Raw genomic sequence first — 135,886 nt, 5'->3', positions numbered from 1 at the left:
TTGTAGTCTCTTTGTGGTCTCTTTGTGGTCTCTTTGTGGCGTCTTTGTAGTCTCTTTGTAGTCTCTTTGTGGTCTCTTTGTGGTCTCTTTTTAGCGTCTTTGTAGTCTGTGGCGTCTTTGTAGTCTCTTTGTGGCGTCTTTGTAGTCTCTTTGTAGTCTCTTTGTGGTCTCTTTGTAGTCTCTTTTTAGCGTCTTTGTGGCGTCTTTGTGGTCTCTTTGTAGTCTCTTTGTAGTCTCTTTGTGGTCTCTTTGTAGTCTTTGTGGCGTCTTTGTAGTCTCTTTGTAGTGTCTATGTGGCGTCTTTGTAGTCTCTTTGTGGCGTATTTGTAGTCTGTGGCCTCTTTGTGGTCTCTTTGTGGTCTCTTTGTAGTCTCTTTGTGGCGTATTTGTAGTCTGTGGCCTCTTTGTGGTCTCTTTGTGGTCTCTTTGTGGTCTCTTTGTGGCGTCTTTGTAGTCTCTTTGTGGCGTCTTAGTAGTCTCTTTGTGGCATCTTAGTAGTCTCTTTGTGGCGTCTTAGTGGTCTCTTTGTGGCATCTTTGTAGTCTCTTTGTGGCGTCTTAGTAGTCTCTTTGTGGCATCTTTGTAGTCTCTATGTGGCGTCTTAGTAGTCTCTTTGTGGCATCTTTGTAGTCTCTTTGTGGCGTCTTTGTAGTCTCTTTGTGGCGTCTTTGTGGTCTCTTTGTGGCGTCTTTGTAGTCTCTTTGTGGCGTCTGGTTCCCGCCGATGCGGCAGACGTAGGGCGACCTTAACCTAACCGACCAATCATAGCGAACTGTGCGTCGTGACACTTTCTTACACGCCTCCATGTTGTGTTTGTAAAAACTTAGAAAACGCATGGACAGCCATGGCTGAAAGCCAAGCCGACGAGCTGGTGAAGAAGAGGAAATCCACCTCTGTAATTTGGAATTGGTTCGGGTTTTCTTCTACCCTAACCCACTGCTGCTGGTCCACATCAGGAATGGCAACAGCAGCAGCGGCACCATCCACAGCACATCCATAGCGGCGCACGGGAGAAACTCACGGCCAGCAGCAGCACTCTCGGGTCGGATGAGGAAACCGCTAGCTCGTAAGCTAACTACGGTGCAAGAGAAAAGGGATGCACCGCGACCGTGACAAACATTACACAGTTGAAAAGTATTCCTTTAGGGCGCTCTGGTGATGGCAGTGCGTGACTGTGGCTGCGGTAAATGAACATGCAGCGTTGCTCATCTGTTGCTAAATGGCATCATGAGGTGGAGTCAAGTCGTCATCAGTGGTTCGTTTTTCTATTTCCGGTTGCTTCACTCTCACTGTGTCAGATGTCATCAATTAGATCATTATTTTTCATCTTAAATTGGGTTACAGTTGAATTACAATGTGTTGATTGCCAAATTCTTTGTTTTACTTCTTAGCTCTTCTGTGGTTCAGCATGTCGACTTAACTCTACTGTAATTGGTCTTTTTTTTTTTTTTTTTTTTGGATGGAAGATCGTGATAAAAAATCGAAATCGTGATTTTATCCAAAAAAATCGTGATACAACATTTTTTCCATATCGCCCACCCCTACTTTGTAGTCTCTTTGTGGTCTCTTTGTAGTCTCTTTGTGGCGTCTTTGTAGTCTCTTTGTGGCGTCTTTGTAGTCTCTTTGTGGCGTCTTTGTAGTCTCTTTGTGGCGTCTTAGTAGTCTCTTTGTGGCATCTTTGTAGTCTCTTTGTGGCGTCTTAGTAGTCTCTTTGTGGCATCTTTGTAGTCTCTTTGTGGCGTCTTTGTAGTCTCTTTGTGGCGTCTTTGTAGTCTCTTTGTGGTCTCTTTGTGGCGTCTTTGTAGTCTCTTTGTGGCGTCTTAGTAGTCTCTTTGTGGCATCTTTGTAGTCTCTTTGTGGCGTCTTTGTAGTCTCTTTGTGGCGTCTTTGTAGTCTCTTTGTGGTCTCTTTGTAGCGTCTTTGTAGTCTCTTTGTGGTCTCTTTGTAGCGTCTTTGTGGTCTCTTTGTAGTCTCTTTGTGGCGTCTTCGTAGTCTCTTTGTGGCGTCTTTGTAGTCTCTTTTTAGTCTCTTTGTGGCGTCTTTGTAGTCTCTTTGTGGCGTCTTAGTAGTCTCTTTGTGGCATCTTTGTAGTCTCTTTGTGGCGTCTTTGTAGTCTCTTTGTGGCGTCTTTGTAGTCTCTTTGTGGTCTCTTTGTAGCGTCTTTGTGGTCTCTTTGTAGTCTCTTTGTGGCGTCTTCGTAGTCTCTTTGTGGTCTCTTTGTAGCGTCTATGTAGTCTCTTTGTGGTCTCTTTGTAGCGTCTTTGTGGTCTCTTTGTAGTCTCTTTGTGGCGTCTTCGTAGTCTCTTTGTGGCGTCTTTGTAGTCTCTTTGTAGTCTCTTTGTGGCGTCTTAGTAGTCTCTTTGTGGCATCTTTGTAGTCTCTTTGTGGCGTCTTTGTAGTCTCTTTGTGGCGTCTTTGTAGTCTCTTTGTGGTCTCTTTGTAGCGTCTTTGTGGTCTCTTTGTAGTCTCTTTGTGGCGTCTTCGTAGTCTCTTTGTGGCGTCTTTGTAGTCTCTTTTTAGTCTCTTTGTGGCGTCTTTGTAGTCTCTTTGTGGCGTCTTTGTAGTCTCTTTGTAGCGTCTTTGTAGTCTCTTTGTGGTCTCTTTGTAGCGTCTTTGTGGTCTCTTTGTGGTCTCTTTGTAGTCTCTTAGTGGCGTCTTTGTAGTCTCTTTGTGGCGTCTTTGTAGTCTCTTTGTAGCGTCTTTGTAGTCTCTTTGTAGCGTCTTTGTAGTCTCTTTGTGGCGTCTTTGTAGTCTCTTTGTGGCGTCTTTGTGGTCTCTTTGTGGTCTCTTTGTAGTCTCTTTGTGGTCTCTTTGTAGTCTCTTTGTAGCGTCTTTGTAGTCTGTGGCGTCTTTGTGGTCTCTTTGTGGCGTCTTTGTAGTCTCTTTGTAGTCTCTTTGTGGTCTCTTTGTGGCGTCTTTGTAGTCTCTTTGTGGCGTCTTTGTAGTCTCTTTGTGGTCTCTTTGTGGCGTCTTTGTAGTCTCTTTGTGGCGTCTTAGTAGTCTCTTTGTGGCATCTTTGTAGTCTCTTTGTGGCGTCTTTGTAGTCTCTTTGTGGCGTCTTTGTAGTCTCTTTGTGGTCTCTTTGTAGCGTCTTTGTAGTCTCTTTGTGGTCTCTTTGTAGCGTCTTTGTGGTCTCTTTGTAGTCTCTTTGTGGCGTCTTCGTAGTCTCTTTGTGGCGTCTTTGTAGTCTCTTTTTAGTCTCTTTGTGGCGTCTTTGTAGTCTCTTTGTGGCGTCTTAGTAGTCTCTTTGTGGCATCTTTGTAGTCTCTTTGTGGCGTCTTTGTAGTCTCTTTGTGGCGTCTTTGTAGTCTCTTTGTGGTCTCTTTGTAGCGTCTTTGTGGTCTCTTTGTAGTCTCTTTGTGGCGTCTTCGTAGTCTCTTTGTGGTCTCTTTGTAGCGTCTATGTAGTCTCTTTGTGGTCTCTTTGTAGCGTCTTTGTGGTCTCTTTGTAGTCTCTTTGTGGCGTCTTCGTAGTCTCTTTGTGGCGTCTTTGTAGTCTCTTTGTAGTCTCTTTGTGGCGTCTTCGTAGTCTCTTTGTGGTCTCTTTGTAGTCTCTTTGTGGCATCTTTGTAGTCTCTTTGTAGTCTCTTTGTAGTCTCTTTGTGGCGTCTTTGTAGTCTCTTTGTAGTCTCTTTGTGGCGTCTTCGTAGTCTCTTTGTGGTCTCTTTGTAGTCTCTTTGTGGTCTCTTTGTAGTCTCTTTGTGGCGTCTTCGTAGTCTCTTTGTGGTCTCTTTGTAGTCTCTTTGTGGCATCTTTGTAGTCTCTTTGTGGCGTCTTTGTAGTCTCTTTGTGGCGTCTTTGTAGTCTCTTTGTGGTCTCTTTGTAGCGTCTTTGTGGTCTCTTTGTAGTCTCTTTGTGGCGTCTTCGTAGTCTCTTTGTGGCGTCTTTGTAGTCTCTTTTTAGTCTCTTTGTGGCGTCTTTGTAGTCTCTTTGTGGCGTCTTTGTAGTCTCTTTGTAGCGTCTTTGTAGTCTCTTTGTGGTCTCTTTGTAGCGTCTTTGTGGTCTCTTTGTGGTCTCTTTGTAGTCTCTTAGTGGCGTCTTTGTAGTCTCTTTGTGGCGTCTTTGTAGTCTCTTTGTAGCGTCTTTGTAGTCTCTTTGTAGCGTCTTTGTAGTCTCTTTGTGGCGTCTTTGTAGTCTCTTTGTGGCGTCTTTGTGGTCTCTTTGTGGTCTCTTTGTAGTCTCTTTGTGGTCTCTTTGTAGTCTCTTTGTAGCGTCTTTGTAGTCTGTGGCGTCTTTGTGGTCTCTTTGTGGCGTCTTTGTAGTCTCTTTGTAGTCTCTTTGTGGTCTCTTTGTAGTCTCTTTGTGGTCTCTTTGTAGTCTCTTTGCGGCGTCTTTGTAGTCTCTTTTTGGCGTCTTTGTAGTTTCTTTGTGGCGTCTTTGTAGTGTCTATGTGGCGTCTTTGTAGTCTCTTTGTGGCGTCTTTGTAGTCTGTGGCGTCTTTGTAGCATCTTTGTGGTCTCTTTGTAGCGTCTTTGTAGTCTCTTTGTGGCTTCTTTGTGGCGTCTTTGTGGTCTCTTTGTAGTCTCTTTGTGGTCTCTTTGTAGTCTCTTAGTGGCGTCTTTGTAGTCTCTTTGTGGCGTCTTTGTAGTCTCTTTGTAGCGTCTTTGTAGTCTCTTTGTAGCGTCTTTGTAGTCTCTTTGTGGCGTCTTTGTAGTCTCTTTGTGGCGTCTTTGTGGTCTCTTTGTGGTCTCTTTGTAGTCTCTTTGTGGTCTCTTTGTAGTCTCTTTGTAGCGTCTTTGTAGTCTGTGGCGTCTTTGTGGTCTCTTTGTGGCGTCTTTGTAGTCTCTTTGTAGTCTCTTTGTGGTCTCTTTGTAGTCTCTTTGTGGTCTCTTTGTAGTCTCTTTGCGGCGTCTTTGTAGTCTCTTTTTGGCGTCTTTGTAGTCTCTTTGTGGCGTCTTTGTAGTGTCTATGTGGCGTCTTTGTAGTCTCTTTGTGGCGTCTTTGTAGTCTGTGGCGTCTTTGTAGCATCTTTGTGGTCTCTTTGTAGCGTCTTTGTAGTCTCTTTGTGGCTTCTTTGTGGCGTCTTTGTGGTCTCTTTGTAGTCTCTTTGTAGTCTCTTTGTGGTCTCTTTGTAGTCTCTTTGTGGTCTCTTTGTAGTCTCTTTGTGGTCTCTTTGTAGTCTCTTTGTGGTCTCTTTGTGGCGTCTTTGTGGTCTCTTTGTGGTCTCTTTGTAGTCTCTTTGTAGTCTCTTTGTGGTCTCTTCGAGTCTCTTTGTGGCGTCTTTGTAGCGTCTTTTTGGCGTCTTTGTAGCGTCTTTGTGGCATCTTTGTAGTCTCTTTTTGGCGTCTTTGTAGTCTCTTTGTGGCGTCTTTGTGGTCTCTTTGTGGCGTCTTTGTAGTCTCTTTGTGGCGTCTGGTTCCCGCCGATGCGGCAGACGTAGGGCGTCCTTAACGTAACCGACCAATCATAGCGAACTGTGCGTCGTGACACTTTCTTACACGCCTCCATGTTGTGTTTGTAAAAACTTAGAAAACGCATGGACAGCCATGGCTGAAAGCCAAGCCGACGAGCTGGTGAAGAAGAGGAAATCCACCTCTGTAATTTGGAATTGGTTCGGGTTTTCTTCTACCCTAACCCACTGCTGCTGGTCCACATCAGGAATGGCAACAGCAGCAGCGGCACCATCCACAGCACATCCATAGCGGCGCACGGGAGAAACTCACGGCCAGCAGCAGCACTCTCGGGTCGGATGAGGAAACCGCTAGCTCGTAAGCTAACTACGGTGCAAGAGAAAAGGGATGCACCGCGACCGTGACAAACATTACACAGTTGAAAAGTATTCCTTTAGGGCGCTCTGGTGATGGCAGTGCGTGACTGTGGCTGCGGTAAATGAACATGCAGCGTTGCTCATCTGTTGCTAAATGGCATCATGAGGTGGAGTCAAGTCGTCATCAGTGGTTCGTTTTTCTATTTCCGGTTGCTTCACTCTCACTGTGTCAGATGTCATCAATTAGATCATTATTTTTCATCTTAAATTGGGTTACAGTTGAATTACAATGTGTTGATTGCCAAATTCTTTGTTTTACTTCTTAGCTCTTCTGTGGTTCAGCATGTCGACTTAACTCTACTGTAATTGGTCTTTTTTTTTTTTTTTTTGAATGGAAGATCGTGATAAAAAATCGAAATCGTGATTTTATGCAAAAAAATCGTGATACAACATTTTTTCCATATCGCCCACCCCTACTTTGTAGTCTCTTTGTGGTCTCTTTGTAGTCTCTTTGTGGTCTCTTTGTAGTCTCTTTGTGGTGTCTTTGTAGTCTCTTTGTGGCGTCTTTGTAGTCTCTTTGTGGCGTCTTTGTAGTCTCTTTGTGGCGTCCTAGTAGTCTCTTTGTGGCGTCTTTGTGGTCTCTTTGTAGCGTCTTTGTGGTCTCTTTGTGGTCTCTTTGTGGCGTCTTTGTAGTCTCTTTGTGGTCTCTTTATAGTCTCTTTGTAGCGTCTTTGTAGTCTGTGGCGTCTTTGTGGTCTCTTTGTGGCGTCTTTGTGGTCTCTTTGTGGTCTCTTTGTAGTCTCTTTGTAGCGTCTTTGTAGTCTCTTTGTGGTCTCTTTGTAGTCTCTTTGTAGCGTCTTTGTAGTCTGTGGCGTCTTTGTGGTCTCTTTGTGGCGTCTTTGTTGTCTCTTTGTGGCGTCTTTGTGGTCTCTTTGTGGTCTCTTTGTGGCGTCTTTGTAGTCTCTTTGTGGTCTCTTTGTAGTCTCTTTGTAGCGTCTTTGTAGTCTGTGGCGTCTTTGTGGTCTCTTTGTGGCGTCTTTGTTGTCTCTTTGTGGCGTCTTTGTGGTCTCTTTGTGGTCTCTTTGTGGCGTCTTTGTAGTTTCTTTGTAGTCTCTTTGTAGTCTCTTTGTGGTCTCTTTGTAGTCTCTTTGTGGCGTCTTTGTAGTCTCTTTGTGGCGTCTTTGTAGTCTCTTTGTGGTGTCTTTGTAGTCTCTTTGTGGCGTCTTTGTAGTCTCTTTGTGGCGTCTTTGTAGTCTGTGGCGTCTTTGTGGTCTCTTTGTAGTCTCTTTTTAGCGTCTTTGTAGTCTGTGGCGTCTTTGTGGTCTCTTTGTGGCGTCTTTGTGGTCTCTTTGTGGTCTCTTTGTAGTCTCTTTTTAGCGTCTTTGTAGTCTGTGGTCTCTTTGTGGCGTCTTTGTGGCGTCTTTGTGGTCTCTTTGTGGTCTCTTTGTGGTCTCTTTGTGGTCTCTTTGTGGTCTCTTTGTAAGTCTCTTTGTAGTCTCTTTGTGGTCTCTTTGTAGTCTTTGTGGCGTCTTTGTAGTCTCTTTTTGGCGTCTTTGTAGTCTCTTTGTGGCGTCTTTGTAGTCTCTTTGTAGTGTCTATGTGGCGTCTTTGTAGTCTCTTTGTGGCGTCTTTGTAGTCTGTGGCGTCTTTGTGGTCTCTTTGTAGCATCTTTGTAGTCTCTTTGTAGTGTCTTTGTAGTCTGTGGCGTCTTTGTGGTCTCTTTGTGGCGTCTTTGTAGTCTCTTTGTGGCGTCTTTGTAGTCTCTTTGTGGCGTATTTGTAGTCTGTGGCGTCTTTGTAGTCTCTTTGTGGTCTCCTAGTGGTCTCTTTGTAGTCTCTTTGTAGCGTTTTTGTAGTCTGTGGCGTCTTTGTGGTCTCTTTGTGGCGTCTTTGTAGTCTCTTTGTGGCGTCTTTGTAGTCTCTTTGTAGTCTCTTTGTGGTCTCTTTATAGTCTCTTTGTAGTCTCTTTGTGGTCTCTTTGTAGTCTCTTTGCGGCGTCTTTGTAGTCTCTTTGTGGTCTCTTTGTAGTCTCTTTGCGGCGTCTTTGTAGTCTCTTTGTAGTCTCTTTGTGGCGTCTTTGTAGTCTGTGGCGTCTTTGTAGCATCTTTGTGGTCTCTTTGTAGTGTCTTTGTAGTCTCTTTGTGGCTTATTTGTGGTCTCTTTGTAGTCTCTTTGTAGTCTCTTTGTAGTCTCTTTGTGGTCTCTTTGTAGTCTCTTTGTGGCTTCTTTGTAGTCTCTTTGTGGCTTCTTTGTGGTCTCTTTGTGGCGTCTTTGTGGTCTCTTTGTAGTCTCTTTGTGGTCTCTTTGTAGTCTCTTTGTAGTCTCTTTGTGGTCTCTTTGTAGTCTCTTTGTGGCGTCTTTGTTGTCTCTTTGTGACGTCTTCGTGGTCTCTTTGTGGTCTCTTTGTAGTCTCTTTGTGGCGTCTTTTTAGTCTCTTTGTTGCGTCTTTGTAGTCTCTTTGTAGCGTCTTTGTGGTCTCTTTGTAGTCTCTTTGTGGCGTATTTGTAGTCTCTTTGTGGCGTATTTGTAGTCTCTTTGTGGCGTATTTGTAGTCTCTTTGTAGCATCTTTGTAGTCTCTTTGTGGCGTCTTTGTGGTCTCTTTGTGGCGTCTTTGTGGTCTCTTTGTGGCGACTTTGTAGTCTCTTTGTAGTCTCTTTAGCGTCTTTGTGGTCTTTGTAGCGTCTTTGTAGCGTCTTTGTAGTCTCTTTGTAGCGTCTTTTTGGTCTCTTTGTAGTCTCTTTGTAGCGTCTTTGTGGTCTCTGTGGCGTCTTTGTAGTCTTTGTAGTCTCTTTGTGGCGTCTTTGTTGTCTTTATAGTCTCTTTGTGGCGTCTTTGTAGTCTCTTTGTGGCGTCTTTGTAGTCTCTTTGTGGTCTCTTTGTAGCGTCTTTGTAGTCTCTTTGTGGCGTCTTTGTAGTCTCTTTGTGGCGTCTTTGTAGTCTCTTTGTGGCGTCTTTGTAGTCTCTTTGTAGTGTCTTTGTAGTCTGTGGCGTCTTTGTGGTCTCTTTGTGGCGTCTTTGTAGTCTCTTTGTGGCGTATTTGTAGTCTGTGGCGTCTTTGTAGTCTCTTTGTGGTCTCTTTGTGGTCTCTTTGTAGTCTCTTTGTAGCGTCTTTGTAGTCTGTGGCGTCTTTGTGGTCTCTTTGTGGCGTCTTTGTAGTCTCTTTGTGGCGTCTTTGTAGTCTCTTTGTAGTCTCTTTGTGGTCTCTTTATAGTCTCTTTGTAGTCTCTTTGTGGTCTCTTTGTGGTCTCTTTGCGGCGTCTTTGTAGTCTCTTTTTGGCGTCTTTGTAGTCTCTTTGTGGCTTCTTTGTAGTCTGTGGCGTCTTTGTAGTCTCTTTGTGGCGTCTTTGTAGTCTGTGGCGTCTTTGTAGCATCTTTGTGGTCTCTTTGTAGTGTCTTTGTAGTCTCTTTGTGGCTTATTTGTGGTCTCTTTGTAGTCTCTTTGTAGTCTCTTTGTAGTCTCTTTGTAGTCTCTTTGTGGTCTCTTTGTAGTCTCTTTGTGGCTTCTTTGTAGTCTCTTTGTGGCTTCTTTGTGGTCTCTTTGTGGCGTCTTTGTAGTCTCTTTGTGGTCTCTTTGTAGTCTCTTTGTAGTCTCTTTGTGGTCTCTTTGTAGTCTCTTTGTGGCGTCTTTGTTGTCTCTTTGTGACGTCTTTGTGGTCTCTTTGTGGTCTCTTTGTAGTCTCTTTGTAGTCTCTTTGTGGTCTCTTTGTAGTCTCTTTGTGGCGTCTTTGTTGTCTCTTTGTGGCGTCTTTGTGGTCTCTTTGTGGCGACTTTGTAGTCTCTTTGTAGTCTCTTTAGCGTCTTTGTGGTCTTTGTAGCGTCTTTGTAGCGTCTTTGTAGTCTCTTTGTAGCGTCTTTTTGGTCTCTTTGTAGTCTCTTTGTAGCGTCTTTGTGGTCTCTTTGTGGCGTCTTTGTAGTCTTTGTAGTCTCTTTGTGGCGTCTTTGTTGTCTTTATAGTCTCTTTGTGGCGTCTTTGTAGTCTCTTTGTGGCGTCTTTGTAGTCTCTTTGTGGTCTCTTTGTAGCGTCTTTGTAGTCTCTTTGTGGCGTCTTTGTAGTCTCTTTGTGGCGTCTTTGTAGTCTCTTTGTGGTCTCTTTGTAGTCTCTTTGTAGTCTCTTTGTAGTCTCTTTGTGGCGGCTTTGTAGTCTCTTTGTGGCGTCTTTGTAGTCTCTTTGTGGCGTCTTTGTAGTCTCTTTGTGGCGTCATTGTAGTCTCTTTTTGGTCTCTTTGTAGTCTCTTTGTGGCGTCTTTGTAGTCTCTTTGTGGCGTCTTTGTAGTCTTTATAGTCTCTTTTTGGTCTCTTTGTGGTCTCTTCAGCATGTAAACAAATTAATGTGTACAGCCATACCACAAACCATGATATTTGACAGTTTTTAAAAAATATACTTTTGAGGCACAATTTGATCAGTTAAGCAGAATTTCAGGATGTTTTGTGTTTATCGTTTTAAAATGATTGCAAACACACTCACACCATTGATGGAACAGTACTTTAATTAAACATATGCATTCACTAGTTTGCTTTACAAACCACTTTCTTTCATAATGTTTATGTGAGCCGTACATTTTTAATGTATCAAAAACATCAATATTTGCAAATAGATGTAAAACTATTCCACTCTATGAAATATTTCCCTGAGAACATTTAACACCAAAACAACAACAGTTCAGTGGAAAAATGGCTGTGAGTTCCTTTCAATGACGTATTCTGCATTTAATTTTGTTTACAAAACAAATTTAACCGAACTGAAGTGTAAACAAGTAAGAATATTAAAAACAATTTTCAGTATAATGTCAATAGTAAACATTCATTTATCAATGCACTTTAACTTGTAACTTCGTAAAGGTTGAAGGCTCATAGCTGACATGTTTATTTAGAGTATTTCAGCCTCTCCAGTGACGCATTAATGCATGAAAGTAAACTAAGTGCCACTCGAGCACAAACAAATATTTAAAAGGCATAGCTCAACACTAAATAACATTCATAGAGTCTGTGAAAGAAGGACTTGGTATAACAGAAAAGCCATTTTATGGGGGGAGTGTGTAAACTGAAAGCTAGAAGGAGAAGGTGCTGTTCTGCCGAGCAAGAAAGTAATCCATTTTCTTTTTCCCTTTAGGTTTGAAGAGCACGTAGAGGAAGATGGAAACCACTGTGACCAGGCAGGACACGGCCACCGCACCTACAACCAGCCACGTCAAGGTAGAGTCTGAAAGAGAGGCAGCCCGATCAGCATTTTCAGAGCTTTTTGTTGTCCTGATAATGGAAATGTTGAAACACGTGAAGGCTCACCTTCTAGCTGAAGCTGGATGACGGCTTCGCGTTTTCCTCCTTTGTTCTCAGTGACGCACTTAATCTCCGTCTTCTCGTCTCCGTCGGTTATTTCTGCAATAACGAGTCTCTGTTCAATCCTGCACCCTTCGGACACGCCGGTTACCCTGGAAACGGCGAAACAAACAAAACCCCACACAGACCAACGTTAACAATCCGCGACGATGTAGCATTTGGGGATTAACTTTTGCTGTGCTTTATGTTGACGTGGGTTAGGGTTGGATAAATCAATCCTAATATTTCCACAACTGTGGTTGTGGGTAAAGAAAAAAGTCTACAAGTAAGCATGCTAAAAGGATTAGTTTTGTACTGATGTTGAAATTTGGCCTCATTCTAAAGGCAAATACTAATCCTCAATGATTTCAGTGTGGGAACATTTTACCTTTCACTTCAAATTTAAGTGGGTAAAAAATACAGTTACCTTCTCCCACCCTGCAGAGCCCGCTTGTCGAGGTACGATGACTCCACTGATTGGCCGTTGACCAGCCATGTGACCAGAGTGAAATCTGCCATTGGACATTCAGTAAGCACCTGACAGGACAGCTCCAGTCCTGAACCTAAATGAAAATGTGGGAAAGTCTGCATTAGTCCTTTTTGTGTTATATTAATAATGATAAGATGGATATATTGGGATAGTTATTGCTGTCACTTACCGTGCGAACTTTCAAAAATGGTACCATTAAGAGGTGAGACAATCACAGGTGGTGGAACATTTGGTGCTGCAACACAAAGAAACAAAACTAATCAGTAACTCGTTGTATTCTGAGGATAATATAGATCTTAATTCTGTCAGTGGGGTTAGACTAACCCTAACCCCACCATCTTTCGTCCTGGAGACTTTAGGCACAGCTGTTGTGATTTCAGGATGTGAGCCGGGCACAACTCAGTCTTATTTCTCAGGGTAATAACTTGCGCCATTTAATTGTGCTTTAGTGCAGTTTTCAGCTTCTTTCAATTTGAGAGATAATCTGGTTCTTGTTGCTGTGATGCGGCCGTTTGTCCAGCAGGGGGCATGACAGGCATTATTAAAACCTCTAATAATCAATCATTAAATGGAGCAGAAATACATTTCCTCAAGTAAAGACCAAGGCCATTATTTATGTCAGCCACTCAGAGTACCAAAGCTTTGACTTCATGTATTTTTGTCCACAATAACTTAATTTAATGCCTCAAAAACGGTCCTGACACACCCTGTAAAATGCCATGTGTACATTAGAATAGTTTAACCTGTGCAGTAGACTTTAGAGAATGCCACAAAGTTGGATAACAAGGTGGGAAACAGGCTAACTAAGCTGTGAAGCTGCTATTACATCGAGTTAAAAGCCTTTCTGAATTTAAATTTGGTAGAAGTCCTCACATTGTAAGCAGGGCTTATATAGGAAAAGACGTGCGTGCACACCACAGGTTCAGAGTGGATTGATCAATAATAATGGTAACAATCAATAATAATAATGATAATAATAAAAACAAATGAATATAAATAATATATATAAATAAATTAATAAATATATTAATTAATATATAAATAATAATAAATAATAATAAATAATTATTAATAATAATGATTAATCAATAATTAATGGCACTATGGCGAGGAGCTGTTTATACAAAGACATTAAATATCACTAACCTTCCACCATGAGCATGAAGCTTCTGCTGACGTTGTACTGCTGGTTATTGATGAGCACCTTGAGCCTGCATGTGTAGAGACCTGCGTGGGATTGCATCGCAGCAGGGATGATCAGGGCACCCCCGTCCCTCCGGAGCGACCCTCCTCTGCCCGGCTGGAGAGCTTTGGGGTTGGAGTCCTGTTGGAAACAAACATGCTGTGTCACACACAGAGAAAGCAGCAAAGCAGGAGCTCGGTTTGATGGTGCAACTCTGGGTTTATCCACACACCTTGTACCAGTCCACCGGTCCGTCTGTGTTGTTGAAGCAGCATAGAGGTTGACATGAGAACTTCACCTCCTCCCCAACTGCGACTGGCCACCCATAGGACAGCTTTCTCATGTTGACAGAGGAGGACTCGTACACATGTAACGTGATATTCCCAGTCACGCAGTAGGTTTCATTTCTGGAGACACAAGCACAGACGGAAATGTTACGTCAGGTTAATGTTCATCTGGACGTTTTGAGTTCTAAGAATCTATCCATTCCCTCTGTAAAGGGTAAACACAAGAGAAAGAGACGTCACAAAAGTGGTTAAATAGCGTAAAAGGTTTATTTTTTGTTGTATTTCAGCATCTACCTGTAAGTGCAGATATATTCCCCTGAGTCTGAGGCCCGAGCTGGGAGGAGCCACAGCTCTTTATCGTGCTGCTGCACACGTCCCTCAGCCCGAAAGGTCGCGCCGTCTGTCCCGTTGTTCTTGCTGATGAGGTACGTCGCCGTCGGTGAGCCGATTTTTCGTTTTTCAAGAACTCTTGTGAATATCGGGAAGTTGAGGATTACGGCCTCGCCCTCCATTCTGACGACCTCCAACTCTGAGTCCAAGTAATGGCAGCCATCTGTAAAAGAAACGACGCTCAAAAACTTCAGTATGTCTTCAATTGTTTTGTATATTTTCATTCTAAAAAGGAGGTCTTTGATCATCTTTGATAGGAAAAAAAAGTAGAAAGTAGCAGAAATATAAGCCCAATACTCTGCTTTACAGAGTGATGAACGCCATTAAGCTAAGCAGAGTACAAAAAGCTGACCTTTCATAGGCAGAGGAGGTAATGGAGGTTGTCCATAAGCACATGCGACGATGACCACAGCAGACATTAATTCCAGGCAGACCATGATAGCAGCCTGCAGGGATGTGGAGATCTGAAATTTTAAAAAATCCACTTAGAAAAGGTGTTATGTCTTAACTAGAAGGCCTTCTCAGAAGCTTTTGTTGGAAAGTTTAATACTGATAAACATAAAGCGTATCAGGAGCCAGAGGAGTCACAAAGATGCCACCTTTCTGAACCAAACTGCAGGAAAACTTTCCGTGTTGTTTCCTCAAGCAGCCTGGATTTTCTGCCATTTAGCTTGGATTTAAACTCTTTTATAGACGGTAAAAGTTGTGACATCCCGGCTCTCGTCATCAAAACGCTGGCACCTCATCCCGCCCCTGCACTCAAGAGTCAAAGGATTTGCCACGAAAAGTGACTCACGATAAGTGGTTGAAGGTCACTGATACCAGAGGTCAGCTGAATGAGACTGTAACAGTGGAATAAGGATAGAATACAGCCCGTCTTTTCATGTTAATAAGTCTATTTTTTACCTTTGTTTTAATGAAGGAGGGTTTCATGTTCCAATGTGTGGGATTAATAATGTGGTTCTTTCATTATTGTAAGATCAGATTAAAAACGATAATCAAGCTTTCTGCTAACAGCCTCACAATCCTCTGGAGTTTGGAGATTTCTCGTGTTTTTCACGGTTTATTTTTACGTGCATGGACGTTGGAGAAGGGTGAGATGGCTGCAGTGTGCAACTGGTTGTTAAATTCCCTCTTTCCCTCCCTTATTCGAAGATATGACGTCTAATCGGATCATTTTCGTGCAGTTCTAGGGTTTTATTTATTTTTTTACATCATAATATCCGCATCTTGAGTATTCTATATTGTATTAAGCAATTTAAGCTTTACTACTTGTAAAAAAACCGCAGTTATATCACACTTTCCATGGAAACGAGCTGATTTTCACTTCTGCTTCTCCGTCTGTTGTTACAGGGATCAGCTGAATCAGCTTACTGCGATCGCACACCAGTGCATGCGCGACTGATGAATATTTTCCCTGCAAAAGTCTTTGTTTGCGTGTGTCATCAAAGTGCTGCCCATTCATAAAATCGGTGGGAGTGTCCGTTTCATAACATTTGCGGGAGTGTTAAAGTTGTAAATGAGCATTTATTGGCATGAGTCACAGTGATCGTGACGTTTTTTTCCAGGTTAAATGGAAACTTGGTTGATGGATAGTATCTGTTGAAGCTGGAAAATATCCCAATACTATTATATAAATATACAGTCACGCTTTACATCACTTTCTACAGTTTTCTTAGAAATAGACGAGCCGGTTTCAGAATTTCATTGCTGTTCCTTTTGCATTTATTATAAATATTTAATCCTAAATTTTTCTAAATGAATGAAAGATGCTTTCAAAGTTAAAGTAAATATAAGTGGGTGGTTTTTGCTTGACTATAAATAACAACAAATAGTTTAGTAAAGGTTAAGATTTTAGTTTGAATGTGCACAATGGATATGTTGTGAAATTATCAGCTAAACTAAGGGGAATAAAAATAATATTTTCTACTTTTTATACGTAGAAAATATCAAAATACTGTAAATAATCTTAACAGAACGGGTGAAATTCAGGCTCCATAGATGTAAAATCACAGTCCTGTGCTATAAAACGTTCAAATTAATCTAAACATATATACATAAATATCTACATAGGATACAATTTTGTATCAATACACATATTTAATCTGTAAAAATAATACCAAACACATGCTGTACAACAGTTTAAACCCACAAATACATGACCTACCCTGTGTATAAATACAGCTTGTGTTGGTATATGCACACACACTCTCTAATACGGTTACACTCATTAGCGCGGTGGACTTACGGTGTACAGGTGAGCGTGGCGGTCCCGGCAGATGTGGAGGTGCTGACAGGCAGATGTGGTGACAGCATGGACTGCAGCAGCAAAGTGATGGGTTGCTATCAGCTCAGGGGGAGCCTGAGCTCTTTTCAAGGTTCCCACCCCTCATGAGATGGAAATTTCTCAGGTTTCCCAATGTAACGCAGTGTGCTGTACAGCTCACCACACATGTCTGCTGACTCCTCAACACACACACCCACACACACACAGTATATGCACCTACATCGTGAGAGAAGACGCCCACAGAGGTTCCCGCCAGGTTTAGTTGTACAGCTGTTTACAGCTGCTACTCTCTGACATCACCTGCCAGCTACGTTAATGGTGGACATCTCTGTTTGTTTTTAGCACACACACACACTCCGGCTATCAGCACACGAGCGGGGTTGTGCAACCACGTTACAGAAACATTTTCTTACAGATCTCAGTGTTTAGACACCTGTCGGCTGCTTCGTCTCTACTGTCCTGTTTTTTTTTTTGGTTTTTTTTTTTACATCTGCTGCTCCAGTCGTGGAGTTATATGGACAGAATAACAATAAGGTGCTAATAAAAACCAAACTTTCTGGGAAACATCTTTGTTTCTTAGCCGCTGAAAAACCACAAGCATGAAAACTAAATATTTAATAGGTTAAACCTTCCATTTTTTTTTTGTTTTCTTTAATAGTCTCTTGAAGCTTGCTTCCAGCTCTTGAGTTAATGTCTCTTTCTCATAAGTGGACACCAGTGAAATGGTATTGATTTAACGGCAATGTCTCTGTGTGTAGATAGAAAACAGTATTCCTGGATTTGTTACCCTAACCCTTAGCATTTAGTTTAAAAGGATTATAGCTGATTTCCATTAAGCGGCAAGTTTATAATGTGTTCTTCGGCTGATAGTATGAACCCTCAACCTTTTATATTCTCAATTGTTTGTAACGTCGCTGTAAAAATCGGCCTCGATGATCAGTTGTTCAGGCTGCTTCGCCAGTTCCCAGCAGGTACCTGGTGGTTGTTGTGGTTTACCTGAAGGAGCAGCGTAGTCGCAGCTCCTGTTTCGCATCTTCAGCATTCAAACCTCATGATTGGTGAATAATAAATCAGCCACGCTCTAATGAAATATCCAACACTCCCTGTTTTACTTGATACATCTGTACGTGAGCTTCTGCACTTGCACAACTGTTGGTATCTCCAAACATTTCAGTAAGTGGAATATTAAAGGGTGGCAGTGTGGAGTTGATGTTCAAAAATCTAATTTTAATAAAGATAAACTCAAAGCTCAGGCTGGGTTCAGCTTTTTAAAGAAATGTACTTACTTTTATACGTCTTGTTTGCATCCATACTAGTCATGTTGCCAGTTTAGTTTCAATGAAATTTAGAATACACTTATTTTTTTTTAATGTATTAGAATGTCATCCCCCATCCACTCACATCTAAACAACTTAGAAAAAACATGAAAAAGGTTTTTGAAAGATCTTGCAGGGTCACTATTTCTAAGGCCACAACTCGATTTTTCTGAGATCATTTCCCATCATGCACCTGGTGGAAACTCTTAACCAATGAGCATCTTTTAGCTACAAGTGACAACAGTGCACGTGTTGGTTGAAAAGGAAGAATGCATCACTGAGCGACATGATGAGCATAAAACAAGCCTAAAAACGATTATATTAAACGTATATTAACCTTAAGATGTGAGGAAAACTGCCTTAAAACAGCCTGGGATGAGTTTTTTGGGATGATCACGGCTTGTTTTTTCTCATAATTTTGTATGTTTCATACGTTTTTATACATTTTTTTTCTCATGATTTTATGCTTTTTTTTTTTCTCCATACATTTGTATGCTTGTTTTTTTTTTTCATGTTTATATGTTTTTTTTGTTTTTTTTTTCACAAAAAAAGATTAAGAAGAACTTTATTGATCCCGAAGGAAATTCAAGCATACAGTAGCAAAACATAACAATAAAGCAATAAAAATGTTTATACAACTATAAACAATTTAGAAATATAAAGTGACTGTACAAGTAGCAAAGAAATAAAGAAGTGCCGCTGAGAGCTGAGACATGTTGTACAGCCTGATGGCCAGAGGGACAAAAGAGTTCTGCAGTCTGTTGGTGGAGCATGATTGAGACGGCAGTCTGCACTGAACACACTCCTCTGCGGGCGTTGTCCAGTATGGACAGCAGTTTGTCCAGGGTCCTTCTCTTTGCCACTGTCACCAGAGAGTCCAGCTCTGCTAAAGCATATAAATGTATGAAAAAAAACACACATACAAATAAATGTATGAAAAAAAAACGTATAAACAGACATACAAATGTATGAAAAAAAACACACATACAAATAAATGTATGAAAAAAAACGTATAAACAGACATACAAATGTATGAAAAAAAACACACATACAAATAAATGTATGAAAAAAAACGTATAAACAGACATACAAATGTATGAAAAAAACACGCATACAAATAAATGTATAAAAAAAACATGCATACCAATGTATGGAAAAAAAACATACAAAGGCGTGAAAAAATATGCGCTATCAAATGTATAAACGTATAAATGTATGAAAAAAACATACAAACACGCATACAAATGTATGAAAAAAAATGTGCATACAAATGCACGTTTGTATCTCTTATGGCTTTTTCTCTATAAGAGGAAAAGCCACCTATTCCATCAGGACACAATAGACGAAGTTAATGAATTTAAATGTTTAGGAATCATTTTAGACACTCAGCTTAAGTTTAACAAACACATTAAGAAACTCACTGCTACGCTCCGAACAAACTTGAACTGTTTGTAAGAATGATAACGCATCATATACCAGTTAAGGCAGCCTTATTGTTCTTTAATGCCATGATACTCTCTCATCTGTCCTACTGTACCACCGTATGGAGCCAAGCCTCCCAGACATCAATCAAACCTATTCTATCATTATACAAACAGGCATTAAAGATATTGGATCAGAAACCTATAATGTGGCACAATTGCCTCATAGTAACGAAATATAACCTCTTAAGCTTTGAGAATTTTATGAAGTTTTCTTTTCTTAAATTGATTTTTAAATGTGCAAATAATCTTGCTCCTGCTGTACTGTGTCCTTTTGTGAGAAAAATAAGCACAAGAAGGGTGGCCACCAGGGTAGCAGTGAATGGCAACTGTACAGCAGAGGTGCGCAAAACCAGTTTTGGACAGTCCAGTTTTTCAGTTATTGGAACTCAAATGTGGAACAAATGACCAAATGAAATAAAAACACAGACTGAGTTTAAAACATTTAGCAGAAAAGTGAAACACTGGCTGAAGGAAAACCAAGGCTGTAATCATGATGTTACACAATAGATAACACACACACACACAACACATATAGTTCACACACATTATATTGTTTTTCTTTTGACCAAGGTTTTAATGCTATAGGATGCATGTTTTAAGATAACATGTAATTGAATATTTCTATGTTGTATGTGATTTATATGATGTTTAATTAGAATAGGAAGCTTGATCAGGGACTGGGGTTGCAAATTAGCCATCTGGCTATAAACCTTTTTATGTATTCACATCTGCAAGTTTTGTCATGGCCTTTGCCATGTCATTCTTGTAATAATGTGCACTGCATTGTCCCTGCCAAATAAACTACAAATAAAAAATAAATAAAGGTATGAAAAAATCGTATGAAAAAAAACGTGCATACAAATATACGCATACAAATGCTTGAAAACAAAACCTACAGACGTACAAATTTATAAAAAAAAAACATGCATACATGCATACAAATGTATGGGGAAAAAAACACGCATACAAACGCATAAAAAAATGCATACAAACAGACATACAAATGTATGAAAAAAAGCATACAAACACATACAGACACAATAACCTGTGTAAAAAAAACATATGAAAACACTCACATACAAACATGTGGGAAAAAAAGCATACAAACAGACGTACAAATGTATGAAAAACAAAGGCGTGAAAAAATATGCGCTAACAAATGTATGGGAAAAAAACGTGCATACAAACATATGAAATCACTCGCAGACAAATGTATGAAAAAAAAAACATACAAACAGACATACAAATTTATAAAAAAAAAAAACATGCATACAAATGTATGGAAATAACATGCATACAAAAAAAACATGCAAAGGCGTGGGAAACAAAACTTGCATACAAACGTATGGAAAAAAAAATGAGCATACAAACAGACATACAAACTTGTGGGGGGAAAAAAGCATACAAGCGTATGGGGGGGTGGGGGGGGGGACATATACAAATGTATGAAAAAAACAACAACATACAAACATACATAAAAACCATAACACTAGGACATACCTGCTGAGAAAGTTAATGACAACAATAATGTCATATGTACACGGAGAGGTGCATCATGGGAGTTTCACCAGCAGTCTAGGCCTATAGTAGCATAACTATGGGATGTTTCAGGGTCACCTGAGCCATCCTTAACTACAAGCTTTATCAGAAAGGAAAGTTTTAAGCTTAACTCAAAGGTAGAGAGGGTGTCTGTATCAGGTTAATGAGTAGACGTGTAACAGAGGTGAAACTTACCATTAGTTTTCCTTTAGAACAGATGAAAACATTTTACGTTTTGCATCCAGAGATGGAGCCTGCAGGCCACTGGTTCAGTGAAATGTTAGATTTACAAAGCAGGCTGATGGAGAAACAGCTGAGTGATCTCATGACTCACTGCTCCATCATCTCTCTTCGTGGTAAATATGGTGTCCACCACCGTGTCGTCTTGTGTATTACTCAGTTGGGTGGTTAAACTACATTTTCCAGTTTATACATGTGTTTCAACTGTGGTGATGCAAGCCGTGAGGTGGCATGTTTGTCATAGAAATGAAGGTCTACAGCACGTACAAACGTTCACATAAATTCTGATGATCTCCTTCAGATATATTAGAGAACTGTACATGCTACTCTTTGAGGACATAAAATGGTAATAAATGAAGTGACTAAGTTTGTTGCCACAAGAGAAAAGTCTGGACCAGTGGGCATCCTATACTTGCAGCTAAAGATGGGTTTTAGATGTAATGACAGCATTATAATGGCAGCTCTTCGTTATTTACTTGTTATTCATGTAACACTTGTTTCATTTGCTTGATTACTTTTATGGACATTACTTTTTTGAAGCAAACCGTCCTCTGGTTAGCTTGAGCCTAACGGGGACGACTTGTCATATTAACTCATAGAAAGTTAAATAATGACCCTTTCACTGAGTCTTTCTCCATATTCTGTCAAAACAACACAGCCAAATTATTGTTTAACACATGTATGGAAGCACAATTATGCCTTTTTCCCCCCGTTACTTATATGCTTTTGACCCCTGAACAGCAAGTTGCTCCATATAGCTTATGCTAGCCTCCATGTTAACATGTGGGATGATGTTTTATATCTGTAAAGACGGCAATGCAAAGCTGCCACAGATTGCTAACTGTATGCTAAATCTGCTTTTCTAATGGTAAACGCGCAGTTAACATAAAGTGAGTTTAAGACCATAGTCATAGTACATGGTATACACCCATCAGTCAGTATGTTTAACACAGAGGTCAAAAGGCGACGGACACTGTTGGTTTAACTGCTGTGACTGGCCGTTGAGAAAGCAGAAGATGTTGCATGTTTTGGGAATTCTTGAGATCGCCTAATTGTCTGTGATATCCTGATACTCGATAACACTGTTCAGATGACTAAACAGTTTGACAGGCCTGTTTTTGTGTTTTCTCCGCCAAGGAATGTACCTCTCAGTAACCGAACACCCTGTGCAATACTAATACCAAGTTATGGAACAAATCCATCCTCTGGTTTTTAAAGTGGGGGGAGCGTTTAGGTAATTAAATCTTTATTTTGATGGTCTACCTTTGAATCATTTAAGGTTATTTACCAGACTTGAACTGCTTGAATATTAATTAAAACTTGTAAAATAGTCCATCGATCCATTTTTCTGTACAAGAATTCAGTCAATTTCATAGTTAATTGACAGTTTTGATTGCTCTGTTGGCATTTTTTGTTAAATATTCAGGAGTAGCAGTAATTTAGATAATTTGAAGAGATGCAAAAGCTTTTATTGTAAAGATTTGACAATATTCCTCCAATAAATTTAGTTTTTTGCATCAGATTTTGGCGCCACGAGTGCATGGACTTGTTTTGGCATTAAGTCAGGTGTAATCCGACTTAAAACTAAAGTGAACAACGACTCAAGTCATGCAACTGCATCCTAACCAAATGATAATACCCTCCAGGAATGTATGACGGCATCAACTTTTGTGGAACATGAGCCAAAAACTCGTTTTACTTGTAGATTAAGTGCAAACAGCTCTGATAGTTGGAACATTTGTGTAAGGGCCCGGAGATCATGCACATTATGGGGTGTTTTATGTACTCAATCCATTCAGTTTTATGTACAAAGAGCTAAACTGGGGTAGCAGGTGCAGCTTTTTAACTACCGATCATATATAATTAGGAGAAACTAACATCCTTCACCCCTTTTTACTTGTAATGAGTTGACAATACTGTACAAAAATGTAGATATTCACCTTTAAAAATGATGATTAAAACATCTCTTTGGCCACAAAAGTGAAAATTAACATGTTATCTACCTTTTTTAAAGTTAGTTAATTGATATTATACGTTTAAAATGTTCTTTAATCTAAACACTTTGACAAACCACAGAGCCATCACATAAATCAATAAAACGCCGATTACAAAAGACATCCTCGGAGAATATCTGTGTCACTACTTCTCCTTTCAGCTGAGGCCAGACAAGAGTGACATAGCAGGATGGCAACAACAAAAGTCCAAATTTCCAACACACCTTTGCAGCTTTTTAACACCATCCTGAGTGAATGAAACAGTTCAGGTGTCATCGATCGCCTAAAAAAAAGTTAAAAGTTTCCATGAATGTCTGAATTAGCAATCGGTTAAAAAAAAAAAAAAGAAATCTGTTGAAACGGAACAAAATGTACGTTAAGTGTTTTGATTAGTCAACACGTTACAAAATAGGTCGTATTTTCAACATGCGTGTGTGTTTGGGGAACAAACGGCAGCAGAGGCAACAGACACGGAGGATAACTCTTCTTTTAAAATTACTTTTGAAGTTTATTCAAAGAAAACAAAAAAAATTTTTTAAGGAAAATACATGAATTCCTGTCATACACAGAGAAGGACATAAGTTAGAGAAGCATGGCAGAAACAGAGGAAACAACACGCCGCCTCACTTCCAAGCCTGCAGGGAACGTTACTGCAATATTTCCATGGTTGAAGCAGCTTTATGCGAATACCTGAAAACGAACAAGATGTATGTTCTTTGTTTTGTAAGTCAGTGGTCGAGTGGGGTGGAAAAAAAAAAATTAAATATCCAACAAATCAGGCTCAAAAAGCAGAAACAAAAGAATTAAGGAACCAAGATGCTTTTTCAACATAAATACTGTGATGCACAAAAGTGTAACAAAACATCGTCTCTGTAAACATTTTCTCCACCTAGGGTGAGCGTAATAATATTAAACCACCTCAGTCGCATATTTACGCGTACACAGACTTACAGAAACAACAAAAACTATCGTTAAGCTTCTCAAGTAGCTCTAAAACTTAATACACAACGCTTCAAGTGACTTTTTTTTTTTTGTTTTAAAAAAAAAACGATATCCAAGTAGTGGTTTTCATAACAATACACGTTTTTAAATGCGGCCCTCTTGGCACTTTTTTTCCTCCCCCCACCAAATATCACCTCTTGGCTCATCTTTTACTTTTTAGCCCATTGAAAATATATCGATAATAAGTCAGTACAGCCACTCATCAAGGCCTCAATGCAATAAGAGTTGCACAGCGGATTCTACTGCTCAGATGAGAGCGTCGGGGTCTAAGCCGCCACCCCCGGGGGGGGGGGGCTGCTCCTGGGTGTAGTTGTCAGGAGGAAAAACTTGTTTGTAGCCCGACGAAAACATGTTTGGACACGAAGTCAGAGCACAAATCAGATTCCCCTTTGCCCCCTTTAGTGAGTGTCTGTGGAAAGGGAGAAAAATCCGGTTTGGGCTGTAGATCAATGCTGCAGGCGGCGCTCAGTCTCTCACATCTACAGACGACTTAAATAACATTTAGAGCAAGACGTGAGGTGTCGGGGCGCAGAAAGCTATTTCGTCGTCTTCAGGAGGAGGAAAGTCTCTGCTCTGAGCCTGTTTGGAGCCACTTTTGTCACAGTAACACTGAAATCCAGAGTGTAAATGTTGAATTAACATAGATTTTAACGCCCCCAGCTGCATAAAAAGCCTGCAAAACGACAACAGAATAGAAAATATATCTACACCTGACGTAGACGCTCCGCCTCTGCAGCTTCAATCGAACATCTAGGATTTGATCACTTGTGACCAAAAAAGAAAACATCATCTCATGCCTTGGACCACCACACAGTAATAATTCTTTCTACATTCTTGACACGTAGTGCATTGAATACATACAAGTGATTGAAATGAAAGATGAAATGGAAGAAGTCCGCCTCCTGTCCTGAAACAGACCAGCTGACCGTGCGTTTACCTCTCTGCCATGTCCCACCGCGCACACATACCAAACTTTCTTCTACCTTTTCACCCCTTTATCCTCTCTTATTTTCTCCCCACCTACGTATTCTCTATTAACTATTCACACAGTTCAAGTTTTTTCAAATTGCGTCTCGGGGGGAAAGGGGGGGGATGACAAAAGCTTAAATGAACTGTCCTGTACAAAGACACCTTTTTGTTTAATTTTATCTTTAGGATCACACCCACAGCACTTTCTTCACACACACACACACACACACACACCTCACACTTTGGGTGGTTTCTGGGTAAAAAGCAAGCAGATTGTGGACTGTGGGAGGATGTGCATAAATGTTAAATTAAAAAAAAAAAAGACGTTTAGCTCCACAAAGTTACACTTATCTTCAAGGAATAATAATAATAATAATTAAAAAATACTATTCTGAAATCCACCACCTCTTTCATCACCCGTCCACAACATCTCCAGCCTTTAAACACCCCCCCCCTGCTTTGTCCTGTCAATCAGGCTGGTAATTAAACCTCAACATTGGGTCCCTTCCACCTGCTCGTCCCTCTGGTTCCTATCCAGCATAAATTCACCAAACAGAAGTACATTTATACACACTACTGTAGTATCGATACAGACTCTGACCACACCGGCCCCACGCTGGTAAGCGACAGCAGGGGCGGGGAAACGGGCACGGGGGGGGGGACTCCCTCACAAGAGGCAGACCTGCAGAAAGGTGTAGCAGTAGTAGTAATAACAGCATTAAGCAGTACAAGTAGTTAAAGACCTCAAGCTTACTGACCAGCCCAGGAGCACAGAAACTATGCAGAGGTACAAAATCTATCCCATCGTAATCCGATGAGCACCAAGAAATTAGGAGCAAAACAAACAGATGTTTGCCCCCTTTTTCTCGAATTCACATTTGATTTATTTCTACTTCCTTTAATATATTATAACCATTGATTTAATTCTGGATGCGAGTCGTTACTTCGGGTGTTTTCGGAGGTCGCTGTGTGGCGGCTCCAGAAGCTGAAGCTGCCGACCGCTCCGAAGGGCTGGTTGGATGGTTAGTTGTGTTTGTTCTCTCCTGGTTGACAAGACATCAATGGTGGGTTCTGAGATCCAGTGTTAGCAAGGTTGGAGGACAGTGAGGAGGATGAGGAGAAAGACGGCAGGGCGTTGGACATCTACCAGCTGAGCAGGTTGCTTCGGCCCAAAGTCATAAAGTAGACCTGGCTGGAGCCTCCGGACCGCACAGAGGCGAAAAACACCTGAGGGGAAGAAGCAGGCGAAAATGAAAATATAACAAAAACCCTGTTAAATTCCTGATGGAGGAGGGGAATCTTTTAAATGTTTCTTGAAGGAATAACTGTCATATGTACAGTGGGAAAGACCTTCTCCATCAGTTCCAGTACAGGTTGGCGTGGGAAAAATACTACGATCTACAAGTCTTTGTGGGCCTATTCAGACAAACGGGAAGTAAAGTTCAGAAAACAGAAGAGAAACTTGAGCAGTTAGAGGTTACTTCCACAGGCTGAGCAAATGTGAGCTTCTCTTATACCCAACTCAGCTGTGCAGCTCAGACTAACAAGGCATCTTTATTTACACAGCGCATTTCATACCACAGGCAACTCAATGTGCTTTACATAAAGGCAATTTAAAGAGAATAAAACAAATAGAATACAAATTAAAACAGTTAAAAGCAATCAAAGAAGAGAGGGGAAAAAGAAAGATATAAACTCAACCATAAGCACACGGAAAGAGAAATGTTTTTAACCTGGATTTAAAAGTGCTTACAGTTGGGGCTGATTTCAGTTCTGCTGGTAGTTTGTTCCAGCTGTGTGCAGCATAACAGCTAAAAGCTGCTTCACCGGGTCCAGTTTGAACTCTGGGCTCCACTATCTGACCTGAGTCAGCAGATCTCAGAGCTCTGCTGGGTTTATACTCTGCCAGCATGTCATTCATGTGTTCTGGACCTGAACCATAGCAGAACTTTAAAATCTATTCTGTATCTGACCGGGAGCCAAAGACTTGAGAACTGGGGTGATGTGATCTGATCTGTTTGTTCTGATTAAAACTCGGGCTGCAGCTGTTTGAGACTCTTTTGGGGGAGTCCAGTCAGAAGACCGTTACAGTAGTCAGGTCTGTTGGAGATGAAAGCATGAATCAGCTTCTCCTGATCTGTTTGGGACATGAAACCCTTCATTCTGGATATGTTCTTAAGTTGATAAAAGGCTGATTTGGTGACTGATTTGATATGATTGTTGAAGGTCTGAGTCTATCAGCACGCCGAAGTTACGGACTTGGTCTTTAGTTTCTACAGACTGAGGCTGTGTTCGAAACCGCATACTAACTTTTTGAGTTAGTATGCGAGTTTGAGTAAGCGAGAAGTTCCCGGATGCATACTAGAGTCTCCGAAATGTTGGGTATGCATCATGAGGTTACTACTCATCCTCAAACTACCCAAGATGCAACGTAACGTCGCCGATCGTTATTTCCTGTCAAAACGGCAGTTTTAAGCTAGCTACAACGAGGGTAGGTTCACTTCCTGTTTTCAAAACAAAAGCACCAATTGTATCGTAATGGCTTTCCCTATGATAAAAGGCAACGGGTATTTTATTTTGTGAAAATAACAGGAAGTGCGTTGCTCACTACGGCTAGCTTTAGTAGCGCCGAATTCTGTCAGGTTTTCAACACGTTGGGGATCTAAACGACTACTTTCTCGCCTGAAAATGTTTCAAATGTTGCTAAAGTTTACAGAGTTTAGAGCTTAAGTTAAATCAGCTTCAGGCCGGCTGACTTCGGCTCGGGTAGAAGCGAAATGCATTGTTGGTAAACGCTCTGCATACTGTCTGATCGATGAGTATGTAGTTTGCGGTTTCGAACACAGCCAGTGACTCAAGGTACTCGATCACTAAGTAACGCTGGTCCGAAGGGGACGAGGGGGTCTCACCTTGTCATTTCTTTCACAGAGGAACTTGAGTCTCTGGGCCCTCTTGTGCATGAAGACGCCGTCTAGATGGCCAGTCTCCACAGAGCGGATCTCTATGGCCTTCTCCCCCCACCCCATGATCTGGTTGGAGCGAATGTAGGCTGGAGAGAGGCGGACGGATCCACATGCAGATGTTTTAAAATATATCAAAATTCTGTGCATTACAAGAACACGGAAAGGTGCGATTTAAAGGGTGGATGCAGGTTATGGAGGCGTGTGTTGGTGGAGTCTCTCACCCACTGAGGTGGGCATCTCCCCCCACTGCAGCACCACGTCCTTGGTGATGCGTCCGTACGTGTTGACGTAAACGCCCTCGTCCTCGTAGCACACCAGGAGTTCGATGCCGTCAGTGTTGGGCAGGATGATGATTGCATGAGACTGGATACTGGTCTGGATCTGGGGACGCAGCACGCCGCGCCGGTTAGAAAACGAACCCGTTTGACCTTATTTATGCTCTGATGAATTATCCAAGGCCTTTGACACTGTTAATCATAACATTTTATTATCAAAATTGTTACACTAGGGCTTCACTGGAAGCACCTACAAATGGTTTTACAATTATATTCATAATCGACAACAATTTGTTAATATTAATGGATCGACATCTGACAGGGCGACTATAATATGTGGGGTCCCTCAGGGATCTATTTTGGGACCACTCTTATTCCTTATTTACATCAACGACCTGACCGCAGTGTTATCCTCCATATTCCCTATACTTTTTGCTGATGATACCAGTTTAGTTGTTTCACATTCTGATTTTTCGGTACCGATGGCCAAAGCAAAATCTTCAAATGGTTTAAATCAAACAAATTATCTTTAAACTTCAAAAAATATTGTAAATCCAACTCCTGTCTCTCCATTGGAAATAATCCCATCTCTCAGGTCTCATCTACACATTTCCTTGGAGTTCTAATCGATGAAACCTTAAGTTGGAAGACTCACATCCAGTCTGTCTGTAATAAAATATCCAGATCTATTGGTATCATTGGCAAAATTAAAAGTTTGGTTCATCAGAAGTGCCTACTAACCCTTTATTATAGCCTAATTTATCCTTACCTCATATATTGTAATGTCATCTGGTGAGATATACTTATAAACCTTATAAACTATACTATAAACCTCTCTGGGTTTTTTTTAATCTCACAGAGATTAAAAAAACGCAGGATGCAGAACGCTCGGACACTTACGTGCGTAGGCAGGTAGATGTCGTAGACCGCCCCGGAGTCGACATCCACGGCGTGAAAGCCTGAGTACGAGCCGTAGATGACCTTTAACCTTTGGCCCTCCTCCACAGTCAGGTCGACCAGCAGGGGTTTATGCACCAGGTCGCCGAAAGACTGAGGAGCACAGATCAGAAAATTGATCTTTGCGGTTCCTGCAGCTCTCCTCGGTCAACGACATGCTTCTAGTGACTGAAATAAAAGATCGACGGTGGTTAACTTACCTTGAAGGCCATGAACTTATGGTAGGGTTTGGGCGCCCAGGCGTAAACCTCCACCGAGTTCTTCAGAGCCAAAACCAAAAACTTGATCCTCTCATATTTCACTGGGGAAATCAAAAATAAATCCATCAGACGGTTTAAATTATGAGACTTTCAGATGAATCTTTGAGATTTCTTGGTCTGACGCAGCATCAATAATCCCATCTTCAGGGAGGGATTTTACTTTAGATTCTGCTCCACATTAAGGTGGAGAAGACGCTTTGCTAATCTACCGTCCTCTTTCTACATTGGTGCCTTTTTTAAGTTGGAACAACATGTTTTTATTGTGCCTTTTAAAGGGGAACTGCGGTATTTTCAACATTAAGCCTCTTTTCTGAGTCGTCTGCAATGTTTTAGAACCCCCCTCACCGCTTTTTTGATGTTTACTGCTGTCTCCGGTATTTGCCTAATTTTGATTCTTCTCAACCTGCTTCAGAATGGCAAGTCATGTGCATGTCCAGAAAGGTCCGTAAAAGCACCATAAACGTCCATTTTCAAAATAATCAACTCACCGGAGTGGTTACTGGTGTGCACTGGTAATCCATATCAAATTTCGTTGCGAAAAGTTGCTTCTGTCGTGTTTTATTTGACATTTTGTACTGGATGTTCGTTGATATTACTCCGCCACTGCTAAGAAAATAGTGCAGGCATGAACGAGCTGCCAAATAAAACACGACAGAAGCAACTTTTCGCAACGAAATTTGATATGGATTACCAGTGCACACCAGTAACCACTCCGGTGAGTTGATGATTTTGAAAACGGACGTTTATGGTGCTTTTACGGACCTTTTTGTACATGCACATGACTTGCTGTTCTGAAGCAGGTTGAGATGAATCAAAATTAGGCAAATACCGGAGACAGCAGTAAACATCAAAAAAGCGGTGAGGGGGGTTCTAAAACATTGTAGATGACTCAGAAAAGAGGCTTAATGTTGAAAATACCGCAGTTCCCCTTTAAGGCTCAACCCCTCCATCCTGCAGTTAAGTGGTAAAAGGAACATTGAACTGAAGTCCATCAGATGTTACAGCTTTAATCACCTCGATCGAGGCGGGATTATTTGAACTGCTTGTACCTGGAAATCTTTTAGCCTTTAGTTCTGTTCAGCTGTGGTTTCTAATTGTAATTTATGAATAAATTTTATGTGATTTAGGGCTCAGAGCCACTGTAACCTCTTCAAAAATTAAGTTCAAAAAGTCTACGGAAGCCTAAAGGAGTCAGAAGATCTGACTTCCTTCCTTCTCTTTGGTCCAAACCTCAGTAAAGTTAACAGTATAACAGTAAAGTTAAACGCTCATAGGTTAATAAATCCATTTCTTCTCGTAAGTTTCGGACGGCTCTGTACTTTCCACAAGCGCCGGCTCAGCAAATTAATGAACGTGCGTGAATTAAACTCCTGGACAGGAAATCGATTTCTTGACGGACCGTTTCAGTCAGAAGAGCGGGGTTTCCAACAGGAAGTGCCTGTCTTTGCAAAGTGGCACCAAAATCACCCAGGACATTCTGTATTTTAGACCGGATTGTGTAGTTACATGTTTCCTCGAATGTCTTTACTGGATTATTACTTAATCGAGGGCTTTCTGTCCATTATTTATCAACGGGTTGTCTTGTAAACATCATCTATCATAGACTGAGGTCTTAAACTTGGAGTCTCCCGTTTGAATCCTCACGATGGGTTTTACATCTGCTGGGAAACAAGGTTTCATAACAGATTAGGCATTAAATACTGATGTTTATAAACCTGTGGGTAGAAATACCACCTATTACATTACACCCTTTAGTCATCTCAACCTCAGTGTGTCTCTAAGCACTAATTTAGCTACAGCTGCTCATCTGTTTGACCGTCTTTGCACACAAACGTTCATTTAAACTAGGGCTGGGAAAGTTAACTCGTTAATTATTTAACGCCGATAAATATTTTATAGCGCATTTTTTTAAAATTTATTTATTTATTTTTTACAAAAATAATTAAAATTTTTTTTAGGGCTTTTGTGCCTTTAATGGAAAGTTCAGAGAGACAGAGAGCAGAGAGAGGGGGAACGACAGGACCATAGCCTCTTGTACATGGGGCGCCTGCTCAACCCACTACGCCACGGACCATCCCTGTTTTATTATTTATTTTATTTTGTAAAAGTCTGTTGCTCACAGGCTTTTATTTTGTAAAAGTCTGTTGCTGTCTGCTGTGGAACCAGAAAAGAAAGTAATCGGCGGATCCACCAAACATGGAGAAGGGTACGGAACTTTTACTCGGCCATTTTCATTTTAAAGTTCTTCCAGACGGCGGAGTCGACAGAACCAAAGTCATCTGTAAACACTGCCAAGTTGAATTGTCTTCTCAGCGTAGTAGTTCCAGTCTAAAATATCACTTAAAGGCAAAACACACAACTGATAGCAGCAAGTCATTCAAGGAAACAGACAGTGGAGCGAGGCTTCTACATAAAAACTACAGAAAGATGCTGATGTTAAAAGTGTGTTTGCACAACAAATGTTATGGTACTTTCATTCATATGGCAGCACATTTAAAATAAAGCTAAATGCTAAAAGCTATACACTACTTTTGAATTCATTTTTGGATTTTGGGAACTCATGTGATTAATTAGATTAAACATTTTAATCGTTGCCCAGCCCTAATTTAAACAGGTAAAAACCCAAAGTGTGAGGAGATTAAATGCAAGATATGTTCCTAGCTGGAACCGTTGCATCTTGAAGCGTAGTTCTTACAATATCACTCACCGACTTTGTAGTGGACGCAGCCCTCCAGGTCTCCCACTGTGGTCCAACCCTGTTTCTTCTCCACCTCGGGGTCATTGTGCAGGATCTTGTTCCTCAGCCAGGACAGGTAGTACACACGCAGCTTGTTCTTTTTACCTGTCATAGCATAACAGCATTTAGCATTTAGCTGTTATGCTGCAAACAAGTGGAACAAACTGCCAGTGGAGATTAAACTTTCACCAAATGGAGACATTTTTAAATCCAGGTTAAAAACATTTCTGTTCTCATGTGTCTTATGCATGAAATCTGCACGATATCTTTGAATTTATCTGGACTGTTGCTTGTTTTTAAATTAATTTAAATTATTTTATTTGTTTCTCTTTATATTTTATGTATTTTTAATGCTTTTATTTGATGTAAAGCACTTTGAATTGTTTTGTACATGAAATGTGCTACACAAATAAATTTGATTTGATATCGATGAAGAGGAGGAGATTTGTTTACTCTCATTCAGAGATCAAAATATTATCAATCGGTTACGAGCACAAAGAAATGTGCAGAAACATCCAACCCACTGCCGTCTGCATATTAGCATTAGCCACCTTTTAGCCCCTGATCAAGGCCACAAGCTGAAGTGTCTTAGTCCAAGTGCAACAAGCATGTATTCATGTACATTTAGCTCAAAACGATAAGAAAAGCTGATATTCAGAAGGCGTTTAGAGGATAAATAAAGCGCATTTCTTTGGCATTTTCCCATATGTCATCAGGTACGAGTCGACTTCAGTGTGTACGGTGTTTGTTTCAACCGTCTCCTGGCAATGTGATTACATAAGACGAGTCCGTCTGGATGTCGTCTTAGAAAATTATTTGTCACGGCACGTATGGTTTGACATGCTATCTATGACGCTTAGTTTTGCATGTCGCTCATGCAAATGAGTTTCATTCAAGGAAAAGGACGTGTGAGCAACTCTGCGGCATTTTCTTCCATCACGGAAAGCTCGAATGTGTCGGTGTTGCACACCGTCCACATAATGTGGCGTTTCCTAACATCCGTTTAGCTCAAAATATATGTTGTGACATTTATGACTGCACTGCATGTGTGTGCGACGTTGAGAAAGAGGAGAAGTGCGACTGTGGATGCAGTTTCAGTATGAGAAAATCTGATTTAAATGTGAACAAAATAGTGCAGAAATTAGCACGAAATTGGCACGTTTTGTTTCAACAAGTCAAGAACAAAACAAAACCTCATGACAGTAGCTCGATAAAAGGAGGGTGAATTGATTTTCAGTCTCACAATCGAGTCAAACATAAATATTCTGTGTATTTTGGCATCTGCAGGGATATACCTGATATAGTGACCAGGACATTGAGACCCTCCAGGACGTCCATCTGCTGGAAGCGCCGTCGGTTGATCAGAGGGTAAACCTTCCCCTGGCCGCTGCGATCCAACAGCATCAGGCCGCTCTCCGTTCCCACCAGCAGGTTAACTCCTACACACACAATCACACAAACGCAATGAGCGAATGTGGAAACGCTGCACGCACTCTGCGGCCAAAGCCCGGTCGGACTTTCTTGTGTTCTAGTGATGTACACAAACCATGACGTGCTTTTGCAGCTGTTATTTATGGGATGTTAGTTGTTTGTATTCTTAATCATACGAATTCCGGTTGTTTAAAAGGAATGTGTTCGGTATAAACGTCACAAACAAATGGTGACGCGTCGGGAACTGAGAGAAAGATGGGACAGGGAGTTCCCCCTCTGCTCCTCAGAGTTAAAACTCAAAATAAACCAATTCAGACGAGCTTAAAAGGTCATTTTCCTGCATTTCAGTTGCACCTTGTAGAAATTACAACACTTTTTGCCCCTCATTTCAGGGCTCCATAATGTTTGGGACACAGTGATGGTGGGTACATTAAAGCAGCCATGTTTAGTCCCTTTAAGTTTCTTCTTCTGCATATAGAAGGCATGCTAAGCTGGATTTAAATCAGCTCACCATGTTTCAGCTCTGAGAAACTCTCAGCAGGATGTTTGGGATCATCATCTTGTTGCAGGTTGAAGCTTTGGAGGCATTTACTGGACCTGAGCAGATCAGATGTTTATATCCAGCTGCCATCATCAGTGGAGCTGAGTGAACCGGTACCTGTGGCAGCCATACATGGCCACACCATAACACCCCCTCCACCGTGTTTAACAGCGGGGCTGCTGTGCTTTGGATCTTTGGCTCTTCCGGTTGGTCTCCACTTTCTTCCTGCCATCACTCTGATGCAGGTTTATCTGGGTCTCGTCTGTCCAGAACACCTTTTTCCAGAACTCTGCAGCTCCTTTAAGGACTTAGTGGCAAACTGTAATGTGTCCATCCTGTTTTTGTGGCTAACTAGCGGTTAGCATGTAGCAGTGTAGCCTCTGTGGATAATAGTCTCCTGAAGACTTGTTCTGATCTGTTGGACCTTTGAGGATTTTTATTTAGCCAGCGGTCCCAAACAATATGCTGCCCTGAAATGAGGGAGACTGTGTATTTAGATTGGAGCTTTATCGGGGCTTTGCTGCCACCCTGTGGTGAAACTTGGGCACGTTGCAGGGTTGGAGTTTACTAAACATCCAAAGAAGATCGAGTTGTTTACTGAGCTGCATGTTGAATATCTCCTAAAGCAGTAAATCTGCTGGCATGTGACCTGAATTTGGTTCCCATTGTCCCTCTAGTTTCCTGCCATCCCTGCTCTGTCCTCCACTCACATGCAGCACAAATACTGCCTGCAAGGTCAGCGCAGCGTTTCCTCTTTGCTCAGGACAAACAGATGACTCATTCATCAAAGTGAGCTTTAATGCTTACCCCACAGTGCAGCACACAGGATCTCAGAGTTGAACCTCTTCTTGTACTTGCGAATCTCCGGCGTGTCGCTCTGAGGGCGAGTGTTGACCGGGTTAACGTTGACCACGGAGCCCTTCCGGGACGGGTCTGCCCTCAGCGCCTCCGCCAGCCGAGCATCGTTCCCGTAGCCTAAAAGTTCAAAGGGAAGGGCTTAGGTGGGATGAAGAGTTTACCGGGCAGGGTGAGGATAGCGTTAGTCACTGGCTTTTGTTCAGCTCGTCTGAAACTCAAGGTTCTTTTCAAAGCTGAATCTGGAAAACAAGCGATTTAATCATTACAGAAGTTACTTTGGAGCGTTCCAAGGCACCTGTCCCCGTTTTTAAATCATTTGGCTGAGAGCTTTTTATATGTTACATAGAGCGAGCCGCTGTTTCTCTCTTAAATTGTGAAATCTGGACATCTGCAGGAAAACCAAATGTGTGATTAGATGCACAGCGAAGAATCTGGGGGGTCAACAGCTGGTCGGCAGCTGCATGAGGAGAGGTAATGGCTCAGCATGCCGGAGTCTTTAACTTTTGGCCTCGATTACGGAGGGATGATGGGAACAGGTGGACCATCGTGATAACAGTGCGTTTGGTACGAATGTGAACTTTTCCTGGAAAGTTTTCCCATGATCTTGGTTCAGATTTTTGGGCAGAGTTTGCAGCTGATGGATCAGACTTTACATTAAAGGAGAATTCCGGCTATTTTACAAACATATCCCATCTGTTGGAGACCCAGGAAAGTTGGCCAAAGGGAAAAACGCGAGAAATTTTCATGCCCGCTGCGCAAAGTTGTCCAATTGCGCTGATTTCCATCGGGCAAGCTTTTAACCTTTCCTGAGGCTCTTAACGTGTATCAAAATACTTCCGTGTTCCGCAGCTGAATAATGGGCGAAGGTGCGCTCCTTCCAGCAGTCATGTGACACGTCATGACATCACGGCGAAAATGGGTGTTGAAACGAGTCAGCTGTTCGATAGGAAACAATAACAAACATGGCAATGTGTAGTTCGGTTCCCGAGGGTCGTTTTTGGTGGACAAAAAGACAATTTTGGAATACTATAGTGTATGACTTCGGCGATCGATTAATTTGTGCGCACGCCTGTGGAACACGGAAGCTGAGAGAGGTAGGTGCGCTGTTTTTGAAATCTCCAAATGTATCATGTCTGTGCTAGCTAATGGTATGGTTAGCCCCTGGGTTGAATTGTATTGCTACTGACGCCACGGCCAATTGGGTCAAAAGTATTTTGATACACGCTAAGAGCTTCAGGAAAGGTTAAAAGCTTGCCCGATAGAGCCCGCTTTCATGGAAATCAGCGCAATTGGACAACTTTGCGCAGCGGGCATGAAAATTTCTCGCGTTTTTCCCTTTGGCCAACTTTCCTGGGTCTCCAACAGATGGGATATGTTTGTAAAATAGCCGGAAATCTCCTTTAATGAGTCAAAGGAGTAAAAGCTCCGTCTCTGACCTTTAAACTGAAGCAGTTAGATGGTTGTAGAGGACAATATTAGATCAAATTGCTTAACTGATTGCTTACTGATCATACACGCAGCTCTTGGTCAAACGCATCCAAGGTGAAATAGAAGTCATACGTCTTTTACTCATTTAAAGAGTCGCCAGTTCTTACCTCAAAAACAAAGAGAAATATGAGCCCTTTCAGACCTGCTCTGCTCTCCATAAATCTGACAGTAACTAAACATGACTGAATGAATACCGACAGCTTACACATACTTCATGCAGCAGAGTAATCTGGCATCGGATTTGCTCTTTGGAAGGAGTCCGACAGATGGAATTATTCAATCAATAAATAATAACATGGTTCAAACTCGGTCTGAGCCAAACGAGCAGAAAAAAAGACTGAAGGTTTGCGGCAGTATTTCAGGTTTTTTATCCAACTTTGCTCGTTCAAAGCAGGCAGCACAAACCGTGACCCGAGGTGAGGAAAAACACCACAAAAAAGATATTTTTGACCACTTTCAGCACACTTGTTGTGCCGGGATGAATAGTTATGGGAATTCTACATGTTGTAAGAAAGAAACCTGACTTGATATATTGTTCCATCTCGTGCAGATTAGCCCCCAAACTCATAAATAGTCCTTCCTTTGTCTCTAGAGCAGCTTTTCCCACAAAGTGTTGAACGTTTGATCCCATTCTTTACAAATATGAATCTAACAAGCAGACGTCTTTGGCTCTTTGGAGTCAAAATGTTCTGTGCATCTATTACACTAACAACTGCGTTAGTCACATCCACTGTTTGTTTTAATGTCAGTTAAAGGAATACAAAGACACCTACCGACGTTGTTGAGGGCGCTGCCGGTGGATGGAGAGACTTGGAGAAGGCGTGGGTCAATGAACGGAGTGAAGGAGGAAGAAGACTTGTGTTTCTGCATGTTGTTACTAGACTGACTCTACAGAGAGGTAGAATAAGAATTAATGGTGACATCCCAAACCCAGAGTGTTATTTTGAGAGATCAAAAACGTGTAAAAAAAAAAAAAAAAACGGATAAAGACCCACAAAGATGACGGCAAACTCAGGTTTCTGTGTATGTTTCATGCAAATACAGTGGACAACCATTCGAAGGGTAAAATGATGACGAAAAGAAAGGCAAAAACAGAGTCGGAAGGGTTAAAAATAAATAAATAAATCAATGTTGTTGATCAGGCAAAAAAAAAACAACAACACGAGGGGTGGGGGAAAATGTTGCTATGAAAAAGTATTTCCATGGGGAGCATACTTGCCGTTTGGCTCCTAACTGCCCTGTGTGCTATGAGCTAATGTCTGGGGAATGCGAGAATACGGCCCCGTTTGCTGAAAATAGGCAACATCAAGGACATAAAATGAGCTTTAAGCTTTTGGGGGAAACGACTGTAAAAACCACAGAAACACTCGGATGTAGCTGGAAATCTTTCCACTGAAGAAATTGGATTTAATCCGAGTGCTTTCACACAACACGATAGTAAAAGGGCGTTAAAGTTAAAGGGATAGTTCGCCTCTTTTGACATGAAGCTGTATGACATCCCATATCAGCAACATCATTTTTCGAGTTCCAGCCTCGTTTTGGTGTTGATGAAGGTAGTCCGGCTAGTTTGCTGGGGTTTAAAAAATAAAGCGTTTTGCTTCTCAAAACAGTATGCGTTCAAAAGAGTAATACATTTGCATCACAAAATCGTTCTCCAGGAAAAAGTCAGACCTCACAATCGCTTGGCCCTATTTTCTCTCCCTTCGTATCACTGCCTGCTGTGTAAACCGTGCAGACCGAGCAGCAAACACCGTAACAGGCGCGGCTGTCAGCAGGCGGTGATACGAAGGGAGAGAAAATAGGGCCAAGCGATTGTGAGGTCTGACTTTTTCCTGGACAACGATTTTGTGATGCAAATGTTTTACTCTTTTGAACGCATATTGTTTTGAGAAGCAAAACGCTTTATTTTTTAAACCCCAGCCAACTAGCCGGACTACCTTCATCAACGCCAAAACGAGGCTGGAACTCGGCTCACAGGACGCAGCAGGGGGTAAGAAAATGTTCATAAATGATATTGCTAATATGGGATGTCATACAGCTTCATGTCAAGAGGCGAACTGTCCCTTTAACAGTCCTTTGGTTTAAAATCGCAGGCGGTTCATGCTGGCGGCCACTAGAGGGCACTCTGCCCAGTTCAGGACATAACTGATTTTATCAGCCTGGCGTCTGTTGTATTCTCGTGGCGAGCTCTGATCATTTCAACCTCTGTTCACGCCTTTCAACATTTCAAGGTGTCGGGGCTGGGAGACATACCTCTGCGAGGATGCCGAGCTTTTCCAAGGGACTCTGGGGGGACATGGAGGAGGGACTGGCGAGGCTGGAAGAGGAAGGGGAGTTGGATGCAGAGGAGGAGGGGGAGGAATGGTGGCTCTGCTGGATCAGGTCTGGGAGGTGGTGGATGCGACCAGCAAAGCCGTTCCTGTCCGAGTGATGGTGGTGGTGGTGGTGTGGGCTGGGGGTGCGGAGGATGAGCCCCTGCCCCGACGCTGAGCCGGGGCTCGGGGCGAAGCCTGCGAGCAGGCCGAGGGTCTGCGTTTGGCCCGGGCCGGGGGGCGCACGCTTTCTGTTGTCACCTGCACTCTGGAAGTAGAAAGAGGGGCAGACGACTTTGGGTCTAGATGTGTTCCTGGTGAGTTCAGGGGAAGGGAACGTGTTAGCTAGAGCAAAGGGCAAACTACAGTGGCTACTCTACAGGTGGAAAGAAAACTCTCGTTAGATGAGACTGAACTCATTTCGTGGCATAACTGCTTCCGTTTCAGAGCTCCAACACCTGAACCTGTTAGGATCAAGTCATTGAACGAGTGCAGCCCTATAAACATCTGGGGACAATCATTGACTCGACCCTAAACTTTAAAGACGCGGCTGCTCTGTCTGGTGAAGTCGTCCCATGATGACACTGTTTTATCGTGCTTTTATAGAATCTACTTTAACCTTTTCACTTGCATCGTGGTTCCCTAAAAGAAAGGAGTTCACTCAACCCGATTATTAAATGGTCAGGTCGGTTGATCGGGCTCGGAGTCGCTGTACACGAAGCAGAAGCAGAAGCAGCGGCTCGCCGGCTCCATCTTGAATGATGCCTCCCGTCCCTGAGCGAGTGAGTTCCAGCTGCTGCCGTCAGATTTATAGTCCCGAGAACTCGGACCACACGCTGTAGGAGCAGCTTTGTCCCTGCTGCTGTCGCTCTTTTAAATAAAACCTAACGCACTTTACTGCGGAGATCTATTTTACAATTTATTTATTACTTTTTATGCCTTTAATGATAGGACACATGCAATTGATGCATTTCACTGCAAGGGATGTTTGCAATATTTATTTTAATTTTGTTAATAGTTTTATAAAGCCTATGCACTTTTTTTGTCTGTACTGATCATCCCTATTTTGTTATTTTAAGTTTTATAAATCCTATGCACTTTTTGTGATGAGTGTGTCCAGTAATATTTGTTTTAATGGCAATGCCTCCAAAAGTTGTTTCAATAAATACAGTTATGAATTGATTTGCTTTGGGTTATGTATTAAATGAAGACACTATCCAGATCATACACAGCCAGTCAGCCACTGGTAATAACTGTATTTTTTTTTTTAAGTATGTTCAGTGAAAATATCGCAATGCATCGCAATAATTCAAGTATCGTGATGCATCGTGATTCGAATCGAATCGTGACTTCTTTGCCAATACCCACCCCTACTGTTAATAAGGTGTGGGAGATGCCTTCTCCTATTGTCTGCAGAACAAATCTACCTACAGGTGCTAATAAAGTCAACTGAACCCTGACTTAAATGCAGCAGATGACCTTCAGCTGCTCTCGGTCAGAGTATGCAGGGACAGAAGATGGTCAACACAAAACAAAATGGATGAACACTCGGGAGCAAACAGAAGGTGCGTGCTAACTGACGGGCGGGTTTCCCCTCTCGGCCGGTACCTGTCTGACAATCAGCGTGCTGTCTTTGCAGGGAGTCGACCCCGCATCGCTTTCTCCCTCTTCGTGAACGATCATGGTTTTCACCGACTCCGTTTCCCCGTTGCTCAGCCTGGAGGAGCTGCGGGAGGGAAGCACAGAAATGTGAGGAGAGCTTTACTAAAAGAGGAATCTGATCCTCTGTGTTCTGTGTGTAATACTCACACAGCTCGGGAGTCCTCCGGTCCGGAGGTCGACTCTTCTCCCGGCTCCTGGTCCACCTCTTCGTCGTCATCCTCATCTGTGGTGTCCGAGTCGTCGCTGGAGGACGAATAATCCGTCACCTTGTTTTGGGGGCGAACATCGTCCACCGCACGCAGCTCCTTGGCCAGAGCCGTCAGGTCCTAAAGGTTGTGAGGCAAGCGCTCGTTTTACTCAACTGAAATCACTCATTTTCCCCTCATTCTGCTGTGGGAGTTTTGCCCTTTTCTCCATCAGTGCATTTTTCTACGCAAGCCATGAATTTTCTTTATTCAAGCAGGAAACTGAACGCTGCTGGAGAGGAAGAGTGGTTACAAACATACGCCAGCCAATGAGAAGCCAGCACGAGGAGCAAAGCCAAACAGAAAAGCCGGGAAACGGATGACCGTACAGCCGATGCTCTCAGAGCCACTGAAGGCGAGGTTAGTGGATTAATTCTGACAATGAAACAACCGTTAGAGCTGCAAAGATGAAACAGGAAATCTTTTGGAGAGGTTAGAAAAGGCATGAGTTAAAACGTCAGTCGACCAGTAGAGAGGAATCAAAGAGGAAGTAGAAAACCCGTCAGCCGGTGAGCTCAGTCCAAACATGAAAACAACCGCTTCTCAGAGTCGGAGTGCAGCGGTTCAGAGGCGCTGGGTCTCAGGCTGTGTTCGAAACCGCATACTACATACTCATCAATCAGACAGTATGCAGAGCGTTTACCCACAATGCATTTCACTCCTGCCCGAGCCGAAATCAGCCGGCCTGAAGCTGATTTCTCTTAAGCTCTAAACTCTGTAAACTTTAGCAACATTTGAAACATTTTCAGGAGAGAAAGTAGTCGTTTAGATCCCCAACGTGTTGAAAACCTGACAAAATACCGGCTATTTACAATTTTGTTCCCACGAATTCGGCGCTACTAAAGCTAGCCGTAGTGAGCAACGCACTTCCTGTTATTTTCACAAAATAAAATACCCGTTGCCTTTTATCATAGGGAAAGCCATTACGATACAATTGGTGCTTTTGTTTTGAAAACAGGAAGTGAACCTACCCTCGTTGTAGCTAGCTTGAAACTGCCGTTTTGACAGGAAATGACCATCGGCGACGTCACGTTACGTTGCATCTTGGGTAGTTTGAGTATGAGTAGTAACCTCATGATGCATATCCAACATTTCGGAGAATTTAGTATGCATCCGGAAACTTCTCGCTTACTCAAACTCGCATACTAACTCAAAAAGGTAGTATGAGTAGTAGGAGAAGTATGCGGTTTCGAACACAGCCTCGGTCATTCCATGCCCAACCATCTCACACAAGCTCACAGCAGCACACCATCGTGTCGGCACACAGAGTTCTACATCTACATCTAAGCCAGCTAGAGAGCCACAGTACCGACTATTCAGCTTCGAGTCAACTCTCACCGCTGGTCTGTTCGGCCTGACCAAGTCCTTCCTCTCTTCTGGCTTTTTCCCGGCGTTCTCAGGCCGCAGGAGGGGTGAACCCTCCGATTTGGAAGAGGCTGAAGGAGGTGGAGGCGGTAAGGTCAGTTTTTTTCTTGAATTATGACGTTGAGGGGCAAAAATAATCTTCAAATTCAATCGTGTTTGATTTCTTTTTTCAAATCTAAGTGTTTCTTAAGCTCCTTTACTGAAGTGGATTTATGTTATGTGTTCCAGTGGACTCACAGCGGGCCCTGAACCTCTCTCCAGAGCCACAGTGAGAACCGGGCTGAGAGCTGGAGTTACTGGAGCTGCTGGAGGAACTGGAGCCCCCGCTGCCACTATTACTGGTTGTTCTGGGAACCAGTTTCTCCACCCGTTCCCACAGCAGCCGAGGCTCTGCTGAACTGCAGAGGCAACAGACACCAGAGTCAAGACAACTGAAAATAAAATCACTTCAAATCCTCTAAAAGCTGCTCATCCGATTCTTTGGTGTGGTTAAAGGAATCATTCTAAATATTCTGCCATAGAAATAACCCCGAGTTAATTTTGTTATTCATACATGGGCAATGATACCGCACCAAAGTCATTCTCATGAAATCATTTCAGCGTTTTTTGGAGCTTAAGACTTCGGTTTTAGAAGAATAAATACATCTGAGTGCGAGTACAGAGGCAAAAAGGTACAAGAAGGTTATCATGGTGATTCTGGGGGGGATGAACCCACGTAGCAGACGGTTTACCTGGCAACGTTTCGGTGCACGGCATCCCTGCTGTGTGAGGCATTGCCGTGGCGATGAGGCGAGTCTCGCCTCGACAACACTGGGGACCTTGACGTTGTCCTGACAGGAACCTTTTATGATAAAAACAATGACCAGCTTACACAGACGGACCCTCTAGGCGTTGCATCAGTGTACAAGCGAATATACAAAATCACGTTTCACTCTCCCACGATCCGATATCACAGCCGGCTGTACTGCGCCACAATGACTCATCGTAGCTCAAACTAGACCAAAGTAAAAGCAGGTTTGTTGACTGGATAGTGTAGTAGTAAGATTGCCACCTTTCATGTGGGTGACCTGGGTTCAAATCCCCTGCATGAAAGGTACTACCTTCAGTTGGGGTCCTTAGGCAAGACCCCGTTACCCTACCTGCCTGCCTGTAAGTTGCTTTGGATAAAAGCATCTGCCAAATGCATAAACATTGAAAGCGAAGCTAAGACGAGCTGCGCTTCTCCAGAGGCTGCCCTCGCACCTGTTCACCCGACTGTATTATCTAACTGCTCCACTGTAGGCCACAGCTGTCACACTGGCAGTCACAGGTCACATAATGAGTCGTGTAGAAGGCAGCACAAATCATTTTGTAGCATCCAAAGGGCAGAGCAGAGCTTCTGGAAATGATTTAGCTTTCTTTACTTAAAGGTTTCGTAGTGTCACCATCCTGTTTTTCCAATCTGAAACGACTCCTGTGAGGTCTAATCGTTTTTTATTTGACTCTAAACATTGAACGTCCTGTGTATCCTGTGTAAACTGAACTGATCTCCTCCTCAGGAGCTTTTTTTACGTCCTTTTGTGGTTACAGTCTGGTCAGACGTATAGATAGACTGTCTCAGCGACCACAGCTGGGCTATAAAAAGCTCCCAGACTGATTGTTGTGGTTTCTTCTCAACAGTTAGCAGCTAACCTCCTTTGTGCCAACACTGATGCACGTCCCGTGGAATGATGCTAGCTTCCTCTTTCTCTACCTACTAAGTTTAGACTATTTTTTCTTCACTTGAATGGGGCAGGAGGTGGAAAATATGAACCCTTTAATGTCCTGCTCTACTGTTTTCAGTGTCTTTGGATTCCACTCTGTTTGGTTCTGAAATGCTAAAAGGAAGTATGTGTTATGCATCATTACCATGCAAAAGAAAGAAGAAGAAAGTGAGGACATTAAAGGGTTAAAGAGCCACATTTGTTAATAGAAAATTGTCTCGACTACGGCTAACAGACTACACCGAGGGTCCCTCTTCCTGTCCTTACCCTCGGCGGGGCCTCCTCTGAAGGGGCCTTTTCGTGGGGTAAGGGTCTGGGCTGGGGGTGGGTTTGTGGCTCAGTGCGTGCAGGCGTTGATGATGCTGATGGTGGTGGAGGTTGATGGTGTTGGTGGGAGTCATGGCTGTTGTGAAGATGAAGGTTTTCAAAGCTAGGGGCGAGCGGCTGGCTGAAGGAACGCGACTGTGGGGCTGAGGTGGCCCCGCTGCTGCTCTTTAAAGCAGCCGGATGAGAACGGACCTTCCAGACAACAGAAACAGAGCACAGTGGGGAGCACAGGTCAGTCTGCATGCACTTTACTCAAACAGGGCTTTGTGAGGGGGCGGGGGGGTGTTCAGGGGACCTTTAGGGGCTTGTCAGATTGGAACTGTAGCCTCGTTCAGATGGGGAAAACATAACATTTCTAGCTTGAACTGACTGAATGCAGAATGTGTTACTCTGAATAAAAATAACTCTGTTTTTAATTATTTTAAAGGTTACAAACTCTACTTTAATGTGACAGTTTGGTCTCATTTAAAAGAGAATAACTACATGTTACGTCGGGGCTGTCCTTTAACTTCTTTTAGCCGACATCTGAAGGGTTTTCCCGTATATTTTAATCATTTTCTTTCCCCTGCAGCTGTCACAGATAAAGATTTGAGGGTATAAGCAGGAAGAAGATATGGATTTAATCTCCTTCGGCCTGTCTGAGGGGCTAAAAGGATTCTTCCTGGAGATGTCAACAAAGTAAAAGCTCCTCTGAAAGCTTTTCACTTTGATGCGACCTGGTCTGACGGAGCCAAAGTTAACGACCCCTGTGGTATAAGACTCTGGATTACATTTACCCTGCAGCAGCTGTTTCCAGATGTGACTCCAACTGCAACAAAGTCTCTGTCTAATCAGCTGCTGCAGCGTGTGATCTAATGATTGAGACATTTTTCCTTCACAGTGAAATGATGCAGCTCCAAACCGTGCAGAGCCCCTAAAGACCCCACGTGCAACAGGACCAGAAATTAAAGTATTCACATGTTTTACCTGTTTGTTATTCAGGCCGCGCCTTTTCAGAGGCACGTTAATTAAAAAGAGAGCAGCCAGAGTATCAGACGGTGTCATGTGATACCTTTGATTTCTCAGAGTGACGCATAAAGATGATGAAGGAAACTGTCAGTCTTCTTTTAAATCTGAGAGTAAAATTAACTGCATTATTAAAGCCTGAAATGATCTGCCATGCATTTAAGGTGACGCAGCATGCGCACGTTCATGTCGGGGGCAACAAGCACGTGACTTTGACTCTTCACCCGTAGAGGTGTTGCATTAGTTTAGGTTAGCAGTCATGCTCCCAGTCATGTTGGAATGACTCTTTTCATCCCTAAATAGAAGCGATTCGAGCTTTATTTATGGCCTCCAACCCCACGAGATCGGGTTCTACACGCAGTTTTCCTGGTGATTTAATTATGTTTCATCAGATTAGCTCAGCACATGAAGCAATGTTAAAACACACAAAACCATATCTGAGCCCGAAGACGACTGGCTAATGAGAGAAAACTGATAAATCTACTTTACTTTAAGCGTCATCACCCGCATCCCTCCGTTTAACCAGGTTACAGCAGAGTTTCTGCATAATTTCATCCGTGTGACATGGTTTTCCATGCAAAGCAGCTTCGATGCCTCGATGGGAAGTGCCTAATTACGCCTGAGTCACTCTGCTGCTCTCATGAATTATAGACGCTTTTCAGCACAAGCACATGATGACAAAGTACAGCGTGTGGAGCAGAGATGTACAAACCCCCAACATGAATATTCACAGGCTCAGAATGGCCTGGAACCCATCAACTATCATCTGAGCCTCGTATCCAGCCAATGAAGCAATAAAACATCAGCATGCAATTCTTTGTTCTCCACAGATCCCGACTGTTAACAAAACAAAGCCCCTTTAATCAGGATTGGTCAAAATAACAAAGGTTCTGCATACTCACGTGCACTTTTACAGCAGGGATAATGTTCATGTAAATAAGCATATGAGGCATTTGGTGAATATACTTCAAGCTACGCTAAGAGCAGCCTGTTGCAGTAGCTGTGGTCATACGACACCTTTATTTGTGTCTTTTTCAGGGAAAACGCAGGTTTTGCTCCTATAATAACATCTGTTATGAGTCACAGTGACGGCAGAAACCGACTGAGCTTTCCAAAGCCCTGACTTATGCCCCCAAAAAGACCCCAAATCCAGACAAGTTGAATTTGCGACGTCATAGATGATGGGCAGGAGCCAAATGGAGAGAAAGGAGGAGGAAGTTTAAACCACATCTTCCCATGAGCGTCAGATCTGAGGCAAATAAAACCGATGAGCTTAGACTGTGGACGAGGAGTCGAACACCTCTCTTCAACTGACCAACTAATCTTTTTAATGCCACTTATTTTCCCCAAATAAACTATACTCAAACGGTTTAATTACCCTTTGAGGATTAAATCAAATTCTGCATATTTCAGCTTAATAAGCAAATAGTTAATTAGAGAAAAGAGGTTAGAATAATTTCTGTTTTATAGCCGCGAAAAACCTTTTAGCAGAAACATCAGACATAAAAAACTGTCTAATAGTCAAACATATAACCAGTTTGAGCTGAAACTGACGAGCAGCACGCGGCTGAAACGAGCTCAAGAGTTTATGGTTGAGACAAAAATCAATGAAAAGCAGAACATCTTTACAGCTGAGTGATGATAAATGCATCATAGCACTGAGCAAACACACAGCTGTTCCTTTTAAAATCACCTGAAAGAAAATCAGTGAGAGATTATGATGATAAATCAGCTGAGAAAGATTTCACATCATGTAGTTATTGCTGCGAAACTAATCATTTATCTGTTCATTGTTAGTTCAATAAATGGAAATCTGATTCCGGGTGAAGAGAAACGCAGGTTTAAAGGTTAATTAGGCTGAAAACAATGAATGTTATTCCTCTGTGGTTCAGTGTAGAAGTAAAGTTCTCCTCCGGTCGGGCGCAGATGACATCAAATAACAACAAAGCAGAAGCACCAGATGTTTTGGATCGGCCACAGTTATCGTACAGCAACTTAAATACGACCAGCGGGCCGTGGAGCCGCTTCACGTCTCCATCAGAAAGCCTTTCACTCAAGGAGGGGAAGCTAATCCTTACCTGTGGTTCCACAGTGGGCCGGTGCATGGCGGGCGCCTCGGAGGCAGCGTTCCCATTGGGGTAAGACGACTCCGAGCGCGGCGGCACCGGCGGCTGCTGCGGTTTGGTCGGAGCTGCCTGAGGAGAACCCTGGATGTTCTTCCGATACCGCTCGTCGGCCTAAAAGAGGACACGCAGATATATATATATATACAGGTCAGTGCAGAACGAGGACGGGAGCCATCAGACGGCGGCGGGGTTTGTTAGTTTCCTCCCACAGAGGAGAGAGGATTCGTACGAGCACATCTGAAGGGCATCCGGTGACGCAGGCACACCAGCAGGAACAACAAAGCACCTTCTGAAGGACAGCCGGGTTATTTTTTTAGCCACAACACCGACATCCCTGCTAAAAGCACCGTGACCAGCAGTCATGCATTTTCCATGTAGAGAGAACATTTACTGGAGATAAAAGATATGCCAGGACACCGATTCCCAAGAGTTTTTACATCACTATCATCCCAAACTTTACACCTTTTCTGTTCGTTACCCTTTCCTGAAATCAAGGGTTGTGTTCGAAACCGCATACTTCTCCTACTACTCCTACTACTCATACAAACTTTTTGAGTTAGTATGCGAGTTTGAGTTCCCGGATGCATACTAAATTCTCCGAAATGTTGGGTATGCATCATGAGGTTACTACTCATACTCAAACTACCCAAGATGCAACGTAACGTGACGTCGCCGATGGTCATTTCCTGTCAAAACGGCAGTTTCAAGCTAGCTACAACGAGGGTAGGTTCACTTCCTGTTTTCAAAACAAAAGCACCAATTGTATCGTAATGGCTCTCCCTATGATAAAAGGCAACGGGTATTTTATTTTGTGAAAATAACTGGAAGTGCGTTGCTCACTGCAGCTAGCTTTAGTAGCGCCGAATTCGTGGGAACAAAATTGTAAATAGCCGGTATTTTGTCAGGTTTTCAACACGTTGGGGATCTAAACGACTACTTTCTCGCCTGAAAATGTTTCAAATGTTGCTAAAGTTTACAGAGTTTAGAGCTTAAGCGAAATCAGCTTCAGGCCGGCTGATTTCGGCTTGGGCAGGAGCGAAATGCATTGTGGGTAAACGCTCTGCATACTGTCTGATCGATGAGTATGCAGAATGGAAGTATGTAGTATGCGGTTTCGAACACAGCTGATGTTATCTTCTGCTTTACGTGATATTTACACTTTATCTTCTCGATATGTGTGTTGCCTCATGAAACGAACACACCGACTCGCTCCTGAGTCAAAAGAAAAAATGCTTTGGATGTAAATCCTTTGCCTTCCACGGCAGCCAAACACTCGGATCCCAAAAAGGGAGACTAATGAGGTGGCTCATTATTACAGTCTAATTAGAGGATCAGTTGGGCCCTCACAGCTGTTTAGGTGAGCCGGTGTTACTCAGAGGAATCCTGGGAGAGATTTACAGTTTCTATCAGCACAAACAATGATCGATGCACTGAACAGGAAGCCCACGTCATATTAGAATGGGTGCAGAGTTTATGTGGCAGTCCTTCTAACAAACATATCTCAGAAATGAGCTTCTTTTCACATATTTTGTGAATGGTTTACCTTCATTTCCAGGAGGTTTACTAATAAAAGCTGCTGGTTTGGTCCTTTAACCAAACAGTTCTACACAGATGTCACCTAAAACTCTGCTTCAGCCTGTGACATTATTTGTTTTTGGGACTCTTGTCAGGCTGTGATTTGAAACCTTTTGCTGTTGGTCCAGTAACACTACAGCTAACAGCTTAATGGGTCAGTTTAATCATTAGACTGGAGAGTAGCAGGAAATGATAAAAGAGTCACAGAGCTGGCCTACAAACCGTCCATTCATCCCACAGCATCAGCTGGCCATCACCATGTAGCACACAGCACACCCAGAGCAGTGGGAGTCAGTTCACACAAGCAAAGGAAGCATTTTACACGGGTCAGGTGGCGAGGTTCACCTCTCTGATTGGCTCAGAGTCGGGGGCGGGGCCTTGGAGGTCAGCAACAGGTAGCGTGGCTTCTGCAGTTTTTTCCAGACTGGACACCGGACTGAACCGGGCCTTCTCAGTTCTACTGCTCTCTGGTTGCGACGGCGTGTCCGGGTCGGGGGTCTGCGGGGCTTTGGTGCTCTGTTGCCGGGAGGTTTTGCTACCGTCCGGCTTCTGGTTTTGCTGCAGCGACAGCAGGTAGGCCTGCTCCTGCTGCAGCTGCCTCTGGAGCTTCTGGGCCTGCCGCTGCTCTTCCAGCTCCCGCCATTTATACTCCTGAGTACAGGGAGGGCCACGGTTGAACCAAAACCACTGACTAGAGAAGCCTGGGCGAGGTGTACGGTTTCAACAACACTTCTTTTTACGGCGCGGTCACACATTTAGACGCCACTTAAACTCCCCACAAGGACCAAAATAACAGCAAAGCATACTGATACTGCACCAATTCCTCAAACAAATTTCTCTCATGTCCAAAATATCTGCCCGATCTTGACAAATTTTACTTCAAAACATAGGTATTTTTGTCCTCTTTCACACAAAATCCCACTCATTGAGCTCTGCCTCACAGATTTTTCACAAATTGCCTCTGAGCACAGAGAGTCGGCCCTCCAGCTGACATTCCGCCCATTCTAAACGCCTAAAATCATAAAAATTTATGTGAATAATTATTTTAAAACTGCCATAAAAAACGAGCCAAACATAGTAGCCAAATGAAAATTACACCGTCTCTTGTGGCGCTGACTGTTCAAGAATTATTCGGATACGACTTTTACTTTTCGAACAGCGACCGTTTGTTCGAGACAGTAGGCTACAGTCAAAATTATACTCCAATTTTAAGAAGCCATAGTGTGTGCACATATGTCAGTTTGCTCTCTGTTTAACACAGACGAGCCGCAGCTGGTTCCGTCTTCCGTTTCCACTGTCAGTACGTTTCGTGTCACTTCGTATCGGTACGGTACAGGTCGGGTCGCTTCGTGTCGGTACGGGTCGGGTCGCTTCGTGTCGGTACGGTACGGGTCGGGTCGCTTCGTGTCGGTACGGTACGGGTCGGGTCGCTTCGTGTCGGTACGGTACGGGTCGGGTTGCTTCGTGTCGGTACGGTGCGGTACGGTTCGTGTCGGTACGGGTCGGGTCGGGTCGCTTCGTGTCGGTACGGTACGGGTCGAGTCGCTTCGTGTCGGTACGGGTCGGGTCGCTTCGTGTCGCTTCGTGTCGGTACGGGTCGGGTCGCTTCGTGTCGGTACGGTACGGTTCGGGTCGCTTCGTGTCGGTACGGTACGGTTCGTGTCGGTACGGTACGGGTCGCTTCGCTTCGTGTCGGTACGGTACGGGTCGCTTCGCTTCGTGTCGGTACGGTACGGGTCGGGTCGGGTCGCTTCGTGTCGGTACGGTACGCTTCGTGTCGGTACGCTTCGTGTCGCTTCGTGTCGGTACGGTACGGTTCGTGTCGCTTCGTGTCGGTACGGTACGGGTCGGTACGGTTCGTGTCGGTACGGTACGGTTCGTGTCGGTACGGTACGGGTCGGTACGGTTCGTGTCGGTACGGTACGGTTCGTGTCGGTACGGTACGGGTCGTGTCGCTTCGTGTCGGTACGGTACGGGTCGTGTCGCTTCGTGTCGGTACGGTTCGTGTCGGTACGGTTCGTGTCGGTACGGTTCGTGTTGGTACGGTTCGTGTCGCTTCGTGTCGGTACGGTACGCTTCGTGTCGGTACGGTACGCTTCGTGTCGGTACGGTACGGGTCGCTTCGTGTCGGTACGCTTCGCGTCGGTACGGTTCGTGTCGCTTCGTGTCGGTACGGTACGCTTCGTGTCGGTACGGTACGGGTCGCTTCGTGTCGGTACGGTACGGGTCGCTTCGTGTCGGTACGGTACGGGTCGGTTCGTGTCGGTACGCTTCGCGTCGGTACGGTTCGTGTCGCTTCGTGTCGGTGCGGTACGCTTCGTGTCGGTACGGTACGCTTCGTGTCGGTACGGTACGGGTCGCTTCGTGTCGGTACGGTACGGGTCGGGTCGCTTCGTGTCGGTACGGTACGGGTCGGGTCGCTTCGTGTCGGTACGGTACGCTTCGTGTCGGTACGGTTCGTGTCGCTTCGTGTCGGTACGGTACGGTTCGTGTCGCTTCGTGTCGGTACGGTACGTGTCGCTTCGTGTCGGTACGGTACGGGTCGGGTCGCTTCGTGTCGGTACGGTACGCTTCGTGTCGGTACGGTACGGTTCGTGTCGGTACGGTACGGGTCGTGTCGCTTCGTGTCGGTACGGTACGCTTCGTGTTGCTTCGTGTCGGTACGGTACGGGTCGGGTCGCTTCGTGTCGGTACGGTACGCTTCGTGTCGGTACGGTACGGTTCGTGTCGCTTCGTGTCGGTACGGTACGGGTCGGGTCGCTTCGTGTCGGTATGGTACGCTTCGTGTCGGTACGGTACGGTTCGTGTCGCTTCGTGTCGGTACGGGTCGTGTCGCTTCGTGTCGGTACGGTACGGGTCGTGTCGCTTCGTGTCGGTACGGTACGGGTCGTGTCACTTCGTGTTGGTACGGTTTGGGTCACTTCGTATCGGTACGGGTCGTGTCACTTCGTATCGGTACGGGTCGTGTCACTTCGTGTTGGTACGGGTCGTGTCACTTCGTATCGGTACGGGTTGGGTCACTTCGTATCGGTACGGTTCATGTCACTTCGTATCGGTACGGGTTGGGTCACTTCGTATCGGTACGGTTCATGTCACTTCGTATCGGTACGGTGCGGTTCGTGTTACTTCGTATTGGTACGGTACAGTTCGTTTCACTTCGTGTCGGTACGGTACGGGTCGGGTCGCTTTGGGGTCAGCTTTGCGTTCCCACTATACAAAGGGGGACCCTCAGGGGTGGGCGGAGTGCGTGCCAAAGCGTAAATAGCAAATAACATCTATAATTTTGAACCACCTCCAGTGTTTTCGGTCCACGCCGCTCCTGCTGTGGTCCTTGATCCGCCGGTAATCGCTTCTTCAGCTTCATCAGCTTAATGCGACACTGGCTCGCATTCCGGTTGAAACCACTCTCTGCCATTTTTGCGGCAATCAGCTGGAAAACTTTTTCGTTTGGCACAGCACCATCGAGCTCCCGCTGCACAGCCTCCTCACCAACAACGGAGAGCAGAGCCTGGAACCGGTCCTGTGTGCTAGGTACCCCAAGCAGAAGGGTTAAGCTTGATTTACAGTTGACGCGTCGCTCACGGCGCAGCCGACCCTTGACGTCAAAGTGACGTTTCAGGCATGGCGCTTGCCTTGAAAAGACGGCACAGCGCGTTGTCGTGCACCAGTCGATTTTTGAAACTTGGCTGCGCCAGGAACGACAAACCGGATGGACCAATGTGAGACTAGGCTCAGTCAGTCACTCAGTACGAAACTGCAGTGAAACGTAAACTCCCAAAACTCGTGGACAGAGATGGGCAGAACTTTAGGGAAAGAGGGGGAGTTCTGTAAGAATGTGTGGAAGAAGCTACGGGACAGATACGTGAAGGCAAAGAAGAGGGCAGAGACTCCAAGTGGTGATGCCGGGGGCTTCAGACCTTCACCTCTTAACTGAATTATCTTGGCTCACGAACTTCGTGAAACACAGAAACACACAAAGCATTTCATCTCCCAGATACTGCAGCAGAATCATTAATGACAGTCTTCCTGCTCTTCATTGTTTTCTTCTCCACTTTCGTGGGTTTGTAGAATAGCGGTAACCTTCACGTAGCAGCAACACCTCTGTGACGGAGAAAATTGCAACTACTGGTGCATCAACTTGCGCCACCGTATATAACCAGCACGAAATCGTGATGTCAGCAACACCGCTCGCGCTAGCAGACGCGGCAACAATGCTAGAGCCTTTACAAAAATGGTAACGGGTACCATGGGACCGGTACGCTTTCGTGGTAGTGGAAACACTGAAATAAGCGAAACCGTTCCAAACCAACCCGTACCGGACTGCATAGTGGAAACGGGGCTTATGTGATGTGGCACAGAACTGTATCTCAGTGACTTTAGCCGCTTTGGGACAGAGAAGTTCTAAGAACAGCAGTTTTTAAAAAGAAGCGGAAAATCTGACAAGCTGCGTAGCTACCAACCATCAAACGCCTACGTCAGGAGTGTTCCTATGGAAACCAGAAAAGACCCAGAAACTGAAAACGGTTCCTACAGGGGGAATGCGCCTCATGTAGCAGGGGTGAGTTGGGCAAGGGGCCCAAATGTAGATTAAGAAGGCTGCGAAATGTCAGAGAAGATGGAGACTGGGCACTTTTCTTTTTGCTGGCTCATCGTGGGTCAGCACAACCTAAAGCGAACACCAGTGAAGCCTCTCAGATTCTCCGTTTACCAGCTCCGATGTCGGCTTCAGTCACAGTGTAACATACATAGCATATCAGAGATGATGTGTGTCCTTTTACTGTGTGAACATCTCCTGGAGCCGCCGCAGGAACAGAATTCTTTAAAAATGAAAAGACTCCAAGTAATCCATCATATCTGCACAGGACCACCTGGAGGACAAACAGGGGAAATCCTCTCTTCCGTTTGGATGACTGGTTTCCTGGTGACGACATCACCATCACTCAGGGCCCTGTAAACATCCCGACTTCCCTGAGAATACTTATTATGCTTTAACCTCGTCTGTTAACGGCTCCCCTCGGACCTCTTAAAGTCACGAGTTAGTCCCAAAAACTTTATTCCGTTTAGAAGGAAGTTAAATGGAATCAGGAAAGCTTGTGTAATGGAGGAATAATAAGTACCTGCATAATGAAATTTAACAACCTGGGAGTTGTGGAAACTTTAAAATGTAACCACCTGGGACGTAGAAACAGATGGAAAAAGCATTAAGAGGAAAACCAACGGGGGGGGGGGGGCAGAAAGCACGGGGCCAAGAAAAAAACTAATATTCTTACAGTATAAAGAGAAAAAGTGCATTTAAATGTGGCTTCCTGGGCTGAAACAGGGCAGTGAAACACTCACCAGTAGCATCGCCTGTTCATGGAGGAGCTGCTGCTGCAGGATCTCCAGATGCCTCTGCTCCTCCTCCAGCTGCCGCCGGATATACTCCTGTCAATCACACACAGCGCGTCCGTGAGTTAACTGCCCGAACCCCCCGTGAGTTAACTGACCAAATCCCACGTGAGTTAAAGTGATAGTTTGGAGTAGATTCACCCTAGGGTCATTTGAAACGTGACATCCAGCCAAGTAGCCCACCCAAAGTTTTTCAGATCTTGGCCGAACATCAGCTGAGTATATATATATATATATACTTATATATATATATAATAGCTTAGTACAAGCGCTAATGGAACCTAGCAGTATCTCCAAAATTACCACACTAAAATTACATGCCATGACACCAAACTTCTACAGTAGTACAAATAAGGTCTGTACTCACAAAACGATGCATTTGGAAGTTTGTACATAGTCCAGGAGTTTATTATTATCAACACAAGCCTGATAGCTTCTCTGCTGCTAAAGCTACGTCGACGTCACTTCCTTGATCTGGGAGCTTCAAAGTAAGATGAGGGTTGATTTACTACTGTAGACAACAAAGTATATGCTATATTCTACATGATGTTTTATGCATTTTTATGTTGTAGAGTTGTGAATTTATTTTATCAATGGAGAAATTGAGCAGCCTTGCTTTGTTGTCTACAGTAGTAGATCAACCCTCATCTTACTTTGAAGCTCCCAGATCAAGGAAGTGACGTGGACGCAGCTTTAGCAGCAGAGAAGCTATCAGGCTTGTGTTGATAATAATAAACTCCTGGACTATTTTCAAACTTCCAAATGCATCGTTTTGTGAGTACAGACCATATTTGTACTACTGTAGAAGTTTGGTGTCATGACATGTGATTTTAGTGTGGTAATTTTGGAGATACTGCCAGGGTCCGTTAGCGCTTGTACTAAGCTATTCGGGATAACTCAGTAACTCAGCTGATGTTCGGCCAAGATCGGAAAAACTTCGGGTGGGCTACTTGGCTGGATGTCACGGTTCAAATGACCCCAGGGTGAATCTACTCCGAACTATCACTTTAACTGCCCGAACCCCCGTCATTACAGCAGAAAAACCATCAAACCGACTGAATACAGACGACTGTTATCATAAAAAAGGTGCATCAGATGAATCTGAGGGTTCTTTAAGTCTGCTTGGTAACGTCTGTCCTCTGTATATCAGCATATACGCCCACAGGGAGTAAAAATCACTCTTCTACGCGTTTCATTCCCTCTCGTTCTGATACCTGCTCTCGGTCGGCCCTCCTCTTCTCCTCCTCCGCCCTCCTTCGCTCTTCCTCCTCTTTGCGACGCCGCTCCATCTCCTCCACGCGTCTCTTCTCCTCCTGCTCACGCCGGCGCTGCTCGCGCTCCTGCTGCCTCCTCATCTCGCGCTCACGCCGTTGTTGCTGCAGGTGAAACGCCGGAAACAGTTTTACCCTCCTGTGACCTACAGGAAACAACTACCCCCTCTCTGGTGCCGCTGCAGCTCTAATACGCCTCTTTACTTACCAGGAACACCTTAATATCCACCGTCTTAACTTTACTTTATTTTGGTTAAAAAGGAGGCGATTCCAAAATAAAACATCAGCAAAATCTGCCAGAAAAAGTAGTTTTGGTGTAAAACAAGCCCAATTAATTTATATCTTAACTAAGTTTTCATTAAACAATGAGCAACATATGAGGCTATCTGAGGCTATCTGAGGCTAATGTTCCAGCTAAAGTTAGCTTTGACAACATGATCCAGTTCAACGCTGGACTGAAGAAACTGAGCCACAAAGAGGGATCAGCTCCAACTCTCAGAGCCTGAACTTCAGAGCAGGGAAATGGAAGCATCTGAGAGATAACTCCTCCTGGTTTAGCAGCAGCTAACGCTAACAGTTTCAGTAATGAAGGTGACGTAAATATTAAGTCAGAGGAAGACACAGCTGTGAAAACAGGGCTGAGAGAGAAAAAGCTCGTCAGGTACGTCTCAATAAGACCTCGGAAAATTGTGTCAATTTGTTTAAAAAGGGCAGGTTGTATATATCGCCTTTAAGCCGTAAGTCTGTGAAGATGTTAAAATGTCAACATTTCAGGCTGTGAGGAGCAGTTTTCTGTCATCCACTGACAGCTGCAGGAAATCAGCAGAAACCCTCCAACAGGCCACGTGTTCAGGGCCGTTTCTCTGACAGCACCTACAAGCACCGTCACGAACCAAAACAAGAGCCTTGAGCTGGAAAAACGTGTAAAAACACATCTTTTATATTCAAACGAACCCAACAGCGCTGCTGCCTCTGCTTGCTTTCTCATTTCTTCCCGTCAGCCCCCCCCCCCCCCCCCCCCCCCCGGTAATCAGATCCCTCTACATCACATTCATCCCTCCCTGCTATCAATGCTCATTTTTCACTCCTCTGAGGAGAAGAATCCAGCCGGGATCACGCAAACGACCGCAGCTCCAAGAGATAAGGTGTAATTACAAAACAGCTTTATTCAATTTGTTCGGGGACACACATTCATTATTTCTCTACTGCAGCCTAAAACCCATCTGGGAGGGAATTATGTGAAATTATCCAGCAACAATCTAACCAGTAACCTCGATGTCCAAAGTCTCTAATCCTGTTTCACAGCCTTAAATGCCCCCCCCCCACCCCCGGGGGTCTTTACAGCTGCACCACGACACAAACAAGTCGAGGCCAGAATGAAGCTGAGCAGAAACCTCTAAGATATTCTAACTTTAACCTTTAACATATTTACTGGATTTTCTTTATTTTTTAAAAATCTTTCTGTTAAAACACAACAAAGTTTTTATTCTTTTCCAAAAACACAGCATTTTACTGGTATTTCTGAATGATCTCTCCTGGTTGTTTGACGACTTTTGGTCATTTCACGGTGATCGACGAGTAAAAACGATCATTTAAGCGGCCGTCTTTAACTGCAAGCTGCTGGAAATATAAGAGTGACAGCTTCTCAGCCGCGGGTGGAACAGATTCCAGCGAGTCGCTGCATACCCAGAGCAGGGGTGGAGCAGTGATTTTAAATGTGGGGGTGTTACAGGGGTGCCACATGAGCGCCACATCAAGCCCGATTTGCCAGCCTCCGATTCGCAAATTAAATGGATGGGCATAAAGGGCCATTTCACTGCATTTTTTTTGCATTTTGATCGCCCTAAACTAGGTCCTGTATGGAAACTACAATAGTTACACTGCTCAAATCTGGATGGAATTATTCTAAAGAGGCTGTAGATTCATTAAAACCTTGTTTGGGTTTTGTGAAACCTTTTTCTGATTTGTAAAAATGCAGAACAGGGACATTTCACTGCATTTTGATCACACTAAACTAGATCCTGTATGGAAACTACAATAGTTACACTGCTCAAATCGGGATAGAATTATTCTAAAGAGGGTACAGAGTCTTTAAAAAACATTTTATGATTTTTTTAAAACTTTATTTGGTCATTGAAAATTTAAAAAGGTGAAATCATCTTGCTGTAAAAGTGGGGGTGTCGAAACACCCCCATCCCCCACGGGTGCGACGCCCATGCCCAGGTGTGCGTTTCTTATTGAGAAGACCAGGGTTAATGCAAAGGATAAATCCTCAAACATGTTCTTCTGGGTCTTTTTTTAATGACCTGAATCCTCAGTCTTCTGCTCTTAGCAAAGGGAAACAATCCCGTCTCAGAACTGAACTGTTTCTACTCACTGTTTTTGGTGATTTGTACAGTTAAACAGCCTCGTTATGTCTGTTTAGGAGCTTGACGTTGCACAGAAATCTGTCTAAAGTCCCACCAGAGAGGGAGCATAATGACCTCATCTGTACTGAGATGGAAGAATGGACCTTAGTCTGACATTTTTGTTTAAAAAGAGACAAAAAAAAGCTTAATAATGGACTCATCTGTTCAAAATGGTTTCTCTTGGCTTTAAAAATGTAGTTTTTTCCTCAGCCAACGGTGACATAAAGCAGTCACAGGTTCAGTTTAGTTGCATATAATTTATCATCAACAGAGTGCCAGTAACAGCTGATTAATATTAGGAGCTATATGACCGGTTCAGATTGTAAATACACACTCTGATTGGAGGTTTTCCACGTTTAACACGCTCGACTGAACTTAACAGCACCGACGATGGTTAAAAAACCACTCAGAAAACCCCCAAATGTGTCATAATTCAAGATAGAGTTGTAATTGTTTTAGAACAGTGATGTCACTCGGTCTCAAAGGAGAGTTTTCCCTGCTTTGATGCGTGCACAAGCTTCATAAATAACTTAATAATCTTTCCTTGCAACAGAAGTATTTTTAGTGCTGCTGGAAAAGGATTCTGTGATGCTTCTTTAATAAATAAATATTTAAATCGTATTTTTCTTACTCCACAATCTCCCTTTAGGACAGAAATTGTCCAAAAAAAAAAAAAACAAACACATTTTCTTATTTTTTTTTAACTGCATTTTGTCTGTTGAACATTTATGAAAATATTTGCTCATTTGATTGGATAAAACTTTATCTGCGTGTTTAAAGATAAACAGGATGAAACTTTATATGAGGAAGTTTCACTGTGATATCTAGGAGTTTCTTCTCATTCTTTGATCTTAAAAATGTCCAATTTTAATGGATTTTTTGCATATTGTGAAACTTTGTCCAAAGTTTTTCTGATTTATCTGATTTTTGTGTGTTTTTATGTGTGTTTTTCAGGTATTTTAACCATTTTAAAGAGTGAAAATATCAGTTTACAGCCTCCTCATGCTGTTATCTCACTGCTCTGAGACGGTTTTATTGAACATTTCTGCTCTTTCGGCCCACATGACTCACCTCCTCCAGCCGCCTCCTCTGCTCCTTCTGCTGCTCGATTCGTTTCTGCCTCTCGGCCAGCAGCTGGCGCTTGTACTCCTCCTGCTCGCGGAGCTGCTGCTCCTGGAGGAGCTGTTGGCGGCGCAGAGCCTCCGAACGCTCCTTGTTCTCCTGCTGCAGCCGGATGAAGTCGCGGCGTAAAGTCGACTCGCCCGGCACGTTGACTATGGAGCTGCACGGAGAGACGGACGCGGTTGGTGTCAGGAGGAGGTTTTCACCCTTTTTGATGTCAGATGCTATCGTGTTGCAGCTCTTGCTGACAAGAGCAGGAAATTTGCAGTGAAAACTACACCCGGAAACAGCCGACACGGTAATTACCTCGGCTCTCCTTCTTGCTCCGATGCTTCCTCCTCCTCTTCTTCGCTGCCACTGTATTCATACTCCGTCTCATCTGTAAAGTAAAGAAAGATAAATCGATTAAATCACTGCAGAACAGAGCTGAAAGCCCAACAGACCCGACAGACTCACCTTTCTCGCCCCTCTTCTTCTTGGTTCTGTCGATGTGGTCCTTGAGCTGGATGCGGACCTGCCTCTCGTTGGGCTGGTCCCGGATGAAGGGGTGTTTGAGCAGCTGCTCCGTCGGAGGCCGCTGGGTGTAGTTCTTCACCAGGCAGCCCTCGATGAAGCTGAAGAACTTCTTCGACCTGTAAGAGCAGTTAAGATTAAGTTGAGATGTGCTTTCGCATTTTTTACTCTGAACAGAGACGATAAAAAGGGTGGAAAAGGTTATCGCACCATTTTTTGGACTTGAGTCGAGGGGGAGGGTTTCTGGGGATGAGGAAGAGGGCTCTCATTGGATGCATGTCGCACAGAGCTGGAGCAAAGAAAAAGAAACCAACAGTTCAATTAAAATACCACAATCTGCCACAAACTTTTTTGCCTTCTTCCTTTTCTGTCCCTCCATATCTGACCAGCCCAACATGAGAAAATATGCTAAATTGTCCAATCTACAAGCTAAAGGGCAAGGCAAGGCAATTTTATTTATAGTGCACAATTCGTACACAAGGTAATTCAAAGTGCAAAGGGTGGCGTATACTCACGGGGAGCTCCCTCTGCCATCTCTATGGCTGTGATTCCACAGGACCATAGGTCACTCTGAGGGACAAAACACATGATTAGTAAATCCATCTCAAACTTTTAAAGCTTGAAATTAAAACAACATATCTAAATGTTTTCTCTTACAGCTTTTAAAGAATGTTTAAAGAATGAAAACGCGCAGAACTGAGCAGTTTAGATGCTTCTCGTCCTTCTTACCCTGTAGTCGTAGGTCGCATCGGGGTTTTCATCGCAGGCGATGACCTCTGGCGCCATCCAGTACGGCGTCCCGATGAAGGTGTTCCTTCGACCCACCGTCCGGTCCAGCTGAGCGCTCACACCAAAGTCCACTGAGGAGCAAACGTTAAACATCCGTCACAATCGGCTCAGAACGGTTTCCTTTAGAGTTTAACTGAACCGTGAGCCGGTCGGTGACTGGATTTATTTAAAGAGGCGAAAAGTCAGTTTGAAACTCTGCGTATGAGACCCTGAGAGATTTGATCAAGACAGTTTACATCCTGTTTTGAAAGTAGGCTGAAAATGCGAGAGGAGTCATTTAAATTCCAGCCCGGAAGCTAACAGATCCGGCCGTTTGTTCTGGGACCTGTGGGGGTTAAAGTCGAGTGTTGAGTCCTGACTCAGAGGCTGTGTTCGAAACCGCATACTACATACTTTCATTCTGCATACTGATCGATCAGACAGTATGCAGAGCGTTTACCCACAATGCAATTCGCTCCTGCCCGAGCCGAAATCAGCCGGCCTGAAGCTGATTTCGCTTAAGCTCTAAACTCTGTAAACTTTAGCAACATTTGAAACATTTTCAGGCGAGAAAGTAGTCGTTTAGATCCCCAACGTGTTGAAAATCTGACAAAATACCGGCTATTTACAATTTTGTTCCCACGAATTCGGCGCTACTAAAGCTAGCCGCAGTGCGCAACGCACTTCCGGTTATTTTCACAAAATAAAATACCCGTTGCCTTTTATCATGGGAAAGCCATTACGATACAATTGGTGCTTTTGTTTTGAAAACAGGAAGTGAACCTACCCTCGTTGTAGCTAGCTTGAAACTGCCGTTTTGACAGGAAATGACGATCGGCGACGTCACGTTGCGTTGCATCTTGGGTAGTTTGAGTATGAGTAGTAACCTCATGATGCATACCCAACATTTCAGCGAATCTAGTATGCATCCGGGAACTTCTCGCTTACTCAAACTCGCATACCAACTCAAAAAGTTAGTATGAGTAGTGGGAGAAGTATGCGGTTTCGAACACAGCCAGAGAGTAAAGATGCTGCTGTTAAACAGCTCCTTTAAGCTAAATACCAAAGTGCTTCATAAAGCATCTGCACTGGAGGCGTGTGCTTTAGTCCCCTGATTACAAACTATAAACTTATTCTAATTAAATAAAGAAGGAAACACAGCAGGAGATGAACACAAATGTTAGAGGAACAAAGAAGCCATTTCATTGGAGAGATTCTAATAAAAAAAAAAAAAAGACATAAAAAAAAAACTGCTCTGCACTGAACGAGATCTGGCTCGAATCTGGTGCTGCAGTCATTTGTCAGCGCTCGCCGTCCGCAGCCCACGAGTAATTCAGCTCATACCCAGCTTGACTTCCGCGTTTTCAGTCAGCAGCACGTTCTGCCCCTTGATGTCACGGTGGATGACGTGATGAGCGTGCAGGTGAGCCAACCCCTGTGCACACAAACATGTTACGAATAAGCCTCCTCTCACGCATGCTCACCTCTGCATTCGTGTCATCATTTTTCGTCCTCTGTCCCGTTTGAAAACAGAACGCGGGCCGCAGTGACGCCAACAAAAAAACATCTCAATCTGGGAGAAATGTGAAAAACAACCGACCCTGAGAATCTCTCTGGAGATGTAGGCGATCCAGTCCTCCTTCAGAGTGTTTCCTTTGGTGTTCTTCACCAAATCTGTGATGGAACCAGCACCACAGAACTCCATCACCAGCTGAAGGAGAGAAGAAGAAGACGAAGACACGGAGGTAAACATGCAGCATTTCAATCAAGACAGCTGAGTCGTTTGCTTTTTCCACTTATGAGCTGATCTGATCTGCTGGAGTGACACTTTGCAGATAACTTGAAATGATATGGTCAGACGGTTGAAAAGCTAATGGGGGGGGGGGGGGGGTGAAACACATTAACACAGGAAGCAGTATGGCTTTGGAGAAATGTGGCCTTTATGTGAGAGAGAGGAGCATTAACAAAACACCCGGAGGAAGACAAAGACATCTCCAGATTCCCATATCCGGTCCCTGAGGGCCGCCGTCCAGCCGGTTTTTACACGTTTCCCTGCTTCAACACAGCTGATTCAGATGAAATGGATCTCTTCAAAAGTTCTGCACAAACCTGCCAATGATGCATTGATCTGAATTAACCGAACATACGATCAAAATGAAAACAAAATAAAGGGAATTTGGACAAAATAAAAGGGAATTTGTTCCAAGGTGGACCTTTGGGAACAACATCTGGAAAGTGCCGACCTGGACATGTTCGCCCTCACCCAGAAAATGGCAAAGAGATGCCAACACTGCCGCCCTGAGATAGTTAAACGGCTCCCCTCCACCTCCACCGAGTCCCTTGACTCGGTTTGGGACCCATTTAGCTCAGAGGCAGTTTTTAGAAAGGAGAACTAACTGAAATGAGACCGTTTCTTTGGACAGTTTTATGTTCCTCATTCCTGCAAACGGAGGTATTCAAACACAACATATCTATGTAAGCTTTTCATGCACGACTACTATAAAAACTAAAGAGCCGCCTTTCTTCAGTTCCTGCTAGGATTTCAGCTTCGAGTTCAACTAAATGATCATTTTAGAACCTTTTCGGCTGAAAAACACAGCATTCCCCTGCAGCCATGTACTGTTTTTTTGAGTTGAGACCTCACGCCCCTGCAGAAATCTCCTGCTCTGAAGTGCATGTGTGAAAATGTGTGCATGGATCTGTCCTTAAAGTGCACTGACGCTCTCTGGTGTGCACGCCTGAAAGCTGCTTAGCTGAGAACAATTAGAACAAAAACCAATGCGACTCCTGCAGCTCTGGTCCAGTTTTTATCTAAAATAAACATTTTAAAAGAGGAAACCCAGAAATAAACCCAACAACACTTAGATTCTGATTGCAGGGACGTGTTCATGTTGGAAACTGGACCATCTGCAGTAAACCCCTCCCTTAATTAGGCTCTGCATGGAGCTCTACCGTTTAATGACCCTGGAGATGTGGGCCGGATGTACAGTAAGCGTTACAAACACACTTCAGACTTCCTCTGGAGACATTACCCTGAAGTGATGGTCAGTGCAGAACATGATAATCATAAAACCGACACGTGAAGCTGTAAAAGGGGTCAGAGAAGCAGCTGTGAAAACACACAGTGGGAGTGAGACCTCTCCTCGTGAGGAACAGCAGGGATAGATGCTCGTAAAACAAACTAATCCTGCCTTCAACTTACTCTCCGCCTCCCATTTCTCAAATTAAATTAATTTGTTTCATTTCTTTCTTCTTCTCCTTGTTTTTGTGTCACTGTTGCTTAGCAGCTATGTACATTTAGTGAATTTAAAACAACATTTTAATCAACCGTTAGCACAAATCGGAGGGAAAACGTTCCAGCCAGAATCTGGAATTTATTGTTTCTGCAACATAAAATCAGTCCGACACTGTTTAGATATTTTAAGCCAAGATTTAGAGCAAATGCTTTGATGTTTCAGGTAAATTTGAACAATATACGCGTTGGTATTGCAAACTCACCCAGAGTTGGTCATCGTGGCCTGGAGGGCTTTTCTTGATGAAGGCTCCATAGTATGTGGCTATGTTTCTGTGGTGGGAGTACTTCTTCAGCATGTTGATTTCCAGCTTAATTTCCTCCTCTTCATCCTGAGAGAGAAAGAGGAAGATCCGTCATTGTGGAGTTAAGACATTTTTATTCCCCCATCAGACAGCCGGGAAGCAACTATATGAACTAAAGGAGTTCAACACAAACAAGACAGTCAGTTTATTTCCAGTTAAACTGGCGACACACAGGAAGAATGGAGGATTAGCATTAAAAAAAACTTTGGGAATTCAATTTTACGCCATTATACAGTCTGTCAAAAATGGGTTTAACACGCTTCAATCCAGAAGCCAACACTTCTCCACTGTAATAAAACATCTGCCCACATGATTCCTGTGGTTTTATTCTTTAAAAAACATCATTAAACTTATCTGAGCAACTGAAATGTTCATTATTGTTTTATCTTATTAATCAGAACAGAACGCACATTAGATGCAGACGTCTGCAGAGTTGTACTTTATGCTTTAATGGTTTGTTTTTTCTTTACTGCTGAATATCGAGATGCTACATATAAAGACTCAGGCTGTGTTCGAAACCGCATACTTCTCCTACTATTCCTACTGACTTTTTTCCCGGATGCATACTAGATTGGCCAGAATGTTGGGTATGCATCATGAGGTTACTACTCTTACTCAAACTACCCAAGATGCAACGTAACGTGACGTCGCCGATGGTCATTTCCTGTCAAAACGGCAGTTTCAAGCTAGCTACAACGAGGGTAGGTTCACTTCCTGTTTTCAAAACAAAAGCCCCAATTGTATGGTAATGGCTTTCCCTATGATAAAAGGCAACGGGAATTTTATTTTGTGAAAATAACCAGAAGTGCGTCGCTCACTGCGGCTAGCTTTAGTAGCGCCGAATTCGTGGGAACAAAATTGTAAATAGCCGGTATTTTGTCAGGTTTTCAACACGTTGGGGATCTAAACGACTACTTTCTCGCCTGAAAATGTTTCAAATGTTGCTAAAGTTTACAGAGTTTAGAACTTAAGCGAAATCAGCTTCAGGCCGGCTGATTTCGACTCGGGTAAGAGCGAAATGCATTGTGGGTAAACGCTCTGCATACTGTCTGATCGATCAGTATGCAGAATGGAAGTATGTAGTATGGAAGTATGTAGTATGCGGTTTCGAACACAGCCTAAGTGAGGACTTTTGTTGATTCATACTTCCCATAATAACCCACAGCCTGTGAGAAGCAGCCACTCGAGTTTAAACTTACTTAAGAGGCAGAATACTGTTTTTTTTTCCCACTATCTCTTGGCTTTCAGTCTTTTTTATGCGAGACGGGGCCCAGCTTTGAAACAAACTTTCTCTAAGCCGTTCTAATAAACGGATATCGCTCCGAACAAACGCGCAGATCCAGCCTGAACTCAAACGATAACAGCGCCGAACCGAGCGCCTTCTCTCCCCGTCGCAGTCTGAGAACACTACAGGACGGACGCCTAACAAGATTAAGCCATCGCCACTCGATCACTGAAGCTATGTGACATTTATTTACAGGCGCTTTCTTCCAGTCACACTCAATCGTTTCATCTTGCAACCCGGCTGGGGCTGGCAGGACATGACATTTTCCCCGTTATCACGGCAGGTTGATTATCAGGAGCAAACTGCAGCAGCATGTTAGATCCACAAAGGCGAAGCTCGGAGGAGCCGAGAGAGAGACGCCGTTTGGCTTTTCACGCTGGAGCTCGGGACCTCTTGGCATTTTTCAGTATGGATGTTGCAGCTCTACAACCAATGCTTCCTTTTGTTGTTGCACTTGTTAGTTACTTTGTTCTGTTTTCCAGATAAAACTTAAAGTATACGCAGACACCGCGGGTCGAATACCAGCCCGATACCAGCAGAAATTGCTATTCTAGGCAGTACAGCGTTTCAGTTTTGTGGAAATACAGAAATCTCCATAACGAGGAGGTTTTTCCAATGATCTGCAAAGATCTTCACACTCAACACCGTCCAGATCCTCTGGGATGAACTGAAATAGGAACCCGTTTGATTGTCTAGGAACTCAGAACTTAAACAACCTTCTTTTCAATCAGCTGAAAGATTTCAGCTCTGGGTCTTTTGTATTTAAATGAGATCTACTTGGTAGATTTGGCTACTTCAGTCAGTTGAAGACTTTCTGCTGCGCTGGTCATGCAGCTGCCTACAAAGCCGTCTGACCAGGACGTGCACGCCGTCTGTATGAAATCTGAAGCTCTCAGTTGGGGTTGAGGCTGTTTTTCTTCACGCCTGATTGAGCGACATGATCAAAGATCAATGTTTCATTGCTCGGCTCCAAGTCTGAAGCCGTGGTTCCAAGTCAGAAAAGGGTGGGATGCCCACAGAGTCATTGCCTCGAGTGGGGGAGTTTAAGTATCTCGGGGTAGAGGGGGGCAGAGTCTGCAGGGCAGTTGACGTTGTATTGGTCTGATGTGGTGAAGAGCTTTTTAAGAGTCGGAAGGTAAAGCTGTTGATCTACGTTCCAACCATCATCTATCTATCCGTCGAGGCGACGGAGACTCGCGGAGACCGCAAGGGTTGCGATTGGTCGGCTAACAAGTGATTTCCGGAATCACTTTTCCGGTTTAGCTCCTTCCTCTCAGAACAACAACACCGCCAGGTCTTTCTCTCTCACTCGCCATCGTTCACTGTGAGGAGTGGAACGGAGCCGGAAGGTAAACAATCAATCAACCACTTTCACCATAGACGTCGCGAGATTGGGTCGTCTAACGTAGCGACGCCTACTGATCGGGAGGTGAACTGCCTTGAGTGTCCGACGTCCCGACGGAGAACTTTAGTGACCAGAGTCAGATTGACGGATAGTGATGGAGAAGCATACCGAGGCCTTTAGAGCTGAGGTGCTCCTTCATATCGAAAAGAGCCAGTTGAGGTGCTTCGGGCAGCTGAGTGCTTCCCTGGTTCTGACCTTTCCTACGGAAGGGGAGGCCTCATGGCAGATCCAGGACCTGCTGGAAAGACTACATCTCTCAGTTGACTTTGGGACGACTCGGTGTCTCCAGAGAAGAGCTGGAGGAGGTGGCTGAGGTTTGGGAGGTTTGGGGATCTCTGGTTACAGAGCGTCGCTCCCCCCGAATATTCGATGATTCTGAAATCTTCAGCTCTTCAAGCGCCACCTCGCAGGTTTGGGGTAATCTCAGAACTTCTACCCCTCCGGTACTCCATTTATCCTCCGACTCGTCTTGTAGAAATGAATGCGACCGAGGAAAGGACTCCCTAAAAGACACTCAGCAGGGTAACTCACACAGTTGAGTAGAGCTTTGGTAACAAATCAACTGTCCCATTTAACTGGACCACCGTTGTTGCCCCAGTGTACGTGCACAAAAGCAGAATCAAGTTTTTAACCAGAGTATGTCCGACACCCGTCTACGTTTCAGCGGCACTACAATGTTTAACTAAGTTTGTCTGAAGTTCGACACATTTTCTTTTCTTTTTAGTATAATTTAACAGTGCTTACGAGTTCACAGGAAGGTTTTTCTGAGGTCAAATTGTAACTTATGATGCTTTAATTCTCTTAAATCAGGAGTACAACACCCTGACCCCGTCTTCAACCTGCAATAAAAAAGGAAACAGAGCGGTCCAACAACAAGAAGCTCCAAAGTTCTGCAGTTTACGCGGCCCGATCACAAGCGGAGCCTTGTGTAACAGGAAGAAACAACAGCCCATGTTCTGAGGCGGTTTGTGCTGAAACAAAGACTCTGTATCCTGCAATGGGACTGAAAACGTTACATAAGATGGTTGATAACGGAATGCAACATAGATCGTAAAAACGGCATCTGTGTGCAGAACGTTAGCTTACATAACAGCCGTCTTTAAACTGAGGAGGGCCTATTAACCACCGGTTATAATGCAAGTGTAATAAATGCATCATCTTCATGTTCATCACCGACTCACTTCACTTATTTATCTTTCTTATGTTGTGCTGGAGGAGGTTAAAACATTAAAACGTGTCTTATCGAGCGCCGCAGCTGCAGCAGACGACCTTCCAGAGGTTAAAGGGTAACTTCAGCATTTAAAAAGATTCATGTCTATAAAAACACTTCATCTGCAGCTCAGCTTCACCATCACAAAAACACAGAACAGCCAGTAAAACCAAAGCTAAGCCGACTGAAAGCTCAGCTGGTGCAGAAGTTCAGAGCGGGTTGTTTTCATGTTGTCAGTCATCAGGACCGTTAATACCGACGTCTTCTTGTTTGATTCACCCACCAACTGTTTACCAAAATGTAAGCTGTTCATAAGTTAAGTTGATCTATAGAGTATGATGCTTCCTGCAGCTAAAAATTAAAACTACTCTCACCCCGTGTGTGACAACGTTCAGTTAATTCATGCTGAAAATATCCTGTAGGTGAGTTAAAGTGGCTTCTTCACAGTTTGCCTGTTCTTCTGTATTTTTGCTTCGGTTTAAAGGCCGTTTAAAGACTTCAGCAGCAGCGCTGACTGTCGTAAAGATGGCGGGGGTCAGGCGGTCCGACAGCCAGCCGATCCCTCGAGTCTCTGTCAGTCACCCAGCTGCCTGGCCACTCATTTTACCAGGCAGCGAGCCAAACAATCAGTCAGGAAGCAAGACTGCTGGCCAGCTCGTCCTTCTGCTAATCCACTCATCAGCAGCAGAGCGTCAGTGAGCCGGGAGTCATCACCCAGCAGGTGAGCGAGCTGACCCGTCAGTCAGCTGCTCAATCAATTACATTAAGATGAAAACATGTTACAATTTACAGCGCACTAAAAGATGAGATCATTCTGTTTGGGAGCAAAGAGAAGAGGGTCAGCGTTGGTAAATATCTTGAGACTCGGGACCTTACAATCACTGACCGAGTCGGTAACCTCAGACCTGACTTTCAGCAGCCACATGAAAGCTGTCACCAAGGCAGCTTTTTACCATCTCATCAACAGATTTAAAGGTTTCCTCTCCCAAAAAGACCAGGAGAAACTCATCCATGCATTCATCTCCAGTAGACTCCATCACTGTAATGCTCTTTTAACTGGACTTCCCAAAAAGAGCATTAAACATCTGCAGCTCATCCAGAACGCTGCTGCTGGAGTTTTAACCCGGACTAAGAGATCTGAACACATCACAGCAGCTTTAAAATCTTTACTCTGGCTTCCAGTCAGTCACAGAATAGATTTTAAAAGCCTGCTGATGGTTTACAAATCCCAGAACGGTTTAGGCCCAAAATACATCTGTGATATGTTCAGAGAATATAAAGCCAGCAGAGCTCTTAGATCCAAGGACTCAGGTCAGCTGGTCCAGTCCAGAGTCCAGACTAAACATGGAGAAGCAGCATTTAGCTGTTATGCTGCTAACAAGTGGAACAAACTGCCAGTGGAGATTAAACTTTCACCAAATGGAGACATTTTTAAATCCAGGTTAAAAACATTTCTGTTCTCATGTGTCTATGCATGAAATCTGCACGATATCTTTGAATTTATCCTGACTGTTGCTTGTTTTTAAATTAATTTAAATTATTTTATTTGTTTATCTTTATATTCTTTTATGTATTTTAATGCTTCTGACACTCCCTGCTGCAATGCTTTTATTTTATGTGAAGCACTTTGAATTGTTTTGTACAGGAAATGTGCTACAAATAAATTTGATTTGATTTTGATTTGACTAAAAGATGAAGAGAGAGTTAACGGACGTCTCTACCTTCTGTGGTCGGTAGAGCCTCCCCATCGCCCTCTAAACGTCAGTCGTGTGAGCGTTTTTGGAACTCCTCGAAAATAATTACAGACGCCGCGGCCAAAGAGAAGGAGGGGAAGCGCCACGAGCCCTGAATACAAACCTCTAACAACGGCGAAAAGAAGAAGAGGAGGAGAAGAATCACCCTAAACGAAGCAAAACACAACAACAGTTTTATTCTGAGACACACTCTGGTCGTGAGAATCGACATATCACATCTAAAAGTTGGCTCGGGACACGGTGAACCAGGGGGACGTCCTGAAGGAGGAGCCTCTGTGAGCAGCATGGTGACCACATCCTATCTCCTAGAAATCCTCAGCTTTGATGCCATCCTTTAAATCGGTGTTGAATGTCCGCCTTCAAAATGGCCTTCGAGAGGCCACCGACTCTCACCGTTACATGCTGCCATTTTCCAAACAAAATAAGCACAAAAGTTTGAAATCCTCATTTAAGTTCATAAAGAAAGGTGACATGTTGAGCAAGTGGATTGAAACTCAGTCAACTGATTTTATGAAGTCAAGTAAATGCATCACGAGCACGGTGACACAAGCGAGTCGTCAGTGAGAGAAAGTGAGACCCGAAGCTCACACTTTGGGACATTTAAGCCAAAAATAAAGCAGAAAACTAACCCCGAAACGCTTCTTTAGGTGCTGGATTCCAGTTTACTGATATATAAACATCCGAGCTCCCGTTAAGCAGGTTCTTCTATCGACTGCCGTCTTTCAGAAAGCAAATCCATTACGAGGAGAATCGTGGAATTCCTGCTTTCAGTGTTGAGTGTTTTCCAGAAATCTGATACATCGTTTGAGCCCAACACTGATTCAGAGATACTCCTCTGATGTTGCCACAGTTATTTCATCTAATTTCAGTCTAAACACACAAACAAACACACACACACCCTGCTAAAAGCTACTCCCAAAGCTCTCCATCCATTAGACCAGAGATACTCATTGCGCGGCTCCTCAAGTTTTAATTGGCGGCTCGCACTCGCATTGTAGCTTGTAACAATATGGTAACAATAACAATACATTTTTTCAAATAACATACAGCGAATACTGCACAGTATTAAGTATTGTTTATTAAGTATTAATTAAGGCTTAATGGTGTTTCCTAAAGGGGGCTCTGTTAAACCTGGCAACGCAGCCCGCTTAAACCACCTTCACACTTGACCGCAGCGCACGCTAGCTCCTTTAGCCAGCGCGAGATGCAGGCACAATGGATCAGTTTTTAATTAAAAAAGGGCAAAAACCAGCACAAAAAACATGCTCATCCTGAATGTCTCACTATGATTACAACAATAAACTACAAATACAACATGAAGAAAGTCAAGGACATGCATGCCAGCTTCCGCTCATCCCAGTATTAAGGTAAATGTGGTCTTAATTGAAAATGTATTGGCTGTGTTGTTTCTTTTTTTGTGGGATGTTTTATATGTAGAAATGCATATTTGCAAAAGGGGACTTTAGTATGTTGTGGTAAAAGTGGCTCTTCCCTTGATTTTGCTCTGCCACTGTGGCTCCTGTGAAAAAAATAGTGAGTATCACTGGTTTAGACTGAAGCCTGTTTATCTGGGTGATATAGAGGGAAAGCCCTGTGATATGCAGCAGATTTGGAGGAAATATTAACAGACAGCCCCCTCCCTGATCATCTTTTCACTCATTCTTCTGTACACCGTGTTTGTCTGGGTGGTTCAGAACGCATTTATTCAGGCTCTGCGCTGCTAGCAGTCACACAGAAAAACACCGGAGACGTAAACAAGTCGCCGGGGAAGTGACGGGCAGACGGTGAACCTGGATGTCAGCGCACAGCTGCTCGCTGAGGAGATGACATCATCTCTCATGTGTTTGTTTTGCTTTTTGTCTCCATTAGGTGGGTAGACTGCACATTTATTTTGGATGTGTTTGCAGCCTCACCTTCCATTACTGTCTCCCTTAATAAATTCAGAGCCACGCTCGCGGATGGCATCGCGACAGCAAACATCCTCACCTCTCTCCTTCACCCACGCCGTCTCACTTTCCCTCAAGTGTAGCCAGTCGTTTCAAAACAAGGCGTCCTGAAGCTACTTATTATCATTCCTGGGCATGAAATGTGGGGAGACTCGGTGGCGGCCATATTGTTGCTGAAGTATGACAGCACACAATGAGAGCAGAGCTCGCAGAACCGCGACCCCAGGGGAGTGGACGGCCGCAAAATGGAAATCTGATGGAAAATGGAGGCTTTGCCTTCAAAGACACCGCGAGGCGTCAACATTCGAGCCCTCAGGGACTCGCTTCAGGCATCGTTTTAAACTCGCTGTTAGCTGTCATATCAGGAAGAGCTACAAGGCTGATTTCAGCTTCCTGAGACAGAAAAAAAAAACTTAAAAAGTTGCAGCATCCTTCATTTCCTGTTGCCCGGCAACACGTGGAAACACGAGGAGGAAAACGTTTCACTGATATATCATATCGGCCTCAGCTGAACACACATTTGTTGACCCGCATCGCTTGTTTTAAACTTTATTTAAAAAGATATCTTTGCAGACGTTTTGTGTTACAGCATCCTTTGGGTTGCATGGATTTTTAGAAGGCAGAAGAGGTCCCGAGTGTAAAAATGTGTTGCTGGCATCATTTAAAACCAAATATAGACGTTGAATGATTCAGAAATCAGACAGCACAAAATGTCTGCAAAGGTATCTTTTTAAAATCGAGTTTAAAATAAGCGATGGGGGGGGTCAACAAATGTGTGTTCAGCTGAGGCCGATATGAGATGTCAGTGAAACGATTTCCTCCTTGTGTTTCCACGTGTTGCCGGGCAACGGGAAATGAAGGATGCTACAACTTTTTAAGATTTTTAGAAGGCAGAAGAGGTCCTGAGTGTAAAAATGTGTTGCTGTACATCAATCAAAACCAAATATGGAAGTTGAAAGATTCAGATATCAGAGCATTGTGTTCTTTACATTTTACACAGCGACCCAACTTTTTGGGTGATACAGAACTGTGACTTCCACAGTTTCCCCACTTCTCGCTTTCACACTTCAACACAGCAAGCAGAGGGAGTCGCTGGGAGGTGACAGACAGCTTTAGAGTGTCTGTTTCATTTCATAAAGGAAGCTCCCGGGGAAGAGAAAGGTAAGGGAGAACAAAACGGCAAGAAAAGGCAGCCAACTCCCCGAGGGAACTGAACAGTAGGGGAAAAAAAAAAAAAAAAATCACGCTTCCTGTGGAGGTTTCCCACTAATCAAGATCGATTTCTTTCCAACAGAACCCTGCTGCAACGGTGAGAGATGCATAATGCAGCTGCTGCAGTTACAGACTTCTTTCCCTTTCTCTCTCATTACCTATTAGGTATGAGGATGACTTCATTCTCTCTCATGTCGCAGAGCAAGCGGAGGAGGTGGCTGAAGCAGGAGGACGAAAACAAGCAGGATTCGAGCCAGAGGAGGAGAAGGAGGATAAAATACTGGCGTGACTGAGGACAAATGCAACAAAGAGGCACATAATGGAGGAAGAGGATCGATGGGAGAAGAGAGGGTGGCGAATGGAAGTGAGATAGCTGAAGAGAGAAGAAGGCGGGCGGCAGTAGCCCCTCCTGTAATCCCACTGCACTTCAGATGAACCTTCAGAGGAAGGAGGAGGAAAAAACTCCCAGATTTCTCCTCCTTATCTCAGCTCTCACGCTCTCCGTCTGAGGTTTTACTCTCTCTGGTCCTTCTCCTCTTACAGCCCATTAGAGCTGGAGGACTGACAACGTTTTAATTTAGAAAATAAAAAGGCGTTGACTCGGAGAAAACGTAGAAAAACTATCTGGAGGTACACAGCCTGAAAACCCAGCAGCTGACTCACATCACAGATGAAAAAGCCATTTCTAAAATCACTCTGCTGTGTGGGGGCTGCAGCACTGCTGCAGATGGAGCAAAAGTCTGGGTTTAATATCAAGCAATAGTCTGGGTTTAATATCAAAATGTTGAGGGAAACTAACATGGAACATGTTTATGTGGATTTAAGGTAACAACGTGTTAGTGGTGCGGTGGTAATAACAGCTCAAATAGGCCACAAAACAGACTGTAGATGTAAAAGGGAAAGAAGCTCCACTGCAAACATGCACCCACACAAGGCAAAGTTAGAAACTGAAGCGCTTCCATCCCATAAAGCATATCAATCTCCAACACCTGCAATCAACCCAACCTTTGAAAGTGAGAAACCACAACTTTGTCCCCTAATTAATCAACTCTAAAGATACAATTATCCCTCTGCAAAGATTTTACAGGCAATATGGGTTCCTGCATGTCGCATAAAACCTCAGAAATCTCCACTAAAACTGATTAATCGATCCAACTCTTATAAAGAAACACATTCAAAACACGAGATAAGAGTCAACGTTGCACGTTACGTGTTGTAGATCGAACTTTAAATGGACTACAGCCCAATTAGCCGATTAATAGAAGTGACAACAACTGAAAACAGTGAAAGATGTCATCAGGATTTATTGACTTTCAGGCTCGGACCCGAGCTTTTTCCACCTAATCTGGCTTTTAATTTCACGACTGATCGACGTGTTTTTAAAGCAGAGAAAGAAAAATAAATGATCTGTACATTCAAATAACTGAAGAAACAGGTTTTGGCCTTCAGACATCATATTGATTATGTTGTTGTAGTTTATCTTTCTCTGCGTTTTAGCAACTTAAAACAAAAAAGTTTGTGTGGACAGAAGCTCTGAAAACACTGACATTTATATTAATATTTAACGGGGGTTTTTTTTGCCCTTTGGTTCCCCCTACTGTCATAGAACCAAATCTCTGTATGAGCCCTGCACATGTACAGCCGTGCATATGAATTTATTGGCATGCTGAAGAGACAGAAAAGATGCCATGAAAACAGCTAAACAGTGACGTGCAGTGCTGAAAACCAGTTGTGAACTGCGGTATCTCAGCTCTCAGGCGCTCCAGCACAGTTTTACCTCAAAACGAGTCAGAAGCGCCTTCGTTTTAAGGTTCACAAACCAAACTAGATACGTATCTAGTGGCAACTAGATTATTTTGTAACTCAAAACACACAACCAAACCAATTTCTCTGTGACTGTAACAAAGCTGTATGAAACCAAACTGATTGTTTCCATCCATCTTTTTAATGGGATTTCCATTTAGAACCTATAGGAGGCTTTTTTTTAGTGAGATTATGTACATGAAGCAAGTGACTTAAAGTGATAGTTCGGAGTAGATTCACCCTAGGGTCATTTTAACCGTGACATCCAGCCAAGTAGCCCACCCGAAGTTTTTTCGATCTTGGCTGAACATCAGCCGAGTTACTGAGTTATCCCGAATAGCTTAGTACAAGGGTTAATGGATCCTGGCAGTATCTCCAAAATTACCACACTAAAAATCACATGCCATGACACCAAACTTCTACAGTAGTACAAATATGGTCTGTACTCACAAAACGATGCATTTGGAAGTTTGTACATAGTCCAGGAGATTATTATTATCAACACAAGCCTGATAGCTTCTCTGCTGCTAAAGCTGCGTCAACGTCACTTCCTTGATCTGGGAGCTTCAAAGTAAGATGAGGGTTGATCTGCTACTGTAGACAACAAAGTATATGCTATATTCTACATGATTTTTTATGAATTTTTATGTTGTAGAGTTGTGAATTTATTTTATCAATGGAGAAATTTGCTTTGTTGTCTACAGTAGTAGATTAACCCTCATTTTACATGAGGGTGGGCTACTTGGCTGGATGTCACGGTTCAAATGACCCCAGGGTGAATCTACTCCGAACTTTCACTTTAAATGCCCACTAACATATACAATAGGTCAGAATTCTTTTTAATAAATCACACTTTCTGATGCTGGAGCCTTTTCTTTGGCAGTGGAGTCATATTTATCATCATATTTCTCACATTAATATTGCTGGCATGAAGCGACGTGGTCAAAATATTTAAGGAAAACTCGTCCAAGATGCGTTTTTAGTTTCACAGTTACCAAGATTTCGTTGCCGTTTTTGATAAAATTTTTAGGGGAAAAAGTGAATGGACACGGATTAAACTGGGAAAAAAAAAAAAAAGACTTTACCCACTTGCTTGAGTTGGTTTTTGCCCATTTCAGATCAAACTTAATGTGCATGAATGGGAATGGAAACAACTGAAAACCGTGTCTGAGCTGATAAAGATTACAATGACGTGACTCACAAACCAACCAAACTCCAATGATTCACCTCAGATTCTTTTCAGATATTCCCTGACTTCAGAGTAATTCCTGTTCAAGGCCTTTTACCATTTTTCTCATGTGGAGGTTCACCAAAGTTGCCGTTTCGTAGCCTATACGGTCTTTCAGGCTCGGACGCGAGCTTTTTCCACCTAATCTGGCTTTTAATTTCACGACTGATCGACGTGTTTTTAAAGCAGAGAAAGAAAAATAAATGATCTGTACATTCAAATAACTGAAGAAACAGGTTTTGGCCTTCAGACATCATATTGATTATGTTGTTGTAGTTTATCTTTCTCTGCGTTTTAGCAACTTAAAACAAAAAAGTTTGTGTGGACAGAAGCTCTGAAAACACTGACATTTATATTAATATTTAATGGGCAGGAAAAGAGCTTTTTCGTCCTCTCTCTTGTCCTAAGTGTCCATCTTTCTCCCTCTTCAGCCTCCATCTCCTGCTCCGTATATAGAACAGGAAGTGGTATGTGGGTCAGAGCACATGTGCAGAAATGTGCACGGGATAAAAGATCAATGCTGCGTCCACGGCACTTATGAAAGCTCCCGTTATTCGCTGCACAGGTCTCACACACTGATAAACGCTTGCATGGCATGGATGAGTGTGCGTATAAGTGCGAAATCTCAAGCTTTTCCAAGGCAAACAGCTTCCTCCGTCCAACTGTCATTCTTGGCAGGCGTCCAGACAAACTGAGCGTGTTTATTTAAGAAAACGGCCAAAAACCGGGTGGAAAAATGGACCACTGTAAACATGTTACTGAACCAGGGAGAAGTCCAACTGCCAAGTCTGAATTCCACACATGTGCACATCTCTTCAGTGATTCAGCTCGCACGAACACATAAACATATTCCCATCAAAAGTCCCTGATCCGTCCTCACTGCCCCGCTTTGATGTCAACGGTTGGAAATGCAGATTTGTTCCTGCAGGCCACAGAGACGGGCTCACTCCAAAGTCATGATACTTTTAATGTTCTACCATGAAATGGATTTTGTAGCATTGCTTCCAAAAATGTGGCACACAAGCCTTCAGATTTGCTAAGGAAGTAGCGTTGGGCACGCGATCTGGAACAAATTAATCACTCTGTAATGATCGAGGTGGTTTTCTTAAAGAGTACGGCTGCTTAAGACTTGCTGCTCAGAGAGAAAACACTCAAATATACACCTTTTAAAAGCTTTATCTCTGTTAACAGATGACAAAGTTTCTTAATGTGGGCTAAACTGGATCAATAATGCAACTTATTCCACTTACAGAAGGGCTGTAAAGCTGTTTCTAAAGATGCTTTAGTTACAAAACGGTGTCTCTGAATGATTAGGGACACATCAGGACCTGAAAATAATTTAATATTTTAACAATCATATCAGAAACTGTGACCTAAATACTGGACTTAAGATGAAGTATCGGGCTTATTGCAGACTGAGTTAAAACCAGCAGGGTTTCATGCTCAAAGACAAGTACAATCTTCATCAGTGTGACCGCGATTAACACAAATGTGTGAGTGAATATTCTATTTTTTTAAGTTTAAGCTCACTAAGCTGTTGGTTAGAAGGGGCACGAAAAAGGCCGACACATGCTGTAGTTTAAATAATAAAACTATCAGGACATTTCAGCATATATGCCAGTTTCAGTGGCTAAACTGGCCTCAGGAGAGTAAAATATGTTGAACTGTACTGGAAGCAGAGTTGTTATAAGCCTGATTTTTTCAAAGGGAACGGATTTAAACGAGGGTGCAAAGTGGAGAGTTCAGGAAACCTTTTTAGTTGGTTAAAAAGTAAGAAGTAAAAATTAAAAAATTGAACAAATTTCTCCACTCAGATGCTGCAAAACTGAATCTGGGCACGAGGGAAGTGAACATTAGATCATGTAATGAAACTGGTCATTAATAAAGACACTAAAACCCTTTTTAGACATGAGATACGCAACATTAAAGTCATGTTTCCGTTAATCTTCCTTCCAGTGTCATTCAGACTTAAATGACACTGTATGTAGAAGATATTATTAGATATCTCATTATAGTGTCTATATTAGTCTGAAGTGAGTAGATTCTGTGCACTGTACAACATTTCGAAGTAAGTTTTTCGCTTAATTGTTATAAAAGGAACGCACTGGATTTAACTAACTCACGTGGATTATGAAAATATACACTAACACACAAGAAGTAAAGTTTTTAAAAAAAATGCAGAAGGCTTTTGGCCCAAAACGATGGTGAGAAACAAGTTTGAGGACAGTTTAGAACTGCCTGATACCAGTTGGAACCAGTTTGGTCCAGCCTGAGAACACGTGATATCATTACCTCATATGGAAGGCAAGCCTATCAGGGTGAAGTACTGGGTGTGATCTAACTGTTGCCGGGCAGAAGAGAGGGCCGTCCAGAAACTTGAGCGAATAAAAGCCTGTACGAATCGGTCTTTTTATGGAAAGAACTCTGGTTTATTCCGGTGTCTTTTTTGGACCGTTTTTCAGACTCCAAATGCTTTAAAGGAACTTTTGCTACCAGAATCGCTGTAATGAAGCTGTAAGTCCAGTGTTAAAACTGTCCAGGACCTGGATTTTCTTAGTGCAAATTCAGTGTTATACAATGCAGATTTAATTATTACTTTAGATTTAGTGCCACAGTCACAGTGTAATTGCTATTTGAATATTTAGCAGTTTCATCTTGTTCGTTTGGCTCGTAAAAAAAAGCAGAGGAAGAAAAACGACTTGGTTCTGCAGTAATTATCGTAGGTAAAACCATAGAGGAAGAAAGTTTAGACAGCGCCAATGTTTATAAGCATTCAGATTCCTCTTGACAGTAGATCAGAATCCAAATTAAACCACGAGTGCTGAGCATGGATCTGTTAATGTGATTTAAGAACAGTTAAAATCGTTTTTAAAGGGTTTTTTTGCCCTTTGGCTCCCCCTACTGTCATAGAACCAAATCTCTGTATGAGCCCTGCACATGTACAGCCGTGCATATGAATTTATTGGCATGCTGAAGAGACAGAAAAGATGCCATGAAAACAGCTAAACAGTGACGTGCAGTGCTGAAAACCACAGTTGTGAACTGCGGTATCTCAGCTCTCAGGCGCTCCAGCACAGTTTTACCTCAAAACGAGTCAGAAGCGTCTTCGTTTTAAGGTTCACAAACCAAACTAGATACGCATCTAGTGGCAACTAGATTATTTTGTAACTCAAAACACACAACCAAATCAATTTCTCTGTCACTGTAACAAAGCTGTATGAAACCAAACTGATTGTTTCCATCCATCTTTTTAATGGGATTTCCATTTAGAACCTATAGGAGGCTTTTTTTTAGTAAGATTGTGTACATGAAGCAAGTGACTTAAATGCCCACTAACATATACAATAGGTCAGAATTCTTTTTAATAAATCACTCTTTCTGATGCTGGAGCCTTTTCTTTGGCAGTGGAGTCATATTTATCATCATATTTCTCACATTAATATTGCTGGCATGAAGCGACGTGGTCAAAATATTTAAGGAAAACTCGTCCAAGATGCATTTTTAGTTTCACAGTTGCCAAGATTTCGTTGCCGTTTTTGATAAAATTTTTAGGGGAAAAAGTGAATGGACACGGATTAAACTGGGAAAAAAAAAAGACTTTACCCACTTGCTTGAGTTGGTTTTTGCCCATTTCAGATCAAACTTAATGTGCATGAATGGGAATGGAAACATCTGAAAACCGTGTCTGAGCTGATAAAGATTACAATGACGTGACTCACAAACCAAACAAACTCCAATGATTCACCTCAGATTCTTTTCAGATATTCCCTGACTTCAGAGTAATTCCTGTTCAAGGCCTTTTACCATTTTTCTCATGTGGAGGTTCACCAAAGTTGCCGTTTCGTAGCCTATACGGTCACCTGGTGGCGACATTACGCAGCCCGGTTTATTCACTTCAAACACTCAGTTGAGATGAGTGAATGGAAACCTGGCAGATTCAATAACATCTGCCTGGTAAAAGTGCAACCAGATTCTCTTGGAACATTCATTTTTCTTTCCTATGTCCTTACAAATTCCCCTTCACATCTTGACCTCAGCACATTTTCCTCCAAGCAAAAGCCATGGGACAATTTTAACGGCTAACAGTTTGAGTCGTCCCAGTAGAAAAGACACTAATGAAGTTAACGATGGCTCCGTTCCATTTCGTGTCCCACAGCTTCCACACAAGTGGAAATAAAAACCAAAACAAATCAAAATGTCAGCTGGGAAGCAGCTCCGCTAGCACAACAAACCTTTTCCCCCATCAACAGCTTTTTGGTGGAATTAAAAGCAACAAAACATACGAGTATACACTGAAATGTGTCATTTACCTCGGTGACGTCCATGACCTTGATGGCCGCCAGTTGTCCCGTCTTAACATGACGACCCTGGAAAGAAAACAGAAAAAGAAAGATGATGAAAATCTAAATGTCATTAACCCATCATCCACTTTTAGAGGACAATCAGAAGCACAATGTGACAATAATACTTTTCTTTTTTAGCCCAAAACAAGTCAAAAAGTGGACAGTTTTCAGTGAGGACTGGCTGTACCAACCGATGGAAAGAATCAAAAAGCTTTCCAGATGACAGTTTTATAGGCTGAGTAAACATTTAGGGTGATTCAGTTGCTCATAAAAACAGGAACCACATTCATAACAAGTTATTTGCCTCTACAATAGCACAGAGAATCACAGGCGACCATCCAAACCTTCAGCATTCCTCAACACACTGCAGCCTGTGTTTCCAGTGTTGTGCAAAGAAAAGAAAACTTAACACGCGTGTTTTCAGGAAAAAGGCAAACATTCAAAATCCAAACAAGCTGAATGATGTGAAACCGTATGCAAACTGGGACGTAAAAAGCAATGTTTATCAAGCCTGCAGCTGCATCATATTTCATGCACAATAATCCCATTTATTCACTTTCCTTTACCGAGTTATCTTTATCATAAATTACATTAATTCCAAGTTTAGTCAAATTTAACCCAAAAAGATGCAGAGGACTTAAGAAGTGTGAGAAGCTTTCCATCAGTAAAACATCCGTCTGACATAACATTTCACTTTTGGTCCAGTCGTAAACGAGGAGGATTATTTTACCTTAAAGATGCTTTCATTAAGGAATCATATTGAATTGAATTGAATTCAAGTTGCAAACGCAACTTAGCATTAGCTCCCGTTCTCCCCATGTTTCAAAAATATGGAAACCAACTCACCACCATCCGTAAAGTCTACGTTTATTAAATAACCACTTGTACCGGCATACCTGAAATGCAACATTATGCCTCTGTCATCTGTATGTGTTATGAGGCTGCCAAAGCAGCAACTTCATACCATCAAGAAGACACACTGCACCCAATAACCAGACAAAAAGCAGGCCAAACATTTCATGTAAATACTGCTAATAGAGAGCTTGGTTCATGAAGATCTTCTATGTCTACATAATATAATATTATTATAAGAGTATAATAAGTTTCTGCTACTTTGTCTAGTTGTTTAGGTCCACTCTCTGGATTTATTTCTGGAAAGTCTGAGCAAACAAATCTGTAAATACTAGGGCTGGGCGAGTTAACTTGTTAATTATTTAATGCCAATAAATATTTTCATCGCGCATTAACGAAGGTTTTATTATTTATTTTATTATTGTAAAAGTCTGTTGCCAACATCACCGCTACAGGTGCTCCTCGGTCTCTGTGTGAAGCTAACGGAGCTAACCGGCGCTACTTCCTGTTTTACTTGTTTCAACATAAAAGCACGCATTTCAAAATAAATTTTAAAAAAAGACTCCTGCATTTACAGCCAAGTTGAATTGTCTTCTCAGCGTAGTAGTTCCAGTCTAAAATATCACTTAAAGGCAAAACACACAACTGATAGCAGCAAGTCATTCAAGGAAACAGACAGTGGAGCGAGGCTTCTACATAAAAACTACAGAAAGATGCTGATGTTAAAAGTGTGTTTGCACAACAAATGTTATGGCACTTTCATTCATATGGCAGCACATTTAAAATAAAGCTAAATGCTAAAAGCTATACACTACTTTTGGATTCATTTTGGGATTTTGCATACAAATGCGATTAATCAGGGAAATCATGTGATTATTTAGATTAAAATGTTTAAGCGTTGCTCAGCCCTAGTAAATACAGCAACAGTGTCCAGAGACCCTGCAACAAGGACAAAAAGGAGGGAAGAAATTGCTCCATCTTCTAATCTGACTCACTTAGAGCCGTTAGCTCGTGATCAGCTAAGCCAGGACGCAAGCTAGCAGCCAGTGGAAACAGCCTCCGAGGCCGTTTTGAGGCACCTTTCCACTACAGCATGAGCAGAGCAGTAAGCTCAACACTGAGGTTTAACTATGCTAACAACATCAAACGCCTCCACAGACGAGGAGGAAAAAGAAATGTCTGCATCATGTTTGTAGGCCGTGTGTCTGAACCGCCACACGATCGGGTTTCCTTCGTGAAAGAAGGGGCTGCGACATCCGAGCCAGCGACCTCTGGTCCCCGAATGAGCCGGCGGGGTCCACAGCCGGAGTGATGAGAGATTAACCCGTTTTGGTTTAGCCGCAGGGGACATGTGTGTCTGTGTGTTACTGAAAAGGTCAAGTCCGACCGAGGGAACAAACTACCAACAATGACGAGAGAACAAACTGTGGGAACGACAGCATGAGAAGAGAAAGAGGATGGAGATGATGAGGCAAAAGTGAGGTAACCAACACTGAAACTAACGCTCGGATTTACTTCGTATGAGCAAAAGATTGTTGTGACAAACTAGCATCACAAATATTCTGTCCTGCTGATGCAGATGGAGGGATTTTAGAGAACATCAAAATGCAGGTGAGTCATATCAGCTGAAAACACAAAGGTGTGACAGTTCGGAGCGAACTTGAGCCAAGAAGGAGAGAGGAGCCTTACTTTAAGAGTCATTTTAAAGGGAAGAAGTCCTCCTACATCAGCTAAATATACATTTATATACACTTCCCCCCCAGGGAGAAATCTTTATAAAGCTCGATAGCTCGACATCCAGGCCGTTTAAGACAGTCTTTCTCATTTATTGGGGGTACGACAAAATCAAACATGTTGCAAATTGTGTCGTTTACGTACAAACAGGAAGCAGGAAGCTTGAAAAAAAAAAAAGGTTCAAATGGATCGTACAGAAGAAGGAGCGACTTATTGCTTTATGGCACGAATGTTTCCACAACATTTCATATCCTTTGTACCTCAACAGAAGGGAGAATTGCTCCACCTCCTAATCTGCCTCCGCGTCTGTTTTGAGTTCTTCTCAGGCCAAAAAGGCCTCAAAAATATTACATATCTAATTACTAATCAGCCAAAGACCACCAACGTTTTCACAGATGTGTTTTATCAGACCGCATCTGAAACGCAGCTGCTATTACATCATATAATCCTACACTGGACAAGATCTGCTACAATTTTGTATGAACCACAGCATCTAAAATCTTTTGGTAAATCAATAAAAAAAAATAGCTGCACATTGTTCGTCCTCACTGGTTTACTCTGGCTTCCTCCCACCGTCCAAAAACAGGCATGTTCTCCAAATTGTCCCTAGGAGTGGGTGTTAGCATCCATGGTTAGGGTTTGTCTCTGTGCTACTCTGGATTAAACGGGTATAGAAAATGGATGGATGGATGAATTCATTTCAGTTTTAGTCATATAGCTCCAAATCCGGAGCCGTGTCGAGGTCCGTTTCCCCCATCAGGGCACGTTCACTTTCCAGCTCCACCCACACAGCAAAAGAAGAACACGCTCGTTAAAAACTCGTTCCAGATGAACTGTGGTCGCCCCAAAAAGCAGTTTGAAAACCGCCCTAATTCATCTTTACTTTCCCGAACAGTCGCAGATGAAATGATGAAATTTACAGAGTACTTTATAATGGTGTAATGCAGACTTTAAGGGGATGGGTGTCATCATTCAAAGGATTCGTGCCTAGGCTCAGAGGTGGGTAGTAACGAGTTACATTTACTTGAGTAAGTTTTGGAAAAAATTGTACTTCTAGGAGTAGATTTAAATCTCTATACTTTTTACTTTTACTTGAGTAGATTTGTGCAGCAGAAACTGTCCTCTTACTCCGCTACATTAGGCTACAATGAGCTGGTTACTTTTCTTCTTACCTCTTTGGTATTCTACGCCTCATTATTTTTATCCCCCCGCGTACGCCTCATTTTAATGTTTTATTCTGACAGAGAGAGAGACTTCCGCCAAAGGCTCTACCACCTGACTGTGTTTCACCAATCAGACGTAGCCGTGCAGTCTGGTCATGTGACCGTACTCAATCTCAGCGGCGGGACGGGTTAGCTTTAGCATTAGCAGTCGTAGCAAACCAACAAAGAAACAGATGAAAAATGTCAGAACCAACGGTGGGAAATGAAGACGCAGACGAGGCCTCATACTGAAAGCATGTTTACCTTACAAAGAGTGAGAAACAGCAGCTACATTATGTGTCTTCTGTGTCAACCAAAACAAACGGACATTTCAGCAGAAACTCAACATCTAACTTGAGGAAACATGTAGCGGTAAGTTTCCTAAACTCGTTTTTTTCCCCCATGGATAGGTCAATGTTTGTTTTTTAGGTTACATATGGGTTACATATGTTTTAAACATTTCCTAAGTCTCTCTTGTATTCTATTGAAGTACTTGAATTTACCTGGATTATTTTAATTTAAGCTATTTTGTAATTAATTAATTAATTAATTAAATCAATTGGATGAACTCCAATTTGCATAAAGATGATTATTTAGTATTTTTGTCTGTCTGATTGAATGCTTGTGTTAATAAATAAATCAGACGTTACTCAACAGTTACTCAGTACTTGAGTAGTTTTTTGCACTTTTTTTTTTTACTCTTACTCAAGTAATTATTTGGATGACTACTTTTTACTTTTACTTGAGTACAATTTTTGGCTGCTCTACCCACCTCTGCCCAGGCTGAACATGTCACAGCCGTGTTACTAATCATATGCCTTTCGAGTTTTTTTTAAAGAAAATGTTGATTAACTGAACTTTCACACAAGTCTTAAAACTGTCTTCCAGCTCTGGAAAAGCTACTGGAACAGGCCGACCACCTCCAGCCTCCATTAAACGACAGCACTGCTGAGTCATCGCTTCTTCTCATGACACAAACAAGGTGTTCTCCACACAAAATGCACACACACACACCAACCAACCAACCAGCACTAATGGATGCAATCACCACAAAGACCACTACAGACTATTTTCTCTGCCTTGCTGCCTTTTTTCAGTGCCTCACATCGAGTTTAACAGTAAACTGCCTGAAGAGGAGGCTGGTTATCAACACCTCTCAGCTGATAATGCAGGTTTATGTGTTTTTACTCATCAGACACACACACATCCTGAGGCTGACAGACTGTATAGAAGCTGATGTATGGACACAGATGACATCATGACAGAAACTAATGAATGAACGTGTCGGTTTCCTTCCTGAGGTCGAGTTTCACAAGAATCCCTGAAGTGAAAAAACACACTCAACCAGAAAGACTGTGTGTGTGAAAATAAGCCGTTTATTACAGAAATGAATGAACAACAGGATGCTGTTTAGATTACTAACAAATCGCTGCGCGCCTCCTCGGTGTGAGAGAAAGGTGACCTCAGAGAACAGACCGCCTCCCACCCGCAGACGCACAAACGATGACATCATCTTCTGTGGTTCCTTTGTTCAACAACTAAACGCAGACGTCCGCACACACCTGGCCAGCATGAGGACACATCTGTCTGCCAGAAGAACGAAGCGGATCAGAACCGATTCAGCTGACGACGGCTAAAAAAAAATTAGTCATAATCTTTTCGGGGTGGATTCTCAGTCATTTAGGTCATGGTAATCCTAAGAGCTCGATGGAGGGGCAGCTGGACCGCTGGGCGGCTTCTTCTGGAGGAAAAAGATGTCCAGCTGCCCTTTTTTTGAGCTCGTTGGATAGTCATAACCCGGGTTTCTAGTTTCACAATCAAGTCAGAACCGTTCATAGACGTGGTTTTCTTTTACAAACCTCATCAAACTGCACACGTACACAAGCTGGATTCCACTTCCATCTTTAGCTATGAATGGACTCAATTTTCCATTTACACATAAAAACTCTGTTATTACACCCTAAAGACAGTGGCTGTGTTCGAAACCGCATACTTCTCCTACTACTCATACTAACTTTTTGAGTTAGTATGCGAGTTTGAGTAAGCGAGAAGTTCCCGGATGCATACTAGATTGGCCGAAATGTTGGGTATGCATCATGAGGTTACTACTCATACTCAAACTACCCAAGATGCAACGTAACGCGACGTCGCCGATCGCCATTTCCTGTCAAAACGGCAGTTTCAAGCTAGCTACAACGAGGGTAGGTTCACTTCCTGTTTTCAAAACAAAAGCACCAATTGTATGGTAATGGCTTTCCCTGTGATAAAAGGCAACGGGTATTTTATTTTGTGAAAATAACAGGAAGTGCGTTGCTCACTGCGGCTAGCTTTAGTAGCGCCGAATTCGTGGGAACAAAATTGTAAATAGCCGGTATTTTGTCAAGTTTTCAACACGTTGGGGATCTAAACGACTACTTTCTCTCCTGAAAATGTTTCAAATGTTGCTAAAGTTTACAGAGTTTAGAGCTTAAGCGAAATCAGCTTCAGGCCGGCTGATTTCGGCTCGGGCAGGAGCGAAATGCATTGTGGGTAAACGCTCTGCATACTGTCTGATCGATGAGTATGGAGTATGCAGTTTGCATTACAATCTTTTAAGCTAGCTGCTTTACTTTGTTACCACTTAAAAGACATGGTCTGAAAATATCCGTACGAATACGAAGCCCTTTTCACGCAGTAGCTACGCAACAAGCTAACGAACATGCATCACTGCGTTAGATAGAACGACAGTGGACGGCATCAAAGATGTTTCTGCTACAGTTCAGTTTTAAACCGTTTTATCCATTCGGCTCAGATGCTGAGAAAGACTCAGCTAACTGGAGCACAAAAATGTTAAGCTATGAAATTAAATAATTTGAATGAGAAGAAAAACTTGTGGTTTAACCGACTAAACTTAAAAGATACATTGTTTTAGAAGATGAAAATATAGGAGGAATTTATCTAAACTGATTGTTTTTCAAGGTAAAATGGACATCAGGTGCTGCTTAAATGTTTGCAGAATGACTCAATGCACAGAAAAGCTGTAAATGCAACTTCAGGAGGACAAGAAACTACTAAAAATGTGTTTTTAAAGCCGTTGAACTGGACAACGTGACCACTCGTTTTTCTGCTTGGTTATACTGTGTCGCAGTGACGACATCTTTAGGATGGCAGATCAAAAAGATCAGACATCCTCGGATTCCTTACACATTTCATGATTTCCAGCAATTCAAAGCAAAATAACCCTAAATGAAAGCTTTATGCGATCTTTCATAACTCGGGGTAGATAATGCAGTAATTGAAGCTCTGTAAATGGCTCCCAGCTGACTCCACGCTCCATTCAAATAGGATAGAAACCTTCGGTCATCTGCTTTCCCATGACTACCACCACGATCCACCCCCAACGTGCTTTTTTTTTGGGATGTTTGGACCGGAGTTTCCTGCAGGGCTCAGGAAGTTTCAGCTTCTCAGAGTTTTAGGCTCACATGTTCGGTGTGTTTCTCAGGCAGCCGAAAGGCTCTTTTGTATCTGTTACAGTAACAAACACACGTTTACTTTCTGGGTTTGTTAGCTTTTTTCAGGAAAATCTTTTTATGTGCAATGAGACTACACATCGTCTTACTGTTAGCGTCTGTTTCACGCCCAGATGCAGCGTCACAATGTGTTAATGTCACTGCAACAGAGAAAAACAACCACTGGCAAAAACAAGGGTTTCACACGCTGGATAAATATCCACAAACATGGATAAAAGGAGCTGAGGGTATAAATTTGTCAGAAGAAATAACAAGAAAAAAGGATGTGGTCGTCTTAAACATGTTAAGTCTAAAGCAGACACTTGTTTAGATGCTGGTGGACAGATGTTCATCGGCCCCAACATGGACCTCGTGTGAATGGCGATGAACCGATTCACTGGAGAGCTTTTTTTTTTTTTTTTTTACGTCAGAGATTCAGCTCCTGATCCCTGCGATCGCTGACTCAACCATTTCCTCCTGCAGCAGCCCAAAGTCACTGTAATCAGCCTCTGTGTGCCAAATGCAGCCCCCTCTTATCAACAACTCCACAATTCTGACTCAGACCTTTATTCTCAAGGACTAACTGGAGATTTTTTAATGCAGAGAGGGCTTGAAAATTTCTTTATACAGACTTTAACTATTGGTCAAAATCTGAGAAGAACAAAAACAACAACTGAGGTGAAGATAATCTACAGGCTTATGAACAGTTTCAGCTAGTTATTTAGCTTGTATCAATATTTATATTGATTTTATTAAAAAAAAAAAAAAAATAGTAATAGAAAGTTCTGACACCATATTTAAGGTCTGAAAATAATGCAAATAATGTCTTTATGGACACTTCTGTTCAAGTGTCCATTGAAAAAGCTGAATTTTTAAGTCAATTAAACCAAATTGCTGCTAGCTAGCTGTTTGAATAGTTAGCTAGCTGTTTAATTAGCTAGCTAGCTGTTTAAATAGCTAGTTAGCTAGCTGTTTGAATAGCCAACTCGCTTTTTAATTAGCCAGCTAGCTGTTTAATTAGCTAGCTAGCTGTTTAGAAAGCTTACTAGTTAGATTACGGGATTTATTTGTAGTGTTGCAGTATTATATGAGAAAAGTTTACCGTTTATTCAAATGGAATAAAATGTAGTATATATTTCATGATGGAAGGGTTAACTGTGTGACTCAAACCGTTTCGCCCATTTCATACAGCAAGCTATGTTTGTAATTCCATCTCTAGATAAATCTCATCAACCTTTAATCCTGAGCCAAGCAATCATTTGTTTTACATGCACAAAAGTATATTAGCAGCCATTTAAAACAAGTAAAAGCAGATATTCAAGGCAGCAATCACAGAGAAAAAACCTCTGGTCACTAAAGTTGCTCTGATCGGGACCCTTCAAGGCCAAAAAAAAAAAAAAACATTTTAATGAGGCTCTTTACTTGACAAGAGAGACTTGACCCCACAGTTAAAAAGGTACACTTCCCAGGACCCTTCAGCTGGTGTGACCTCTGACCTCAAACTTCAACTCAAAAGGGGAGAAAGGGGTCTGGGTTTATCGTTACTGTGCTTTTTAAAAAGTGCCAGTTATAAAATCAGGATTTTATTAGAGCAGAGCGACCGCCTGGAAGTACTTTAAGAGTCCACAAGTCGACACATAATCCTAATTGGCTAATTTTTATTATCATTTTAAAGTATTTTATGCTAAAAGTTTAGTTTTAAGAAACATGTTGATGCTAACATGAACAATTCTGCATTTATATAGTGGCAGGCCATAATTAAAAAGCCCCAAATGCATGATTTTTTTTGCTCAAAACCAACATTTTTCCTCTGTCATGTAAAGATTAGCTTTCTGAAAACAGACCTAAGGTGCAGAAGGGCTTCAGGTGATGGTTATGGGCACATATTTCATCCCACGTTCTGTGCATTGACTGCTCAACACCCAATAAAACCCACACAAAGTCAGACTTCTGAACAAAGTGGAGCATTCAGCAGCAGATATTTCTCAGGAGTTGGTGGAGACCAAACATGGAGCTTAAACAGAATGATTATGAACAATCATCTCGGAGCGATATTCACGTGAAAGTGCACCATCCTAAGCCTAAAACGTTCTCCTTTCCGACTTTCTGAACCCTCTTTTGGTGCTGCCGGTTCCCTTTAAGACCTCAAAGAAAAATCTGTTTTCTTTACTTCTTCAAACCACTGCCAGAAATCAAAGGAAAGGGAAGTCTGGAGAGAAAGAAGAGTGAAGACGAGCAAGCGGGGGAAGGAGGTCGAGTGTCAGCGGGTTTAAAGGGGAGGAGAGTGAAGAAGACAGGATAATAATATGACTTTATGAGTGTGTGTGTGTGTGTGTGTGTGTGTGCGTGTGTGAATTAAGGTGCTGGAAGATGGAAACTCTGCGACTCTCCGCCCCCCTCCGTAGAAATGCCAGCAGAGTGGAGTCATTTCAGACCTCATAATAATCTGTTGTGAACACATCCACATAGCTCGTGTTTAGATTAAATCTGGACATACCCCCGATTCTGCTGAGCATCAAGAGTTTCTGTGTGGGTGGGAGGGTGGGAGCATCGCGGTTTTGGGGACAAGGAGTTCTTTATTGCACCCCTCTGGGCTCTGAGGCACAGACGAGGAGGCCAGGTGCACAAAAACACATGCACAGATGCACAAACACTTCCCTCTTCTGCAGCTCGGCAAACGTGAAAGCTAACAAGTCTTTATTGATCGAACCAGCGGTGCCTGTAATTATGAAAGTTCTCCTCATCATCGTCATATCGACGTGATAAACACACAAGAGAGAGGACGGGTTACAGCAAGTTTTACACAGTTTGCTACTTTATTATTGGGCAACACACGAGGAAATTCATTATCAATCTTAGGAGCCGCAAGGTTGGAATTTATATCAGCTGCGTAACAGCTTTTCCTCCTTCGAGCTCATGGTGGAAAGTTCTGAAACGTGGAGCACTGATTGGGGACAGTGTGGTGAGAAAAAGCCTCTAAGGTTGGTGCATATGCATTTTAATAACAAAGACATAAAAGTTGAGATAATCTTTAGCTTTGATATTAACACACGTTATCTAACGTGGAGCGAAACCAGAGGCCAAAGTGTTCGATGATGCCCTTTTCTCACTTTTCAGCCTGTAAAGAAGTCTCATTTTAGCATTTATTGGTCATTTAGCTCCGTTTCTGGTGCTGCTCTGCGTAAGTAGGCCAAGAACAAAGCTCCACTCTGGGGTCAGTTTCAAATAAGAAGTCCGTATCGACCACTGTGGTGCGACAACAAAACTAAGCTTCTGCTCCTCTGCAGCACTGAAAGGAAAAACACACACCTGCATAAAACACAATGCAAACAACCGGATTCTGACAGTAATAATGATAATAATAACACGAAGTAAGGATGTTTAAGAGCAGAAAGCAAACACACCGTGAGAGGAGACCGGTAGTCGGAGAGTGAGACAGGCAGCGCCGGACAGCCTCTGTAATCAGATCTACTTGTAGGAAAGGGGTTACATTCTGGGCATCGCTGCAACTTTCCATAACGTAATGAGCTAGCGCCCCATTTTTAGACGCACGAGGACCGACCGTCATTGAAATGGATATCAGCCATAACCGAGCCAATAAACCACAACATTGTGGGCTTTTCCAGAGCCGCGCAGAGGCAGCTGAGAAAACACGCCGTTCTGTCAAAGGTTCGTCACTGTGGACATGTGAAAACTGTCCGTGGTCACCGGTGTGCGACACAGACTGGTCTGTAGTTTGCCTCGATTTATCCTGCATTAATCGTGGATTTGTGATTGTTATTAAGTCTTATTAAGCAGCACATGCAGTGGTCACGTTAATGCTAATGAGTACGTTTTTGTGCCTCATCATAAAAACATCTGCATCAGCTCTCTGAGGCTGGAGAGAAAACACATCCAAACTGTGGAGGCAAAGGCAGAAAAACAAGGCGTGAAGGACAGACTGGAGGTGGATTTAGAAAGGAGACGTGAAAGAGACGGAAGGAGAGTTTATGTTTTGCATTGTGCAGAAAGAGGGAACGAAGACGGAGAAAAAACAGTCGAGGAGAGGAAAGAAAAACTGGGTGTCTGGCCTGAGGCGGTCCAGACTAAACCCTGGAGTGCTCTGCTGAGACAGAGACCAGGAATTGGTTTTAATCCCGCCTCCATCACAAAGTAAACTGAACAACTTACAGCTAAATATCTGTGCCGCTCTGACATGTTTAGTTCAGAGATTTACCCAGTAAAGTACATTTCGATGTGTCGTCATATCAGAAGAAAACACTGTTTGAGACATTCCCAAAGCAAGACAAAATAAAAAGCTGAGATTTTCCATTTAGGTTGAATAAAAAAATCGTCCAGAGAGAGACTAACGAGCTCTGTCATCTCTTCCCTGCTTCGTCACACTCCGTCTCCGGGTCAGAAGCCTCTGGATCCAGTCCAGATGAAGCGGGTGAATACACCGGAGGAATTAGCTCGCTGTCGGACGCCATTTCCCCTGTTGTTACTGAGACGCGGCGCTGACTCCGCCTCCACGCGCCGTCCAACGGGGACACAGCGGAGCGACTGCTGGAAGCTCATTATTCTCCCTCAAAGGCTCATTAGTGTTTATCTTGGCTGACTGAGGGTTGCAGAGATATGAATCGGGGAACAGTTCACTATTAAACTAATCCTGTTAGAGAGGCCTGTGCAGGCCTGGGATGAAGCTTAATAAACGTTTGCAGGATAGAGGACCATGACTCTCACTGGAAGGTAATCGATTTAAACTGAGAGAAAGATATGTGGGGGAAATCTTTGCAGGCGAGTTTGGCCCAGCAGCTTTCATAAATGCCCAAAAACAGATGATAAGTTAGCAACAATAACTGAGTGAGAGCCAACGGATGGGTCCAGCATATACTGAGGAAGAGCAGCTATTAACAAATGTGCTGTCACTCAAAATAAACCAAACAGGAATGCCTTCTAGCATGTGGCACATTTAATTAACAAAATAGATTAAACTTTATTGATTTTAACCACGTTCGGTGACAGCAGGCACCACGGATGGTCGATTTGGCCCGACAGAAATATATTCACGATCCCTTTAAGACGTGTCCCAACTACTAGGGTTCAAATGAAAATACCATTCAGTAAACTATTCAACTATAGAGAATAAGTAGCGTAGACCACAGAGTTTGGCCAACTTGGCTCTTTGGCGCCCCCTGCAGTTGTAGGATGTAAAAAACAAACCTCAGGCTATGTTCGAAACCGCATACTACATACTTCCATACTGCATACTGATCGATCAGACAGTATGCAGAGCGTTTACCCACAATGCATTTCACTCCTGCCCGAGCTGAAATCAGCCGGCCTGAAGCTGATTTCGCTTAAGCTCTAAACTCTGTAAACTTTAGCAACATTTGAAACATTTTCAGGCGAGAAAGTAGTCGTTTAGATCCCCAACGTGTTGAAAACCTGACAAAATACCAGCTATTTACAATTTTATTCCCACGAATTCGGTGCTACTAAAGCTAGCCGTAGTGAGCAACGCACTTCCGGTTATTTTCACAAAATAAAATACCCGTTGCCTTTTATCATAGGGAAAGCCATTACGATACAATTGGTGCTTTTGTTTTGAAAACAGGAAGTGAACCTACCCTCGTTGTAGCTAGCTTGAAACTGCCGTTTTGACAGGAAATGACGATCGGCGACTTCAAGTTACGTTGCATCTTGGGTAGTTTGAGTATGAGTAGTGACCTCATGATGCATACCCAACATTTCGGAGAATCTAGTATGCATCCGGGAACTTCTCGCTTACTCAAACTCGCATACTAACTCAAAAAGTTAGTATGAGAAGTATGAGAAGTATGCGGTTTCGAACACAGCCATTGTGTGAGCTCCACACGAGTTTGTCGTCATGTTAAGTAGAGACACAAAAGCTTGTTGTGAACTGCGGTATCTCAGCAGTAGAGCTACTGCTGTCACAAGAGAAAACTGATCCAAATCTGTCGATAAAAGATTCATGTGTTCATTAGCAGGGAACACGGCGTGTGATGCAGAGAAGCAGGGATGAGCACATCACCGTACGGTACAGTATGAACCTCAGTACCAGAAAAAAGGATCAGATGCTGGTGCTACCAACATTAAAAGTTAGCCTGTTAGCTTGTTAGCCTGTAGATTTTAGATCCATAGAGCAGCTAAGAAGGCTGCAGATGGGATTCAAGCCGGATATGAGTGACGCATAAAACTGGCAGCCGAGGCAACGAGCCTTCACTGCCTCCATGATTCAGTCGTTTACAGAAGCCAGAAAAGAGGCTACACATGTTTAATTCCTGCCGATCTGAGCTGAAGCCGACTGCAGAGTCATTAAACTGCTGCATGAATGCCGATTAAGTCATCGCCTACTTAACCAGAGGCTGCGAGTATCGGTCCCCAGATAGTGGACACATTTAGGCCTAATCCGGGCTACTTTTGGCACCATGTCTGCCAAGTGTTATGTGGGCCAGACACGGTCCAAAAGGTCATGAATTGGGTCCAACTCGTGTTATGACATGCATTTTATTGGCCAGATGTGGCTCAAACGTCACACGTGCTGCGTTTGTGGGCCACGTTTGGGCACAAATTATTATGCCGTGATTGTTGGTTTTTATCCAGCATTAAAGAGGCTTTAGAAAGTTATTTTGACCTCTGGTCTGATCCCACGAGATACCGGTTGGTCTCAAGTTCTATTCCACCAACGCAGCTTGTTATGCTGCACGTCCGATCCAGTTCAGTCTGGGTGTAAAATCAAAGTAACTTTAGAACCGCCATGACTTTCCTTCCTCCAAAGATGGGAGTAAAGAGGCTGTTTTTATTCTTTGCTCGGCTCACAACTCCCCCTGAGACCCCCAACTCCCACAACCATCTTATCTCCAGCCTGGCTTAACAAACCGCCCCCCCACTGACTCGACATCAGACGACAGACTGTTTACGTCCTGCTTACAAACGGCGGCGGGAGTTCATTGAAGGGACACTCAGATCTACCAGCTCTTAAAGCTTCTTAAACGGTGGTCACTGAGGAGTTTTCACCTGTTCACGCGCACTCAGGGACAAATAATTCAATATAAGCAGATGATTTGTTACGACTCAGCGCTGCTGCAGCAAAACTCTCCACAGATTGTAAAACAGGGACTTTGTGTAGGCTCCAGCAGATTATTTAGTGTTTTAATCCCCTCGTGTGCCATTATCAGCTCTCGGCTTAATTTCTGAAAACACTTTAAAATGCAAACGATGTCGTTTAAAAATTAGCTTTGAAACAACAATAGGCTAATCTACGGGGGCCCGGGAGCAGCTTCGACATAAGCTGGAAACCAGAGCTGGAGTTTATCAGAGCTAAGGCTGAGCGAAGCTGCCATCCAGGACTCATCTATGAGAAACCGGTGGCACTGTCAGATAAAACGACACCGTTACGCTCTTAATGACAGCGACATACTTGAAATACACCATTTAGCCTAAGAGACGTGGTGGGTTAAAGAAGCACCAAGTTCATTTAGATCCAAAGATTTAAGACAAATCAGAGCCGAGGTCAGTTGGGATGAAACCATCGATCATACTCAGCCTGAAGGGAGACGATGTTGTTCTAATGTGATCTAAATTAAATGAAGCCTGAAAAGACCGAAGAGCTGAGTCCCAACTTTCAGCATCAGCGTCACAGTTAAGGAGAAAAACACAAACTTTCCTCTAAGTTCATCACTCTTTAAAGACACAGTTCAGTTAAAACTAGGGCTGGGCGAGTTAACTCGTTATTATCGCGCATTAACGCAGGTTTCATTATTTATTTTATCTTGTAAAAGTCTGTTGCTCACAGGCTTTTATTTTGTAAAAGTCTGTTGCTGTCTGCTGCGGAACCGGAAAAGAAAGTAATCGGCGGATCCACCAAACATGGAGAAGGGTACGGAACTTTTACTCGGCCATTTTCATTTTAAAGTTCTTCCAGACGGCGGAGTCGACAGAACCAAAGTCATCTGTAAACACTGCCAAGTTGAATTGTCTTCTCAGCGTAGTAGTTCCAGTCTAAAATATAACTTAAAGGCAAAACACACAACTGATAGCAGCAAGTCATTCAAGGAAACAGACAGTGGAGCGAGGCTTCTACATAAAAACTACAGAAAGATGCTGATGTTAAAAGTGTGTTATGGCACTTTCATTCATATGGCAGCACATTTAAAATAAAACTAAATGCTAAAAGCTATACGCTACTTTTGGATTCATTTTTGGATTTGTGCGATTAATCAGGGAAATCATGTGATTAATTAGATTAAAAATATTAATCGTTGCCCAGCCCTAGTTAAAACCCATTCAAATTCACTTAAATCCTAACGAGTCCGATTCATATAATACCGATTTATATCCCTGACAGTGGAGAAGAAATCTGCCTTTTAACAGATCCAGGACGGGCGACCTAACGCGACTCATTTGTTTGATCGTTTATGTCACCACAGAGTTCTGTTCGATCAATCCCGTCAGAAGTGAAGCTCGTCACACAGTGAATCAATCAGCGCATCAAACAACCCGATTTAATTTAAGTTCAGGCAGGGAGTGAAGCTCCAACCTTGAGACGTGACGAATCTTTGTGACATGAGTAAACACAGACCGATCCCACAGAGCGTCTGTGCTGAGCCTCACGTGGCGTTCATGCTCATTCAGCCCCGAGGCTCCATCTGAGGGGAGGGAGCCGGGTGCGAGCCGAAGGGAAGCATGTGCGTGCGATCGGTCGTGTCGGCCGCGGCTCGTTTTGATGACTCGTGTGCTGCGGTGATCAGCTGTGCCACAGAGGCCGGTGGCCTACTTCCTCCCAGGCCTGCGTCACCATTAGTTTTAACAATAATTTTCACTTGGCTTCGTTAGCAAGTTGAAGAAATGATTCTGAGAGCTGAATACGAGCAGCTGCGGCAGAAGTTTCTCTCCGACTCACACGTGCACCGGACTCTAACACAATTAGCGTGGAGGTCATGCGGAGTACAAAACTTCCCATAACTGCAAAGTGTGTGCAGAGAATTTAGCTGCTGTGCGAGGAAAACGCTGCAGGACATCTTTTTTTAAAAAAAGGACCTCCGAGTATGCGTGCGCATTCATTCCCATGATGCATTACCACCTCCAGCAGCCGCAGCACCCTGCGGTGCATCGCCATGGAAACAAGAGAAAATTGTGACAACGAGGAGGCAGCAATGTGATTTAAACCGGGTTCAAAAGGTAAACGTCACCGCCTTCAGAGTCTATTCCGAAAATCAAAAGGTTGAAAGTAGAAGAAATACCTCTGAAATAATTCTGAAACATTTTACTGCAGGTTACTGAGAGTTACTGCGTGAAAGGATCAACTCTGGACCAAAAAAGGAAGATTTATAACATTATTTATCTGAACCTGCTGTACTAGCTGTGTGTAAACAGCTTTATTATGAACATATCTCACCTTTTTCATCCACTCTGACCCCATACAGGCGGGTTACTGCTGCAGAAGAACGGTCCTCCTAGAATTTCGTTCTAATAGCGGCCCTTCCTCAGGGGAACTGTTTCAGTTTGCATTCACACATGAGTCGGGACCTTGATAGAGACTGATGGGACTCAACCTTCTGCGTCAGTGACGTGTTACTTTAGCGCCACATTCAACAACAAAACAGAACAGAACAAAACCCGGTAAAAGTAAGGAGAGAAGAAAAAAACACCACCAAGAAGCTAATAGGGAGAGCGTGGAGGCCACCGTGTTCATGGTCTGCATGATGGTGATATTAATCATGGACGATCACATCGGGCGTCTAACATGGAGGCTGGAAGAGCTCACAGAGAGAGTCAGGATCGAGCGCAGGCCATACAATTCTCCGAAATGTTGGGTATGCATCATGAGGTTACTACTCATACTCAAACTACCCAAGATGCAACGTAAAGTGACGTCGCCGATGGTCATTTCCTGTCAAAACGGCAGTTTCAAGCTAGCTACAATGAGGGTAGGTTCACTTCCTGTTTTCAAAACAAAAGCACCAATTGTATGGTAATGGCTTTCCCTATGATAAAAGGCAACAGGTATTTTATTTTGTGCAAATAACAGGAAGTGCGTTACTCATTGCGGCTAGCTTAAGTAGCGCCGAATTCGTGGGAATAAAATTCTAAATAGCCGGTATTTTATCAGGTTTTCAACACGTTGGGGATCTAAACGACTACTTTCTCGCCTGAAAATGTTTCAAATGTTGCTAAAGTTTACAGAGTTTAGAGCTTAAGCGAAATCAGCTTCAGGCCGGCCGATTTCTGCTCGGGCAGGAGCGAAATGCATTGTGGGTAAACGCTCTGCATACTGTCTGATCGAATGAGTATGCAGTATGTAGTATGTAGTATGCGGTTTCGAACACAGCCCACGTGTCAGTTTAACTTATTAAACACGCGCCGGTTGTGTCCGTGTCGTATGAGGAAACATCTCAGCCGTGACAACATGACGAGGGGCGGAGCTACCAACCACCAAACACCTCCGTCAGATGTGTTCCTATGGAACCCAGAACAGCCCCAGCTGAGGAGAAGGAGCTGAAATGGTTCCAGGAACTGAGGGCCGTGGTCCCGAGTTACTGTATGTGCGAATGAGGGAGAAAACGGCCCCGTTCCTGAAAAGGTTCTAGGAAGCGCAGAAGGTTCCTACAGTCCGAATGCGGCTAATTTGAGTTTCACCCGCCGGATGGCAACATGACTGACAGCAGCATGCACATGTAGAGGCTGAGGCTGGAAATATACGTGCTTTTTGGCTACGTGTGTTCATCGTGGCTGCCTCGGCTGTTACACGTTCACAAGCTAAAAAGCTAAAAATGTTTCTGGCGTTTCGACTTCTTAACCTATTTAGGCCGGGAAAGCGTACACGTCTTTTTTCATGTATAAGGTTGTTTTGCACCAATTATTGACCTCTGCGCCAATTAAATGCATTATAATAGACACGTGAGAGTGTCGTCATGTTCCTCGTGCCATTGTTTCGAAGTTAAGTTACATCGAACAAGCATGGAGGACTTTCAGTGGGAAGACATTTCAGACGGGAGCGATTGTGAGGAGTTTCTCGGCTTTGATGATGCTGATGAACGTGCTGACCCACTTGATGGAGATTTATAGCTAGCACATATGTTTGAAGATGACGATAACGACGAGGATGATTTTGAAGGGTTTGAATGTGAGTGGAAGACTGACAATTACCACCGTAATCGACGGAGAGATTTCAACCGCACACCGGGGGTGAAAGTCGATTTACCTGCAGATGCCACACCGTTGCAGGCATTGAAAATAGTGCTGTTCCTGCACTTTACTTTTTACATTTTCTATTTTCGTGAAGGTGTATGTAAATAAACTAAATTTCCAAAGAAAGCCACAGGTGTAAGCTCTCAAATACTTTTTGAATTTTGTTTCTATCTGCTACAGAGGCTGAGAAATCAATCATTTAGTAGGCGTTGACACAATTGCTGAATTTCCAGAAACACTTCAGGTTTTAGGGGGTCTTTCTGAAATCGCCCATAGGTTTTACAGGCATTCTTTTCCAGGCGTCTTAGGCCTAAATGGGTTAAAAAAAGCCTTTTTGAACCTCAGAAGCAGGCGAAGTCGTGCCAAAGAGCAGCTTTACTCTGCATCACAGGCGCCTGCACTCAGCCACTCGGTGTAAGCGTGCAGGCTGTCAGCAGACTGGATGCAGTTCCTTAATCCACAGAAGAGAAGCTGCGCCCTGCTGCTCCTTCACGATACAGAGCAGCGAGCTCAAAGGGCAGAAAATGCTGCTTGTGATGCTTCTGGTGCCGTTTTACACTCACTGCTGCACGAGTTTAGACCCCAACACATCCCAGCGACACCAGATAAACACTGTGAAGCTACGTAAACATCTTTTCTCTTCCAGGACTGACAAAAACGTCCCGTCAGCCTATCAGGATGGAAAGAGATACAAAAGACGCAGTAAAAGACAGGAAGGCAGGGGCAGTGTCCCTGCAGTGGGGAACATAAATAGGTGTAAAACAGCCAAAGCCCAACTCTCTTGCTGATTCGGGCCTTTGATAGATGGTGCATAGGGTACTGCAGTGTGCTGGAAGAGCTGGCAGATAAACAGAATCCTCTGAAAATACGAGCGGAAGGAAGGAAGAAAGAAAAGAAAGGAGGGAGCGTGTCTTCAAAGAGTGCGAAACTGTGCCAAGATTTTTTTCAAAGTAGTGGCAAGGAAACCGATCGGTCTCCTCCATGAATCCTCTCCTCCTGTTCCTGCTCCGTCATCTTAGAGCAGAAGTCTGGACCGTGTCCCCCTCTGCAGCTTCCCAGCAGAGTCACGCTCAGCTTCACTTCCGCCTCCCTCCAGACAGGAAGCTGCCGCCAGATGAAGAGACAAAGTCACCGGAAGACGGTGGTTTGGTGTGCAACGCTGGCATGGAAAGAATTTTATTCTTACGATGATTTCTACAAGGTTTGGATCCAATGCTGCCAACTACGCCCTACACTTTCAGGCACAAGGGCAGGGTGATATCCAAACCACTGGAACGCTCTACACTGGCATCTTTATCACCTCTTCAAAGGCATGCGCGAGTAATGAGGGGGTGCTGTGGGTGGGGGGGTGGCTCTGGTAAATATAGTGGCCTGCAATGGAGAGGTCTGAAGGAGGTTTCACATTCACAGAGGGGCGTAATAAAAGAGCCGCTCTGTTTCCAGCACGAGGAAGGGTGAGGCACACTTAATTAAGACAGAGATGTTTTAACCACCAGCGAAAACACAGGAGCTGAAAAAAGAAGGACTGGACAGACGGGCGGGGTGGTAGAGTCTGACAGAGGAGCTTTTTTTAAAACTTTTTTTTAAATGTTTTTTGTATTTGAGAGAATGAGCATTGATCAAAGTTGTTCAACATACATATATTTCTTATTTTCTTCCCCCCACCCCACCATGCTGCCTATACAAAAAAAAAGCCGAATAATAAAAATAAACATAGTGAGTGAAAAGTACACCCCAAATGTTACACTAGAAAAAAGTTAGACAATGATACAAAATAAAAATAATAATTAAAAATATTATTATGTATTATATTATATTATATTTATTATGTATATAATCATTTTTATTATTATTATATTAAAAAATAATAATATATTATTATTACTTTAATAATAAATAATAGTAATAATAATAAATAAAATAAAATAAAGAAAAAGTGGATATTCAGGACAGTACCAGTAGGCTTTTGGCTTTCTTTAATTGTCACTACACCGGTCTTCTGAGGTTTCTGAGTCTTCATTCCCGTTTACTTTTCATGTGGGAGGGCTTCAAGCTTCTCAAAATAAGATAAAAGTGGGGCCCAAGTTTCATGGAATTAAATGCAATATTTTATGTTTTCCAACTTAAGGAATAGAATCGGGTCTTTCAACCAGGAGGAGGCTTTGGGTGGATGCGCTGATTTCCACTCCAGTAGGATTCTTCTCCGGGCAAGCAGAGTTGAAAAAGCACATTTTATTTGTCATTGGCTTACCCTCCCCTGGGACTCCAAATATAGCCATTTCAGCACTGGGTTGGATATCTCTGTTAAAAGCTTCAGATAACGTTTGAAATATCGTAGTCCAAAAATTATATAGTTTATCACAGGACCAGAACATACGGGCCAAGTCGGCCTTTGCTATATGACCAGAGGAGTTTTTTAAAGCCTGAAAGTCCTGCAGAAACAGCTTGGCCCAAAAGCAAAGAGGGAAACTGAATTATGAAGCATAGAGGACTTCCCTTGTAAACACCTCATAAAAGCAGAATAAGAGGAGAAGTCTGAAGAACTCGGTTCAGCTTCTGCAGAAGGAAGTTTTACTCCTTCCCACTGTGAGCGATGCACAAACCCATTAACCTTTGGCTAAATGTCTTCATATCCACAGCAGAGTGCAGTGTCACCATTTTCCCTTCAATTTAACACCAGCAGTTCAGATTAAAACCGTATCTGCTTCTAATTGTAGTTCACATCTGCGACGCAGGCAGCAGCGTCTGCGTGGATTCACACACAAACCCGAATCCATCGACCGCTAAACGAAACGGCCGTGAGCTTTGGAAGCCTTCTCATTTTCGTTTTGAAATAGGCAGACACCGCTGGCTGCTGGGGAGCTTTAAAAAGAAAAACACAAAGAGGGTGTTTTCTGCAGAGCAACCCTCGTGACATCCATTACTAAAGGTCGCCATATAGACGCCGAAGGTCACAGCAATCATGGCGTGTAATTTCTCTCTTCAAAGCTCCTCCACATACCAACTTGTCAACACAGATGTGGTCAAAGAGCTTCTTACGGACATCCAGCCCTCCTAATTTACCTGAAAGTTACTCATCTTTACTGAATCTTTCTTCTAAAACGGGACCAGCCAAACGTTGTTGCTTCTCATGGGTCGGCTTAGACCAGAGATACTCATTGTGCGGCTCCTCAAGCTTTAATTGGCTTATAACAATATGGTAACAATAACAATACATTTTTTCAAATAACATGCAGCGAATACTGCACAGTATTAAGTATTTTTATTAAGTTTGCGTTTTTGTAGTATTAAGTATTCTTATTAAGTATTAATTAAGGCTTAATGGTGTTTCCTAAAGGGGGCTCTGTTAAACCTGGCAACGCAGCCCGCTTAAACCACCTCACACCTGACCGCAGCGCACGCTAGCTCCTTTAGCCAGCGCAGATACAGGCACAATGGATCGGTTTTTAATTAAAAAAAAAGGGCAAAAACCAGCACAGAAACCATGCTCATCCTGAATGTTTCACTATGATTACAACAACAAACTACAAATACAACATGAAGAAAGTCAAGGACATGCACGCCAGCTTCAGCTCATCCCAGTATTAAGGCAAATGTGGTCTGAATTGAAAATGTATTGGCTGTGTTGTTTCTTTTTTTGTGGGATGTTTTATCTGTAGAAATGCATATTTGCAAAAGGGGACTTAGGATGTTGTGGTAAAAGTGGCTCTTCCCTTGATTTTGCTCTGCCACTGTGGCTCCTGTGAAAAACATAGTGAGTATCACTGGCTTAGAGAGAAGAAAGCACCCATGTTGGAGTTGAAAATAAAGAATAACACCAACATAAGAGACTATTCAGAACGGTGCAAAGCCACGGGACAAAGAGCAGTTTAAGGTGGGTAAAAAAATGCTCCTTTAAGGCACCGTAGAGGGATTATAAGGAATAAAGAGCGATTCAGTCAAAGCTTAAAGTCAACAGTAACTTTTAAAAGTGCTGCCTCACTCCTGGATGAGCTGTGCTGCAGAGGGAGGCTGATTTAGCTCAGATTAGCTGCTGGCATGACACCCACCCCAGCCCAAACAACAACAACCTGCCTGATGCAAACATCTGTAAAGCAGGACTCTTTGAGGCTGGAGTGCAATCAGAAAAAATAGCTTCTGTCTTAATTATAGTGGATGATGGGCTGGAAAAGTCGATGTGTTGTTCAAAGCGGCGCCGTGCGGCCCGTGTTTGCCTCCATGTTCCAACCATAACACATCGCCTGCTGCCCTGGACCGCTTCCTTCTGTCAACATCAACCCGTTTAACGGGCACAATAGTCTGCTGTGTGTGTGAACTGATCAGAAAGCAGAAGCACGAATACACACGATAAAATTAAACACTTTAAGTTTAGTTTAACTCAGCTCTGAGAGTCATTTTACTTCCTTTCAGACGGCTGTGGAAGAAGTGATGCTCCACGCAGCAGAAACGGCCCTTCCTCCCTCAACATACTGACCCACAATTCAGCTCTGCTGCCGCTGCGCTCTATAAATAGACAGATTTAACCTACAGCGAGCCAGAGCGGGAGGGAGAGAATGAACCGGCAACGCAGAAAGATAAAGAGGTCTGAGGCCGGAGCAGAGAGCTCTTATATATGCGACTATATGTGCCGAGGACGTTGAAAAGACCCATGAAGTCACATCACTGTTAAACATGCACGTTAGAGAACAGATTTTTAAGAGTTCCAGCAGCTGACTGAGCAGAAAAGAGATGGAAAGGTTTGTCAAAGGACCAGAAAACATCAGCTGTCTTATGAAAAGCAACAATCCCAAACACGGTGACATGAAAAGGGAAAGAATCTGAGCTTAAACTAACTTTCCTGCTCCTAATCAACACTTACATCTTATTTTATTTTTACTTTACCAGCTTTCCGGGAGCGTTTTTAGTCACAATATCTGAATTATGGTCGTGTTAATGACATTAAAACATTGCTTTTATTAGATAAAAACAAAAAAAGTACAGTTAGCTCCAACAATAAAAGGTTCATCGTGTGACTTTAAGTTTAAACTTTTCAAAGAGCACATAGCTGGAATAAGAACCACAGAACTATAAAACTATATTATAATAATAAGTATTCTGAGATACAGATGTGGATCGATGTTCAGACGGTCGGTGCCGCCTCCCAACCGTGAACAAATCCTAAATAATCACGTCATGCCAGCGGAAAAGCGTCTATATTTGGACCTGATTATGTTAAATCCTTATATTTACAATACATTTGGATGGAAACGCAGCTAAACATTTTGGCTGCTCTTCTTCTCTGGTGTTTGGGCCTTTCCTCAGTTTTATTTCCATGGCTCCACCAGTCCGATGGCCTCCTTATCTGCTACTCTTTGAGCCGCTCAGTGTGTTACCGGCCCTTTAAAAACACCCTTCTGTTTAGTCATTCTCCTTCCAGACGACCTCTTGCCTCTTCCCAAAAAGGAGCCTCATCCGATCACCATCCGCCATCACGCTCGGACACGAGGCTCCATCAGATTCAAATAACCCAACATCTGTATTTCTATTCTTTGTGTATAAAAAAAAATAGTCTTTGAACCTTTCAATTCATCTCTACTTGATATAGATAGTGTGCACATGTTTACTTTTTATAATACGATGAAAAGGAATAAAAAAAAAAGCCCAAGAATTTTTAGATTTTAATGAAGTAAAGCCTGCACACTGACTGCACATGTACAAAACCTTTGATTTAAAAGAGATTTAATTCAGTAAACATGAGAGAAAAGCCTTAAAAATGACCACAAATCTAAAGCACCATCCCATATTACAGCCGAGAAAAGCAGCCATAAATATCCAACAGATGATCAAACATGAGATTCAGGGGTATGCAGTCAAAGATGAGCCTTCCTCCTGTCGTTTTACAGCACGAAACCCTCCGCCACACGACACCGAAGAGCCTCAAATGATTTATACAGCAAGCGGGAGCAGAGCTGGGATTATACAACAGAGGAGGAGAGGACGGCACTGCATCGAATGCCAGAAAAAGTCTTCTGGTTTCCACTCAGGTGGGCTTGCAGCAGGCTTGCATCATCCCGTCTCCTTCTGCCTCACTCATAACCTGAGGAATGGTGTCACCACCCTACGGCGTGACAGCAGGACGTCCTTCATCCAGACAGGCTGAGTCATTACGAGTGAAAACACGACGAGGCAAATCCAGGGATCAGAAATATTTTGGGACAAAATACGACAAGAAAAAAAAACTGCCAAGATTCCAAATCTGCTTCAGTCATTTATTTTTCCTTCAATTCAGCTTCGACACCAAGAAAAGGTTCAAACTGCTGAGAAAAAGGTCACAGTTTGATGAGACCCGAAGCTGAAACCTTAGATATTGAAGCGGGAGTCACGTGATGAAACGCCGTCCGCCCCACAGCGCGGCATCAGTTCGCCATCAACACCTCCGGAGAGCGTTTCCTGTCCGAAGCCTGCAGGGCTCATCAGCTGAGGGGCCAAAAATAACCATCAATCCCAGCATGCCTCACAAGTTACCATGGGATCAAAGGAGATGGACGCCGGGTTTGTTTTAATCACATGGTGGAGGAAGAAGAGGAGGAGGAGGGCGGTGAGAGACGGCGAGGGAAGAGCGATTACAGAGCGGTTTCACTGCAGCGCGATGCCACCGTGATAAAAGATAAACAATAAGCCCTTTAGCTCTGCCGAGAGATTTACAGCATGTCTCTGAACAGGAATGTTTTACAGCTCGGCTGATTTTTCCTTCTATTCTGTCCGATATCTGCAGATATAAAGACGTGTGAGCGGACACAAGCTTTGCCCCGCAGCCGTTTGTCTCTCCGGACACGTCGAGACAAAACTCCACCAAAAACCCTGCGTATTCTCCTCACACACCGGGAAGCCACATGTCGGGATCAGTGCTTTATAATCTGGCTTTTTAAGGCTTTATAAAGTGCAAAAGATCCCTGAATTGTGCGCAGAAGTAGGCCAAGTTAAGTAGGGCAGAGTGCACGCGGTGAGGCCTTCGACAGCAATCAGCCCCTTTCATCAAAGTCGCTCTGATGCAAGGAGACAAGTGGATGGCAGAGAGTAAAAAAAGATTAAGCTGGTGTCAGGGAGCGCTTCCGTGGACAGAAAACAAGTCCAAAGTGTCAAAGCAGAAGAAATAAACAGCTGGAAGTGGTCATCGTGTCAGAGAACAAGCATCATAATACCTGAGAGCGCCTCGTTTTTCTACCATGTAAAACAGTTTTTCAGTGCCAGGCGGGGGGGTTTAAACCCACTGTTGTGAATCATCATGGAAATTACTTCAGGGACGATAAAAATAAACATTTCAGAGCAGAATGCTTTACATCAAATCAAAGAAGGCAACTAAGCTGAAAACGAGCCATTAAAATGGATGAAGGGGTCATTTCCAAAAGGCTCTGAGCAGGTTGAACTACAACAAACACACTTATCCAACCTAACCCTTCCTCATTTCCCTTTCCTCTTCATCATAGCTACAGACGTTCTGCCATACAAAAGTTAAACAGTGATGTTTTTTTTCGGCTTTATTCAGTATGAAAGGTAACAGACACTTGTTCACCTCAGGAGAAGTTTGTTCATCCGACTCTCTGTGCAAAGGGAACGTTACCCTGTGCTGAGCTGGACTGAAACTGTACAGCGTTTCTTCTTTTTGTTTAAAATGGTCCCAAACTTTCAACTTATTCTTCATTTTTCCTCTGACATACCATCAAATCCAGCATCCAGAATCGTGTCAGCCTTGAATACATTTATATTATTTCTCACTAGAATGTGTGAGTTACAGCCACTGGAGTCAACTTTGGTTTATAACACAGCATAAAGTGCAGAAAAAGGAGAAAAATAAGGAGTAACTATGCAGACATTCTTTCAAATTGCCCCCAAAAAATGCTGACAATCATGAAAAAAATGCCATAAAATGTTGAGATTTAACCTAATACATGTTCATATAATGTCAATGTGAAGTAATCTGTACATTAAGGTGGAGAAATGCCAGCAGCACTCAGTGCAGGTGTAGCAGCCGGTGTTGTGCACCCACATGTCCAGGCATGTCCTGAAAGTTGGCAGCGTGTCAGTGAGGTTTAAAAGAGACAGAAAAGAGTTAGTTATGGATCACGAGTCTCTAAAAAGGGCCGAAGCCGACTCTTCCCGGTTCACCGAACATCCAAAGTCTTTTTGTTTTAAGTTGCAGTCGCACCTGCGGCTACACAGGTGACGTGCTCGCCTAGAAAAACACTCTTCCTGCCGCCTCCTTTGTGTTTTCAGGAGGTGTTCTGTGACAAAAGAGCGTTTCAGAGCACAATGGGACTGTCTGTCGGGTAAAATAATAGTTTTCTCACAATGAATAGCAGTAAGAATGCAGCGTAATGCAGCAGCCTGGCAGCTCTAATCTACAGGAAGTGTTTAAAACTGAGTAAAATTAAGCTTATTTACAGAAAGATTCATTCAGAAATAAATAAATAAATACATTTGAGTTAAAAACTCCCGACTGCAGCATCAGCGAGCTGACCGGTCTCCACGGCAACCTGGCGAAGCCTGGGGAAGGTTGGTGTGACCCTACAGTGACCCGTGGACCAGCTGCCGTCAACATGCTCAGGGCTGAGCAAAAAGCAACAACAACAGAGAAGAGGGAAAAACCGGGCGCTCACAGACGAGCGTGCACGTGGACGCGTGTTTTCGTCTCCAACGAGGAGAGCGACCAAGGCAGGAAGACCTACGTGGAATAACGGGCTCATGCGGGCATTCCTGTGACACAGAAAATAACTGATGCAAAGTTTCTGTGATTTACAGCTTCGATACGCACAAAGTTCATTTAAAAACCACATCTGTATGGAGCTTCCTCTTCCCCCATCATCACACGTGGTTAAAAGATGCGCATCAATGGCTCAATGGATTTAAGATGGAAGCTCAAACACCTTAAAGGGATAGTTCGCCTCTTTTGACATGAAGCTGTATGACATCTCATACTAGCAATATCATTTATTACATTTTCTTACCCCCTGCTGCGTCCTGTGAGCCGAGTTGAAGATGAAGGTAGTCCGGCTAGTTGGCTGGGGTTTAAAAAATAAAGCGTCTTGCTTCTCGAAACAATATGCGTTCAAAAGAGTAATACATTTGCATCACAAAATCGTTCTCCAGGAAAAGTCAGACCTCACCAGCTGCCGACAGCCGCGCCTGTTACGGTGTTTGCTGCTCGGTCTGCACTTCGGTCTGCAGGGTCTACACAGCAGGCAGTGATACGAAGGGAGAGAAAATAGCGCCAAGCGATTGTGAGGTCTGACTTTTTCCTGGAGAACGATTTTGTGATGCAAATGTATTACTCTTTTGAACGCATATTGTTTCGAGAAGCAAAGCGCTTTATTTTTTAAACCCCAGCCAACTAGTCGGACTACCTTCGTCAACACCAAAACGAGGCTGGAACTCGGCTCACAGGACGCAGCAGGGGGTAAGAAGATGTTCATAAATGATGTTGCTAATATAGGATATCATACAGCTTCATGTCAAAAGAGGCGAACTATCCCTTTAAAAGGAGGTTTAGAAGCTACAGAGTAAACCAAACCAAAACATGCAAACTGCTGCTAAAGACTTAGACACTAAACTAAGTACAGTTTCAGTGAGCATGATGAGCAGCGCACTAAAACAGATTCTGACATAAATCTTCTCTCCGCGGAGCTCATGAGGGAGAACAGGTTCTGCCTTTAGTCACCACCCAACAGAAGCTACAGAAACATGCTCTGCTGTGGTGCCTTTTCAGGACTGAAAACAGCTGTAATCAGATAATAACTTTGTTATTTATACATATTCACGTGTATTCACTGATTGATCTGCTGTGTGTAGACAAGTCGATCCCTTTAACTCCGTCCCAGCTGTTTCAGTCTCCCTTTGAAATGCGTTTGATTTCTATCTTTTTTTTAATCTTTTTTAGCTCAAACAGTCTCACAGTCACGACAGCAGCAGCTACGCTCATCGAGCTTTTCCCAGATTTGAGGACAGTGAGAAGAAAAACTCGTTTTCTCAGCTCACATCAGATTCTTCTGGGCTGAGCTCGTCCAATCGAAGCCCCCGGTAACCACACGTCATCATGGATGACAAAACAACCAACAGCATTTGTTGCTGTTAACATAATGATAATACACACTGTGTTAACAATGTATAATCACACACATGTAGATTCATCACTGCATCTTCTGTGTGTGTTTTGAAGCCCTCTGGTCCTCTGGGGAGTTCGCACAGTCTGCCTGGCTACAGGAGGAAGTGCTTTGAGAAACTCTGGGCCAATCCCAGGCCTGGGATTTGGTCAGCTGGCTGAGGCAGTCCAATCACGCAGCAGCGTTCGTGGTCAGGTGACAGCTCAGACCGGCTCACAGTGTTTTGAAGCAGATGAAAACAAAGGCTAATGAGGCTGTCAGTCGGCCCCCGCCAGCTGCCTCGCTGCCTGCTCGGCTGAAAGAAGCTGCAGAGCTCCAGGAAACAAAACAGGATTCATCTAAAGCACGGCAACAAGTGTGTGTGTGTGTGTGTGTGTGTGTGCAGGATGACAATGAAAGCAGGGTGGGATAGCAAGAGAGGATGAAAGGAAAGTTAGGAATTGAGCTTTGAATTCTCAGCTGGAAGACGAGCATCAACCTTTTATCCTCAAACAGAGACGGAAAATAAACAAGAAAGCTTATCAGCCTCCAAATGGAAGGTTGCCCGTTCCAATCTGTGACATCCAGCGTGCCAAAGCAGCCAGAAAAGATCCACATTTCACCCCCAACATGCCGACATACTGACTCTGGCCGACTGTCACCTTGTTTTTAAGAAGCAGCGGACACCAGTGAGACATTTCTTAAGCTGGTACCCAGGACAAACAGCCTCCCCATCTGATGCCAGCTTCCCTCTCCAGATGGCCACCCATACAGTAACCCCCCCCAAACACTACCCACACATACACACACACACACGTAGGGTCCCCCCCCCAGATTAAACCACAACAGCTCAGACAGGCCGACAACTGTTATTAAGAGCCTCGACCAGACGTTGAGAGTTAGCCGGCGTGAGGCGCTTTAACACGCCGACAAGGCGGGCACGGGTTGTGCTTTTAACTGGGGAGCTCGCTCCCCCACTTCTTATCCACTCAGAGTATTTCAGCCCCGCTCAGCTATTTAAAGACATCATTTATTCTCCACAAAAAGGAGAACATCAACATATTCTCCAAAAAAAGAACTCAAAAAGCAAAGTTTATCCTCAATCCGATGGCCAGTATCCTTCTTTAAAACACAGAATTTCCCTTTTTGACCCACTGTTTGAAGCATGGACCTCACAAGCTGTACATCCCCACCACAGATTTGGAAAGCATCCATTAGCGAGCCCGAGGAAGCCATGTTTCATGTTCAGGAACGTTCTTAAACCCCAGTTAACGTGCAAGCCAAACATTCATTTATCACGTTATATCTATAATAAAAGCCTGCAGTGGTGACATGCCAGATGCACCAAATTACAAAGTCGAGGAAAAATAACGAAGGAAATGATAGGGAATGTGCATCAAAAAGCAAAGACGTGCAAAGATTAACAAGCGAGCAACACACAGAGAGCCCCTCGAGGAATTTAAACCTCCCACGTGGACAACAAACTACACAGCTTTAAAAAGAAACATTACTTAATTTTCATTCAGGCTCAACACGGGCCTCCAAACGCTCTTCTTCAACACAACATGCACCTCTGAAAGTGTGTTAACTCTACACAACAACAAGAAAAAGTAAGAAAAACATTAAAAATATGACCAAAGCAGCTGGTAGAGAGGAAATCAAAGGTTAGCTTCCAAAACAAAACAACACAGCTGGCACAGCACCATCCCAGCCGAGGTGGCAGCCATTTTGGCTCTAAACAGAGAGGCTTTCAGTGCGTTTATCAGGCAGGAAGAGGTCACAGATAAGAGAATGAAAGGGCCTTTATATAAGATGTGAGTGCAGTGGAAAATCAATACAGAGGGAGTCCTGGGAAGACACACAGAGAGAGGCCTGAAACCCATCCAGAAACACGTGACTGATGCTCCAAATGTGTGTGTTTGGTCTTTGTGCTCATGACTCGTGAGCATTTTGCTGGGGTGAAATCAGAAGGTGGGAGAAAAGTGACAGCTTCTGATGGCTGTTAACAAAAAGAGAAGGAAAAAAGGAAGCTTCTTTAAGGTTTTAGCTGTAAGACGAGATAAACTGAGGATCCACTTTTTTTCAGTTTGGGTGAAATCATGTCACAGAGACACGAACGGACTAATAAATGCGCTGCTATCATCAAAAAGCTAAACTAGCAGTAAAAGTCGGAGCTTTCTTTGCAGGAAGACTGGCTAACAGAAGATGTTTTTCCTTTTTATTGCCCGGGCTTTACGTTCTGGCGTGAATGATGTCCTCAAAGTGATGATGTCCATTTGTGGGATTTTAAAATAACGATTTAACAGCAATAAACGGGAGCATTTTCCAAAAGATGCGTCAACTTTCTGAACTGAGAACCTCATTAAGCGTCTTGGCACACATAAAGCAAATGAACAGGGCTGTTTGAAGGTTACTGCGGCAACGTAAACAAAGATGGCTCATGGAAATCTGCTGATTCAACTAATACGTCAACTTAAATTTACGTAAATCAAGTGATTAACAACAAAATCAAGCAAGAATATCACAAACTTTAGAGGAGGAAAGGCAAAGTGATGCTCGCTCATAACGGGAGACGTAATAAACCCAACAGCTGGGTTACAGTCACGTGATTATGATGACGCGCGAGAGTGGCAGCGGGTGAGTCCACAACCTCGGTACCAAACGGCTACACGATGATTATCGTTTGGTCTTCGCCGGGGTGATTGTTTGTTCTTATATCGTTTTAAGTGTTAAGATGCTAGCAGCTAGCAGTTAGCAGCTAGCAGTAGCGGCTACAATGTCAACAAACATGCAACACATCTCAACGACGACATAAGCCTGACAGTCCTTTATGTTTCAAGGTAAACCACTCTCAGAAACAACCACTACTGGTAACTTCATAATAATTACTAAGTAAATGAGCATCTAACGACAAACTAATGCTATATAAACACAGCCACAAAGACCAAGTTAGCGAGCTAACATACCTCTGATGTAGTGGTCTCTGCTCCTCCCGGCCGCAGACGTCGGTTTAAAATCCACTTTTTACAGCGTTTTTCTGTGATATTTTTACATTTCTCACCTTTGTGAACGACTATCTTCGGTACTCTTTTAAAAAAATAAAAATGAAAAAATCCCTTTCCTTTTTTCTCGGTCAGAATGATTAGAGCAATCGTAAAACACACAACACATATTTTCAGACGGCAGATCCCCAGTTCACTTCCTGCCCTCCATCTGAATGTCCCGCTCTCGCGATGCAGCAATGTGACGTCACGCAAAAGCAACCAATAAACAACAGATATATCTTTCCTCTGAGTCCGACAGCAACATCTTCACACAGAAACCCACAAACTCAGTTTCCTTTAGTATTTAACTGACGGTGCACGAACGAGTTCAAAAGAACGTGTTATTTTTTCTGAAAAACGCCGAACTGAACAGGCAAATAAAGAACGTGAACTCATCAGATTGGGTCCTGCAACATCGTCACGTCTGCATTTTCCCGACGCGACACCTACTTCACACTACGTTACCCACGATGCATTGCGCGCTCTAGCATAACAAACCGTACGGTCCTTCGTCCTCACATCTGGTCCCTGTTTGTGTGATAGAATTTAAGGTTAATATAACTGAATTTGAGAAAGAAGCGAGAATGAAAGACTATAATTTCTTCTCTAACCTAAAGAAATTTGAAATGAACTGAACTTTGACGTAGTTCACGAGAAGCATGAACTTGCACAACACTGCTAGCTGACACACCGCGGTGACGTCACGTAAAATCAGGCGGATGCTTTTTAAAGACGAACCTAGAGTTTTTAAAGCTACATCGTGATTTTAAACTACAACTTAAACGTTGTCGAAACCATTCAAACTGGAGAGTGCAAACAGTACATATTCAGTTCTTCAAAGAGCCTCATTTACACACAACAGAAGCACTGGGAATCATATGAAAATGCTTCAAAGTTGAGCTTTGATGGCAAACTGATAGCTTAAGTTTAAGCCTGACCCTGCATTCATAAACAGCAGCTCGGTGATTTTGCTGCCGTGTCCTTTGAGAGAGCGCACCGTCCACACTTAACAGACAGTACTGTTAATGCTCTCAACAGGCCATCTGTCTGCACTGAGAAAGCATCCATCCCTCCACCCAGCACCACATGAACACTCCAGCCGTCCAAATTATATAACAACCTTTACAGGAGCCAGCAGACACAAAACAAACCAAAAAAAACCCAACAAAATTGGGTAATTTACTAAGTAGGGTGGATTTTTATTGAGATGAACACAGATGAAGCCACCGTCTGGATTTCCAGGTCAACTCTGAGGCATTCGACTGAGCCTGATAAGCCAATCGGGTTTAAGAGTTAGACAATGCAACAGAACCCGAGACAGGACAGGCTCTTCAGCCTATTAAAAGGTAGATGCTGCACAGTTTGTGTGTGTGCATCCCATTAAAGACCGATAAAAGGTGACAAACACGAGGGCAAAAGCTCTAAGCCTTAAAATGGCTTTCTGTTCTTTTAATTTCATGTTTCCACCGTGTCGGAGGATGAGAGGCTTTAACAGGCTGTTGTCAAACAATGCTTCGGCTTTAGGATGATTCTTTTAAAAGAGTCTTAACAGGCTAAATATCCTTTTTAAAATCCCACGGGATGTCATAAAATAAAGCTGAAAGAGTTTAGCATGTTTAGCTCGTTCTGGTCGTAACAACAGCCTAAAATCCAAGTTGAGACAAGAGAAGATGAACTTGAATATTTGGCATTTAGCTTGATTAAACGACTTGGACTTCCTGGATTTATCAAACTTCCTTTTCACTGCATCTTGATAAATAATCGGCTAATTGTATGTCAACATCACAGGGATTTTCTGGCAAAATGTCTCAAAACCATCATAATCAAACAAACACACTGGAGCAATTCAGTGTTTTTAACTCAAACTCGTTATTTAACATTAAATACCCGTTTATTACATGATAAAACACTTAAGTTTCCCCGTAAACGTCCAAGTTAACTGACAGAAATCTGAGCTATTATGCCTCAAAGTAGTTTAGTGAGTGTTTGAGAGGTGGAGTAAGAGGCGAGCTGTTTTTAATATCTATCTGTCTTTATCCTGATCCATCCCAACCTTAATTCCCTCCTTCTGCTCTCAGCATGTGCCATCTCATGCTGAAGGATTACACTCATCATGGTGGATTGCCTTCCGTCACCACCCCCACCCCCCCCACCCCCCCTCCTCATCCTCATCTCACAGAGACACGTGACCAGCGCTGAGGAGGAAAGATGCTCAGGAGCTGGTGGCCTTCCTCCACCTCCTCCCCTTGAATCTGTCCCTCATATCAAATCCGTTTCCCTCCACGGTTTAATCCTCAGATCTCCCAGTGACCCATGCGTTCCACATGCAGGATGGGCTTTAAACAGGGTTTTTGGGTTTTTTTGTCTTCAAATAGCTTAAAACTGTTTTCCATCTTCAGTCGTGTGAGTGACAGGCGGAGGAGGAAAAAAGAAAACAGAGAGCTCTTCTGCTCTCCACAAAACTCGTGTTCAACGGTGCGTTTTGGCTGCCGAGCGAGCCGAGGCTCTTACTGGGATTTTTTGCAGCGTCATGATCTTTGTCACAGTCTCAGCCTCCTCCTGTCACACTGAGCGGCCCGATGGGGAGCAGCATAAATCCAGAAGGAGTGAGGGTGGTGTTGGACCCAGTGAAAGTTAGCATGGAGCAGACGGTGATCGAGGCAGTGTGGGACAAACCCCGGTTATAACACGAAATACAACTTTCAGGTCCCGTTCAATCCCTCTCTGCTCGTTTATTTTTTAGGAACATATTCATAACCAATTCATTTAGATTGCACAGAATTAATAAAATGAATTAAAAAAAAAAATCGACTGGCTGTCAAAACAATTAACAAGTAACACTGGAGAATTTCCCTTTTTTTGGCTTACTTGTGAACTGCGGTATCTCTTCTTATCTTATCTTTATATATATATTTTTTTTTTTTGAGCTACTTGACCAATTTGAATTTCCCCCAATGAATAAAGTATTTTTCTATTCTATTCTTCTATTTTATCTCAACTTCCAGGGCAGTTTGAGGAAGTTTGGGGCTCGTTAAGTTCTTCAAAACGAGTTAGAAGCTCATAGTTTTAAAGTTCACAAACTTGTTGCTTTAAATCTAATCAGTTAAAACACATGAAACACATGATATCACAATATATCATAAAAAAAAGAAAAGATAAACCTGGTTACTATTCATTAGAATTCCCTTTGTTTTGTTGGTAATTTTGCATACTTTTTCTGCAATTCACTCATATTTGACTGAAATATGGTCATCAATTAAACTTTATTTGTATGTTTTACGTGAAAACTCTTAAATCCAAATGGATGGGACTCGGTTATGCAATTACATGGCATAAAAACTACAAATTGGGCCCTTTTTTTGTGTGTAAAAGTGGCAATAAATAGCACTAATTTCAGATGTGCTTTGCCAAAACCAAATTTCATACAATTCTTTTAAAAAGGTACCAGTGTGGATACTTTAAATAACCATCGTCAAACTTTTCTAAACACAAGTAGCAGTGCTTTTTGAGTGTTTTTCCCATGTTTAGGTGACTGGAGGCTAACAGCTAACCTGTAGCTTCCTCCACCACGTATACAACTAACGAGTTTCAAGTGGTTTATCACTTGCAGTTTATACAATTGGTTGAACAACACTGAAATCGGTTATAGTGATATATTTTTTTTATCTTCTTGAATGTTTTACAGACTAAACAGGCAGTTAAATTGTCTGTGATGTGCTCTGTGGAACAGACAAAAGTGTCAGCAATTACAGAATAAAATCTCCACTTGTAAAGAAATCCCTCCAGTAAACGGCATCTGTGACAGAAAGCACCTGATGTTTAAATGTGTCGACTGAGAATAGCAGCAGCGACGCTTCAATCCACACAGCGAGCATCAAAGAACGTGACCCAGTTACTGTCTGAAGCTCTGCGTCTTATTTTTAGCTAAACTATAGCTCGCAGGCAGAGCCGGCCACTGCTAACAGACTCATTAAGAAAAGTACAAAGACTTTTACCTTCGTGGAAAAGAAAAATACTTTAAATTAATTCTGTGCAAGATGATCAAACTAAAAAAAAACATCAAAATAAAGCAGAATTAAAGCTAAATCCGAACCTTTGCCCCTAACTGAACTAGTTAATCAGCAGTGGAAACAATGCAAAACCAGCTCTACTTCTCCATCACAAATCAAGACAGTGGAGTTCCTGTTGCTGCTATCAGCGGCAGAGCTTCCTCTTCCTCCGCTGGGAAAGGTCACGTTAGGAACCGTGCAGAAAGGCTCTCAGTGGAGACGCAGCCCGCTCTGCTGCCGTCGGTCGTGGCCGCGCTTCACTTCCTGCACTGCGAAAGGTCACCGCAGACACGACTAACATTCCAGTTTGAATAGCCGGAAGGCCAGTGAGCCAGCTTTGCATGAGTCTATTCCTTCTGACAGCTTTGTAGTTCCTCCACTTTACGGAGCAGGGGCCGCACTATAAATAGCTCTGGAATAACTGGAATAACTGGGAAAATGATAGAAATTCAAGAAGTGTGTAACTTTATTTTTTTTGTTTTACAAATGTGTGTTCGGGCACCATTTTTATATCTAAATACAGCACTAGCTTAGAGCTACAAAGAATAATAATATCTGCATGTCTGACAGGCTTTCTGAGGGTTATCGTCTTTGCTAATTGGTCAATATTCAGTAAACATTTAAGAAGACTCAGAGGACCGTTATCTGCGTCTCACTACAGCCCAGAAACGCCACTCTGCATGCAGACGAGCATCCATCTGCCAGACCTCCCATGCGTTAGCAGCAATGGTGCCGAGCCCTGCTGATGACAGGCTGCCGGCGGAGAGCCACGCCCAGCTTCACTTTATCAGCAGCAGAGAAAAAAAAGCATCTTTCCTGTTACACAGCCGAGATGAAGAGATGCAGAGGAAGTGAAACTGCTTTGAATGGCTTCGTTTTTTATCTCCCATCTCTGCACCTTGCATATCGTTTTCAGCCTTTCTTTCCAGTTCCTAGTTTTAGATTCAGGTTTGAAGTATTTTTGTAGACATTTCCTTGAGCTCAGGATTAGATGTTAGCTAAAAACAATTAGCTGCACCCCAGCATCCAGCTCACAGCTGTTGGAAAAAAGCTGTTGATCACATCTAAAAAGGTGCCATCATACCACCTCAACAAGTTTAACTCACTCAAGTTTACTTTGGAGCATTTGAGGGTGATTTCACTTCTGATTTCACCTAAATGTGCACAAGTTAAACTCTAAGAGGTACACAGAATGCTAGCTTGCTTTTAAGGCACCTCTCCTGCTCTCTGATTTCCTGCAGTTTCTCTGATAAACTCCAGGAAGGTTCCTCACATACCTCCGAAATGACAGGTTGGGAAACTATGATTAATACAGCGAAGCAGAGTGCAGCGCTGCATTTTCCGGCTCTGATGTGATGGGCTCACGATAAATCAGTTCCAGAGACGAGCTCAGATCGCCCGCTGTGCAGTCTGACCGCCTCATTTCTATTCATCACCACTTACTTTAATTAACTGGGATAAAGCCTGCTTTTGGCACAGTTTCACTACAAAAAAATGCATCATTTTGGGTTCAGACATGTTTCACATGAAGTTACGAACCATTAGACTTTGTTACCGTTAGTATAAAGGGAAAGATGCAAGATTCTTTTAAACATTTTAAGCTAAATTAGCGTTTTAAAAGTCTCTATAAAATCCTCAAACCTTGTCCCAACAACCAGTAGACAGTAAGCAACTGCTCTGTAATCTGATGCTCACAAAGAGGACGGCAAAGTGTCTCCAGGTACTCATTTGATCAGCTTGTACTGCGATTAAAAGAAATATATCAGTCAACGATAATGGTGGAGGTCCTTGAGGCTTTTTTTCTTTCCAACTGTGGAGCACGGGGGTGGAACAATTATGTTTTCAGATTGTGTGGCAGCCAGAGGCGCATTTCAGTCATTGATCTGAGAGTGAAATAAACAAAAATCCCGAAAATTCAGATTGTAAATGTCAAACTTAAGAAAAAAAAGGGTTAAAATTCAGGTTTTAGCTTGTTCTTTAAGAGCAGGATTATTCCAAAAATGATGGATGACGTAATTATAATGAAATGAAAGTAATCGGAGCACCTGAACGACAAAGTCTGCCTAAACTCCAGAAGGTTTCTCCCAATCTGCTGAGACATTTCGTGTGGGCTCATGACGGGGCGACAGGAACAGGGCTGTGGTTTTTCTAATCTGGGCATTGCAGCAAAGCCACCAACTTCTGCTCACTGCACTGATGACTTCCGCCGTTTCACTGCTTCCTCACAAAACATCCACCGCCTGCCTTCCAAAAACAGGAGGTAAAAAAAACTCCCAACTCCGCTCCGGTTCTTAAAATGCATTTATTCCCTCCTTTTTAGACTTTTAATAAGCTTAAACGGCGGTGCGCCTCAGTGAGCCTGAAACAATTAGAAATGCGGTTTTAAGGAAAGAGGCTGAAGGAGTCTTAAACCCAACAAGTCATAAACGGGTTAAACCATTTCCTCAGAAGGTTGTGGGGGGGATTCCCAACCCCACATGCTGAGTGTGAACTTACCCCAGAGTTTTAAAAATTCCTTCGGCTCCGAGTTAATTCTCCTTTTCCTCGCACCGTTTAATGGAAACAAAGACAAACCTCTGACTTCTTCACTCTTTGTTGCCAACATCAATGCTGAAGCTCATCTAAAATATGAGTTTTTTTCCCCTCGGGTCATCTTCTGAGTTCATGTTTGATCTAAATACTAAAGACTTCACATTTACTGGCTGAATCAGAAAAAAGAAAAAAGCTTAGCATCTTTATATCTACATCCAGGTTCTTTGAGCAAATGCACACTTAGGTAATCCAACTCTGTCTTGTTTTTTCCAAGCCCAACAGCTGTTGTCGGTCCACACAGCTGCAGCGCCTCAGTCAGTCACACTCCGCAGCGATTCCTTATCCGGGGAAGCCCAGCCGACCGCCAAGTGTTGAGGATTAAGTGCACATGTGCAGACCCAAACACACGCATTCCAGTTTTTTTGGGCCAAAGAAAGAAAAAGGTTCATCTTCCTTCAAAAACCCAGCGAAGCACACGTGGTTGTGACTCACAGAATCCTGGAGGAACCAAACCCAAAAATGTCACAGTGTGTCTGAGCATGTCCACAACAACTCGTCACCCGACTTTAACGACACGTTTACTGCCGCCGTTATTCTCCCCGCCGGCGGCCTCGAGAAACGGAAACTTTAGAGCAAATCAAGACGTGAAAAACAGAACCAAACACGCGATGCTTGATTATGAGGAGGCATCTAGCTGTGCTCACAGCGGTGGAACAGCACAGTCACTGAGGCCACATTTACACTTAGCCGAGTATTTAGAGAAACGAATATTTCCCCCCCTCCGTTTTCAATAATAACATCGTGCACACAACATCGTTTTCAAAAAACTCGTCATTTACATCAACCCGCATAAATACGCCGTCAAGCGCCATAATAACTATGCCAAACCTATTGGCAGCAGTGTAGGGAAAGGAATAAAGCCATGCAAGCCAATCACAATCCTCAGAATCGAGGACTTTCCTCATGTGAAGGAGATAACGCGAGCAAATATCACAACAAAACTGAAGGCAATAAGAGGGAAATATAGACAGTCAGAGGATACTGGACGCAGGAGCGGCCACGGAAGAGTGGTGCTCCTCTATTTTGAACTGTGCGAGGAGCTTTGGGGTGGCAAATGCAATAAGGCCAGAATCGTTTCCACAAACGTAAAAATTAGTAGGCGCTCGCATGACGTTAAGCATTTTCTGTCGCATAATGTGACGTTTAAGAACCTAAAACGCCGTTTCTCCCTGTTGACACGGCAACACATAACCGGCGTTATCAGAAATCTCCACTTTGGCCGGAGGTTTTAGAAATAATCGTTTTCTGTGATAAAAACAGGGTTTTGGTGTAAATGAGAGGCCAAACCGCAGGAAAATATCTGCGTCTTCCTATCGTGTAGACGGGGCCTGAGACTCGCCCCAGGGCCACCACGAGAAAGTGATTCAGGGCGACAATCGTTTCAGCTGTGAAATCGTTCAACGCCGCCGGTCAATTTTGGACTTTTCAAGGCAACGATACACCAGACCGTCGGATTGTTCTGTGGACACTATCCTGTCTGCCCTGAGACTCATTACATGTGTAAGTCTGATCACCACAAACTCACTGAGGTTCATAACTTCCAGCCAGATAAAAACTTTGCGTGACTTACGCATCGTTTACGCTCGCTCGTAGATATCCACCCGTGTCGCCCTCACCTAATGCAGACAGAAGGATTCTGAGTATTTCAGTAGATTTCATCACAGAGACGATGAATTATTTTCCTTATTTTAACACTCCATCATAAAGCAGATCTTTGTCCAGTTTCTCCACAACAGAGCAAAGCTAAAGGACCAACAACAGCACCAACGTAACCAAGAGCAACCACCAACTGTTACACATATCAGAACCCAGAGTGGATTATGTCCCCGTAGGATCCGCTCGCTGACCAGGCTAGCTCTTGTTAGCAATAGAAATTAACTCACACAAGCACAGCAACACTCAGTGGGGTCACATGGCACTGAAAGGATCAGATTATTGGCTAAATTACAATAAGAATGAGTTGAGCGAGGGTAATTATCCTTGGATATATGGTGGTGAATGAATCAAATCAGAGGCACAAAGCGTGTCATACGAAGAGCAAGATGAAGCTACGTCCCTCTACATTTGGTCTGTGATGAGCTGCTTGTTGCACAAACGATGCCCAACGGAGCATTCTCAATCGCGTTGTTTGTTTCTTTCTGACGGCGACAACAACAGGAATATCGTCTCCTTTGACTTCCGGGTCACGACCCCGGGAAAACATCTGGAGCATGCGCAGAACGCAAAGTCTAACTCACCACGAGCTTCAGCGTCTACAAGCAGGTTTAGTTTGACTTTCAACCCAGTTATATCGGATCTTAATCCGATCCAATTTCTTGTCAGATTAAGGTGTTTACATGCACTTAGTAACCCCACTGACCATGTTGCCCGATAGAGGTTGAACAGTACCACATGTGCAGATGAATAAATGAGTTTATTCACGCAGCTTCCATCACTACTTATGCACGAGGCAGGAATGTTGGATGTTGTGGTTGGAGTTAGCGAGATTTCTCTTGACTCTTAGTCAGAAATCCAACTTCCAATTGAGTTGTACTTACACAGCATAACATGGTTTGAATTGATCCACTTTACCACGATGATGACATTACATAGAGTCAGAGCTGCTCAAAGCACGCAACAGCTTGCAAAAATCCGGAGGAGCACAACCAGCCGAAATGACACCGAAGTCACAGAAGCGGAAGGTACCGAGACATCAGTTTTGTTACCGTTCACAAGCTCAATAACGTTGGCCACAAAGTGATAGTTCGGAGTAGATTCAAAGTATATGCTATATTCTACATGATATTCTTTATGAATTTTTATGTTGTAGAGTTGTGAATTTATTTTATCAGTGGAGAAATTGAGCAGCCTTGCTTTGTTGTCTACAGTAGCAGATCAACCCTCATCTTACATTGAAGCTCCCAGATCAAGGAAGTGACGTCGATGCAGCTTTAGCTGCAGAGAAGCTATTAGGCTTGTGTTGATAATAATAAACTCCTGGACTATGTACAAACTTCCAAATGCATCGCTTTGTGAGTACAGACCATATTTGTACTACTGTAGAAGTTTGGTGTCATGGCATGTGATTTTAGTGTGGTAATTTTGGAGATACTGCCAGGGTCCGTCAGCGCTTGTAGCCTACTAAGCTATTCGGGATAACTCAGTAACTCAGCTGATGTTCGGCCAATATCGGAAAAACTTCGGGTGGGCTACTTGGCTGGATGTCACGGTTCAAATGACCCCAGGGTGAATCTACTCCGAACTATCACTTTAAGATTTAGAAGTGTCAGAAGCTGAGGAAGTCAGTAAAAAAAGTTCAGCACCAAAAATGGACGAACTTCTATTCAAAAGCTGAACAATTCATTTCCAGAAGTCACTTTGGTGTCATAAGTCAGATTCAGTCCCACTTCTGGCTCCAAAACGAACAAAGATGGCGGCAGCCAAATACTCCGGCTTAAAAACATTTAGTCACCAAACCAAAGGATTACATCATGTTGGCCAAGTCCGTGATTTAAGTTACCGAGAGCAGCAAACCGACTGTTTTCAGCCCACATGGTGATATAGAACATAACCGGTGCTCAGTGCCCAAGAACCACCCGTCACAGTTTTAATCAGGCAAGTTGAACAGTTAAACACTCGCACCACAAGGAGTGGAAACATTTTCCAGCCACAAGCAAGTAAGAGTCGGTCCCAGTAGCTTGTGATTCACAGTTATCTGCAAATGAGTTCAGCCGGTGAAACAACCCGCCTTCCTCTAATGTGACGGTAACGTGAAACAAACTAATCATTTTTCCCCAAAACACTCATCAGAGATCAGAGGAGACTAAACTAAAACTCAACTAGTCCCGCTCGCAATAACTTTCCAATCAAAATAGCTTATTATATGATCCGTCTGATCCAGCAGGACCGACCCAAGTGCTCCTCAGATCTCAGTTTTAACCGAGAAACAGCATCTCTGGTGGGAAAAGGAGGCGGAAACCTGGGCTGCAGAAGCACCAGGCCTCCATCAGAAGCCTCCCCGGATACGTGCGTGTGTGCGTGCGTGCGTGTGAATGGATGTACAGGCCTATCCCCATTAATGCAGCACAGAGCCACTCCAGCGAAAGGCCTGCTGGGCAATGTTGTGCACAAATGCGCAATGAAACACCGCCCACCTCAATGGCGCACAAGTCGGTCAGCGTGCTGGAGCCCGTCGTGCACGGGCTGGGTTGGCCTAATCAGTGCTATGCAAAGCGTGCACTGTGCAGGGAACATTTTACAGGGGTGTGGAGGTGGAGGCGGAGGCCTGAAATAGGTGTAACGTTACTGTGAGGATGTTTGCATCGATGTAATAAAGAGAATAAATAAAAAATAATGGCTGGATGTGAAGCAGCTGAGAGGCCATCAGAGAGATAATCCAGGCCACACCGCACCGGTCCAAGTCAAGCAGGGGAGGGGGGTACTTTTGGTTATTATAAACGTGTTCCTGAGTCCGTGACAGGGGTAAAAAAAACACAAAAATGCATGTTTGTGCTTCAGTTTCCGTTCAGTTTGTTCTCTGCTGGGGCTTTAACACACATTTACAGATGGAGGCTCAAACCAACCTTGTAGACTTGTCCATAGGTACCGTTTCCGACCACTTCCACCAGCTCGAAAATCCCAGCAGGATCCTGGATTAAAAAAAAACAGACAAACACGTAAAAAAAAAAATCCCGGATTAATTGGTTCCCTACTTGTAATTACTGTCAGGTTTGTTCGGTTTAAGCACCGGCAGCGCCCGGCTCGCCTCTCAAGCCAGCGGATATTAGACAAAGAAAAGCCACCGCAGGGCTGTGTCAACAACATTTAATGATTGGAAAACATGAAAAAAAAAAAAAAACGAGTCCCTCACCCTCAGGGATGCCAGGTCTATGTCCACCAGACTTTTGGCCGGGGAGTCGTTCGCCATTTTCGTAAAAACGGTGATAAATCAGCGGAATAACGGCGTGTTTTCGGTCTCCTTCAGGCGGACGGCGTTTGTCTCATCCTCGTGTGGTTTGATATTAAATCCCGCTGCTGTTGTTTCCTATCCGGGATGCGTTTTTTGCCCCTCTTTCTAGTCCACAGAGGCTCCGCCGCTGCTACATACCGACCCCAGAGCCTGTGCGCCCGACTGCCTGCCGGAGTCCTGCCTGTCCTGCCTCCGCCCTCCCTCTCCCTGTGTGTGTGTGGATGTCTCTCTGCCTGTATTCTCCTCCCTCTCTCCCTCACACTGACTCCATGCATCTCTCTGATCCTCTCCGCCCCAAACAGGGGCAGCCCGAGACTTTTCTGGGGTCCCGAACAGGAGGAGGTTGCTCCCCCTCGAACCCACCCAGAGAGCCAAATGCGGACGATTGCTGCTCAAGACTGCTTGAAGTAAAAAGATGATCATAATGATAATAATAATAATAATAATCAGAGCCGGCCCAAGGCATATGCCAACTATGTGGTCGCCTAGGGGCCCCACGCCACCAGGGGGCCCCGAGAGCAATTTTGAATTTAACTTTATTTTTCTGTAAGATACTGTGAATGTCATTTGATTCTATTTTGTATTTGTATTTGGAACATTTTGCACACCATTGCACATCCGACAGAAATTAAACTTTTTAACGTGTTTACTATAAATGCAGTGTCCAGCCTGCTGATGTTACTTTCAAATAGTTAAATTAATGAGCCATACTTATACGTCACTCTTTATGTAGGAGTTAATTAAACCATATTTATGAGTTTGCTATCCCTTTAAGGTTAAAAAAAAAAGAATGACACCTGTATAATGTAAGAGGATTACAAATAATGCTAATGATTGTGGGTCCGTTACACACATAACAGTGTAGCCTGTGGAATAATGAGGCATCTGGAGCTGAGGTGATGGTAGGGGGGCCCCAAATTAAATTCTGCTTAAGCCCCCATAAAGGCTTGGGCCGGCCCTGATAATAATAATAATAACAATAAATTTTATTTATAACGCACTTTACATTTACAATAAAATCTCAAAGTGCTACAGTGGGATAAAATACAAATATTAGGTTCAAAAGCAGGGACAGTAAAATGCTAATAAAATACACAAATAAAAGTAGTGAGTCCTTTAAATGCTAAAACAAAATAAATACAGAATAGAGCATTTAAAGGGAGATCATTAAAAACATTGGGTAAAAAGATGGAGGCAGTTATAAATGGAATAATGATAATAATAATAATAATAATAATAATAATAATAATAATAATAATAATAATAATAATAATAATAACAATAATAATAATAAAGGCATTGATTAATTGGGTTGCATTTTGTGCCCAAAATATCTTCACGTCGACTGAACATGTGACAAAACATCTCTACTCACCACGGCTGTAGTTTTATCTTTATTTATTCTGTATTCATGTTTATAATATGTTTAATATTTATATTTCCACTTACAATGTCTCGATCACTTGTAATGTACAATATTATTTCTGTCATCATGGATACATTTTACCATAGCATAGTATTTACATCACGCCACTTTTTTTTTATCCTCAGTGCTTGTTTTTGCACATTGTCTGTTTGCAGGTTAATTGTTTTCTTGTTTATTGTGTAGGTTATAGATATTTCTGTCCTTTTAACTTTAATTCTGTAGCGTATACTACACTTTCTTTTCTGCTGCTGTAATAAGCAAATTTACCCGTTGTGGGATGAATAAAGTATATATCTAATCTAGGGCTGGGCGAGTTAACTCGTTATTATCGGCGTTAACTCACTAATTATTTAACACTGATAAATATTTTATCGTGCATTAACGCATTTATTTATTTTATTATTATTTTTTGGTGCTTTTGTGCCTTTAATGGATAGGAAAGTTCAGAGAGAGAGGACGCAGGGGACAGAGAGAGGGGGAACGACACGCAGCACAGGGCCAGCTGCAGCGAGGACTATAGCCTCTTGTACATGCCACAGACCACCCCTGTTTTATTATTTATTTTATTCTGTAAAAGTCTGTTGCTCACAGGCTTTTATCTTGTAAAAGTCTGTTGCTGTCTGCTGTGGAACCAGAAAAGAAAGTAATCGGCGGATCCACCAAACATGGAGAACGGTACGGAACTTTTACTCGGCCATTTTCATTTTAAAGTTCTTCCAGACGGCGGATTCGACAGAACCAAAGTCATCTGTAAACACTGCCAAGTTGAATTGTCTTCTCAGCGTAGTAGTTCCAGTCTAAAATATCACTTAAAGGCAAAACACACAACTGATAGCAGCAAGTCATTCAAGGAAACAGACAGTGGAGCGAGGCTTCTACATAAAAACTACAGAAAGATGCTGATGTTAAAAGTGTGTTTGCACAACAAATGTTATGGCACTTTCATTCATATGGCAGCACATTTAAAATAAAACTAAATGCTAAAAGCTATACACTACTTTTGGATTCATTTTTGGATTTTGCATACAAATGCGATTAATCCTGATTAATCAGGGAAATCATGTGATTAATTAGATTAAAAATTTTAATCGTTGCCCAGCCCTAATCTAATGTAATCTGATTTAAGTTTAATGTGACTAATGTAGATGACTTACCTGACAAAACGTTTGACTCTATAAATTGAAGTGTAGTCTATACTTTTGTAGTCTTTTTGGACTAGTTAGTGGGTCTTATGTACAGGACTTATCTATTTAAATCTTTTGTATATTGTACGTGTAAGAGCTCCAATTTTAGGATTCGGCGCCAGCTTTTAGTGCAGCAACACCAGTCTTTTTTCTGCAGAAATGTGCGTAACTGGGTTTATTTTCGGCACCTGGACTGCGTTGGTGGAAAGTGTAATTATCTTGTTCTTTATCTAAACTTTAAATGCTGCCAGATTTAAAATAAGAATCTCCTCTTTTCCAATTTTTCTGCATGCCTCTGTCTCTGTTTGTGTTTGAAACTCTCTGTCCCCCCGATCACAGATGGTTACAGGGCAATTAGAGCTTCTGAAAGGGAAAGAAACTGCTATAAATATTTCAGTGCTGCTCTCACTGGTACCCAGACAGGCTGCACGCTAACAACATATCATGCAAGGTTGATATCAGCATCCTCTTTTCTGAGGATTTACAGTTCAGTGGGATAAAAGTATTCACCTCTGATGAATGATGTTTGACGTTAAAGCAGATATTTCATGTCGTTGGGCAGTATTTATTCATTTAATTGGACAAATCTAGACTCTTTAGATGTTGTGTGTATTAATGCTGATTTGTCAGTTAGATACAGATAAACAGGTTAATCTAAAAAATTGGATGAATTGCCACAAAAATCTGCTTTATTTCTGCATTTGAGTGAGATATGCTGACAACTACAAGCTCAACAACAAGCTGAACTAAGAAGGTGAAACATGACCGCGATAGCCTCTAAACATCAGCAATGTTAGCATTGTTAGCAATGTTAGCACTGTTAGCATTGTTATCGCAAGTATGCTAGCTGACTGAGAGTCCTGCATTGAGTCTCTGGATGTTAAATGTTGCATTCAAACAGTTTGAACAGCTTTGTGTCTCCTCTCTTCAAACATTAACTGCCTCTTGTGTAATGACTTCCAGCTCTTCAGCATTTTGGATATTCCTCTCCGTGTCGCAGCACAGCAGATTTCTTCCCCCTAACCCTCTAAACTTGCCATAACTCCCATTTTCTACCGCGACTTCAATGTGTTTTCTCCTCCACAGGAATGTGTGGTGCTTTCAAACAGTTTTACAATTTCTTGTTAATGATCTCGGTTATCCAGATGTTCCTTCCACTAACTCTCTTTTCGCATTTTTTTGCTGTCCGCAAATGCAGAAAAAGCAACATCTGTTGGTAGGCTACACACTGAGGACACATTACACACCGTACGAGTGGCAGAATACTTACTTCCTACATGCAACTTTTTATGGTAACATTTACTAATGTGTCACACAGATTTAGCAAACATCACAATGTTAAAGTTACTGATTTGAAATAGAAACAAGGTTTTCTAAAAAATTCTACATAACTTGAAGACTGTTCCAAGACTGCTCAACCCTGACACCCTTGAGGGTGTCAGGGTTGAGCATAACAGGAGCATCCACCAAAGGTTTAATCTTTACAGGTAAGGATGGGTCTTGGCTCATTTATTTATCATCAGCTAAAAAAAAAAAAAAGATTCTCAGTCCAATGTTGTACAGAATTTAGGCTTTTCAACATCTATGGGCTAAAAAGTATTGTGAAAAGATTCGGGGAGTCTGAGTCGCGGTTAAAGCCGGGTTGACGGGGAGTCGGGTAACACAGCAGGTTTATTTAAAGGCAGGAGATGTGGCGAACCAGAGGGACGGGACACTCTGAGAGGAGAGGAAGATGGTTAGTGATGATCAGAGAGAAAGATTTACCGAGTTCAGGTTGTGTTCCAGAGTGGAGGGGGAAGGCTGCTGGCTGTGGTGCCAAAGGTCAAAGGTCAAAGGTCAAAGGTCAAAGGTGGGGCGAGCAGGCAGGTGTCTCCGGATCCACAGGAGAGAGCTGGTGACATTTATGAGACTAGTCAGGTGGAACTTTTGTTTTCTTTTTCGGTTTCTGTACATTCTTTTATGGGGGAGCAACATCTGTGACAAAAGACACGGTCCCGCCTAAAATCTTCCTCTTTTTTTCTGATGTTCGGTGAGGACAGGTGTGCTCCCATTTTGTCATTTATATTTGTCATTTTATTTTGTCCGGTATGCTCCAATGTTTTACTTATTTGTGCTAATGTTTGCGTCGTTGTAATCGCGGCTCTTTTTTCTGATGTTCGGTGAGCAAAGGTGGAGGAAAATAAAGACCTTCGAAAGAGCAGCGGTGTGGTCTCCATTCGTTCTAACCTTAACACAACGCTGTTTCATACCGGTTACACTAGATCCTTAGCTGGTGAATCCAGAGTGAGGTGGGCAATGAAGGAACTGGGATCACAGAGGAAACACACAACGGCAGGTTTTAAACATGGAGCGCATAAGTCGGCCGAATCACCACCGTAGCAGTGAGACAACCTGGCGACGACTGGTCGCCCCTGCAGATCCTTAAAGGGATAGTTCGCCTCTTTTGACATGAAGCTGTATGACATCCCATACTAGCAATATTATTTATGAACATTTTCTTACCCCCTGCTGCGTCCTGTGAGCCGAGAAACAATATGCGTTCAAAAGAGTAATACATTTGCATCACAAAATCGTTCTCCAGGAAAAAGTCAGACCTCACAATCGCTTGGTGCTATTTTCTCTCCCTTCGTATCACTGCCTGCTGTGTAGACACCGCTGGACTGATAGTAAGTTATACCGGGCATTTGCCCGCTGGCCTGATGACTTACTGGCCTGCGCTTTTGTTTTTTTTTTTTACGAAATATAATATAATAAAGATTTAAAACATAACGCAATATGTGGATAACGGTATATAAACCCTCCTATTGGTGCATAAACTGGTAGATCGGCCCTTTAGTCATGATTGATTGAAGCCTGGGCCAATGAGGTGAGGGGCAGGCCAGGGCAATTAGGCCTACCCTCCATCTCGTCCTCGGTTGGTAGGGAAAAGGAACGGTGGCGCTGAAAGAGCCATTGATCAAAAGAAAGCAGCCCTTCAGGCAGATGCTGCGAAATGCCTGAAAATATCGGATATGTTTACTGTAGTTTAGCCTACAGTATTACATTTATTATAATTATATTAAAAAAATGAATTAATTAATCTTTTAATATAATTCCTTAACTTAAATTTAAGTAACAAGGCTGAAAGAAATTACACATGTCTAAAAAGTAATGTGACCTACAGTCAATAGATCATAATTTTGATAAGCCTATAATAACACTATTTTGGGAGAACTTTTCACAATGCTTCTCAGTGTTAAAAATGTTTGTGTCTCCTGGTGCACATTGATCGTTTAAGGCAGTGATTCCAAACAAGGGGTTAGGGGCACATATACCACCAGAGGTACGCAAGCACACTGCAGGGGGTATGTGGAAAAATTAACAAATGTGTGCAGCGTAGTCACATAGAGCATGACTGAAGGGGTACTCATGGTATGACAAAAAGGCTTAAGGGGTACGCACGTCAAAAGCAGTTGGGAAACAGTGGTTTAAGGGACCGAAAAAAAACACGCAATCACAGCGCACTAAGTTTTTTCCCCTTCAATACCTGGTGGTGGCCTGGCCTTGGTTAAAAATGCCCGGCCTGAAAAATTTCCCCAGTCCAGCCCTGTGTGTAGACCGTGCAGTGATATGACGGGAGAGAAAATAGGACCAAGCGATTGTGAGGTCTGACTTTTTCCTGGAGAACGATTTTGTGATGCAAATGTATTACTCTTTTGAACGCATATTGTTTTGAGAAGCAAAATGCTTTATTTTTGTGGCCCCAGCCAACTAGCCGGACTACCTTCATCAACGCCAAAACTCGGCCGGAACTCAGCCATACAGCTTCATGTCAAAAGAGGCGAACTATCCCTTTAAGAAGGCGGCTTGACGAGGGCAGATGAGGAACAGGTGTGACAGCAGGAGCCGATCCAGACTCCCGCCCCAGGCTTCATGGAAAACCTGCTCAAACCCGCCTCAGACCCAGAAACCAAACACACCACAGCCCAGCGTGATCGTGACACCAGGCTGGAAACCTCTGAGGCCTCGGGCAGCGCTGCATGGGGAACCATCATGTCACTGTGATCATGACCTGCCACACTGGCTCAGGAATATCTCCCTTCTGTCAACACAGTCCGCTGCAGCATCGAGAAACTTAAACCAGAAACTGGGTTACACGAGTAGGAAGTCATTAATCAACTGTGTGCAGAAACAGGGCCGACCTCCTCTCAGACGGGCCAAAGGACGGATGTTCTGTGGTCAGATGAGTCCACGTTTCAGAGTCTGCAACGGCGCAGATTACAGATTCTGTAGCATTTTCAGAAAACTTTCCCAGCTTTTTCTGAAAATGTGGTTTGCAGATTATTACGCTTTAATATCAAGCTTCCAAGTTAAAAACTGCTGCATCACGTCATGTTTGGGATGAAAAGCATTTGATGCTCTGCCCTGAAACTTGTACTTCGGTCAGCCCATTTCAGCGAGTCTCTCATTAAAGGAGATGGAGGCCGACTCCAGCATCTCCCACTGATTGTGGCTAACTGCTTTCATGTGTTATCTATTGTAGGAATATTTCAAGGATTTTCGGGCGCACGGACATGTAAATTACAGAGTTTATTCCCGACCAAGGAAATCCACTCAGTAAGTCTTTCCTGAAAGACTGAGGGAGAAAAAGAGCACTGTTGATTCATTCTTAAAGGTTTAGATTAGATTTGATGACTCGTTTTAACTTCCATGCTGCTGTTCCAGAAATGAGATGTAATAGAATCATAATGACCTGTGATAGACGTCCAACTATCCCCTCTGAACAAGGTACAAGATTGAGTCGAGTTACTCGGCATCATCTGAGTCTTATTTTGCTGAACGATGTGATGGGAACAGAAGAAGCGTCGCAGAGTTTGTGACCAGAACGAAGCTGAAATCAGCAGCATGTCGTTTAATCTCAGCCACCAACAGCGACTGTGCACCTCTGAGGTGGAGGCTGTGCATGTCATGTGTCGGGGTGACTGTTAAAAAACGTGCAGACGCATTACAACAGAAACCAAGACGGTAAATCAGAGAAACAGCAGAAGAACAAATGTCTTCTTGAAGTCTGCATCTGAGTCTTTATTAGGACCCGTTTGAGGTTTATTACCTAAACAGAAGTTTCTTGTAGCGTGGCTGAAGGACCCCAAACCGCCTCGTGATTCAGACACGCAACTTTAAAGGGATAGTTCGCCTCTTTTGACATGAAGCTGTATGACATCCCATATTAGCAACATCATTTATGAACATCTTCTTACCCCCTGCTGCGTCCTGTGAGCAGAGTTCCAGCCTCGTTTTGGTGTTGATGAAGGTAGTCCGGCTAGTTGGCCGGGGTTTAAAAAATAAAGTGTTTTGCTTCTCAAAACAGTATACGTTCAAAAGAGTAATACATTTACATCGCAAAATAGTTCTCCAGGAAAAAGTCAGACCTCACAATCGCTTGGCCCTATTTTCTCTCCCTTCGTATCACTGCCTGCTGCCGACAGCTGCGCCTGTTACAGTGTTTGCTGCTCGGTTTGCACAGCAGGCAGTGATACGAAGGGAGAGAAAATAGGGCCAAGCGATTGTGAGGTCTGACTTTTTCCTGGAGAACTATTTTGTGATGCAAATGTATTACTCTTTTGAACGCATATTGTTTTGAGAAGCAAAATGCTTAATTTTTGTGGCCCCAGCCAACTAGCCGGACTACCTTCGTCAACGCCAAAACGAGGCTGGAACTCTGCACACATCACATTCACACAGTTACAGCAAACACCACGAAGCACGGAGTAATAAAATAAAAATAAACTAGCAATTAACATCACCGCTACAGGTGTGAAGCTAACGGAGCTAACCGGCGCTACTTCCTGTTTTCCTTGTTTCAACATAAAATTTAAAAAAAAACTCCTGCATTTACAGCCAAGTTGAATTGTCATCACAAAACCGTTCTCCAGGAAAACGTCAGACCTCACAATCGCTTGGCCCTATTTTCTCTCCCTTCGTATCACTGCCTGCTGTGTAGACCGAGCAGATCGAAGTGCAGACCGAGCAGGCGGCAGCCTTTAACAAACACACACGCACACCAACTGGGAAAATGAATAGTAATAAACATGAGTATGTTTCCTCTTTCCTTTCTGATTGCACCCGGTTTGTGCTTCTGGTTCTGTGTTTGGACGGATCAGCGTTGAGCAAACACAGTTCCTGTTTGATTTACAACAGCTTCCTCCTCCTCTGGAGTGTGTGTGTGTGTGTGTGTGTGTGTGTGTGCGTGTGTGTGTGTGTGTGTGTGTGTGTGTGTGTGTGTGTGTGTGTGTGTGTGTGTGAGTCAGGATGCTGATGGGGCTTTAGATGAAACCGGAGAGCAACGTTCCCTCATCACATTTATTCTACAGAAAGCTGTTTGTGTTACCAGGGAAGCTGCTGGGTCTGAAGGTATTTTAGTCAAAGATATTCAGACTGAATGCAGGAGACGAACACAATTCTAACTTCAGATATACGACATTTAGGGGTTTCGCTGTCTGACTAATTCATTTCTCCTCGCTTCGCTTCTTTCCTTTGATGAAAAATTCATCTCTGGGCCATGAATGTTTTTTGTTCCACTCAGACTGAAGGTGGGGCGGGAGGAAAGCTGAAGCAAAGACTCTCACAGCTCCTGCATACATGTGCCCAAAGATTAGGGTTTTACAACATATAAGTTTCTATACTTATACTTGTGCATCTTTTGCAAATTGGTGTTGTTTTGCGCAACTTTAACGAGTCACTTTTAGAGTTGTTGGCTTCTCATTCACCCTCTGATGACTCCACGCCATCATTCTATGCAGTCGGGCCTGAAAATGTTTCGTATCGGATGTGAATCCAAGTGCAGGTGGACACACAGATCCTGGTAGCGTTTATCGTGTTTAGTTTGCCTCCAGAACTTTTGTTTTAGATGTTTGTAAAGCGCACTCTGCTCTTCCATTCAAGACATTTGAAAGCGAATTCTCATTGAAATGACTAATTTAAACTAGGGCTGGGCAACGATTAAATTTTTTAATCTAATTAATCACATGATTTCCCTGATTAATCACGATTAATCGCAAAATCCAAAAATGAATTCAAAATTAGTGTATAGCTTTTAGCATTTATTTTAATTTTAAATGTGCTGCCATATGAATGAAAGTGCCATAACATTTGTTGTGCAAACACACTTTTAACATCAGCATCTTTCTGTAGTTTTTATGTAGAAGCCTCGCTCCACTGTCTGTTTCCTTGAATGACTTGCTGCTATCAGTTGTGTGTTTTGCCTTTAAGTGATATTTTAGACTGGAACTACTACGCTGAGAAGACAATTCAACTTGGCTGTAAATGCAGGAGTTTTTTTTTAAAATTTTATGTTGAAACAAGTAAAACAGGAAGTAGCGCCGGTTAGCTCCGTTAGCTTCACACCTGTAGCGGTGATGTTACCTGCTAGTTTATTTTTATTTTATTACTCCATGCTTCGTGGTGTTTGCTGTAACTGTGTGAATGTGATGTGTGCAGAGTTCCAGCCGAGTTTTGGTGTTGATGAAAGTAGTCCGGCTAGTTGGCTGGGGCCACAAAAATTAAGCATTTTGCTTCTCAAAACAATATGCGTTTAAAAGAGTAATACATTTGCATCACAAAATAGTTCTCCAGGAAAAAGTCAGACCTCACAATCGCTTGGCAATATTTTCTCTCCCTTCGTATCACTGCCTGCTGCGCAAACCGAGCAGCAAACACCGTAACAGGTGCGGCTGTCGGCAGCACGCAGTGATACGAAGGGAGAGAAAATAGGGCCAAGAGATTGTGAGGTTTGACTTTTTCCTGGAGAACGATTTTGTGATGCAAATGTATTACTCTTTTGAACGCATATTGTTTTGAGAAGCAAAACACTTTATTTTTTAAACCCCAGCCAACTAGCCGGACTACTTTCATCAACGCCAAAACGAGGCTGGAACTCGGCTCACAGGACGCAGCAGGGGGTAAGAAAATGTTCATAAATGATGTTGCTAATATGGGATGTCATACAGCTTCATGTCAAAAGAGGCGAACTGTCCCTTTAACTATGGGATGTTTCAGGTTCGCTTACTGTAAGCTGGGGCCTGATAACTGAAGGCTCCGCCTCCCATTCTTCTTCAGAATCAGGTAATTAGTTGATAATTACCTAGAATGTGTTAGTATTCTCAGTTTGAGGCCTGGATTCTTGTTGTTTCACAAGCAAACGCTGCCACCGTGTGGGCAAAAGAAGTAACTGCGCCCAGCAGCCATCTCATATATAAACACCCTCAGTGGCAGACGTCAGGAGGAGATGAGCATTATTGTTTAGATTACAGCAGCTGCAACAGGAAGTGAGCACTTTCCCCTCAGAAACGCGCCTCCCTGCATTGTGGAAGCGTGTTAGTGTGTAATCTCCCCCAGGAGAAAGTACAGATCACATAAGAGTGGGACAATCTAACCTAACATGCCGACACAGCACATTTCCCTGCATCCCTGTAACATTTCAACAGCTCGCTTTGCTCGATACGGAACACAAAAACCCAGAAAACTGCACTGTATGCATTTCTTCTTTATTTGCAATAAAAAAAAAACAGGTACAAGAGCTCCCTTTACAAACAGATGAGGGAAATGCAGCTCCGCCTCCGTTCAGAGGAGGCGACCGCGGTGGAGTCTCAAACATTTCAAAGTACAGAAATATACAAAGAAACAATACATTCATATGCACACTAAGAATGCAATTACCACCTCCTTTAGAGCACGTAACCAGCTTCAAGTCAAGCACAGAGTAAATGTAGCGTGCCTCACCGTAGAGTTACTGTCGCTCGTACAGCACCATTTCAGAATCGGTTTTAAGCCATTCTACCTTTCACCACCAACTCCTTCCTTCCTTACTTTCAAGTGCGCTGGAATTTTCTTGTGAACAAAAAAACAGTAACTTTACATTCAGTTTTTTCCACCAAAAACAAATTGATTTATTTCTGGCGTTAGCTAGCAACCCTCCTCTCGTTTAGCCGAAACCTTCATTTGGTTCCGTGTGCACAGAAAACTGGTCTCGCATGGCACCGTTAATCTAAATGTCAGATAAATGTGGTTAACCACGCACTGCCAGGATGTTCCAGATGACACGAATCATGCAAATAAAGGTAATCCACAGCTTTCCTGTGAATCCGACTAATGAACCGACGTTAACGTGCTCAAATAAATTGTTCATGCAGCATTTACTTCCAGGTTCTTGGTAGCTTTTTTCTTTTTTTGTTACCCATTTACTCTATTTTTTTTAGTTTTGATTCAACAAAAAAGGAGAATAGCTTTTCAAATCAACAGCTGACGATGTAAAGTGCGAGAAAGCTAAAAAAAAACAAAAAAAAAACAAACAAAAAACAGCCAGGTTTGCACATTAAAGGGTGCAAAGTGAAAAAATATCAACATGAACATGTTTGTTTACAAGAAAGTCCGCCGCACATGAGCTGCATTATAGTGTGCATGTTAATGTACTGAGAGTGAAAGGGACAAGAAGAGGTGGAAACGGTCCTCGAATAAAACATTTAAAAGGCCTCAGAGTTACATTGATATACACGTAAAAAAAAAAAAAAAAATTCACCCAAATTAAGATTTCACCAGACACGTACACCTACGGGAATAAGAGAAGAGAAATAAATCCCTAAAAAGGTTTGTGTTTTTGTCCCAGAGATATGCTACGACAGGACATTCAGGTTCCAGATCGGACGCATCTCAGAGGAGGATTTTCTAAGAGCATTTTCCTTAATGCAATCAGACTTTGTGCGATAATCCAGCTTAAGTTCTACCCTAATATTTTAAATCTCCAAACTCTCCAACACACACACGCACGCACACGTGTCTGTAGTGTCTGTAGTGTCAGCGTGGGCGTACTTTAATCACAATCTCGACACGACGGGCGAGTTTTGGCTCAGTCAGGAAGATCCGAAGTGAGGCAGCAGCGCACGGGCGAGGATCCGACCTCACGTGCAAATTAATTTAGTAAGGCGGGAAAATACGGAAAAGATAAAACAGAAAACATCCACATACGACAGCCGGACCAGTACATTCGGTTCTGCAGAGCGTATTGTTCTCGCTTAAATACTGATTTTTGTGTGAATTCAACCCGTCGCCTGATCCGGTCCTGCTCACAACACTAAGTGAAAACAGGTTTTTTTTGTTCCTTCATAACGGAGAGAGGCAAAAGAAAGGATGAGCCTTATGGGAATCCCAGAAGATGAGCTCTGAAAGGCTACACGTTTCAGGAAGGAGTTCATGAACATCTGAGAGCAGACGCAGGAGCAAAGGAGTGAGTAAACACGTGTTTAAATTAGTGACTGAACCAACAAATGAATCACAACTTTTCTGAACTGCATAGATGCCCGAGCAGCTACCCCCCCCCGCGAGCCGCCGGCGTATCACCGAGGCCGCTTGCGAGTCACGAAGATGAGGACCCGTCGGATGGCAATGAGGCGGTCCTTCAGGGAGGTCATGGCCAGGATGGTGAGCTGGGCTCGATTCTCCAGCGGGAGGACGGCGAGCAGCCACCAACACCAAGCCGGACCGCTGGGACTGGCCTGTAGGAAACAACGGGTAGAAAACATTTAGACCCCAGTCTCATGGTCACATCTGCCCCTTAGTTATTCACAAGCTGCTAAACACAGTTCCTGATTAAGTTTTTCCTGAAACTAAATCTTTGGCAACACAAATGGCGCCATCTGCTGGTTCCCCAGAGGAACAGACGTGAGCAGCAACCCTGTTCTCCCATGTTTCTTTCCTCCCTAA

General features: G+C 43.1%; 3 protein-coding genes and 1 long non-coding RNA gene across 10 annotated transcripts in view; 1 reads left to right on the top strand and 3 right to left on the bottom strand.

Annotated features, from left to right (window-relative positions):
- Positions 1–10,210: 10,210 nt before the first annotated feature.
- Positions 10,211–15,690, bottom strand: LOC142396860 (interleukin-1 receptor type 2-like). The gene is made up of 9 exons (XM_075480032.1): positions 15,621–15,690; positions 13,725–13,836; positions 13,277–13,535; positions 12,928–13,102; positions 12,659–12,836; positions 11,682–11,747; positions 11,450–11,585; positions 10,990–11,135; positions 10,211–10,906 (listed from the first exon to the last, which is right to left on the bottom strand). The coding sequence occupies exons 2-9, from the start codon at positions 13,807–13,809 to the stop codon at positions 10,755–10,757; spliced, it is 1,197 nt and encodes a 398-aa protein (XP_075336147.1). The 5' UTR covers positions 13,810–13,836; positions 15,621–15,690; the 3' UTR covers positions 10,211–10,754.
- A 7,026-nt stretch (positions 15,691–22,716) lies between these two features.
- LOC142396856 (mitogen-activated protein kinase kinase kinase kinase 4-like) lies at positions 22,717–122,758 on the bottom strand. Of its 7 annotated transcripts, XM_075480020.1 has the most exons (32): positions 122,444–122,758; positions 122,157–122,222; positions 79,293–79,349; positions 63,041–63,166; positions 61,143–61,253; positions 60,887–60,977; positions 59,504–59,634; positions 59,290–59,344; positions 58,985–59,063; positions 58,718–58,893; positions 58,568–58,640; positions 58,211–58,421; positions 54,675–54,836; positions 53,410–53,496; positions 48,418–48,723; positions 46,450–46,608; positions 43,307–43,558; positions 42,029–42,138; positions 41,535–41,695; positions 41,271–41,368; positions 39,835–40,013; positions 39,634–39,751; positions 37,967–38,293; positions 36,487–36,601; positions 34,175–34,342; positions 32,691–32,834; positions 31,366–31,500; positions 28,599–28,699; positions 28,342–28,491; positions 27,388–27,547; positions 27,113–27,252; positions 22,717–25,430 (listed from the first exon to the last, which is right to left on the bottom strand). In XM_075480020.1, exons 1-32 carry the CDS (start codon positions 122,498–122,500, stop codon positions 25,347–25,349), a joined length of 4,389 nt encoding a protein of 1,462 aa, XP_075336135.1. In that variant the 5' UTR covers positions 122,501–122,758; the 3' UTR covers positions 22,717–25,346. The 7 variants fall into 7 exon arrangements, with proteins under 7 accessions (XP_075336135.1, XP_075336138.1, XP_075336136.1 ...); XM_075480023.1 differs by lacking the exon at positions 37,967–38,293; XM_075480021.1 differs by lacking the exon at positions 43,307–43,558.
- Positions 40,152–41,719, top strand: LOC142396858 (uncharacterized). Its single transcript, XR_012772561.1, has 3 exons — positions 40,152–40,292; positions 41,333–41,391; positions 41,526–41,719. It is a non-coding gene; the product is annotated as an uncharacterized LOC142396858 (long non-coding RNA).
- A 10,899-nt stretch (positions 122,759–133,657) lies between the features above and the next one.
- lonrf2 (LON peptidase N-terminal domain and ring finger 2) overlaps positions 133,658–135,886 on the bottom strand; it is a 15,823-nt gene continuing 13,594 nt past the window's right edge. Inside the window, exon 12 of the mRNA XM_075480028.1 lies at positions 133,658–135,678. Coding sequence (XP_075336143.1) covers positions 135,520–135,678 — 159 coding nt within the window. The 3' untranslated portion in view covers positions 133,658–135,519. The remainder of the gene's footprint in view (positions 135,679–135,886) is intronic.

Source organism: Odontesthes bonariensis, chromosome 12 (genome assembly GCF_027942865.1).
Source record: "Odontesthes bonariensis isolate fOdoBon6 chromosome 12, fOdoBon6.hap1, whole genome shotgun sequence".
Lineage (NCBI taxonomy): Eukaryota > Metazoa > Chordata > Actinopteri > Atheriniformes > Atherinopsidae > Odontesthes > Odontesthes bonariensis.
Note: the sequence above shows the minus strand (reverse complement) of the source record. Positions and strands in the feature narration are given on the sequence as shown.

What these genes read in the sequence shown, in the direction of transcription:
- LOC142396860 (XM_075480032.1), bottom strand. Translation starts at nt 13,809, where the DNA reads ATGGTCTGCCTGGAATTAATGTCTGCTGTGGTCATCGTCGCATGTGCT. An exon ending in ACCTCCTCTGCCTATGAAAG is followed by an intron (nt 13,536 to 13,724) that starts GTCAGCTTTTTG and finishes TTTCTTTTACAG; the next exon opens with ATGGCTGCCATTACTTGGAC. An exon ending in GACCGGTGGACTGGTACAAG is followed by an intron (nt 12,837 to 12,927) that starts GTGTGTGGATAA and finishes TGTTTCCAACAG; the next exon opens with GACTCCAACCCCAAAGCTCT.
- LOC142396856 (XM_075480020.1), bottom strand. Translation starts at nt 122,500, where the DNA reads ATGGCGAACGACTCCCCGGCCAAAAGTCTGGTGGACATAGACCTGGCA. An exon ending in CCTATGGACAAGTCTACAAG is followed by an intron (nt 79,350 to 122,156) that starts GTTGGTTTGAGC and finishes TTTTCTTTCCAG; the next exon opens with GGTCGTCATGTTAAGACGGG. An exon ending in GCCACGATGACCAACTCTGG is followed by an intron (nt 61,254 to 63,040) that starts GTGAGTTTGCAA and finishes TCTCTCCTTCAG; the next exon opens with CTGGTGATGGAGTTCTGTGG.